Consider the following 132,350-nt stretch of genomic DNA (forward strand, 5'->3'; position numbering starts at 1 on the left):
TACACGTGGAATCTGTACCGTATTTCTCATCTCCATGAGAGACAACGGTTCTTCATGGCAGAAACAGTATTTATGATGCATTATAACATATACAGAATGGGGACACAGCGTCCGCAGGAGCGTATATGGATTTATACAGCTTCTTACATATTCTGGTAAGTGGGAAATAGTATTCTAATGAAGTGTAGTACTTTGGGAATCCGTAAAATGGTGGCTACAATACCAGTAAAAATAGGTATACCTTAACACTACTAAGTTACAAATAAACAACCCCGGTTTATTAAACCAGGTATTCCCAAGGAATGCAAGGGAAAAACAGAAAACAAGGAGGGAAAAAATTTCCTCGCTTTGATTTTCAATGATGAAAACTAAAAATCCAAGTGATGGACAGCCACATGAAACGGGTTAGAAATGACACTGTTACGGCCAGGCACAGTGGCTCAGCCTGTAATCCCAGCACTTTGGGGGGCTGAGGTGGGCAGATCACTAGGTCAGGAGTTTGAGACCAGCCTGGCCAACATGGTGAAACCCTGTCTCTACTTAAAAAATAATTAGCCGGTCGTGGTGGTGGGCGCCTGTAGTCCCAGCTATTCAGGAGGCTGAGGCAGGAGAATCGCTGGAACCCGGGAGGTGGAGGTTGCAGTGAGCTGAGACCACGCCACTGCACTCCAGCCTGGGCAACATAGGAGACTCCATCTAAAAAAAAAAAAGATACTCTTTCTTCTGTAGCTTCCTTTATTTTTCCTTCCCTTTTTCTTAGCATCTAAGAAATACATTATTTGACCAAGGACCTTGTGTCTCCACTCCCCTTTCCCAGCCTATCCTGAGATTCCTGACAACTCCTCCCTGTTCCACCCTCAAAATGCTGAGTTTTCGGGACCCTGCCTGGCTTGACATTGTGAAATGGCCTCGCTGTCGGGGTAAATACCAAGGTTCTTGGTCTCACAGCCGAGGACATCAAGGATGTGGACACACACACGGTGGGATTGGGGCAGGAGTTTAACAGGCAGAAGGAAAGAAGAGCTCTGTCACAGAGAGGGGCCCCAAACGGGTTGTCAAGTTGTAGTAGAAATGGCAGGCTTTTATAGATGGGCTGGTGAGGAGGGAGTGTCGCATCTTCCCAGGGCCCGAAGAACCCGTTAGGACCAGCTGTGCTAGCTGCATAGGGCAGAGTCTCTAGCAGCCCCAATCCCTTTCTTTCTCGCTGTTTTTTTTTAATGAAGTCTGGCTCTGTTGCCCAGGCTGGAGTGCAGTGATACGATCTTGGCTCACTGCAACCTCGTCCTGGTTCCAAGCAATTCTCATGCCTCAGCTGCCTGAGAAGCTGGGATTACAGGTTAAGCTATCACACCGGCTAATTTTGTATTTTTAGCGTAGACAGGGGTTTCACCATGTTGGCCAGGCTGGTCTCGAACTCCTGACCTCAGGGCATCCGCCTGCCTCAGCCTCCCAAAGTGCTGGGAGTGCAGGTGTGGGCCACCGTGCCCAGCCCCCACCCCATTCCTCAGTCCTGCAGTTTGTGCTGCTCTGCGCTGCCTATCTGCCTGTGCTAACACGGGAGGGAGGGTTTCTGTGCCCGTTCCCAGGCTCCTCCTCGCAGCTGGAGGCATCTCCCCCACGCACGCTTCCAGCTTCCCTATCTTACTGTGCCTAAAAAAAGGGGAAGGAATGTGCTTATTAAGGCCCACTGGTTTTTTTCTGGTGGGGGGAGGACTGAGTCTCCCTCTGTCACCCAGGCTGGAGTGCAGTGGCGCAATCTCAGCTCACTGCAACCTCTGCCTCCCGGGTTCTAGCGATTCTCCTGCCTGAGCTTCCTGAGTAGCTGGAACTACAGGTGCCCACCACCACGCCCGGCTAATTTTTGTGTTTTTAGTAAAGACAGGGGTTTCACCATGTTGTCTAGACTGGTCTGGAACTCCTGACCTCAGGTGATCTGGCCGTCTCAGCCTCCCAAAGTGCTGGGATTACAGGCATGAGCCACCGAGCTCGGCCAAGGCCATTGTTTTTATCGGGGCCCATCGTATATGTGTGGTTTGGTGATTACCCAGAAAACTCTCCCTCTGCCCAAGTTGCTTATCTGTGTTTTACAGCCTGATCTTTCAGGCTGCTCTTTGTTAGCAGAGGTGAATTCTCTGAACTGTGTGGTGTGATTAGAAAGGGAGCAATTTCTAAGCTGCTTTTTGTTAGAATGCTTTTTCCTGGGGACTCTCTTCACCCTATCGACCTAAATGATTTCCATCTATTATATCAATTGGGTATTGATTTCAAGTAGAATGACTGAATGCATTCATTCATCTAAGCCGTATTTACTGTATCCTTCCTTTCAGTGTTTTTTGTTTTTTTTTGAGATGGAGTCTAGGTCTGTCACCAGGCTGGAGAGCAGTTGTGCGATCTCGGCTCACTGCAACTTGTGTCTCCCAGCGATTCCCCTGCCTTAGCCTCCTGAGTAGGTGGGACTACAGTGCACGCCACCATGCCTGGCTAACTTTTTGTGTTTTAGTAGAGACAGGGTTTCCCCATGGCCAGGATGGTCTCGATCTCCTGACCTCATGATCTGCCCACCTCGACCTCCCAAAGTGCTGGGGTTACAGGCGTGACCCACCGCGCCCGGCCTCTGTCACTGTTTGGATAGCAGATTATCTCCTTTCCCCCCGCATTGTCTGTGGGTGAGCCCTAGAAGCAGGGGAGGGCCTGTGTGTGGCCACGTGTGTCTCTAACCTGGACAGCGGTGTGCTGAGGGTCCTAAGTGGAAAGTGCCCTCAACAAGAGATTCCTACTGTGTGTGTGTGTATGTGTGTGTGAGCGTGTCTGCGCGCGCGTGTGTTGGGGGGAAGGTTGGGAATCCTCACTTTGTTTTTTTTTTTTTTTTTTTGAGATGGAGTCTCACTGTCAGCCAGGCTGGAGTGCAGTGGCTCAATCTCAGCTCACTTCAACCTCTGCCTCCCAGGTTCAAGCGATTCTCCTGCCTCAGCCTCCCGAGTAGCTGGGATTACAAGCGCCCCCCACCACACATGGCTAATTTTTGTATTTTTAGTAGAGACGGGATTTCACCACGTTGGCCAGACTGGTCTCATTATACTTCTGACTTCAGGTGATCCGCCCGCCTCGGCCTCCCAAAGTGCTGAGATTACAGGCGTGAACCATGGCGCCCGGCCCGGGATCCTCTCACTTTTTTGCAGAGATTGAGTGGTCACTGGCAAGGCGTCTGGTGGAACTCTCTGAGATCCTGGCAATTCTCTGTGCCGTACAAAAGGGATGCCACTAGCCACATGCCACGTAGAACGCTTGAAGTGTGGCCGGCGTAAATGAGATTTCTTATTCTTGCCGATGTCTGATGAACTTAAGTTTAAGCACCTGGATGCGAGCAGCTTCCTCGTGGGACACGATTGGCGGAAGCTGGAAAGTGCTCCCCTGCGTTTCGGATTCCGGCCCAGCAGAGGGCGCCGGAGAGCGGGCGGGGCCGCGGGCGGGGCCGTGGGAAGCCTCTGGGATCCCGGGCGCGCTCGAGCTCCTCGTGAGCTGGAGCACAGGCTGGCAACGGAGGGATCCGGTGCCCGAGAAACGCGCGCGCTCTTACTCGTGGCCCGGGCCGCCTCCTGCCCCCGCCTCCCAGCCCAGCGCGCCCACGAGACGGTACGTCCTCTCCACGCTCTTCCTCCGGCGCCCTGGCTCACCCGGCCCCCGCGGGGTGGCGCATCCTCCCCGCTTAGACACCTGCAGTCACTGTCGCAGCTGAGCTGTTGAAGCCCAGCGCCCCCGCCACCACCGTACCGCAGAATCCAGATATCACTTTCTTAACATTTATTATATTTAGGGTTTTTTCTCTCTAGGATCGGAAGGTTGAATTTTTTTTAAAATTGGGATATTTTAGCCACATTTCTTCAGTTTCTTTCACTGTCCCTCTTCCTCTCTCTCCTCCTTCCTGGGCTCCAGTTACATGCATGTTGTAATACTTCATGTGTCGGTCCATTGTCACATTGCTATAAGGAATTACCTGAAACTGGATAATTGACGAAGAAAAGAGGTTTAATTGACTCACAGTTCTGCAGGCTGTACAGGAAGCGTCAATGGGAGGCCTCAGGTAATTTACACTCATGGCAGAAGGGGAAGGGGAAGCAAGCACCTTTTCACGTGGCAGCAGGAGAGAAAGAGTGAAGGGGAAAGTGCCACACACTTCTGAGCCATTAGATCTCTTGAGAACTCATGCACTATCATGAAAACAGCATGGGGAAAAAGCCACTTCTGTGATGCAGCCATTTCCCACTGGGTCCCTCCCCCAAAACTGGGGATTACAATTAAACATGAGACTGGAGTGGAAAAAACAGAACCAATCTATATGAATCTGCAAATGGCTTCTCCCAAATCTCGTGTCCTCACATTTCAAAACCAACATGCCTTCCCAACAGTCCCCAAAGTCTTATTCCATCATTAACCCAAACGTCCAGGTCCAAAGTCTCATCTGAGACAAGTCCCTTCTGCCTATGAGCCTTTAAAATAAAAAACAAGTTGATTACTTTTAAGGTACAATGCGGGTACAGGCATTGGGTTAATGCTCCTGTTCCAAATAAGAGAAATTGGCCAAAATAAAGGGGCTTAGGCCCCATGCATGTCTGAAACCCCACAGAGCAGTCATTAAATCTTAGAATTCCAAAGTGTTTTCCTCTGACTTTATGTCTCGCATCCAGGGCATGCTGATGCAAAGGGTGGGCTCCCAAGGCCTTGGGCAGCTCTTCTCCTGTGGCTTTTCCAAGTGCATGGTGAATGAAAGCTGTCACTGGATCTGCCATTCCGGGGTCTGGAGGACAGTGGCCCTTCTCTCACAGCTCCACTAGGCAGTGCCCCAGTGGGGACTCTGTGTGGGGCTCCAGTCCCACATTTACCCTCTGCACAGCTTTAACAGAGGTTCTTCATGAGGGCTCCACCCCGGAAGCAGACTTCCGCTTGCACATTCAGGCATTTCCATATATCCTCTGAAATCTAGGGACAGGTTCCGAAACCTTACCTCTTGCCTTCTGTGCGCCTGTAGACCTAGTATCGTGTGGGAGCTGCCAAGGCTTGGGGCTTGGATCCTCTGAAGCAATGGCCCGAGCTGTACCTTGGCTCCTTTTAGTCACGGCTGGAACTGGAGTGGCTGGGATGCAGGGCTCCATGTCCCAGGGCTTCGCAGAGCTGCTGGGCCCTGGGCCTGGCCTACAAAACCATCTTTTCTCCTAGGCCTCTGGGTCTGTGATGGGAGGGGCTGCCACGAAGATCTCTAAAATGCTGTGTTCCCCATTGTCTTGGCCATTAATATTTGGCTTCTCTTTACTTACTCATTTCTACAGTGGACTTGAATTTCTTCCTAGAAAACGGGCTTTTCTTTGCTACCCGTGGTCAAGCTGCAAATTTTCCAAACTTTTATGCTCTGCTTCCCTTTTACATATAAGTTCCAATTTCAGAATATCTCTTTCTTCATGCATATGAATGTATACTTTTAGAAACAGCCTGGTCAAATCTTGAAGTTTCTCCTAGTAAATACCGTAAATCATCTCTCTCAGGTTCTAAATTTCACAGCTCTCTAGGACAGGTGCAAGATGCTTCCAGTCTCTTTGCTAAAGGATAGCAAGAGTGACCTTTACTTTAGTTCACAATAAGTCCCTCATCTTCATCTGAGACCACCTTAGCCTGGACCCCATTGCTCATATCACTGTCGGCATTTTGGTCAAAGCCATCTAACAAGTATCAAGGAAGGAAGTTCCAAACTTTGTCACATCCTCCTGTCTTCTCCTGAGCCCTGCAAACTGTTACAACCTCGGCCCATCATGCAGTCCCAAAGTCGCTTCCACATCTTCAGGTATCTTAATAGCAGTGCCGGACTCCTGGTACCAAAATATTCTGTATTAGTTCATTCTCACACTGCCGTGAAGAACTACCCGAGCCTGAGTAATTTATGAAGAAAAGAATTGTCATTAATTCATAGTTCTGCAGGTTGTGCAGGAAGCATCACTGGGAGGCCTCGGGAAACTGAATCATGGTGGAAGGCAAAGGGAAGCAAATGCCTTTTTCACGTGGTAGCGGGAAAAAGGGAGCGACGGAAAAAAGGCAAATGCCACACACTGTTAAATCATCAGGTCCTGCGGGAACTCACTCACTATCACAGGAACAGCGCGGAGGAAATTCATCCCCACGATCCGACCACCTCCCGCCTGGTCCCTCCCGCAACACTGAGGATTACAGTTCGACATGGGATTTGGGTGGATTCACAGAGCCAAGCCGTATCACTGGATATGATCCTGCAGAATGCTATTAATTTTCGTTCAGTGTTTTAAGTTATTTCTTTTTTTTTTTTTGAGATGGAGTTTCGCTCGTTACCCAGGCTGGAGTGCAATGGCGCGATCTCGGCTCACTGCAACCTCCGCCTCCCGGGTTCAGGCAATTCTCCTGCCTCAGCCTCCTGAGTAGCTGGGATTACAGGCACGCGCCACCATGCCCAGCTAATTTTTTGTGTTAGTAGAGACGGGGTTTCACCATGTTGACCAGGATGGTCTCGATCTCTTGACCTCGTGATCCACCCGCCTCGGCCTCCCAAAGTGCTGGGATTACAGGCTTAAGTTATTTCTTAACTGCTAATTGTGGTAGAGTACATATAATTTACCATCTTAACCATTTTTAAGTGTAAAATTCAATGATATTTATTACATTCATATTGTTTTGCCACCAATACTGCCATCATCTCCAGAAATGTTTTCATCTTACAAAATTGAAACTGTTTATCCATCCTAGCCCATTTTTATTTTTATTTATTTATTTATTTATTTTGAGACAGAGTTTCGCTCTTGTTACCCAGGCTGGAGTGCAATGGCGCGATCTCGGCTCACCGCAACCTCCGCCTCCTGGGTTCAGGCAATTCTCCTGCCTCAGCCTCCTGAGTAGCTGCGATTACAGGCACGCGCCACCATGCCCAGCTAATTTTTTGTATTTTTAGTAGAGACGGGGTTTCACCATGTTGACCGGGACGGTCTCGATCTCTTGACCTCGTGATCCACCCACCTCGGCCTCCCAAAGTACTGGGATTACAGGCTTGAGCCACCGCTCCCGGCCCTAGCCCATTTTTAAATTGATCTATTTGTTTTCTTGCTATTGAATTGCTCGAGTGCCTTATATATTCCAGAAATTAACCCCTTGTCAGATGCATGATTTGGAGATACTTTCTCCTCCTGTGTTGATTGTCTGTTCACTGGTGGTGTTTCCTTTGTTGTGCAGAAGCTTTTAAATCTGATGCAATCCCCTTTGTCTATGTTTGCTTTTGCTGCCTGTGATTTAGGTTATGTTGAAAAAAACGTTTACCCAGACAAATTTCTTAGATCTTTTTCCCTGTGTTTTAATCTAGTGGTCTTACCATTTCACGTCTTACGTTTAACTCTTTAATCCATTTTGAGTTGATTTTTGCATACGGTTTCATGTAAAGATACGATTTCATTCTTCTGTATGTGGATGAGTTCTTCCAGTATGATTTATTGAAGAGGCTGTTTGTATTATGATCCTTTGTCAAAAATCGATTTACCGTATGTTCATCGGTCTATATGGGAACTTTCTATCCTGTTTCATCGGCAGACATGGCTGTTATTCTAGTACCATAGATTTTGATTACAATAGTTTTATAATATATTTTGAAATAAAGTAGTGTGATGTCTATAGATGTGAGATTTTTTTTTTTTTCCTTTTGATTGTTTTAGCTGTTTGGGATCTTTTGTGGCTTCACACAAATTTTAGTATTTTTTCTCTTTTTCTGTGAAAAATGACAAGGCAATTGTGATTGGGATTGCATTGAATCTGTGGATCCTTTTGAGTGTATAGACATTTTAACAATATTAATTCTAATCCATGAACATGAGTATCTTTTATTTATTTGTGTTTTTGTCAATTTCTTTCATGGGTATTTTATACTTTTTATTCTACAGATCCTTCTCCTTCTTCATGGAACTTACTTTTATGTTTTATTTTGTTATTTTAATTGGAATTATTATTATTATATTTTGAGACAGTCTCTCTCTGTTGTCCTGACTGGAGTGCAGTGCCACAAACTCAGCTCACTGCAAACTCCACCTCCTGAGTTGAAGTGATTCTCCTGCCTCAGCCTCCCGAGTAACTGAGGTTACAAGCACCAGTCACCAGGCCCAGCTAATTTTTGTATTTTTGGGAGAAATGAAGTTTCACTATTTTGGAAGTATTTCACTAACTGAATTTATTGGAAGCGTTAGAGAAGAATTTCTATTCATTCTTTTTTAAATATTTGGTAGAATTCAGCAGTGAACCTGTCTACTCTGGGGCTTTTCTTAAAAATAAATAAATTGATGATTTTTTTTTTTATCTGTTCAGATTTGTATTTCTTCAGGACTCAGTCTTGGTTGTTTGTATGTCTCTGGATATTCTTCCATTTCCACTAGATTACCCAATTTTTTTATGAACCAATTAAATATTTAAGAAAAATTAATTTACATTTCTGCATAATGAAATTAAAAGGCCAAATTCTAAAGCCAAAAATAAAATACCACCAACCCCATTTGCCAGCAAGTTATCTACCAGTTTCCTAAAGAATTATTATATAACCATTCAGAAAATCTGCAGAATATGTGACTTGGCTTTTGGCTCATAAATTCAGCAGCTTAGGAGAATTGGCAGGAAGGCATTATTGGGCCATAAATACAGAAGATGATAAAATTATGAGGTCGGTATATATCATCATATAAAAATGAAATAAATTGAATCATATAATGCATGCAATTTAACTTAAAACTGAAAGCTCTGATTATTCTGAAGATCTGTATTTATTATATTTCTTACAATTAGTATGATTACCCAATTTATTTGCATTTGATTGTTCACATTTGTGTCTTATGATTATTTGTATTTCTCTGATATCACTTGTAAACATGGGTGAATCTTAAGGAGGTTATGCTCAGTGAAATAAGCCAGTACAAGGAGACAAAATGACATTTGATTTCACTGATGTGAGGTGTCTGTGATAGTCAAATGCATAGATAGGAAGTGCGATGTTGGTTGTAAGGCTGGGGGAATTGGGAAATCGGGAGTTTTTGTTGAATGGGTGTACATTGCAGTTTTGCAAGGTGAAAACGTTTCTGGAGGTGAATAGTGGTGCTGGTTGCAAAGCAGTAAGGGTGTAATTAATGCCATGGAATTGCATACTTGAAAATGATTGAGATGATCACTTATAGGTATTTTAACACAATTTTTTAAAAATAGCCGCAAAGTCTGCAGTTAAGAGTAGTCTGTGGGATATTATCAAGTATAATAACTTACACGTAATTGGAGTCTAAGAAGGAATCGAGAAAGGAAAAGGGCAGAAAAAGTAAAAGGGGCTGAAAACGTCTCAAAAAAAAATAACCTATTGATTTTAGAGCTAAAGAAATGCTAAATAGAGCCGGGCGCGGTGGCTCACGCCTGTAATCCCTGCACTTTGGGAGGCCGAGGCGGGTGGATCACGAGGTCAAGAGATCAAGACCATCCTGGTCAACATGGTGAAACCCCGTCTCTACTAAAAAATACAAAAATTAGCTGGGCATGGTGGCGCGTGCCTGTAATCCCAGCTACTCAGGAGGCTGAGGCAGGAGAATTGCCTGAACCCAGGAGGCAGAGGTTGCGGTGAGCCGAGATCGCGCCATTGCACTCCAGCCTGGGTAACAAGAGTGAAACTCCGTCTCAAAAAAAAAAAAAAAAAAAAAAATACAAAAATACAAAAAATATAAAAACACAGGTGTGCGCCTGTAATCCCAGCTACTCCAGAGGCTGAGGCAGGAGAATTGCCTGAACCCAGGAGTCGGAGGTTGCGGTGAGCCGAGATTGCGCCATTGCACTCCAGCCTGGGTAACAAGTGCGAAACTCCTTCTCAAAAACAAACAAAAAAAAAAAAAAAGAAAAAAGAAAAAGAAAAAAAAGCTAAATAGAATAAATGCTAAGCAAATGATATCTGGACATTACATGGCTAAACTAATAAAGGCCAAAATTAAAGAAAGAATCTTGAAAGTAGCAAAAGAAAATTTTACATCGTGCATCACGTCAGGTTCCCTGAGCTTAGCTGCATAGACGTTTTTTTGTTTTTTTGTTTTTTTTTTGAGACGGAGTTTCGCTCTTGATACCCAGGCTGGAGCGCAATGGCGCGATCTCGGCTCACCGCAACCTCCGCCTCCTGGGTTCAGGCAATTCTCCTGCCTCAGCCTCCTGAGTAGCTGGGATTACAGGCACGCGCCACCATGCCCAGCTAATTTTTTGTATTAGTAGAGACGGGGTTTCACCATGTTGACCAGGATGGTCTCGATCTCTTGACCTCGTGATCCACCCACCTCGGCCTCCCAAAGTGCTGGGATTACAGGCTTGAGCCACCGCGCCCGGCCTACATAGACGTTTTGAGCTAGAAAATGTATGACTGTTGAGGACCGTGCTGTACAGCCTTTCACACCTGTAGGCCCCGAGGCGGTGGTCTTATTACATTCCCAACACTTCAGGTAACTGTGGCTTTTCTCCCCTTCTGTGTCCATCATTCTCTTTATCTGTCTACCTCTCTGGCTTTCTCCCTGGCTCCCTCTCTACTGCCTCTTTTCATTTCATTTTCCTTTAACTTCGCCTCACTCTTTCAGTATGAATAAAGATGTGAAAGAAGAAAAATCTGTATGCCTTTGGTTTCATATAATATGTGGCCATTTTCTGTTTTGTTGATGGCCGCTACAGTCTCTGTTGTTCCTTTCCGTTTACTTTTCAGTCCAATAGCTTTTATTTAAGTAACTTCAAGTGCAAGTTGAGATCACCGATGATGGTATTTTCTTCCTGTTTGAGTTTTTATTAGTATAAGTTTCTCACTAAGCTTCAACTGCGTCTACAAATGTTGTGCTTTGATTTTCGTTTACCTCGGGATAGTTGTAATTTCCATTGTAATTTCATATTTGATCACAATTTTATTTAGAAGTGGTTAATTTCCATAGATGTGAAAAGTTATGTGTATATGCTTCTTGTTATTGATCTTATTTAACTCTTTTGCCATTAGATACAGGGTGCATATTATTTCAATTTTAAAATTAATTAGTTTTCTCTAAGACCACCTATGTCTACTCTGACGTACTCATTGTGCATTTGAATGTGTGTGTTCAGTTGTTGGGCTAAATTGAATACATATACATATATAATTTTAAATTATATCTAATTTTTTAGTATACCATTGATTTTGTATCATACATGGCCATTTCCTATTTTACCGATTGCCACTATGGTCTTCATTATTTCTTTCCGTCCACTTTGCAGCTGTATCGCTCTTACGTAACAAAGTGGAAGTTAAAGATCACTGATTATTTTCTATTTGATTAAAGTTTTGATTAGTGCAAGTTCCTCACTAAGCTTCAACTGCATCTACAAATTTTGTGAATTTTACTTTAATTCAGTTCAGGATAGTTGTAATTTCCAGCGTAATTTAATATTTGATCAGGGTTTATTTAAAAGGGTTAATTTCCATGGATTTAAAGGATTCATGGATTTCTTCCCATTACTGATTTCTAACTCAACTCTGTTGCCATTAGAGAATGGGATGTATATTATTTCAATTTTAATATTAATGAGTTTTGTCTATGACCCCACGTATCTACTCCGGCAAATACTCAGTGTACACTTGAATGTGAGTGTTTCGTTGTTGGGTTAAACTGAATACATAGACATATATATATAACTTTACTGTATTCAAATAAGTTCTTATCATTTGAAACATAAATTACTCTGTTGGCTCACATTTGAATTATTATTTAGTTCATAACTTCCATAACGCATAGTGCATTGATCTTGCAGAAAACAGAAAATATTGACAAATGAATCTGAAATTTCAAAATATTTATTGAACGAAAGAATAAACATAACCCCAAAAGAAAATATGACAAACTTTATACGTAAAATGTAATTTTCCCCTAATTAACATAATTGCTTTCTGTTCCTGGTTTACAAAATGACTGATGTTTCCCTTCTATCCCTTTGTACCTGTGTGTATCTAGCAGAAATGTTCTTAGCTCTGGCTACAGGCACACAGAAACTTGCTATTGATGATTATGTTCAAATGTTTATTTCCTTTCCCCAGAATAAACTGGGGGACTGGCACTGTCTGGATTGATCACAGGACAGATACTCAGGAAGCTCTGATCATCTTGAGTTTCACGTTTATGAGAAAAAAATGGACGCAGAGGCTCGATAACAGGAATGTCGTTGAAGGTGTAGATATGGCACCCATCACTAACATTGTAAAAGGAGATGGACCTCATACCTACATCCAGGTAAATCCCCACTCTGTGCAACTGGGGACTCACCCAGAGAAAAGTCAAAGGCATAGTGCTGGCGGCAAAGATCTGTCCTTTTCTGGAACCCACAGTCCAGAAGCCAAGTTCTGAAGAAAGCACGACATCCCCCTGTCGATTCACAGATTCCTTGCAAATGCCCACATCCCATATTTTGCTGGTGCCCACATCCACCTCCCAGTAATGGCGGCCAGAAGTGAAGCGGGAGATCCCCAGGACACACAGTGCAGAACTGAACCTTTCGGCCTGCTCTTTCCTGTTCTGTCTGAAATCCCCACATCGGATGCTCCTCAGGTCTTCAGAGATGGTGAGATAGTTGCTGGCTGTGTCCACATCCAAGGTCATATCCACTGTGGAAAGAAGAACCAGTAGTTCAGCAAAGACACACACTGCAGACTCCCTCTGCCCCTTTACTGCAAACACCTAAATATTTTGTTCACTTTTACTTCTTTTACTCTACTTTCCCTAATCAAAATGTTTCTGTTTAGCTGCCTGATGAGGTCAAATTTTATGTATAGAATGCATGACTATAATAACTGTAAGACCGGTCGCCTCACCTGGAGTGCGGACATGCCCACCCCCCTCACACAGCCTAGCCCTCCCTTAAAGAACCCCGCCAAAATGCAAAAGAAGTCTTGTAAATCTACCCAATAGCAGTCGAGTCTTGTAAATCTACCCAATAGCATTCAAGTCTCAGCTACCCAATAGCAGTCGAGTCTTGTAAATCTACCCAATAGCATTCAAACCCTGCCTACCTGCCAATAGCAAGCTTGCCTGCTCCCTATAAAACCCCACGTCTGAGAGGAGCCCGTGCGACTTCTCCAGCCCCTCCTGTTGGACCGCAGAACCTCGCCCTGGAGCTGAATAAATTCGCATTGGATCTCCTTGTGCTGGCCTCAATTTCTTCATTTTAAACTCGGCAAGAACCCAAGAACCCTTACGATAACTACAACATATCCACCTTATTCATAGTAGAAATTCCATTTGAATTAAGTTATTGCATAATTTGATAAGCATTTTTTCCATTGAATACATAAGGTACATGAAGAGAAAGACAGTAGCTAGCTCTCCAAATGACTGTACAAACTTGCAGGTTCCATGAAATTCTATACCCAAAGGTGAAGTTCTGTACTGCTGTTTGTGAAGCATAAAAGTTGTCGATGACACACTTCTGCTAACGCCCATATTTAAGGAAATGTTTGAAAGTTGTTTTTCCAGTGCTCTTTTTTTTTTGAGATGGAATTTCGCTCTTGTTACCCAGGCTGGAGTGCAATGGCACGATCTCGGCTCACCACAACCTCCACCTCCTGGGTTCAAGCAATTCTCCTGCCTCAGCCTCCCGACTAGCTGGGACTACAGGTGCGTGCCGCCATGCCCAGCTAATTTTTGTATTTTTTGTAGAGACGGGGTTTCACCATGTTGACCAGGATGGTCTCGATCTCTTGACCTCGTGATCCACCCGCCTCGGCCTCCCAAAGTGCTGGGATTACAGGCGTGAGCCACCGCGCCCGGCCTCCAGTGCTTTTTATGGGTTGTGGAAGGTCGTATAGATTCCTTACCTTGAAACTTCTTCATCCTTGGGTTCATCCTTAGAATAGATTTCATCTTGGGCTCTAGTTCCTTGATAATGGAAATCAGTGCCCTCAGCTTGTACTTGGGCTTGATGTCATTCTTCTGGGAGGCCACAGTGCATAGGGGGCACAGTACACCTTCCCCATCGGGCTCCTTCTGCAGTGAACTGACGCATTGGAGGCAGCAGGCATATCCGCATTTCAGTTGCACCGGTTCTTCAAGATCATTTAGACAGACAGGACATCTAATTACTTGTTTGAAATGTTCAGCCATGGCAAATGTCTATAGGAAAAAAAAGTGAGCATGGTATTAGAATTTCCATGAGCTGAATGAACAGCTGACAGTGCTTGGGACCTTTTGTGTTTACGTGCAGAGAGTTATCATTGTAGGATACCTACAATCACTACTACTAGTGACGAAGAGACAACATAAATACAAATGTAAATGACTTGAGGCCCTGAACTTCTAATATCTGTAATACTCATTGAAACAAAGGCGTGATTCACTGGAAGAGTTTGAGTTGAAATAGTAAAGGGGTCTCCTGCTGAGCTGTTTGATGTGGTCGCACCTGAAATGGGGCTTATCCAAATGGAGATGTGCTGTGAGCAAAATACACTTTTATTTTTGAAGACAGAGAGAATGAGAGACAGAGAGAAAAAGACAGTGTGAACTATGTGCTTGAGAAGTTGCTCACATGTTGAAACGATTACATTTTGAGTAAATTTAATTTAAGTCATGAATTTTACGTTAGGCTTGTTTCATTATACTTTATGTGACTACCAAAAACTAAATTTACAATTACACGTGTGGGTTGTATTACGTTTCTATTGGACAGTGCTGGAGTACATTTGAAGACCGTCAGCTTCCCCAGCTGTGCAAACTGGATGTGGTGAAAGAAGCCCAATAGCATACCATGAGGACAAGACACAAAATACAAATAAGTCGTACTAGGTAAAACTGAATCTTCTGCAGAGAAAAAAAAAAAAAAACAAGCAACTGTATATATATGACAATGGATTAATATCCAAAATATATCAAGAATTTTTTTGGGCCGGGCGCGGTGGCTCACACCTATAATCCCAGCACTTTGGGAGGCCAAGGCGAGTGGATCAGGAGGTCAAGAGATCGAGACCATCCTGGTCAACATGGTGAAACCCCCGTCTCTACTAAAAATACAAAAATTAGCTGGGCATGGTGGCGCACGCCTGTAGTCCTAGCTACTCGGGAGGCTGAGGCGGGAGAATTGCTTGAACCCAGGAGGCAGAGGTTGCGGTGAGCCGAGATCGCGCCATTGCACTCCAGCCTGGGTAACAAAAGCAAAACTCTATCTCAAAAAAAAAAAAGAATTTTTTCAAGGCTATAGCAAAAACAAAAAACCTCGACTGATCTCATTTTCAATGGGCAAAAACCTGAACAGACATTGCTGTGAAGAACACATGCAAATGAGCAAGAAGTACCGAAGAACGTGCTCTGCTTCACTCAGCGTCAGAGAAACGCAGACCAGAACGGAGACGGGAAGACTGGGTGGTCCCAGGAGAATCGAGAACATATCAATTTCACATAACAGCAAAACAGTGGCTGTTAAAATGAGCCAGTTGTAATTAAAATTACAAGGACAAGGTGGACCCTGGGCTGATAAGGTGCTAAAAAACAGGAGGGAGTTAAGCTGGCTGAAACAATTACCAAACTAATTACCACACTAATTACTAATTTAGTGTGGTCATTACCACACTAAATCACACACCTTCCAGTGCCATGGCCAACCCCAGCATGCCCATATTTAGTATAAAAATGGGTGCCTCCCAAATTCTACAAAATCTCTGCTTTTATCCTAGAACACCTAATGATTATTTCACTTCCTAATTAGAAAGGCTCGTAACAATAGAAAACCCAAACTCCTTTGCATGCCACCAGCTCTCGGAATCATGCCCACACTTCTGTGTGATTCTGCTTTGGAATAGAAGCTCCTTTTCTTTTACTTCATTCTGGCTCATCACTGGATTCATTCTTCTGACAGCAGCGAGAACCTAGGAACTGGCTGGGGCTGGGGTCTCTCTGGCATCCAGAGACCCTCCTAAGCCCTCCAGCAACAAAACCAAAACGAGGTATTACGTCCCCTCTGCCAGGATGGCTATGATCAAAAAGACAAAAGGTAAGTGTTGGTAAGGATGTGGAGCAAGGGGAACCCTTGTACACTGTTGGTGGGAAAGAAAATTGGTACAACCACTATAGAAAATAGTAGGGAAGTTTATGGAAACATTAAAAATAGAACTGCCTATGTTCCAGCGATCCTCCTTCTGTGTTTATATATGAAAGAAATGAGGTCAGCATGGCAAAGATACATCCGCACGCTTAGGCTCACTGCAGCATTATTCACAATAGCCAGGGAAACAGCCCAGTGTGTGTGGGAGAAAACTAGATAAGGAAATGATGCTACATACAAGGAAGTGTTCAACCATAAAAAAAGAAGGAAATCCTGGCATTTGCACTAATGTGGGTGAAGGCTGAGGGCACTATATGAAAAGAAATTAGTGAGGCCAAGCAAAATAAATAATGTATGATCTCAGTTATGTGGAATCTGAGTTGACTGATCTTGTAGAATCAGAAAATCACAGAAAAAATGGTGCTTGGCAGGGTTTGTGGGAAGAGAATAGGAAAACCAAGCAAAACCCATAGGAAAACCTGACAGTGAATAACGCAGGCACTGAACCTCTGTTCGTCATTTTCATAAGTCTGCCAAATTCTGATGAAATTCAAGAAAATGAAGGTTGTCATTTGTCTAGTCTTGGTATTGAAAATCTAAGACTTACCTAACTGCTACCAGGGCAGTGGTCCCATTATCCCCCAAAACCACAGTGTGTCTGTGATGGAGTTGGCCTCAGACAACCCCTGTGGAACCAAAAAATTATTGCATTTCCCCAGACTCTCCTACACCCTTTGTAAAAATTAATTTCCTACGATTGAACTCACCTTCCCGAGTTTCCTCCCCTGGGCTCCAGCTGCTTCTGCTGACAGCTCAGATCTGGAGTGAGAGCTGGCTGCCAGGGGCTTTTTAGGAGAGAGTGTCTCCACCCAATTAGCCACACCCTTTCCCACCTCTTTAATCTAGTCAGATTTTGATTGCATTCTGGTGTCATTGAGATTGTTACTATTGGCATAGGTTTTTACCATAAAGGAAGACGATTGTGTTTTCAGAGTGCTGTTCTTTAATTAACAAGGACAAAATATTGCCATATAATCATTTTAGATAAGATCTTAAAGATTATGCCTATTGATAAAATTTGGAAAATTAAAATTACCTAAATTTTGAAAAATTCAGGTGACATTTAAAATTCCTCTACTTTCAAATAGTGTTTTTTTTTTATTATAAATGTAACATCTTTTCACATTTCAATAACAGAGGTGCGTTAAACCTACTCAGGGCCGGGCACGGTGGCTCAAGCCTGTAATCCCAGCACTTTGGGAGGCCGAGGCGGGTGGATCACGAGGTCAAGAGATCGAGACCATCCTGGTCAACATGGTGAAACCCCGTCTCTACTAAAATACAAAAAATTAGCTGGGCATGGTGGCGTGTGCCTGTAATCCCAGCTACTCGGGAGGCTGAGGCAGGAGAATTGCTTGAACCCAGGAGGCGGAGGTTGCGGTGAGCCGAGATCGCGCCATTGCACTCCAGCCTGGGTAACAAGAGCGAAACTCCGTCTCAAAAAAAAAAAAAAAAAAAAACCTACTCAGAAGTTACTAATAGGACACTCCACAGACCATGCTCAACTCTCAAAAACATTTTCTCTATACTGTAAAGATTCTAATTAAGAAGCTTAGAAAAGAAATCCCACAAGCTGGGCGCAGTGGCTCACGCGTGTAATCCCAGCACTTTAGGAGGCTGAGGTGGGCGGATCACCTGAGGTCAGGAGTTCGAGACCAGCCTGACCAATATGGTGAAACCCCCATCTTTAAAAAAAAAAGAAAGAAAGAAAGAAAAAAAGAAATCCCACAACTGTTTACAGACAGCTGGCCAGTAAAAGTCCTGTTTTTCTTTGTTATAGCATCTGAAAACATAGACGATATTGTTATAATGTTACTATTTCCCATGCATCGCAACATATGTAAAATGAGATTCAGTTCTTTTTTTTTAATGTTCAAAAATGGGTTCCTCGTGTATTAAATATAGATGATCAGAGTTCGTGGATAAGCACGTAAAACTGGGAGACTGGAGGTAGCATAGCAAATGACTTGATTACATTAAGGTGATTGAATTAAATGGTCTTTCATTTAATCATCTCCATAGTAATCATTCCCTGGTGACTGCCAGATTCTCTTCTTTCACATTCAAAGCCAAGGCAGCCCTCAATTCCTTTTGTCTCCTGAAGGCAAACTGAGAAACACAAAACTCTAAGTTGTGGCGCATACGTTATTTCAAATCCCTGCACATCGAATTTCTTCATTGACTGGGCTCTATAATACAACGTGCCACATGTACGTGTCCGTATACACGCATACCATAGCTATACATAGACATCCATAGAGAAAATTCTCTCTTCTTGCATAATTCTAATTAGTTTATTTTCTTATATAAATCCTTTCAAAATATACTCACATGTATGGGAGTGGTTATTCTCCAGCTTGTGATTTTATTGGCCCATGCTCATGGAGCACTGACTGCTAACATTTTCTTAAATTTTATTTGCTTTGAGTTAATCATGAGGAAAAGTTTTGTTCCCTTTGGGAATAACGGGGTGGCCTCAGCTGTGGAAACCTCCAAGCCCAGTGCGTCGATTTGCTTCTAGAATATTCTCCCAACATCTTTCAGCCTGGAATTGCCTGTATGCTCATGTCCTGGGTGAGGAATTCTTCCATTCAGAATTGGAGAATAGCGTGTTAGGATGGCCAGCACGCTCATGGGGTTGGTTTGGGTGTTAAACACTTTCTGCACGGCCGGGCACGGTGGCTCACGCCTGTAATCCCAGCACTGTGGGAGGCCGAGGCGCGTGGATCACAAGGTCAAGAGATCGAGACCATCCTGGCCAACATGATGAAACCCCGTGTCTACTAAAAATACAAAAATTAGCCGGGTGTGGTGGCGCGCGCCTGTAGTCCCAGCTACTCAGGAGGCTGAGGCGGGAGAATTGCCTGAACCCAGGAGGCGGAGGTTGTGAGCCGAGATCGCACCATTGCGCTCCAGCCTGGGTAACAAGAGCGAAACTCTGTCTCAAAAAAATAAAAAATAAAAAAACAGTTTCTGCATCTTTTCACAGAAAGTAGCTCCGCTGGCTTCTGCGAAGACGATGGTAAAGTTTTCCCTGCGCACTCTCATGTTCAGTTCAGTTCTTTAAGGGTCTTCTGTGTTTGAGTAAACCCAGCCTTCCACACCCAGTCAGCGAGGGCTGCATTCTCCATGCCCTGTTGCTGCGGGCGTGTCGCAGAACCTGACTTCAATGCTTGGCATTGGTGGCTTGTGATCCCAGGCCCTGTTCACTGTCACAAGCAGACTTTAAGAACAAAGAGAAGCTCAGTGTTTCTGACAACCCAAGGCTCGGCTCAGTTTCTAAAGGAAACTGCCTTTCTCTCATTGCCAGTGTTGGCAGGAAAAAAGGGATTTGAGGTGAACCTGGACATTCTGCTGTGGCCCTGACGCACTGCCCAGCACGCGGCCGCTCTGCCGGGGCATGGATGGGGAGGCTCAGACCGAGGCTGGACATGCTACTGCTCAACCGTGGCTCCGGATTGCTTCGTTCACGATTCCTTAGGTTCTGTTTCAGCCCAGAATATAAGGGAGCACTCACCTGGGTCGGCTCCTCACCAAGTTCCGTGAGGACAAGTGTCAGTCAGGATGAGCTGAGACCACACAGGAGAAAGAACAGAACTTTCGCAAAATCGTTTCAGAAAGTCCGAAGAAAACCAAACAAAAACAGAAAACTACAGCTCACAAGTATAACAACAACAACAACAACAAAAACTGTGAAGTTTGAGAATCTGATCTCCTGGTTTGCCACACAAAACTTCCAATTTTCAACAAAAAATTATGAGGCACACAAAGAAAGCAGAATGTATACAAGTCACAGGATGAAATAAATGTCTATGAGAAGCCAAGACGTTCAACTTCCTCTCCACGGACTAAATCACTTGTCCTAAACAGGCCCAAAGAACTAAAGAAAATAGGCAGAGGACTGAAGCAATTAGAGGAACAACACCTCTCAAAATAGAACATATCAATAACCATATAGCGACTTTAAAAAGGAACTAGTTAGAAATTGAGGGGCATAAAGTAACTGAAATGAAAAATTCACTAGAGAGGTCCCACAGAAGTTTTTCAATTGTTTTGTTTTTACAAATGTTATGAAAATCTAATTCAAGGCTAGGCACGGTGGATCGTGCCTGTAATCCCAGCACTTTGGGAGGCTGAGGCAGGCGAATCACTTGAGGTCAGGAGTTCAACACCGACCTGGCCAACATGGAGAAACCCATCACTACTAAATACACAAAAATTAGCCCGTCACGGTGGTACACACATTATAGTTTTAACTTGTATTTCTCTAACGATTAGTGATTTTGAGCATTTTAAAGGTATCTGTTGGCCATTTGGATGTCTTCTGTTGATACCTATTCAGGTCATATGTCCATTTTTTATCTGGTTGTGTTCTCAATTTTGAGGTGCATTTCTTTTATATTTTGGATCTGAACCCTTTGTAAGATGTATGGTTGGTAAATATTTTCTCTTACTTTTTGTGTTATCTATTCACTTTGTGAATTGTTTCCTCTGCAGAGGCATTTTCTTTTTTTTTTTTTTAATTTTTTTATTTTTTTTTTTCTTTTGTCATATTAAGATGGGGTTTCACCATGATGGCCAGGCTGGTCTTGAACTCCTTGACCTCAGGTGATCCACCCACCTCGGCCTCCCAAAGTGCTAGGATTACAAGCATCAGCCACCGCGCCCGGCCCTGCAAAAGCATTTTCATTTGATGCAATCTAATTTGTTTATATTTGTTCTGTCAGCCTAAAACGAGGAGGCTGAAGAACAGAATATAAATGTGAAGAGTTTACTTTTCCAAAGTGAGGACAGCTGCCTGAAAGACACAGACCTCTGTGATCTTGGATTTCAGCTCTTTTCAGCTTTTGTTACAAGCAGCTTTTAAAGGCAAGTGGTGGAAACAAGGAATGAGCTGTTACAAGTTGGTCGTCAGAAGCTCTAAATGACTGACAGAAATAACATTGATGAGTCATTGCTGATACACCGCTAAACTATAGCGTATGGATTATAGTGTCCAGCGCAGCTACTACCGTGTATAGCTACCTGTGGCAATAGCAAGCATTTTCAAGAGATGAACACACAGGTGGGAGTAGGTGGGGTGGGGTGTGAGTGTGATCTCATTTTAATGTCTCTCTGGGTCGGATAATTAGGACTCACATTCCTAAAAGTTTATTTTTCATTTTCCCCTTTTGATCAGAGATATTTCTTCTTGAAAGCACTGATGATTGAAATCTGATCCTCAAGGTGTCCCTCATCGCTGGGAAAGTTTCTGAGCAGTCCTGTAAAGTCACTGTCCCATAGCTGCTGTCAATGGTTGAATTATCTCTAGTCTTCAGAGTACCGTGAACTTGGTTTTTTCAGAAGAAGTAAAACACTGAGAGATACAGAGTAGAAATATAATTCACATAAGAATTACAATTTAAGAAATTTATATGCCATGATGAAAAAAAATCTATTCCACTGGGGAGTCCATTAAAGACATCATGAAGAAAATTAAGACTCATTCATTTTTTAGGGATTTGTTGTAGCAAGAAAATAATTCAGGATTTAGTTCAAATTGTAGAAAAACAACATAGAAATAACAGAAATAATGGATGATCTGATAACAGATGTGCTATAGATTTCTTCTGAAAATAAGTGTTTCTTTTTCCATGTCATTTTTACTAAACTTCATTTTTACTAAAGATCTACTATAAATTTTCACAGAACAAATTTATTTGCAAAATATGTTTTAGTATTATCCTGCTTACTTGTACAAAGTGCAACAAGAATAGTAAATGACCACATAGTCTCTTTCCAAGTTGGCTTTTCTGGAACTTTTTCATAAGGAATCCAGATTACCATTTCAAATGTCTCAAGGCTAGGAAGCCAACCCAAAGATTTGCCATCAGACTCTGCCTGTAATACCTGTATGAATTGGGTGAATTTCTCTCTTCTTGAGGTCCCAAAATACCTTGTTTTTCCTGTGCCTGTCTGAAAGTAACATTCTTTACTTACTGCAAAGTCATGAACCTTGCAAGGAAATCGTGTATACAAGGTATCAGGTCAGTCTTTCTAAGAGACATTTTATCACCTCTGTAAAGTTAACCTCCGTTCCTCAAAGCAGTCTGGTTATAATTGAAAATATGCCATTCCACTAAAAGCCTTGGTAAAGTAACCCACATATCTAATTGTGTGGTGGTAAAAAACAGATTCTTATTAAACTTATGCACATAACTATTTTCCCATAAAATAAGAATACTCACAAATGATTTCCAAGTACTAGAGAAATCAAATGGAAAGATAAATATTTCCATTTTGCCCACAAATACATACTTTACCCAGCCATTGTAAGCTATAAATAGCTCAAAATAGAATTTTCTTGCCTCTGGAAAACAAAACATAAAAATAGTGAGCCATGATATATAATAAAATAGTGTAAGAATATTTTAGTTATCTGTTAGTTTAGTCTCATATAATTAATTCTGGTTCCACTTGATGTTGGGTTAGCAATCAGGTCATAACAATATTTTCCCACACTGCCAGGATTCTCACACCAGTATCTTCTCATCTGGAGAAGCCATCACTTCTTAGGTTTGAATTTTCGTTCTTATGGATGGAACCTTCCCTCACCTCGAGGGTCTGACTAGTGCATGTTGGGTGGGGTCCTCTGGCTTCACTTCTGAGTGCTTTCAGGCACAGGCTCCGTATGAATTCCTTGGTTATAGATAGGCTTGGTGTGGTGGTTTTCTCAAATGCTGATTATGCATAGGTTGTACTGGGCATGTGAGCAGGCTCACTGTCTCCTGCAGGACTGAGAAGGTGGAGCTCTCTGGAAGCTTCTCTCATGCCCCAGTGCTGTGAACTGTCAGTGGGTGTTTTATAGGTTTGTGCAATTCAACGTGCCAGCCAGCAGGTGGAGCTTGTGCATAGGAGCTGACCTAGCACGAGGCAATTGCCTCAACTTCTGTAGAAAGGGGCCAGGCAGGTTTACCTCCCAGACAGCAGGTGAAGCTTATGGAACTGATCTAGCACCATACAATTGTATCCGACCCCATAAAAGGGGCCAGGCACGTTGACCTCTCAGTCAGCAGGTGGAGCTTGTGCATAGAAGCTGACCTAGCACGCGGCTAATTGCCTCCACTTCTGCAGAAAGCGGCTGGGCAGCTTGACCTCCCAGACAGCAGGTGAAGCTTGTGAGTAGGAGCTGACCCAACATCCTGCAATTGCCGACCTCCCAGCCAGCAGGAGGCGCTCGTGCATAGGGGCTGACCTAGCACCCTGCGATTGCCTCAGCCCCTGTAGAAAGGGGCCAGGCGGGCTGACCTCCAGGCCAGCAGGAGGCGCTGGCAGGAGGCAGCTCGGTGGTGGCTGTGGGATTCATGCTCGGCCTTTTTTAATCAAGAGAAGCCCCGGATGTCCCAGGCAAAGGGCAGTGCGTGGAGCTCTCGGGGTCCCCTGTTTCGCGTCTGACAGCCAGGAGGTAAGTGCTACCCCAGAGGTCCCAGGGCCCTGGGACACTTTTCCAGGGAAGGGTGGGGCCTCTTCACTGCCCCAAAGCGCCGCAGAGGGCAGAGGCAGCTGCACCCCACAGCCCCGCTGGCGTTGGTGGGACTCGCCAGCTTCCCCCCGGCCCGGACTTGGTGGGCATCCCTCGGGGGTCCGGCCTGGCAGCAAACAGCCAGCCCAGCCCCAGCATCTGCGTTCAGTTCCTGAAGCTGCGCCACACTCCCTGCCTGGGGCAGAAACTGGGGCTCCCAGGTCGCCATCTTCCAGGTCAGATTCCAGGACGGAAGGGCTCCCAGCTCCACGCCGCACTCTCCTCTCGGATCTGACCCCTGGGGCTCCTCTTCTGCCCCAGTCAGATCCTCAGTCTCATCCCCGTGCTCCTGGACGGCGAGCTGGAGTCCCAGGGGGATGGGATTAGGCCGGGGGACGTGTCCTCAGGCTCCCTAGACTCGCGCGGGTTGTGACGGGGCTAGGCTGGCTGAGCTGTGGACCTGCCACTGGGAAGGGCAGGCCCCTCCATAGGAACAGCCAGGCAGACGGCTGCAGGAGAGGCTGGCAGGTGTGGGGCGCGTGGTCTGATTGCTTCTCGGTTCCGCAGCAGTGGTGGCACCTGCCGCTGGGGCACAGGAGAGCACCCAGCCTCCTCTCGCCTTCCCTGCCTGCAGTGAGCAGTGGCGGCCTCGGGGCGGGACGCACAGCCTTGGGGGAGGGATATCGAGAATGGCGCCCTGCAGCCCCTGCCCACTCTGGGAAGCCCGTGGGGCTCCACGTGAGTTCCTGCAGAGCCTCGAGGCAGCTCCCTGTGCCAGTCGGGAGGCCTGCAGGGGTCGAGGGCTCTCCTGTACCTAGGACTGTAAAGGTCCATGGTGGGAATGTGGAGCCTTGAGGGTCTCTCACTTATTCCTTCCACGGGTCCGGGCCTGGGGGCCTCTCCTAGCTCCCAGGGATCCGGTCAGAGCAGGCATCACTGCTTCCCTGTTTCTGCACCCTGAGTCTCCCATGGTCTCTGTTGAATTCTGTTCCTTCTCAGACAATCGATTTAAAGTGTCAATATCTACTGCGTATTTTGGATCCTCTCCGTGGAAGAGGGCCCCAGCTGTACGTCGTCAGCCATCCTGAACTTGTATTTCCTATTTCATGCTTTTCCTTCTTCCCTGTGTGTATGACTTAGATGTCTTCTTCCTAGTGCAAGTCCTTCAGAAAACAGGGAACATTTGCTACTCAGAGTCTGGTAGTCCAATAACAGACGCAAGAAATTCGGGCTCTTTGAGTGTCTTGAGAAGCAAACTGTAATCTCCCTGCATGGGAAGGCCAGCAGCTTCTGGGGAGAGAAACAGTGCCTTCATGTGGCTTATTTACTAGTCTAAAGGGATGGGGTGCATGTGTAGCAGGCGTTTTGGTATTTAACTTTGTAGGAAAGATCAGACTCCAGATCACATGGAGACGTTCAGAGTGGAAGGATTTGAGGTGTCACTGATTTTGGAAAAGGGAAGCAGCATTGAGGGAAAATGCCCCCAACTGGAAATGCATTTGTCTGTGACCCACTCCTGAGTGTCCCTTCCACCAGTATGAAGACACAGATTCTGAACTTAGCTTCTTCCACAGGGAACAGAAAAAACTTCCTCTGCCTTCTACTCAGCTGCTTATTAGCGTCTTACCCCTGGTTGTGAAAAGTTGTTATTAATCCCTAGAAGTTGCTGGTGCTGAATTGCACTGGGGATAGAATTTGTTCTTCATGGAGGTGCTTCAGTCTCTCCACACAGATGATGTCACTGATTCTCCAGATGACATGATAATGGCATCTCTGTGGGGAGATCAGGTCCAGAAGCCCTGTCCCTATAACTAGGGACTCAGGTGCCCCAGCTTGTCCTGACTGACACCTCCCTGCACAGAGCTCTGCAGCCAAGACAGCCAGGTGAGTCTTCCTTATGCTCAAGGCGGGAAAGAGGACAGGAGTCTCCACCAGGACAGTAACTTAGAGCAGAGGTTGTGCAGCAGCACGGAGCAGGACGGGTGCCAGCTTCCACTCCCGGCAGCTGCAGAGTGAGCGTGGGCTGGGGACGTCTCAGGTGGGACCACCTGCTGAGGGTCCCTGCAAATCCTTGTGTCTTGGAGACCCTGTCCATGAGAGAATGAGGGATGAGGTCTCCTCTTGGAGTCTGAGGCAAGCCTTGGATTTCCAGAGGCATTGAGCGCCTCGCCAGGTTAGACTGACAAATTAGTGTTGCCTGTGAATACAAGTGGGCAAGTTGATGTGCTGGGTGTGGATTCAGGTTTTAAAAATCTGAAACATAAAATGAGATCTGGTATCACACACATGGAAATACAGAGAGAATCAAACTACAACATACTGACGCCATTTCACCTTCTCCAATCACACTCCGGTTTGCTGCAGCTGTCCTAAGATTGCTCCAGAGATGTTCTGGGTTATTTTTCTGTGTTTTTTCTATATTGTGCGTGTATGTGGTTCCTATTTTCCATAATCTCTCCTAGTGAATGTTTAAAAGCAGAACCCATGGCAGTAAGAGGGACAAGATAAAAATTAATGAGAAAAACTATTTTCTAAGGAGGCTTCGAGGACAAAAATATTACCTGCAATAACCATAGTTTCTCCTATACTAAAGGAGAATTTACATTGTTCCAGCCATTTGTGATCCATGATCAACATGAAAGCAGTGTCATTGTTCAGACCATCTTTATGACCTATATTTTCAATTTGCACATGTATTACTTTTTAAAAATGAGAAAACAGAGGCACAGAGTAGTGAATAGAATAACCCAGGTTGCCCTAAGCTACTAAATGGGTGCTTTGACACTAACTGAGAGCCGTCTGGCTCCAGAGGCTGGAATCCTAACAAACTACTCTTCTGCCTCTAACCTTAGATCTTTTTTTAGCCCCTTAATATAATAAGGAAACAGGTTTTGCCAGCTCAAAAGCAAGATCCAACGTCTCAGCAGCAGACAGCAAGCAGGGTGTCAGGACTGGACTCGGATCCTGTGAATCCACAGTTGGCAGTAATAAACTAGCTCCTCACTGTGCCCCTTCCTGCACCAGCCTCTTGGTGGTTTCGTAAGATGGTCCTGATATTCCCGACGAGGGCAGACTCCTGTTAACTCTGGACTTTTGCATAGAGCTCGTTTCCCACTTCTGCACGTGCAGGCGACTCCTGGATCCTACAGTAATCACTAAGATTATTGCTTCTGAAAGACCTTAATTTTTTGATCAGAATATGTCAATCTTTGTGCCTTACCTCATAGAGCTTTTTAAATATTGACTGAAATTAAGGCTGTTGAGGCAGAAGTAATCTGATAAAGGTTTACCGGAAAAGAAATGTGAGGATGGACCTGGGAAGACACAGCAGCAAAGTTGGGCGTGTTCCCGAGTCCGCTGCAAGCGGGGAGGGGAGGCCTCCTCATACCAGAGTCATCCTTCTTCATTGGAGGGTGCAGTACAGAGGTTACAGTCATTGGCTACAGGTTACAGCTTACAGGCGAGAAAGTTCTGTGTGCAAGACAGTAAAAAATGATGATTTACAAATAAATCAGCAGAACGTTACAATTCAGAGACGAGTCACTGCCTTTTTGATGTCAGTAGGTTACATACTAATCAGCATGTCGATAGTTTAAGTAACTCACGGTAAGATTTGAGGACTCATTAGAAGATTCTTTGCTCAGGGATTAAGACCTTCCCCGGGTGGTTAATTTGGAAGCCTGCCAAATGCGACCTGTATGTTGTCCTGCTCCTAAGGGTTCAGATCAAACTTGGCTTTAATGTAACACCCCAGTGCGCTCTGGGGAATTTGAGCTCAGGTACTCAGCCTCATTGTCCTTTGAAAAATTTAGAAGCCAATAGTCAGACGACATACGGGCATTTAATCAAAAAGTACCTTTTAAAACAATCTGTGCAGTGGGTCTAATTGTCGTGTGATTTAGTTAGTAGTTGGGGTGGACCAAGGACGGCTGGAGACCACTCAGGAAAAGTGCTCTAGGATCTCACTTCTCACCTTTCCAACTTAATATCTGGAGTACTATTAACAACTACAATTCTTGCCCCCTGGTGATTTTTTCTACACTCAAATATCTAAAGACATTTAAGGATTACCTGTGTCTTCAGAGGACTGTTGACTTTTGGAAGGTTTTGTTGTTGTGGTTCTCACTATACTTAAAAGTTCACAAAAGCTGACAGTTGATTTTCTGGCTATTTATGTAATTATGCTTTAAGTTCTGGGGTACATGTGCAGAACATGGAGGTTTGTTACATAGCTATACATGCGACATGGTGGTTGGCTGCGTCCATCACCCGGTCATCTACGTTAGGTGTTTCTCCCAATGCTATCCCTCCCCTAACCGCCCACCCTCCGACAGCCCCCAGTGTGTGATGTTCCCCTCCCTGTGTCCATGTGTTCTCATTGTTCAGCTCCCACTTAGGAGTGAAAACTTGAGGTGTTTGGTTTTCTGTTCTTGTGCTAGTTTGCTGAGATCTGTTTTCTTTAGGCAGATAATTTTGTAATTAGGATATTAACGTGAATTCTTGATTTTACTTGTAATGCGCTCTTATGGCAGGCAGGACAATCGTGAATTCTAACAGGACAGTGCCTTCTTGTCTTGGTCAGCTTTCCCTTATTCAATACATATTTACAAAGTACATGTGTATTGAAAACTTACATTGTCGTATTATTGAACAACAGATATGGTTCCTAAGTTCACCTTCTGGTTAGGTGCCAAATTATAGAAGTAAATAGCAATAAATACGAAATTATAATTGTGAAATGTAATTAGCGTCAGCGGTATAATCTCCAGGTGGAGCCCCTCTTGTGGAATATGACAGTGGTCTCTGTTTTCAGGAAAACAGAAAGCCCAGAATTCTTTTACCAGTCAGATAAAGAAAAAGAACCTTGTTGTCACCGCTGGTACAGGCAGCTCGTCACTCAGGCCACTCAGAAGTCCTCTCCATGACTTTTTGGAACAGTGTCCTCAGAACACCAGGGGAAGTGGCCATGAAAACCATCTTTCTTTTCCAGATCGGAATTGGGACTCTGGCCAATGTCATTCTGTTCCTCCGTTACGTCTCGCCAATCTTGCTTGGCCACATGCTGCGGCCCACCCATGTGATTCTCACCCACTTGGCTGTGGCCAACTCCTTGGTTCTTCTTTCCACTGGGATTCCCCATCTGATGGCTACTTTCATGCCCAGGAAATCCCTGTCCAGTCTTGGGTGTAAATGTGTTTATTTCATCCTCCTGGTGGCTCGCAGCACACCCTGAGCTGCACCTGTGTCCTGAGCACCTATCGGTACCTCACTCTTAGCCCTGGGAGCCCAGGGAGGGTGATGCTTAGAGGAAGAGCCCCCAAGGCCATGCGTCCTTCCTGCGGCACCTGCTGGGTGTTTGGTGTCTTAAATTATATCTATATTCCCATGAAGTCACTGGTCCCCAGGACACACACAATAGTACTGATTCTGAAGGCAGGTGGTTCTGCTCATTCTCGAGCCCCACTGTGGGCATGGGCTCCTTGAGGTCCGCCCATGATGCGATGTTTATTGGCCTGATGTTCTGGACCAGTGGCTCCATGGTACTTCTGCAGAGACACCACCAGACACTACAGCATATTCACACCACCAGAAACTACTACAAACGCTCCCTGGAGACCAGAGCCACCCACCCGTCCTAGTGCTGATGGTCACCTTTGTCATCGACATTGTGCAATCTGTTTATGCTTTTTATATCATTGCTTTTGAGGGTTTTCATCTATGGCTGATGCTTATTTCTGGTATTTTGACTTCAAGTTTCCCCGTTTCACCCTTCCTTTTGATCCTTAGGGATCCTAGGCCTTCCAATTTCTGCTCTTGAATTGGTGAGAATCACTGTAGAGAAGGTAAATGTATAAAAGATAGATTCAATAATAACCACAAATACTCTTTTCAGAAACCATGTATTGAGGACTAAGTTTGTAGATGACCACAATGACCTTAGCTGGTCAATTTGATATTGGTGCTACACTGGGGAATCACACTGTCCGTAGATTAAATTATGAGCTCAAAACAGTTGCATGACATTTTGAGGAAATGAGTTGCTCTTCAGCCAGTGGAACCGTCTAAAAGAAATCTCTTTTCTGAAGAAGTATTAAAGATTTTAACCAACTTGATCTCAATGTGGCTATAGTTAATGCCTGCCATGTACTGGTATACAATTGTGAATTGGTCCACATTAATTTTGCTCCAGAGCAGGGAGAGATTTTATTTCACAGAGGATCATAAGATACCTCAAAATTGGAAAATATTTTTTCCTATGTTATTTTGTGTTTGATTTCACTTATATTTCTCCAAATTGTAAAGTGCCAAACAGGGAAACAGTGTTGTCTAATGGATCACTTCTCCTCAAAACCAGGAAGTTTGCTTACACAGCCAGCCTTCAGGAAATTTTGCTTGGGTGGATGAAGTCATATTTAAGAAGGGCATGGAAGCTTCCATCTGTGAACTTGTTTTTTATGAAAATTGAAGCTGGGGGCTCTGTTTTCTGTTTGTTCATTCTGCTGTTTTTCCTGTTTGTATTTGCTTTTGCCTTCTTTTGGGACAGTCTGGTATTTTTAATATTTCATTTTTAAATTAATGGTGTTAAGGTATAACTATTTCTTTTGTGGTTGCTATAGCCATTTACTGTGGATTTCTAAAGTGTTATATTCTAGTCAAAACTACTGTTGACCGTTTCACAGAATATATATGAACAAACCTTAAAATGATATAAATCTATATATGCTCAGGATGAGTGCAGTGGCTCACGCCTGTAATCCCAACACTTTGGGAGCCCACGGTGGGCAGATCACTTGAACTCAGGAGTTGGAGACTAGCCTAGGCAACGTGGCAAAACCCCATCTCTACAAAGAAAATACAAAAATTACCTGGGTGTGGTGGTGATCGCCTGTTGTCCCGGCTACTCAGGAGGCTGAGGTAGGAGGATCACTGAGCTGAGGGAGGTTGAGGCTGCAGTGAGCCATGATCGCACAACTGCACTCCTGCCTGAGCAACAGAGTGAGGCCCTGTCTCAAAACTAAATAATAAATAGATAAATTTATATATGTAACATGCTATATTTTGTTTTATAAATTTTAATTCTATATGTGTTATAACCCACAATGTATGCGAGGAGTTTTGTTTTGTTTTTTCCTTTTTTTTTTTTCATTCTTCTTTTTTTAAAGACAGAGTCTGGCTCTATCACCCAGGCTGTATTGCAGTGGTACAATCTCAGCTCACTGCAACCTCCCCATCCTGGGTTCGAGTGATTCTCCCTGCCTCAGCCTCCCCAGTAGCTGGGATTACAGGTGCCTGCCACCACGCCCAGCTAATTTTTGTATTTTTAGTAGAGATGGGATGGGTTTCACCATGTTGGCCAAGGTAGTCTCAAACTCCTGACCTCATGATCCGCCCACCTCGGCCTCCCAAAGTGCTAGGATTACAGGCGTGAGCCACCGCGCCCAGCAAACGTGATGACTTCTTGCTGTCATGAGCAAGTCATGTCTTACAGAAAATAAAATTTTAAAATAATGTACAGATTACACATGTGTCCACATGGTTGCCCTTTTTGTTGGTCATGATTCTTCACTGTAAATGTGCTTCCTTCTGGTATAATTTGCCTTCAGCATGAAGAACCTCCTTTAGCATTTGTGGAGGTCTGGCATGCTATAGGTGATTTATCTCCATTTTTACATTTCTTCTATTACCTCATTGCTCTATATATTATCCCAAGGTAACAAATCTTTTTGTGAACCACTTCAGAGCAGTGTGTAGACATGGTGCACACTACCACATTCTGTAGTGTGATTTTCCCTATAACAAAGACACTGTCCTATATGCCAAACTCACCTTCTCTTCTATTCAGAAAACCAGTGTTAATACCACACTATTGCTCATCAACAGGCCTTCTTCAAAGTTTCCAGCTCAGTCACCAAATTTCATAGTCATGCTTCTTCCTCCTTTTCCAATCCCAAACTTTTCCTCTGTCATTCTTTGTCTTCAATGTCCTCAACATTCTGTAGAATGGCCCTGGTCTGCCAGATGAGTTTTTGAGAGCAGAATCAGTTTACATTTCCTTGGCCAATGGACCTGAAACAAAGCTGAGCTCCTCTCAGTGCCTCGCACCAAGGTCCACACTCTGTCTACCTACCCTAGAGTTGAGGATGCTCTCACCTTGATGACCTCATCAGGCTGGTATATGCCACATTTCTCCATTTTAGATCTACCATGTGGCCTTTGCAGTTGATTAGTGTTTCATGGCAGAGCCATCCTGAGAATGTCCTCCTGTACTGTTCCTCATCACACCTACACTGACCCACCTCGGCCTCTTTTCACATTTCCCATCTGCATCAAAATAGACCACTGTCAATTGTGACCCAGTTTGACTTCATGAGACAGAAGGAATTGAGAGCTGGGACTGGGCTTTGGCTTTAGATATGGAATGATAAGTCTACTCAGTAAAAGCCAACAAACATGCACTGTAAAAATGATTCAATGAAAGACTATAGAATTTAATTGCCTGAAAGTAATCACATTTCTCCCCCCGACTTGCAGTCACCTAATTTTGCATTCTCACTCCTCAAATCCTGATAATTTGTGACTCATCTAATACCATCAGGAACACTTTTGCACATTTTTTTGAAAGCAGAAATGAATCTCTTTCTATATGTGGTGACATGTGAGAAATAGTAAGATTCTTAAAATATTTTTATTTTGGATACTATAACAAAAAAGGACTTTAATTGGCTATCATGCACGAGTTTTGAGATTCCTTTACCAAATTTATAAAGAGGAATCCTCACATTGTTGAGAAATATAGCTTTGTGAAGAAAAAAGTATGCAATTTGCAGATTTCTCAAAGCACTTAAGATAGAAGTACCATTTGACCCAGCAATCCCATTACTATGTATATATCCAGTAGAATATAAGTAGTTGTACCATAAAGACACATGCACACATATGTTCATCACCACACTATTCACAATAGCAAAAAATGGAATCAACCTAAATGTTCATCAGTGGTGGACTGCATAAAGACAATATGGTACATACACATCATGGAATACCATGCAGCCATAAAAAGAATGAAATCCTGTCCTTTGAGGCAGCATGGGTGGTGATGGAGGCCATTATCCTAAGCAAATTAATGCAGGAACAGAAAACCAAATACCACATGTTATCACTTATAAGTGAGAGCAAAACATTGAGTATACATGGACCCAAAGAAGGGAACAATAGACACTGGGGCCTACTCGAAGGTAGAGAGTGGGAGGTGGGGGAGGACTGGAAAACCACCTGTCAGGTACTATCCTCATTACCTTGGCAATGAAATATACTGTACACCAAACCCCAGTAACACAAAATGTATCCATGTAACAAAACTGTACATGTACCCCTTCAAACTAAAATAAAGAAAAAAGAAAAACTGTAAAAAAGTCTAAGTATGGGCCGGGCACGGTGGCTCACGCATGTAATCCCAGCACTTTGGGAGGCCGAGGCGGGAGAGATCGAGACCATCCTGGTCAACATGGTGAAACCCCGTCTCTACTAAAAATACAAAAAAAATTAGCTGGGCATGGTGGCGCGTGCCTGTAATCCCAGCTACTCAGGAGGCTGAGGCAGGAGAATTGCTTGAACCCAGAAGGTGGAGGTTGCAGTGAGCTGAGATCGCGCCATTGTGCTCCAGCCTGGGTAACAAGAGCGAAACTCCTTCTCAAAAAAAAAAAAAAGAAAGAAAGAAAGAAAGTAGGCCCATGTATTTTAGAAGGATGAAGTATGCCCAATTTTTTTTAATTTTAATGAAACCTGATTCCAAATCTTGTCAATAGACCTCATATTTAAGATTTGATCTAGAATGATAATATGGCAATATTTTGTTTATATTAATTTTAAAAAGAATACTCTCAAGATAAAATTACTTTTTCCTTGTAGTAAAAACCCTACAGCAACAATTTAAAATTCACTTATGATGGAATTAACCCAAAATCTGATTGGATTGAAGAGCAGAGGCCAGCTGTGAATAAGGTGAGTGGGGCCTCCTCAATAAAAGCCCCTTGGAGGTGGATCTCACTGTAGACCTCAGTAGTCCCTGGAAGCAGCTGGAAGCCAGAAGAAAATCTAATGAAGGAGGGGCAAGTTAAAGCTTATGGAATTTAATTTACTATTCAGATTTCTATAAATAAAAGATAAGAGACAGTAACGTCTGGCTAGTGAGGAGCTTGTTAATTCAGCAAGTGTTATCTGAGGCCAGTCCCAGTCTTGGACACTGAGACTTCAGCACTGGCAGCAGTAGCCAGGACTTAGATTTCCAATACTTGGACTAGAGAAAGGACGATCTTTGTTCCTTTAAAAGAACCAGAACTTGGCAGGCTTGCATAGATGGTGAATGGAATCTAGCCACTGACTTATTCAACCTTTAAGGCTCTGTTCTGGATTTTGTTTTGTTCATACACTTACATCTTCTGCCAGCTGTCACCATTCTAATTCTACTCCCTGTTGCCATGAGTTGATAATTTTTTAGATTCCACATAAGTGAGATCATGCAGTATTTATCTTGCTCTGTTTGATCTGTTCCACTTAGCATTATGCCCTCGAGGTTCATCCATGGCGTTGCATATGGTAGCATTATCATCTTTTTGTAGTTGAAATACATGTATATATTTTATATAATATATTTATAGTTGAAATACATATCAATATGTTTATATAGTTATATATTATATATAATTATATATAATTAAATTGTTATATAATATAAATAATTTATGTATTTTATAAATTTATAATTATATAAATTATATAATTTTTAAATTATATTTATGTCATGTGTAAATATATATTATAAATACAAATGATAATTTATATACAAATATAAATTTTATATTATAAAATTTTATGAGTTACATATAATATATAAATATATATATTTCAACTATAAGTACATATTTTATACATACATATGTATATCCCAGAATTTCATTATCTAGTGTTCTGCCCACAGACATTTCGGAAGTCTCCCTGTTTGGGTTATTACTAATGCTGCAGTACACACAGGAGTAGAGCTATCTCTTTGACATACTGTTTCATTTTTATGGTATATATACCCAGAAGGGGGATTGCTGGATCATAGATAGTTCTACTTTTATTTTTGAGGGAAATTTCTCTGCTGTTTCCTATACTGATTATACCAATATACATTCCCACCAACCACGTACAAGGGCTCCCCTTTACACCCTCATCAGCATTTCTTATCTTGTCTTTTTGATGACGATCCTAACATACGCGAGATAATGTCTCATTGTGGTTTTAGGTTGTATTTCCCTGATGAATAGTGAGGTTGGGAAACTTTTCAAGTACCTTTTCACCATTCGTATGTATTCTTCAGACAGAGGTCTACTCAGATCCTCTGCCATGTTGAAACCAGAATTTTAGAGTACATTTTCCTATTGAATTGTGTGACTTCCTTATATATTTTGAATATTAACCTAATATATCAGATACGTTATTTGCAAATGTTCTTTTCCATTCTGTAGGTCATGTTTTTATTTTGTTGCTAGTCTGCTCTGCAGAATCTTTTTAATTTGACATAGTTCAACTTATTTATTTTTGCTTTGTGTGCCTGTACTTTTAATATACTATACTGCTAAAGGTTTTGTGAAACATTTAGCTTGGAAAGCCAGAAGAGTGAAGGGTCTTAGAATCTAGTCCAGCACTGTCCAATAGAAAACTAATTTAACCCACGTATGTATAGTCATTATAGATTTATTTTCTAGTAACCACACAGTCAAGTAAAATGAAAACAAGTCTACCCAGCCGGGCACGGTGGCTCACGCCTGTAATCCCAGCACTTTGGGAGGCTAAGGTGGGTGGGTCACTTGAGGCCAGGAGTTCAAGACCAATCTGGCAACATGGTGAAACCCCATCTCTACTAAAAAAAAAAATACAAAAAGGAAGGCTATTAAGAAAATGTCAAAAACTAACAGATGTTGGTGAGAATGTGGAGAAAATGGAGCACTTACACACCACACATGGGAATGTAAGTAAACCTCTATGGAAAACAGTATAGAGATTTCTCAAAAAACTAAAAATAGAAGAATCATTCGATCCAGTAATCCCACTCCTGGCTATCTACCCAAAGGAAAAGAAAACATTATATGTAAAAGGCACAAAAAATTTTAAAAAGGAAAAAAAATAATAAAAAAAGAAAAAAACGAAAACAAAGGACACCTGCACTCATGTTTATCACACCATTATTCACAATGCCAAAGTCACAGAGTCAGCCTCGGTGTCTGTCAGCCGATGCAGATAAAGAAAAGCGGTATGTAAAATACATACTGAATAAAGAAAATGGGGCGTGTATATATACATGGAATACTACTCAGCCAGAAGAAAGAATGGAAGTCTGTCTTTTTGTGGCAACACTGATGGAAGTGGAGGCCATTGTCTTAAGTAACTCAGAAAGTCAAATACTAATGTGCTGAGTTATCAGTGGGCGCTAAGCAACTGGTACACATGGACATGCCAAGTGAAATAATAGGCCATGTGCAGGGACTGATGCCTGTCATCTCAGCACTTTGAGACACTGAAGTGGAAGGATAGCTTCAGGCCAGGAGTTTGAGACCAGCCTGAGCAAGATAGCGAGACCCTGTCTCAAAAAAAAAAAAATCAAAAAATTAGCCAGGTGTGGTGGCACATGCCTGTAGTCCCAGCTACTTGGGAAGCTGAGGCAGGAGGATCACATGAGTCCAGGAGTTAGCAGCTACAGTGTGCTGTGATCATGCCACTGCACTCCACCCTGAGTGACAGATGAGACCCTGTCTCTAAAAATTAAATAAAATGTGTGTGTGTGTGCGCGCGTGCGCGTGCGTATATACACACCATGGAATGGATGGAACTGGAGATCATCCTAAGTGAAATAACTCAGAAAGTCAAATACTGCATGTTCTTATTTATAATTGGAAGCTAAACTGTTGGTACACGTGAACATTTTTGCATTTGTTTGTCTCAGCTACAGTGGAATAATAGACATTGGAGACTCAGAAGGGTGAGAGGGTGAGAAGGGGGTGAAAGATTTAGAAGTACCTACTAGCTACAGTGTACAGTATTCAGGTGATGGATACACTGCTACGTACTAATAGCACAACACATAGCTAATAGAAGATTTGGTTTCTAAATGCCTATCTCCATGAGAAGGAATAAAGGAATAAATTTCTCGGTGAAAGAGCTAATACCAGGGCTGCATCTGGAACAGTCTGAGATCATCCAAGCATCGTCTTGTTTCAAATTATGGGAGCTTTATGTCCTACTGGCCAAATCAAGGACACCATGAGAATTAAGCCAGATAATGATTGTATCTGAATGCAGCCTATTGAAACGTACTGAAATCTAGGAGCCCTTTTGATATAAAGTGATGAATGAATAGATAATAGGTATAGATACATCGGTAGGCGATAGACAGATAGATGAATAAAGGAGAAGGGAAACATCTTCCTTCCATAGACAACTGCTAATAAATGTTGAAGGCTGATATTAGACAATAATCCTGTTGTAGGCTGAATCAGATTGGAATTGGAAGAGTCTTAAGTGAGTCACTTTGAGTGTGATGAGAAACAGCATATTGGGATAATGTGAGAGTATCTCACTCCTAAAATGCTAATCAGTTACAAAGGCCAAATGGTAAATTTAGCTGGAGGGACTTGGCAGGCGCCAACGTGCCGAGGTCATCAAGGTGAATAATGTGAACCCTGGCATGAGATCCTGAGAAGAGCACAGCCTTGTTGCCTAAATCTATTTGTAAAAATTAAAGACATAATAGAAAATGTATCACTGTATTGAATTGTGATCTCAGTAATTAAATTCATAGCAAACAAAAGATTATAGATGAAAAAGCTTTAAAAAAAGAAAGAGAGTGATAACATCAGAATTCTTTGACAATGGAGAGTAAACTGAGTCTGCTCCTGAGGAACCACCAGACAAACACAGAGGAGGGTCTTTCTATAGAATGTTGAGGACAGGGATGCTGAGGGTGACAGAGAAACGAGAGCGGCCATGTTCCCAGTTGTTCCCTGGGCCAGAAAGGAAAAGGAGGTATTACTGGGTTGGTCGAATACATGATTTGGCCTGTGGTTTGAGCAGTAGTGCTTTATCTAGTTGGTTTTCTGACTTGAAGGACAGTATGGTTGTTTCGTAAGACAGCATCTTATTGTAGGAAAAACCCCACGGAGGAGTTAGACATGGTGAGAACCATGTCAAGCAGCTTGCTTTCAGTGAGTTAAGTAAACACTGCTGGTAACTGGATAATATACAGAGAACAATACTGATAGGTAAAACTGGTAAAATGTTAACAGTTGGGAAAACTGAGTAAGGGAGAAAAATACGTATATTTGAAATTATTTTGCATTAATTGAATATCAACTTCATTTCCTAATTTTTAAAATTAAGTTGGATATTGCTAATATAGCTTTATTATTTATCATAATACATTTTTCTAAAGATAAATATTTTGTACAGTTTTTTTTTTTTTTTTGAGACAGAATTTCGCTCTTGTTACCCAGGCTGGAGTGCAATGGCGCGATCTTGGCTCACCGCAACCTCCGCCTCCTGGGTTCAGGCAATTCTCCTGCCTCAGCCTCCTGAGTAGCTGGGAGTACAGGCACATGCCACCATGCCCAGCTAATTTTTTGTATTTTTAGTAGAGACGGAGTTTCACCATGTTGACCAGGATGGTCTTGATCTCTTGACCTCGTGGTCCACCCGCCTTGGCCTCTCAAAGTGCTGGGATTACAGGCGTGAGCCACTGCGCCCAGCCTTTGTACCGTTTCATACATAAAAATAAAATAAAGGTATTTTAAGATGAGAAACTGAGTAATTTACCTCTAGCAAGCATGCGCTCTGAAAAAGCTTGAGGAATTACTTTATTCTGATTGCACATTGTACCAGGGAAACAGACTCCCAGTCAGAATCATGAGCAGCAGGAGTAGCATCCACGTGGATCCAGGTGGAATCCATACTTTCTTTTCTCGTTTTCCGTGAGAGACAGCTGACTCTTGACGGCAAAAGCAGCGTTTATTGTGAGTTATAACATATACAGAATTAAAGCGTATAAAACAATAGCACAGAGTATTTAGGAGTGTATAAGAATGTATATGTTCTGGAAGGTGGGAAATAGTAGTTCTAATTAGATGTAACAGGAATCCATAATATGATGATCATAACAACCACTAAAAATACTTGCACCTTAACACTGCTAAGAAAAAGAAAATGGTCTATTAAGAATACCAGACTATCCCCAAAGGATGTAAAAAGAGAAACAGAGGGAAAGAAACCTGACAGGATAGGACAGATAGAAAACACAGTCCCCGTGTTTTATTAATTTTCTTGTAATAAATTAATTTCTTTTAATTTTAAATTTTATTAATTTATTAATTTTCAGTGATGAAAAATAAAAATCCAGGTAACAAATCCATAGATGCTTCCATCTGTGGGGGTGAATAATGTGAACCCTGGCATGAGATCCTGAGAAGAGCAGAGCCTTGCTGCTAATGCAGCCTCGTCAACATTACATCATCCATCCATCCAATGACATTCATAAAGGGTCAGCCACATACAGAAAATCTGCAAGGTTTTAGGGAGAAGTAATCTGTACACCATTGTTTTTCACAAAACACAACATTTTAAAAGAAATATAAGTGAGCTAAATATACAAAATGATGTAGAAAAACACACACTCCATCTTTGAGGTTTCTCGTCTTCACCTATGAGATGAAATATCTACCTGCCCCTGAGGAAAATTTACCTGGACCCATATTAAATTATGTACCAGTGTTTGCCAAGGATTAGCCACACCCACATTGAGATAAACTTTGTGGAAACTCTTTACGTGCTCCCAAAGAAAAGAGATTTCTTTTAGAGAACTCCACTGGCAGAAGAGGAAACTTCATTCCTCAAAACGTGATGAATTCCTCTTGACCCCATCATTTCATCTGTACACAGGCATATACCCCATGTAGCGGCAATACCCCCACTGGTTTATTGAGATTGTTGTGGATGGTATGTAAAAAGGAAATGGTACTTGGAAAATGGTGATTGAATAGAGTAATTATGGCCATCGTGGAAGCTATCTTCTACAGTTATCGTTTCAGCCCTGATTTTCACCAGTTCGAGAGCAGAACCTAGGCATTCTCAGATCCCTCAGGATGAGTAGTAAGGGGCAGACAGTGGGAAACATGAATTCAAAACACCTGAGACACGTATCAGCCACAGACGAGTATCCAAAAATGCAGTGATATACAAAGTAAACAATTCAGCATGTAAAATGTGACAAAGGTGACCACCGGCATCAGGACGGTGTGGGTGGCTCTGGTCTCAGGCGGGCGTCTGTGGCGTCGGTTGGTGGTGTGAAGATGCCGCGGTCTCTGGCGGTGTCTGTGCAGGAGAAAAATCACGGAGCCACTGCCCAGCCCATGAGGCCAATAAACACAGCATCGGGCGCTGACCGCGAGAAGGCTAGGCCTGTGGTGTTAGCGAGTATGAGCAGAACAAATTGCCTTGGGTGTCATCATCATCTGTGTCCTGTGGACCAGTGACTCTCAGAGGAAGATAGACATTCAGCAAGACGCTGAACATCCAGCAGGTGCAACAGAAAGGGCCGATGGCCTTGGGGGCTCTTCCTCTGAGCGTCACCCTCCCTGGGCTCCCAGGGCTGAGTGACAGGTACCAATAGGTGCTCAGGACACAGGTGCAGCACAGGGTGGAGCTGCGAGCCACCAGGCGGGTGTAACACACGAGTTTACACTCAAGACTGGACAGGGGATTCCCTAGAACAAAAGACACCGCTGTGCGAGGAATCCCAGTGGAGAGAACAACCAAGGAACTAACTAGCCACGGCCATGTGCCCGAGAATCTTGTGTGTGGGCCTCATTCTGTGGTCAGTCAAGGTGGGAGAGACATTACAGAAGAACAGAGTGGCATTGGCCAGAGTCCCAACCCCAAGCTGGAAGGGAAAGATGGTTTTTGTGGCCACTTCTATGGTTCTTAGGACATTGTTCTGAAAAGACACGGGGAGGATTTCTGGGTGGCCGGGAGTGACGATCCAGCTTTTCCAGTGAAGCCATCAATACTCTTTTTGGCTTTCACTCTCAGCAAATAATTTTGGCATTTTTTTTACCTGAAAATGCAGATACTGTCATATTCCACAGAAAAGGCTCAACTTGGAGAAATATCCCTGACACCAGTTTCATATTTTATCTTTTTTAATATTTATTTCTACTTAATTTTTTGTATTTATTTACATTCTGACTCTTCACCAGAACATCAGATCCATGAATTTAGGAGCTATGTGTGTCTTGTTCAACAATAGAGTGACATACTTGAAATAAGTATCTGCTTTATAAATGAGTAAGTGAAAGAGACAATGAAAAAAATATTCCTCCCAAAGGTGATCTGCCTGAAAATAAAAACAAGGACGCGCTGTGCCACACTTGGAATCCACGAGCGTCCTGTCTGTCATATCAATGCACTAACTTAAGAGGATGAAATGCAAAACTGCAAAATCGTGTTCACATCATAAGATTATCTAACTTGTTACAATTGCAAAGTCATTAATTATGAACTCTTAAGAACTCAACATGATTTCTTGGAGTAACTGGATACAAAATACATTTAGACATCATTAGCCCTCTGAATACATAAGATAACCCTAAAATGTCCTCGGATATTCTATTTAGTAGGTAAAATACCCTTATTGAAAAATAACTTTTTTTTTGAGACAGGGTCTTGCTCTGTTGCCCTGACTGGAGTGCAATGGTGCAATCTTGGCTCACTGCAACCTCTGCCTCCCTGGTTCAAGCTATTCTTGTACCTCAGCCTCCCAAGTAGCTGGGATTACAGGCATGCTCTACCATGCCCAGCTTGGTTTTTTAATTTTCGGTAGAGATGGGCTTCCACCATGTTGCCCAGGCTGGTCTCCAACTCCTGAGCTCAGGCAGTCCACCTGCCTTGACCTCCCGGAGTGCTAGGATTTTAGGCGCACACCACGACAGGCTAATTTTTATATTTTTCAGTAGAGACGGGGGTTTTGCCATGTTGACCAGCGGTCTCTAACTCTTGATCTCAAGTGATCCACCCACCGTGGCCTCCCAAAGTGCTGGGATTACAGGCGTGAGCCAGCACCCAGCCAAATAATTTTAATTATTAATAATTCCACAGATCTTACCTTGCTGAGAAACCAGGTCCTGGAGAGTTTTCCCTGAGTGGTCTCCAGTCCTCCTCAGCTCACTCCAGAAATAAACGTGATCATTAGACCCATTGCACTCACAAATTATTTTAAATCTTCATTAGTTCTAGATTTTACAAATGAGAGACTATTTACCTCGGCTGAAAATCGCTCACAGCCCGTAAGAGTATCACATCGAGGTTTGATCAGAGCACTCACGACTGAAGAACAAGATTATGTGAGATACAACACAAAGATTGGCACCTTCTGGTTACAGGAGTAATGTCTTCCAGAGGCAGTCATCTTAAAGATCCACATGATTCAGAAGCCAGTGTCAGGTACAGAAGGGAAATGGGAAGTTGGAACACAACCCCTATGTCACCAAAACTTGCTCTGTAGGAAAACTCTCCCTGTTATGAAACACTATGTAGATAACACAGGAGGCAGACAGCAGAGAGCTTATTCCCGCCAGCTGTGCATTCACCAGATCTGGGTCTGGCTCCTGACTCCCCACTCAGTGGTGCTGAGACATTAGGACACGCCCTTCAGCCCTCAGACCTTCCCCCTTGGGTTGGAAGCCTCAGAGCAGAGTGTAGAGCAAAGAGATTCCGGCCTCTGTAACCAGAAAGTTCCTATTGTGTATCAGGATCATTCACTTATTAGCTGAGTCCAACTTGGGTTTTCTTTTTACCATTCTGTGTCTGTTTTCTCATTTAAAAAGTAAAGCATGAGGCCGAGTGCGGTGGCTCATGCCTGTAATCCCAGTGGTTTGGGAGGCCAAGGTGGGTGAATCACTTGAGCTCAGGAGTTCAAAACCATCCCGGCCAACATGGTGAAACCCTGTCTCTACTAAAAAATTAGCTGGGTGTGCCGGTGGTGGGCGCCTGTAATCTCAGCTACTGTGGAGACTGAGACAGGAGAATAACCTGACCCCGGGAGGCAGAGGTTGCTATGAGCCGAGATCATGCCACTGCATTCCAGCCTGGGTGACAGAGCGAGACTCTGTCTCAAAAGAAAAAAAGCATGTACTAATATTATATAACAGACATACATAATAATTAAGATAGATCATGAGACAGGTGTGAACCTACAGTGTAAGTTTCATGTGAATTGTTGATCCCAGTGACTGGAACAAAGTACTCATTTAGCCATAGCAGAAACTGTCATGGTAGATGATTATTTTTCACTTTTTTTTTGATTACCAACCGCTGCCAGTGCTCTTTTACTTGTTTCGATTACTTAGCCCTTACCTGTATTAAAAGCCTAAACATAGAAGATACTCAGGCAATATCGGTAAAAAATAACAAATTACCTGAATTGGATTTTCCTGCATACGAACATTGGAAATATTTCATTTTTCAACATAAATAATAAATCCCCTGTCTTGACATTTGCCAACATTTCTGCATCTGAGCCACGGTTCCCATCTTTTACTTCTTAAAATCCCAGTAATGAGAACCAAGGCTTCCCGAGTATCCGCAGAACCCGGGAGTGTGCCAAGCGATGCAAGAATAGATCCACAATTTCCCATTCTCAGCAGCATCTGAGATGATATTCCAGTCTAACTTAAATTGGTATTACAGAATCCAGCTTCTGTATCACATTGCTTTTACATTTGGTAATAAAAATTTTAGGCCAGGCTAAGAGGGCAGGAGCAATTTACTATAGAAATGTCAAACTTTTATAAAATCTGAATACTAACTAGACTTGTAATTTTTTTCTCTCATTGCTTCATCATGTTAAGGAAGTATAGAGCTTTTTGTTCACTGAAAGCACACACAGAGACACATGCACCACACACACAGTGTAGAACGCACAGAAAAGCATCCCAGAAGTCCTTGCAGAAATACGGAGATGCTTGCATCCTCCTGCAGTGGGATTTGAGAAAGAAGAAATGTCCATCACGCTGTAATGTACCATAGACTGTTTCTGTGGATTTCTCTTTGTACATGTATGCATGTGTCACTCGACCTAATTTTGTTTTAGGGTATTTAAGGTTTAACAAACACCCTGCACTTCAATTTTTTCTCTCGTATTCATGCCCAAGTCTAAATCTATTGGGTCTGAGAAAATGAGCAGATTCTTGTGTACGTGGTTGAGGAGCTCAGTGGGTCTGGTCATCCAAGGTTTGCTTCAGACTCCAAAAAGACCCTGCCCTTCCTTTTCTCATTGACAGGGACTCTAGGATGCAGGGATTTGCAGCCACCCTCACCTGAGGTCCTACCTGAGACACTCCCCTGCAGATGGCCACCCACATCTGTCCAGCCAGAGCATGCTGGGGTATCAGCGTGAGGCAGAGTTATCACCCACTCTGAACAATGTGACTTCACAGCCACAGCGCTGTGTTCCTCTCTGGTGGGAAAACACTCATATCCTGTCTTCTTCCCTGAGACTGAACATAAGGAAGTACCTGCCTGGCTCCTCTTGGCTCCAGAGCTCTGTACAGGGAAGCGTCAGTCAGGATGAGCAGGGACACCTGAGTCCCTAGTTATAGGAACAGGGCTCCTGGAGCTGATCTCTCCACAGAGATGCCATTATCATATCATCTGTAGGTTGCATGACATTGTCAGTAGGGAGAGTCTGGAGAATATTTAGTGAGGAGCAAAATGCATCCCCAGTGAAAGTCCCCCTCAGCCCCTTCTGGTGATGAATGACAACTTTCAGCAATTAGTGAGAGGATGGTAAAAAGCAGCTGAACCAGAGGCAGAAAGTTTTCTAGGAGAATTTAAGTTCAGAATCGATGTTGTCATCAGAGTGGAAGGGACACTCAGTGATGGGTCTGGGCTCCCCTTTTTTAAAATTGGGCATTTTCTTCAATGCCTTTTTTTTTTTTTTTTTTTTTGAGAGAGTCTCTCTCCGTCACCCAGGCTGGAGTGCAGTGGTGCCATCTCAGCTCACTGCAACCTCCGCCTTCCAGGTTCAAGCAGTTCTCTTGCCTCAGCCTCCCAAGTAGCTGGGATTACAGGCACCCACCATCATGCCTGGCTAATTTTTGTATTTTTAGTAGAGACAGGGTTTCACCATGTTGGCCAGGCTGGTCTGCAACTCCTGACAGGTGATCCACCCACCTCTGCCTCTCAAAGTGTTGGGATTACAGGCATGAGCCACCGTGCCCGGCCCTTTCACTTTTCTAAAATCACGCTGGCACTCGAAGCCTGCTAATTCAGAGCATCTGTGTGGGATCCAGAGTCTGATCCTCCCCATGACTTTAAGTTCCACAGCTCTGGTTGTTTATTGCTCCAGGTCTGAGTAGTCTGGAAGACATCCCATTTGAAGCTTTTCTATGTCATCTCAGACCTCACGTTTCCCTAATATCTACAGGACTCTGCTGGACTAATTTTTTTCCATGTTTCCATACAGCCCTGCTTCCTTGTCTTTGGCCCAGCAGGCTCTCCCCCTTTATTCCTGAATGGAAGCAGCATTCCTGGTCACATGGGCTGGTATCAGGGGAAGGAGGCATAGGAGGAAGATTATGGCAGCGTTCTTTAATGTTGTGGGGAAAGGCCAAAGGCAAATAGAAAATTGGACAGAAACGTTTATAATTGCTTAAACTAAAGCAGAAAGTGTGAGCACTCTCCACCGAAGACTAGAAAATTCAGCCTCCCAAGTATCCAAGGAATCCGTAAGTGTGCCATGGGAGCCGAGAGTAGGTCCACAACAATTTCATTCTCAGGAGGATCTGAGATTATATTTTAGTCTAATGAAAACCGATACGTAACCCGCCTTCTTTATCACCTTTTACCCTCTAACAAAAATTTTAGGCTGGGTGCTGTGGCTCACACCTGTCATCCCAGCACTTTGGGAGGCCGCGGCTGGTGGATCACCTGAGGTTGGGAGTTACAGACCAGCCTGACCAACATAGTGAAACCCCGTTTCTACTAAAAATATTTAAAAATTAACTGGGTATAGTGGTGGGTGCCTGTAATCCCAGCTACGTGGGAGGCCAAGGCAGAGGTTGCAGTGAGCTGAGATCGTGCCATTGCACTCCAGCCTAGGGGACAGAGTGAGACTTCATCTCAAAATAAATAAATATATTTATGTTAGGTCAAGCCAATAAGGCATAAGCAATTTACCGTAGAGAACTAGGGAATGTTTAATTATGTCGTCAGTGAGGTATTTAATATATTGTCTTTTAAAATAAATATAAACAAACAGTGTAGATAGATTTGAATAACACTGAATTTTTAGAAAAATCTGTTGGAGTGTCATATACGCAAGGATAAGGCGAGATTTGAAAATGCTTTTTTATTGGACAAGAAAACTGATCAAATCTAAATCTGGACAAACTAGAAAGTTTGGGTGCTCGCAGTACAATCTATAGACACATTCTAGCGTCACTTCTACGTCCGAAGTATCAGGATTGTGGTGCCTGCAAATGGCTTTATTTCTTAAAATAAAGCCATGCTTTCCAGAGCATTTAGCACTCGTTTAACATACTTGTTTTTCTAAGTACCGCAAAGTAGGATGGGATTTCTAAAGATAAGGGAATATAGGACCTAGGCCAAGACGATCAGCACATACCTACTGAATCACACTCCATGATCATACTGCTAGAGCACTGTCAGGGAGTAGCCCTGAAATCATGGAGAAGTGCCCATTATGATCAAGGAAAGCCTTTGTGAGAAGACTACTTCAGGGCGTGCCCCATCAGGGGATCACACCCCTGATCCTGTATTCCTCCTCAACCCAAGGTTCATGTGAAATGCTCAGGTGGGGACATTTTTCTTCCAGAGCCATCAGCATCTTCTGAGATTCTTCATCAAAGGCAGATTTCTGCAGCCTGGGAAAATAGAAATTTTGTTTTTTTCATTTTTACACAGTATTGTCTCTTTACATTCTGATGTCTACCTCTTCCCTCCTCTCTATTCTTTCCTAGAAATCACTGAGAGGATTGTAGTGAATTTGAAAAAACAAGCATGAATCTTTCCTATAGAATAGGAAGCCTCTGATTTATACCATAAACTGAAATTTCATATACAGTATGTATTGATTAAGATTTAATTCAAAAAAGATGAATTTAGGTTAAAAAAAGAACAACTTCCATTCATTTGATGTTCATATGACCCGGCCCATTTATTGCTTCTTAAAATGTGGTTTAAACATATTATAAGCTTTTCTCAGAGATACTAGTATAATGAATTCACGTACCCATCACCAGCTTCTCCAATTATCAATATTCAGCCTCTTCCATTTACAACCCACCCATTTTTGAGACGTAATTAAAGTAGATGCTACACGTATAAAATATTTAAAACGTCCCTTTCTATTTTTGGTATTTTCAGTTTCTTTCATGTCATTGTCTCCTGAACCCACTTCAATAAAGCTGGTTTTTGTAGTCACTAATAACATCAATTTTTAAAATAAATTTTATCTTACTTAACCAGTTAGCATTGAATACAATCAATGACACTAGTCTATTTTCCCCTTAGTTTACTGGACAGTGCTTTCTCCTGGCTTCCCTCCTCCCCCACCAGCTATCCTTCTTACCTTATACATTGAATGTTTATCTCTTTATAACTTGTACATGTTATCAGCATCAGGAAAATATGAAAAATAAGTTCACAAATAACTGGCAAGATTGGAACACAGGCTTTCCTGAAAGAATATGACTAACATTTGCAATTTCCTTCTCCCCTCTCCCCATGTCCTTCCCTCTTGTCTGGTGTTCACAGTTATGTGCATTTTTATGTCCAGTTATAAAAAGTTGAGGAGGATTCGCAGGTCACAAAAATTCATAGACGCTTAGACACAAGAGAAGGAGTTTATTACCTTAAATCTTCAGAAGTAGAGAAGATGGCTAAATTTCCTTTCCGCTACAGCGACACTGTGACAGAATTACCCAGAAATACCTGCTCTGAATGTTTGCCACTGTGGAAATGACGTGTTTTAGGTGTGGGGATGGTAGTTGAAGGTGAGCGAGACGCAGTAACAGTTATTTTATAATGTAAGTCTTCAGTACCTGGCCTGTCCCTATGGGTACTGGGTCTCGGCCTCCTCTCTGAATTCCTCTCCTTCCTCTGCTGTAGCGCTCCCAGGACTCCCTTCCAGCCCCGCAGGGCATGAGGCCCGGCCCCATCCCAGGGCCTATGCGTTCTGCCGTAACCTCTTGGGGTCCTCCGCAGAAATTCGTGATACGGTCTAGACCTGTGTCCCCACCCAAATCTCCTATTCAATTATAATCCCCAGTGTTGGAGGTGGGATCTGGTGGGAGGTGATTGGATCATGGGGTGGAGCCTTCATGAATGATTTCACAGAATCCCTTTGGTGCTATTCTTATGTTACAGCTCTCATGAGATCTGGTTGTTTAAATGTGCGTGCCATCCCCCTGACTGTCCTCCTGCTCCAGCCACCAAAGACCTGCCTGTTTCTCCTTTGCTTTCCATCACAATTCAGAGTTTCCTGAGGCCACCTCAGAAGCAGAAGCCGCTGTGCTTCCTGTACAGCCTGCAGACCCGTAAGCCAATCAATCAAACCTCTTTCCTGGCTGGGCGCGGTGGCTCACGCCTGTAATCCCAGCACTTGGGGAGGCCGAGGTGGGTGGATCACGAGGTCAGGAGTTCGAGACCAGGCTCACCAACATGATGAAACCCCGTCTCTACTAAAAATACAAATATTAGCTGGGTGTGGTGGTGTGTACCTGTAATCCCAGCTACTCGGGAGGCTGGGGCAGAAGAATCGCTTGAACCCCAGAAGTGGAGGTTGCAGTGAGCCAAGATCGCACCATTGCATTCCACCCTGGGCAACAGAGACTCCTTCTCCCCAAAAAAAAAAAAAAAAAAAAAAAAAAAACACCCCTTTTAAGTTACCAGTCTCTGCCAGGTGTGGTGGTTCACGCGTGTAATCTCAGCACTTTTGGAGGCCAAAGCAGGTGGATCACCTGAGGTCAGGAGTTTGAGACCAGCCTGACCAACATGGAGAAACCCTGTCTCTACTAAAAATACAAAACTTAGCCAGGCATGGTGGTGAGCGCCTGTTATCCCAACTTCTCAGGACACTGAAGCACAAGAATTGCTTGAGGCCGGGAGGCGGAGGTTGCAGTGAGTAGACATCGCGCCACTGCAGTCCAGCCTGGGCAACAAAGCAAGACTGTCTCAAAAGAAAAGAAAAATTAGCAGTCTCAGAGATTCTTCATAGCAATGCAAGAACAGACAAATACAATTCAGCTGACCTCTTTGAACTCTGCTGGGAACTTTCCTCAGAGCCCACCCTGGGAGCATTTCTGGTCAAGTACATTGTCAAGAGCTGTGTACCTGTAGCCTTCATCGCTTCTTTCAAGGTCCAGCTAAACAACCCCTCAAGCAGCAGAACTCCACCCCTGAGCATCAGTGTCCTCACCCAAAAGGCAGGGTAACAGGAGTCCCTCATAGACTACTGTGAGTTAATGTACTTAAGGAACTCAGGACCGTCCCTGGCCCTCTAGAATCTCTGTCCATCTGCCCCGCCTGCCACCCCAGGCCTCTCCTGCCTCTTCATCAACCAGTCCTGCCCTGGTCAGGCAGCCTGCCTCATACTGCTCAGTAACCCCAACCCTAGCTCTTCTCAGCATCTCAGTCATTACCTCTTACACACCAATCCTCCCAGCCCCGCATCAAGGGCACAAGGACAGAGATGTGAACGGTTTGGTTCGTGACCGCATCCCCAGCACATCATCCTAGCAAGCATTCAAATATGCATCCTACAGGCTGGGCTCGATGGCTCACACCTGCAATCCCAGCACTTCAGGAGGCCCAGGCAGATGGATCACTTGAGCCCAGGGGTTCGAGACTAGCCTGGGCAATATGGTGAAACCCCATCTCTACCAAAAATACAAAAATTAGCCAGCCTCATAACCCAGTCTCAAAATAAATAAATAGAGATTAAGATTTGCTTCCAAAAAGATGAGTTTAGGTTTAAAAAAAAAAAGACAACTTGTATTCATTTGATGTTCATATGCCCCAGGCACATTTATTACTTCTTATTTAAAAATTTATATAAAAATGTAAACATATTGTGAGCTTTTTTTCAGAGGCATTAATATAATGAATTCATGTACCCATCACAAACTTCAAAAATTATCGATATTCAGCCTCTTCCATATACCCCACCCATTTTTAATAAAAACTTTTAAAAATAAAAAAATCAGAAGGAAAAATTAACTTAAAAAATTCATCCTACAGATTTCAAACAAGTCCACTCTAAATGCAAACCTAATTTTCCAAACAACGTTAACTGCTGCTGTTTAGCGAATGTATGTCTGGATCGAGACCCTGCTCAGGCCATCCCAGAAGCCCTCCCCAAGTCTGAGCTGGGGTTGCATATTTACGGCAACCTAAGTAGGAGATGACGTTTCAGGAGAGCAGTGGTTCTCACCTGGTGCACCTGTGTGTCCAGGGGGCTCTGGACAATTGCTGGAGCTCTTTTTGGTTGTCATCACTCAGGGAGGTGCTGCCGGCAGCTCATGAGAAAGGCCAAGAACGCTGCTTGACATCTTACAACGTCAATGATTTTGACATCTTACCATGTGCACGGGGGCCCAGGGCAGGCCCCACAACAAAGAACCCTCCAGCCTGGTGTCCATCGTGTCGCGTTTGGACAAACGGCCAATGAACTAAGCTCGTTCTGAAGTCATTCACCACCAAGAGAAACAGCGTCCACTCACCCCAGCATCTGCAGGGCGCAGTCCGGGTGGCTCAAAGCCCCACACAGCAACACCACCCCCTCAGGGTCCAAGGTAATCCAGTCAAGGTTCAGGCTCCTCAGCGTTTTGCTGGTGACCAGTGCCGCGGCGAGGTCTTCGCAGCAGGCGTGGGTGATCCGACATGTTTGCAGCCTGCAAAGAAGGGAAACCAGAGAAACTGCCTTGGCTTTGGGCAGGCTGGAAGGCAGCTGCTGTTGCTGTTTTAAGACAGCTTCACCAGGCTGGAGTGCAATGGCGCGACCTCGGCTCACCGCAACCTCCACCTCCAGGGTTCGAGTGATTCTCCTGCCTCAGACTCCCAAGTAGCTGGGACTACAGGCGCACACCACCACACCAGGTTAATTTTTGTATTTTTAGTAGAGACAGGGTTTCACCATGTTGGCCAGGCTGATCTCAAACTCCTGGCCTCAGGTAATCTGCCTGCCTCAGCCTCCCAAAGTGCTGGGATTACAGGCATGAGCCACTGCACCCAGCCAGGCACACCATTGTTACTTGTCGGTGACATACCTCCAGGCAGGGGACTTTACAGTCTAAAAGAGCGGTTCTCAGCCAGGGCGATTGTGCTCCTGGGGGACATGTTTCTAGTGACATTTATCCCAACTGAAGGGTGCTGCTGGCAACTTGAGGATCGTGGCCAGGGCCACAGCTCACATCCTGTGATGCACAGGATGGCCCCCAAGGCAGGTAACTCTCCAGTCCCAAACAGCAAGAGTACCAAGACTGAACAAACCTGGGACAGCATTTCACGCATCAGATCGTCCCAGACAGACTCGCTTTTAAACCTGCCCCCTTCCATTCTATCAACCCTCTAGCTTTTCCTATTCTAGAAATAGGTAAATTTTCCTACGATGATGGTCAGTAGATACTCACCCAAGACACTCTAATTTACAGCTAGGATGCTTCAAAGCTTCACATAACTGTCTGACACCAGCATCTCCTATTTCATTATGCCCAAGTTTCAGGATCTTCAGTTTTTCATTGCAGAGGAGAACATCAGCAATGTCCTTACAGGAATCGGAAGTAAGGAAACAAGCCATCAACCTGTGGGGGGAAAATATACACACACACACACACACACACACACACATATGTATACACACACACACTTAGGAGGTCAATCATAATGGACTAGCTAATTTTCATTTATTCTTATGAAGCAAGAAATACCCATGTATTTCTGAGATGTTGAAGAGGGTGGGGAGGGGAGAGAGAAGAACAAGGGAGAAAAGGGGAGATGGGAGGGGAAAGAAGGGGGCATAAGGGGGAAAAGGGGATGGTAGTGGGGCGCAGGAGGGGAAGAGGATGGAAGAGGTAAGGGAGGAGGGGGGAGAACAGAAGAGGGGAAAGAGGAAGAGGAAGGGGGAGAGGAGAAGAGGAAGGAGGAGGGGGAGAACAGAAGAGGGGAGAGGGGAAGAGGAAGGGGGAGAACAGAAGAAGAGGGGAGAGGGGAAGAGGAAGGGGGAGAACAGAAGAAGAGGGGAGAGGGGAAGAGGAAGGGGGAGAACAGAAGAAGAGGGGAGAGGGGAAGAGGAGGGGGGAGAACAAAAAGAGGGGAGAGGGGAAGAGGAGGGGGGAGAACAGAAGGGGAGAGGGGAAGAGGAAGGGGGAGGGGGGAAGAGGAGGGGGCAGAACAGAAGAAGAGGGGAGAGGGGAAGAGGAAGGGGGAGAGGGGAAGAGGAAGGGGGAGAGGGGAAGAGGAGGGGGAAGAGGAGGGGGAGAACAGAAGAAGAGGGGAGCGGGGAAGAGGAAGGAGGAGAGGGGAAGAGGAGGGAAGAGGAAGGGAAGAAGAGGAAGGGACAGGGAAGGAAGAGGGAGGAGGGAAGAAGCCACCCAGAATTGTCTTCAGTTCTTAGCAGAAGGAATGAATGATTCTCATGCTCCAACTGTCATTTATCAAGAGTGCATGAAGAGCCAGGCATTGATCATAATCCTTCAAGCATGTGATTCCTACTGGCCACCTCAGTTCTTTGAGGAGACTGTAGCTATCCTCACATTAGCTGGGGAGAGGGGAGTCGCCTGCACAAGCTCGCCTGGTCAGGGGCACTCAGGACTCCATCCAGGCCTTTCTAGGGCCAGAGCCAACCCCTGAGTCCTGTGCTGCATCCTTACAACCCCTTTCCAGGAACGCTCCCAGAACCAGGTGGGGTAAATATAGTGAAGACACCGTTCTCCTGTCTCAGTCTATGTGGGCTGTTGTAACAAACCATAGACTGAAACGGGTCCCTTAGAGATGACAGAAATATACTACTTACAGTTCTGGAGCTGGGAAGTCCAAGATCAAGATGTCAACAAACTCTGAATGTGAGGGCCACGTTCTGCTTAGCAGGTGGCAGGTTTTTTTTTTTTAAAGACGGAGTTTCACCATATTGGTCAGGCTGGTCTTGAACTCCTGACTTCAGGTGATCCACTCGCCTTGGCCTCCAAAGTGCTTGAATTACAGGCGTGAGCCACTACGCCTGGCCAAAGGTGGTATTTTCTTACTGTGTCCACAGATGGTGGAGGGGCAAAGTCTCTGGGCCCTCTTTCATTTTTTAAAACTCTGTGACCCAAGCTGGAGTGCAGTGGCACGATCTCAGCTCATTGCAACCTCTGCCTCCCGGGTTCAAGCAATTCTTCTGCCTCAGCCTCCCGAGTAGCTACAGGCACGTAGCTACTCGGGACTACAACTAGTTTGTAGCTACAGGTATGGGACTACAGGCGCACACGACTACGCCCAACAATTTATTTTTTTTAGTAGACACGGGGTTCCACCATGTTGGCCAGGATGGTCTCCATCTCCTGACCTTGGGACCGCCCACCTGGGCCTCCGAAAGTGCTGGGATTACAGGCATGAGCCACCGCGCCGGGCCTGGGGCCTCTTTTATAGGAGTGGGACGCTCCACCCTTATGACCTAACGACCTCCCAAAGGCCCCACCTCCTAGTACCATCAGCTTGGGGGTGAGGATCCAACATCCGAGTTTTGGAAAGACATACCCCTTCAGATGCTAGCATATCCCTTTCCTGTTTCTTTCCCAGAGTGCCAACATCCAGAAAAGAAACCCTGACAGTGAAGCGAATCACGGCCGGTCCTACCACAGCTCCCGTATGCTACAGTCTGGGTGCTTCAGCGCTTCGCACAGCAACGCCACCGCACTGTCTTCCAGATGATTGGACCCCAGATCGAGGAGGGACAGGGATTTACTGCGCGCAAGGCCTTGGGAGATGGCCTCACAGGAGACACAGGTGAGACAGGAGTACATCAACCTGCAAAGAAACACAGCGTCGACCAGCCCACGGAGGCTTCCCGCAGCGACAGTAACACGCGCGCTCTGCCACGGGCAAAACCTTTCCAGGTATTCCTTCAATTCTGCTGTCACTCAAGAAAACAAGGAGCAGGGCTCAGGGGCTCACGCCTGTAATCCTAGCACTTTGGGAGGCCCAGGTGGGCGAATCACAAGGTCAGGAGATTGAGACCATCCTGGCCAACATGTTAAAACCCCGTCTCTACTAAAAATACAAAAATTAGCTGGCACGTGGTAGTGGATACCTATAATCCCAGCTACTCAGGAGGCTGATGCAGAATTGCTTGACCCCAGGAGGTGGAGGTTGCAGTGAGCCGAGATCACGCCACCGCACTCCAGCCTGGGCAACAAGAACGAAACTCCCATTTCAAAAAAAAAATAAAATAAGGAGCTGGGCGCAGTGGCTCATGCCTGTAATCCCAGCCCTTTGGGAGGCCGAGGCGGGTTTCCTTTTATAGTCTAACCAATCATCTCAGTAAGTTGATTCTAGCCCTGTCTTATTCCACATGGATGCATGAGTGTGTGACCCACATGTACACAGATGCCCTTGTGTGCACAGCATGCGAACAGAGCTGGCACTTCTCACTCTATGGACTTGAGTGTTGTGTGTCCCAGTTTTGTTTTGTTTTTATTTTTTTTGTGTGTCCCTAGTTCTAAGGCACTGAAGCAGCTTGTCTCACCGAACACCAGGTGTCTAGCGTGGCCTCACTGGGAAAATAGAGATGCTCTACAGTGACCCTTACCACGCACCACCCACCGAGGAGGCAGGTCACTTTACGCAGCAGCAGCAGGTAGGAGGACACGCTGGAGGAGCCCCGTAATAACCCTAAACATGCAAAGCCCCATACCAGAAAGGAATCTAATGATTTCCTCTTTCTTAAGTATTTATTCTCCCAGGCTGGGCACGGTGGCTCACGCCTGTAATCCCAGCACTTTGGGAGGCCGAGGCAGGTGCATCACCTGAGGTCAGGAGTGTGAGACCAGCCTGACCAACGTGGAGAAACACCATCGCTACTAAAAATACACAAATTAGCTGGGCATGGTGGTGGGTGCCTATAATCCCAGCTACTTGGGAGGCTGAGGCAGGAGAATCGCTTGAACCCAGGAGGCAGAGGTTGCAGTGAGCTGAGATTGCACCATTGCACTCCAGCCTGGGTAACAAGAGCAAAACTCCATCTAAAAAGAAAAAGTATTTATTCTCCCCTACCCCAGCATCCAGGATACCCACAGGGACATCATCCCGCTTCGTGACCACCAGGATTTACTGAGCTCCAAATGAGATGGGAGACATATGGGGGCTAGTCCTGCACCTCCTGAATTCAATCTCATGGCGCCTCTATGGTTTCTTATTAGCTCCATTTTATTTATTTATTGTGAGACGGAGTCTTGCTCTTTCACCCGGGTTAGAGTGCAGTAGTGTGATGTTGGCTCACAGCAACCTCCACCTTCCGAGTTCAAGTGACTGTCCTGCCTCAGCCTCCCACGTGGTTGGGATTATAGGTACCCACCACCACACCCACTTAATTTTTGTAATTTTAGTGGAGAGGAGGTTTTGCCATGTTGGCCAGGCTGGTCTCAAACTCCTGACTTCAGGTGATCCACCTACCTCAGCCTCCCAAAATACCAGGATGACAGGTGTGAGCCACCACGCCCAGCCAGCTCCATTTTACTGATGAGCAACTGAGGCACAGAAAGGGAACTCACATCTACCTATGGATTCCACATTCTGCCATGCCCCTCAGTGAGCACTGGATTGCTTTGCTAACAGGCGGACCCAAGTGCAGACTTCAGAAGTCTCCCCCTCAACCTGCTTCCCACAGCCCCACTTACATCAGCTTCTCGAGGGCACAGTTCGGGTGCTTCAGGGCTTCACACAGAAACGCCACGCCTTCATCCCTCAAGGGGTTTTCTACCAAGGACAGAAGTTTCAGCTTGCTGTTGCAGGCCAGAACAGAGGCGATGTCTTCACAAGCTTCATGGGAGAGGTCACACTTTCCCAGTCTACACACGAGACACACACCATGAGATGGGACCAGAGCTTTCAATGACTCGTGCAAGATTGGCCATGGACCACACGACACCTCTGATCCCAGTCTTGCACCTGCCGATCCATTATCTACATTACAGACTTTTTTTTTTGAGACGGAGTCTCACTCTGTTGCCCAGAGACTGAAGTGCAGTGGCACAATCTCAGCTCACTGCAACCTCCGCCTCCTGGGTTCAAGCAATTCTCCTGTCTCAGCCTCCCGAGTAGCTGGGATCACAGGCGTGCGCCGCCACACCCACCTAATTTTTTTTATTTTTTATTTTTAGTAAAGACGGGGTTTCACCATGTTAGCCAGGCTGGTCTCAAACTCCTGACTTCAAGAGATCTGCGCACCTCAGCCTCCCAAAGTGCTGGGATTACAGGCACCAGCCACCACACCCGGCCCACAGCTGCCTTCAGATCTCTCTTCTCCATCCTACTCAAAGGGCAATGCATATTGCAAGTTTTATGCATGGATTGTTTGCTCTCCATTATGATAATTTTTAGAAAGTTCCTCAGTCTTTTCGTTAACTTGTTATTACTTATTGCATGCCTGTATCAAATTATCTTATGTACCCCATAGAAAGCTCCTCATTCTTCAAGCCTCATTTTTTTTTTTTTTTTTTTTTTAAGACGGGGTTTCACCATGTTGGTCAGGCTGGTCTTGAACTCCCGACCTCAGGTGATCCGCCCGCCTTGGCCTCCGAAGTGCTTGGATTACAGGCGTGAGCCACCACACCTGGCCTCTTCAAGCCACTTGATTGAAAGTATGATGGCGATCTCTCATCCTAGACCAAGCGGAAATTAGAGATCAGATGGAGCAGAAGCAATATTTAAAGCGTCCTCAGAAGCCTGTGCAAACATTCATCCACGAATGTAGGAAGCTCAGTTAATTTTTAAGCAGTTTAAATACGAAGAAATACCAAAACCACACAAAATTAGGGGGAAAAAAAAATCTTAAAATTAGCCAGAGACACGTTGCCTACCCTGGGATGAAATACTGATGGCTACACTTACCAAGAGCATAGAAGCCAGAATGGAATGGAATTAAATCGTTAACATATAAAAGAACTTCGGGAGGCTGGGGCAGGCAGATCACAAGGTCAGGAGATCGAGACCATCCTGGTTATCACAGTGAAACCCTGTCTCTACTAAAAATACAAAACAAAAATTAGCCGAGCGTGTTGGCATGTGCCTGTAGTCCCAGGTACTCGGGAGGCTGGGCAGGAGAATCACTTAAACCCGGGAGGCAGAGGTTGCAGTGAGCTGAGATGGTGCCACTGTACTCCAGCCTGGGTGACAGAGCAAGACTCATCTTTTAAAAAAAAAAAAAAAAAAAAAGGAACAAAAGACACCATTGAAAACCTACAATTCTCTGATGTGTAGGGGAAAAGAAATCTTCAAAATTAAAATCAAAACAGGCATTTGTGGCTCATAAATACACCATGGTCATCTGCTTTATAAAGGTAACTACTGTTGGTTGTTCACTTAAGAAAAAGTCATCTTTCAACAGCATTCTGTGTTCATATGTGAAAATTGTTTTCTTAAACCTGACTTTATACTGCATAGAAACATTAATTCAAAGTAGATTATAGCCCCAATTTCGCATGGTAAAATAAGACTTAGAGAAAAATGCATAGGAAGTTATCTATGACTTTGGGCCTGGAAACAATTTTTTTCTTTTGAGACTGAGTCTTACCCTGTCACTAAGGTTGGAGTGCAATGACATGATGACAGCTCCCTGCAGCAACCTTGGACTTTTGGGCTCAAGAGATCCTCCTATGTCAGCCTACCGAGTAGCTGAGACTACAGGTATGCACCACCATACCTACTGAATTTCTTTTTTAGAGATGGGGGTCTCACTCTGTTGCCCAGGCTGCTCTGCAGTTCCTGGCCTCAAGTGATCCTCCTGCCTCAGCCTCCCAAAGTGCTGGGATCACAGGCATAAGCCTCTAAGCCTGGCAACAATCCCCTAAACACACGCAAAAGACAGTTGAACATGAAAAGATCAATTTAGTTTTGATAAGGAATCTCTCTTAATTCAGAGATATTAAGCATGTGAAAAAGCAAACCACATAGAAGATATCCGCAATGCATATATATCTGACATAGGATTCATTCCCCACTATAGAGAGAACACCCGTCAATCAGTTAGAGAAGGAGGTATCCGCAATGCATATATATCTGACCTAGGATTCATTCCCCACTATAGAGAGAACACCCGTCAATCAGTTAGAGAAGGAGGTATCCACAATGCATATATATCTGACCTAGGATTCATTCCCCAGTATAGAGAGAACACCCGTCAATCAGTTAGAGAAGGAGGTATCCACAATGCATATATATCTGACCTAGGATTCATTCCCCAGTATAGAGAGAACACCCGTCAATCAGTTAGAGAAGGAGGTATCCACAATGCATATATATCTGACCTAGGATTCATTCCCCACTATAGAGAGAACACCCGTCAATCAGTTAGAGAAGGAGGTATCCGCAATGCATCTATATCTGACCTAGGATTCATTCCCCACTATAGAGAGAACACCCGTCAATCAGTTAGAGAAGGAGGTATCCGCAATGCATCTATATCTGACCTAGGATTCATTCCCCACTATAGAGAGAACACCCGTCAATCAGTTAGAGAAGGAGGTATCCGCAATGCATCTATATCTGACCTAGGATTCATTCCCCACTATAGAGAGAACACCCGTCAATCAATTAGAAAAGGACAACCCAATAAAACAATGGGCTACACCAGCACATCAGACAGACATATCACAACAGGAAGCCCAGCAAGTCAAAAACATGAAAAGGCGCTCAAATTCTTAGTCATCAGAGAAATGCAAATTAAATCCACTCAGACATTATGCACTAAGCAGAATGGATCTGAAAAGATCAACACCGTCAAACGTTGGTGAGAAGGTGAGACAAGTGGAACATGTTCATTTCATGGGAGTATAATCCGGGGAAGCCTCTGGTTAAAAGATACAGATTAAGTCTAGTTTCACTGCAAGTTTTATAAAAGGTTATTTTTTTAAAAGCAGCTTTGGGCTGGGCGCAGTGGTTCACACCTGTAATCCCGGCACTTTGGGAGGCCGACTCTGGTGGATCACCTGAGATGAGGAGTTTGAGACCAGCCTGGCCAACATGGAGAAATCCTGTCTCTACTAAAAATACAAAAAATTAGCCAGGAATGGTGGTGCATGCCTGTAATTCCAGCTACTCGGGAGACTAAGGCAGGAGAATCACTTGAATCTGGGAGGCAGAGGTTATGGTGAGCTGAAATGGAGCCACTGCACTCCAGCCTGGGCAACAAGAATGAAACTATCTTTAAAAAAATTTTTTAATTTAATTTAAAAATTAAAAAAAAATTAAAACAGCTTTGTACATTTCATTAGTAAAATTGCCTAGTTGTAAGAATGCACTGGTGTTATGTAAGGTGTTACCTTTGGTGGAAGCTGGGTGATGACTGGTACGTGGGACTTTACTGATTTCCTGTGAGTATAATAATCTTTCAATAAAAAGTAAACGATGACAAAATAAAATGGTTGATGTGGAAAAACAGGTGTTTGTCATAAAGGTTTCCAGACACACACGAATTAAGGTGGTGGTGTCCATAAAAATGTTTGTCCGGGGCCTCTGCATACTATTGGGTGGTTTTTTTCCTAGTACAAGATCCCCTGCATTAGATTTAAGCAAATATCTCATTCTGTTTTAGCCAAGCTGACCCCTCCCATAACCAGAAGAAAAGCATCACTCTAATCTATCCTAGGGCACTTCACAGACTAGTGCTGCTGACATTTGCACTAGATAATCCTTCACTGTTGGGGAGCTGTCCTGTACATTACTGGGTGTTTAGCAGCAACCTCGGTGATATGGTTTGACTGTGTCCCCACCCAAATCTCACCCTGTAGCTCCTGTAATTCCCACGTGTTATGGGAGGGACCCAGTGGGAGATAATTCAATCATGGGGGCAGGTCTTTCCCAGGCTGTTCTCGTGATAGTTAATAAGTCTCACAAGACCTGATGATTTTATAAAGGAAAGTTTCCCTGCACACGCTCTTTTCTCGTTTGCCACCATGTGAGATGTGCCTTTCACCTTCCACCATGATTGTGACACCTCCCCAGCCATATGGAACTACTGTAAGTCCAATAAATCCCTTCCTTTCGTAAATTGCCCAATCTCAGTTGTCTTTCCAGCAGCACCCCCCAACTCAGCTGTGATCACTGAATGTGTCTCAACACTGACTGTAAGGCCGGCTGCCTCACCAGGAGTTAAATGGACACACTTACCTCTCCGCATGCCGGCCTCTCCATGCTGACACACTTATCTCTCTCGATGCAGGCTCCACACACCCACTACTGCATTCCTCACTCGACCCCTTCGAAATTTAAAAAGCCCGCTGGAGATTTGTCCAACGGCAGCTTAACACTGACCTCCCCAGCCGGTCAGCCCACCAGTAGTCCCGCCTGGCAACCAATGGCAGCTCACCCCATCAGCACCTTGACTTCCCCTCACCAATGAAACTCTCTGCTCTTTGTTTCCCTAGTAATCAATCAAACCCCCTCACCAATGAAACTCGCCAATGAAACTGTCTGCTCTTTGTTTCCCTAATAATCAATCAACCCTCCTCACCAATAAAACTGTCTGCTCTTTGTTTCCCTAAAAAACAATCAATTACCTCCACTCCCTATAAAACCCCACACCCTGAGAAGCCCAGTGCGACTTCTCTGGCCCCTTCCCGGACCACAGAACCTCGCCCGGGAGCTGAATAAATTGGATTCTCATTTTCTCACACTGGCCTCAGTTTCCTCATTTTAACTCGGCAATATACCTTACACTGACATCCCCTAAGAGACAAAACTCCCCCCATTGACAACTACTTAGCTAGAGAACCTGATTTGAAGACCTCCCACCACCACCACCACACTGAAGTAAATGAAGAATAGTCTGCCCCAAAAGGCAGCATTTCTACCTACATTATGGTCCCCAGTCCTTATGTTAATATATAATGGATGAGACCCTGTACAAATAATGTAATTATGAAACAGAGCAAAATACTATGGAATTTTGAAAGTTTCTCCTGAGAAAAGAAAGTTAGAGTAGAAGTTGAAAAAAAAAAAAAGTTGTCATGCATTGTTCACAGTAGCAAAGACTTGGAACCAACCCAAATGCCCATCAATGACAGACTGGATAAAGAAAATGTAGCACATATACACCATGGAATATTATGCAGCCATAAAAAAGGATGAGTTCATGTCCCTTGCAGGGACATGGATAAAGCTGGAAACCATCAGTCTCAGCAAACTGACACAGGAACAGAAAACCAAACACCACATGTTCTCATAAGTGGGTGTTGAACAATGAGAACACACGGACACAGGGAGGGGAACATCACACACCAGGGCCTGTCGGGGCATGTGGGACTAGAGGAGGGAGAGCAGGGGGACGAGGGATAGGGGAGGGATAAAATTAGGAGAAATACCTAATGTAGATGACGGGGGGATGGATGCAGCAAACCACTATGGCACATGTATACCTATGTAACAAACCTGCACATTCTGCACATGTACCCCAGAACTTAAAGTATGATTTAAAAAAAAAAAAAGCTGCCACAATATGGATACAACTTGAATGAGGAATGATATCCACAGCAGTTCTACAAACAACCTTTATGCACAGAACCTGCCTCTTTCTCCCGATGAGTCTGGATTCATAAAATTAACAGAGTATATGTGAATCTGTCAATTACATTTTGATGGTTACTGCAGCAAAAAGACAGTGAACTGGGAGAGAGAAGACCGTATTCTCTTGGTGGGTTTCATGAGCTGACTTTGTTTATTGCTGCCTCAATGACTTCCCTTTGTTCTCTTCTGAAAGATACATAGGCTCTCCTAAAAATCACCCAATTAAGACAGGGGCAGCCCAGAAAATTTTCAAGAGAAAGACGTTACTTTGGGCAAGTCACATTTCCCTTGGCTTTAATGCTGTCAACTGCCAAATTAGACAATCACACTTGTGATCATTAACATGCTTCACTTCTAAGTGTCTATAAATATCTTTAGGGAAAAAAATGGTGTTTTATCCTGGTTTGTTGACAGCAGAACCGCAAAGTATCAAGTGAGGTGTCTGTGAGATGAGGCTGGGTGCAGCGGCTCATGTGGAGTACTGTAATCCCAGTACTTTAGGAGGTCAGGGCAGGCAGATCACTTGACACCAGGAGTTCGAGATCAGCCTGGGCAATAGGGTGAAACCCCATCTCTACAGAAAATATAAAAATTAGCTGTGTGTGGTAGTGTGCACCTGTAATCCTAGCTACTCAGGAGGCTGAGGTGGAAGGATCGCTTGAGCCCAGGAGGCTGAGGTTGCAGTGAGCCAAGATCGCGTCACTGCACTCCAGTAGGGGCAACAGAGTAAGACCTTATCTCAAAAAAGAAAAAATAATTAAAGTGAGATGGGCAGGTGAAAACAAACCTTCTGAGAGGAGGCCTTGCCCACTGGAACCTACCTCCACCTTACCAGAGACTGAGATCCAAAAGGTGAAAAACGAGAGAGGTGAAGACTGATGCCATGACCCTCCAGCAGGAAAATGAGAACATTCAAACCGCAAAGCCCACCTTGGGAAAAGCACCATTCGGCACGAACAGCCCAGACTCACATCAGCTCTTCTATCTTGCACATCGGGTGCTTCAGCGTCTCACACAGGTACTTGACTTCAGTACGGCAGAGGCTACTGCCATACAGGCTCAGAATTTTCAGGTGAGGGTTATGAAGAACAGCCCTAAATAATTCTGAATCATGTCCAAAGTTAGACATAAAAGTAAGCCTGCAAAAGATTAAAAAATATATAGTCATGCAACGAGATCCCAGCACGAAGCCAGACACCTCTCGTATGATTCTTCCTGCCCTGAATACTTGGCCTCACGACACTGTTTCTGGAATTCTGGTCACTCCTGCTCATAAATTATTTCTCAATGGCGTCTTCAGACACCAGACAAGCACAGAGGCTCAAGCTGTTGAGAGTTTTCCTGTTTCTTCCTAGTCTGTCCGCTAGTACATAACACCAAGCATGTAAGGAAAATGAGTCAGACGAATCCCATGTTAAACTGAGCCCCTGAGAACAGGGACAAACTGTGCTTGTCCCTCTCTGTGTTCCAGGATTAATGCCTCACATAAAATAGGCACATATCTGAGTTAATGCTCCGAGCAAAACTGTTACCCAAGGAAAGAACCCATTTCTTTTTCAAAACTAAGATTTTTTTAATGAAGGAGACAATGTTAAGAACTGTCAAAAACAACTCAGGCTCCAGAGTTACAGAAAACTGGATCTGACATTTTGCTTCTCTCCTTGTTGCTTTTGCAAGATTGGGCAAATAACCTAATGGCTGTGTGGTCCAGTCTCTTCATGAAATAAAAAATATGTTCATGGTGATTGAGAAATTAGCATTTGAATTGCTTGAACCCAGGAGGCGGAGGTTGCGGTGAGCCTAGATCGTGCCATTGCACTCCAGACTGGGTAACAAGAGCGAAACTCCGTCTCAAAAAAAAACAAAAACAACAAAAAAAAAGAGAAATTAGCATTTAAGGCCGGCCACAGTGGCTTACACCTGTAATCCCAGCACTTAGGGAGGCCGAGGCAGGCGGATCACATGAGGTCAAGAGTTTGAGACCAGCCTGGCCAACAAGGCAAAACCCTCTCTCTACTAAAAATACAAAAAATTAGCCAGGTGTGGTGGTGCATGTCTGTAATCCCAGCTACTCAGGAGGCTGAGGTAGGATAATCACTTAAACCTGGGAGGCAGAGGTTGCAGTGAGCTGAGATCACGCCATTGCACTCCAGCCTGGGCAACAAGAGCAAAACTCCATCTCAAAAAAAAGAAATTAGCATTTATTGTTGTAAGGCCGGCTGCCTCACCGGGAGTTAAATGGACACACTTATCTCTCCCCATGCTGGCCTCTATGCTGGCTCCCCACACCCACTCCTATCTGTTCTCTCTATGCAGGCTCCACACACCCACTCCTGCATTCCTCACTCGACCCCTTCAAAATTAAAAAACCCCGCCAAAGATTTGTCCAACGGCAGCTTAACATTGACCTCCCCAGCCGGTCAGCCCACCAGTAGTCCTGCCTGGCAACCAATGGCAGCTCGCCCCATCAGCACCTTGACTTTCCCTCACCAATGAAACTCTCTGCTCTTTGTTTCCCTAATGATCAATCAATCCTCCTCACCAATGAAACTGTCTGCTCTTTGTTTCCCTAAAGACCAATCAATTACCTCCACTCCCTATAAAACCCCACACCCTGAGAAGCTCAGTGCGACTTCTCTGGCCCCTTCCCGGACCACAGAACCTCGCCTGGGAGCTGAATAAATTGGATTCTCATTTTCTCACACTGGCCTCAGTTTCCTCATTTTAACTTGGCAATATACCTTACAATTGTAATGCCTGGAACACGGGCAATTCATGTTGGCTTTTATTTTAATATCTACATGTATTTGCCATATATGTGTATTTATAAACCAAATGCATATCTATAAACCAGGTATTTACCAAATATGTATTTGCAAACCAGAATATGTACTTATAAACCAGACAAAATTCATATATAAACCAAATATATGTATTTATATATTAGCCTGATAAATGTGTATTTACAAACCAGACACACATAAGTATAAATACATGACACGTAAAAACTGCCGCATGAGACTCCTGGTATTACAGCACATGAGTACACCCTGGTTTCTCTCCTAGTCAACTTTAAGAAATGACAGAATTTTAAAAGTAAATATTTTGCCATGTTCAAAAACTAGAATGGGAATTTTTTTTTTTTTTTTTTTTTTTTTGAGACGGAGTTTCACTCATTACCCCAGGCTGGAGTGCAGTGGCGTGATCTCGGCTCACTGCAACCTCCGCCTCCCAGATTCAGGCAATTCTCCTGCCTCAGCCTCCTGAGTAGCTGGGATTACAGGCACGCACCACCGTGTCCAGCTAATTTTTTGTATTTTTAGTAGAGACGGGGTTTCACCATGTTGACCAGGATGGTCTCGATCTCTTGACCTTGTGATCCGCCCGCCTCGGCCTCCCAAAGTGCTGGGATTACAGGCATGAGCCACCGCGCCCGGCCCAGGAATGGGAATTTTGAGTAGGCCAGAATCAAAAGACAGTTAAGGGCAGATTGCAGAAAGAAATGGCAGGCTGGAGGAAGTGCGGGGACTGCTGGCAGAGTGATCCCCTCAACGTGAGCGATACCCAGGTCCACCTGCCCGTGGAAAGCAGGCATTCCCTATCAACCACATCGTCTGTACGGTGAACCACTGTCATCAGTTAGGTTCCTGGAAACTCTCCTGAAGTCCAAGTTTCAAGACATCAGCCAAAGGCCAACCTAGCAAACAGGCCCTTCTAGAGACAGCAGTCTTCAGTCTGCTATGTTCACTTTCTTCTGCACAAATATGTTGGCCAATAATTTGATGCAATAACTCTTACCAAAAATATGTATAAGGTGCTTTGGGAGCATAGAACGTCTCCCATAATGACATGACCTTTCAAGCTGAAGGAAGACAAATTTAACCCGACAGCAGTAAGCTGGCTCGTAGGGGTGAAGAGAACAGCATGGCCCAGGCAAATCAAGACAAGTATCAGGAACGACTGTGTTTCTCTCTACTCTCTCATACGCTATGTGTATAAAATAACAAAAACGTCATCAGGATTCAGAGACTGAAGAAACTATTGCACACTAGCACCCTGCTCTGTTATAAAGTCTACCTATTACGCTTACCTTTACTATTTTTCTTTTTACAAAATCGAAGGCTATTTTTCCGTCTGTCCTCAGCATCTTCCTTTCTCACCTGGGAAACATCTCCTCCACCCATCCACATGCAAGCAAAGCTCGCCCCGAACCAGGACTGCTCCGTCCCTGTCCCTCCGACTTGATTTCATCTAGACGTCACTACTTTTTTTTTTTTTTTTTTTGAGACGGAGTTTCGCTCTTGTTACCCAGGCTGGAGTGCAATGGCGCAATCTCGGCTCACCGCAACCTCCGCCTCCTGAGTTCAGGCAATTCTCCTGCCTCAGCCTCCCGAGTAGCTGGGATTACAGGCACGCACCACCGTGCCCAGCTAATTTTTTGTATTTTTAGTAGAGGCGGGGTTTCACCATGTTGACCAGGATGGTCTCGATCTCTTGACCTCGTGATCCACCCGCCTCGGCCTCCCAAAGTGCTGGGATTACAGGCGTGAGCCACCGCGCCCGGCCGTCACTACGTTTAATACACTGGACTGCAGCTCTTCATTTATGCACCAGTGGAGAGAAGGAAACTCTGCTATTTGCTTAAAGGACAAGTTAACATTGAACTTACATGAGTTTTTGGAGTTTACAAACAGGCTGAGCCAGCGCTTTGCAAAGAATGGCCAGGGAGGCGTCATCGAAGCTGGTGTTCTCCATGTCTAACGTCTGGAAGTTCTTGTTGTTACTGAACATTGAGCAAAGCTCCCGCCAATACATGAGCTTCTCATTGTGTCTATGAGAGAACAGAGACTGATTGTCCAGTGACTCAACTCCATTCAAGGCATTCTCAAAACAGGAAGAACACCATTTCCAAGCCCCTCAAAGCTGACGAGACACCCAGGCCTGAAGAGGGAGGTCAGCCAGGCAAACTGAGGCAACATGACACAGTAGTTAGAAAGCAGGCCCTGGCCGGGCAGTGGCTCATGCCTGTAATCCCAGCACTTTGGGAGGCCAGGGCAAGAGAATCACTTGAGCTCAGGAGTTTGAGAACGGCCTGGGCAACAGAGCAAGACTCCATCTCTACTAAAAATTACAAACATTAGCCAGGTGTGGTGGCATACACCTGTGGTCCCAGCACTTTGGGAGGCCGAGGCAGGCAGATCACCTGGGGTCAGGAGTTCAAGACCACCCTGGCCAACATGGTGAAACCCCGTCTCTACTAAAAATAAAAATAAATTAGCCGGGTGTGTGGCATATGCCTGTAGTCCCAGCTACTCAGGAGGCTGAGGCAGGAGAATCACTTGAACCCAGGAGGTGGAGGTTGCAGTGAGTCGAGATTGTGCCACTGCACTACAGCCTGGGCAATAGAGTGAGACTCCATCTCAAAAAAAAAAAAGAAGAAAAAGAAAAGAAAAGAAAAAAATTAGCCAGGTGTGGTGGCATATACCTGTAGTCCCAACTATTTGGGGACTGAGGTGGAAGGATCACTTAAGCCCAGGAGTCCAGGACTGAAGTGAGCTATGATCATGACACTGCACTATGCTAGGGAAACAGAGCAAGACCCTGTCTCAAAAAAAAAAAAAAGTGAGCATTGTTTACATTCGCAAAGACATGGAATCAACCTAAATGTCCATCAATGACAGACTGGATAAAGAAAAAGTGGTACATCAACACCATGGAATACGATGCAGCCCTAAAAAGGAACAAGACCATGTCCTTTGCAGGGACATGGATGGAGCTGGCAGCCATTATCCTCAGCAAACCAGCGCAGCAAGAGAAAACCAAGTACCACGTGTTCTCACTTCTAAGTAGGAGATGAACAATGAGAACACATGGATACAGGGAGGGGAACATCACACACTGGGGCCTGTTGGAGTGTGGGGTTGGGAGGAGGGAGAGCATCAGGAAGAATAGCTAGTGGGAGCCGGGCTTAATACCTGGGTGATGAAGTGATCTGTGCAGCAAACCACCACGGCACACATTTACCTGTGTCAGAAACCTGCACATCCTGTCCGTGGACCCCCAAACTTAAAAGTTGGAAATAAAGTGGATACTGAGACAAGAGTAATTGACTGGAATCAAACTCTGGTGTGACCGCTTGGTAACCATGTGACCCTGCACAGGCTACTCAGGCTTATTCTGCTGCATTCTCCTCTTTTAGATGAGAATACTTGATTGTTATGTGAACAAGGGTTACTTGGTGACCCCTCAGTGAACAGGGAGCTATATCCAAACACATCATCATGAAAAACAGTCCCCTCCTAGTGAGGTCACCAGAAGTCACCCAGTGAGGTGCATGTGCTCAGGGGGGAGGCGGGGAAGCATAGTCTGAAAACATAAAATTGGTTTAAAAAAAAAAAAAAAAAGGGGCCGGGCGCGGTGGCTCATGCCTATAATCCCAGCACTTTGGGAGGCCGAGGCAGGTGGATCACGAAGTCAAGAGATCGAGACCATCCTGGTCAACATGGTGAAACCCCATCTCTACTAAAAATACAAAAAATTAGCTGGGCATGGTGGCGTGTGCCTGTAATCCCAGCTACTCAGGAGGCTGAGGCAGGAGAATTGCCCGAACCCAGGAGGCGGAGGTTGCGGTGAGCCGAGATTGCGCCATTGCACTCCAGGCTGGGTAACAAGAGTGAAACTCCATCTCAAAAAAAAAAAAAAAAAAAAAGATGCAGAAGGCAGGCCACAGTGGCTCGTGCTTGTAATCCCAGCACTTTGGACAGATCACCTGAGTTCAAGAGTTCAAGACCAGCCTGGCTAACATGGCAAAACCCCATCTCTAACAAAAATACAAAAATCAGCCAGACACAGTGGCGCATGCCTGTAATCCCAGCTACTCAGGAGGCTGAGGCAGGAGAGTGGCTTGAATGCCAGAGGTGGAAGTTGCAATGAGCAGAGATCACGCCACTGCACTCCAGCCTGGGCGACAGAGCAAGACTCCATCTCAAAAAAGAAAAATCCTGCTAGCCTCTTAACTTCACACATTGGCCCTGTGAAGTAGATAAAACTTTTATTCCTCTTTATACAAATGGACAAAGTTCAAGAAGTTGCAGCTCATGATCCCACAGCTGGCAAACATTAGTGCCAAGGCTGGAAGGGACGCCTTTCTGACCACAACCTCCTTGCTGTTAAATACAATAGCATAAGGCCCATGAGATACCCACTGGACACCAGCACAAACTCCAAGTGTAGTGCCTGGGGCGGGGGATTCACAGACGGACTCACTCTGAAACACATCCTGAGTCATCGGGAAAGATATTCTCCATACACAGGCGAAGTGTAGTTAAACTGTGACAATGTTTCACGCAGAATGACGCTATTACCAAGTGTTCTATGTTAGCAATATAAATGTAAACTTCTTCAAAGAAATTCATCACTTGTGTTACAAATCCTTTTTCCTGAGTTTCAAATAAACAACTGAATAATTCCTGGAAACCTATCGCTTCCCTGTCGGCTTCACACTGGCTGAAACTTTGAAGGCACTGGGCTATTTCCTGCTGGAGGTCTTTTGACAGTGGAAAACCGAAGGATGTCTCCAGCATGCTGGCGATTTCTTCTGTGGAAATTCCAAACACAAACACCCCCATCTGGGTCAAGAAGTTTTGAGGTTGAGCCACACTTGCTCTGACAAGCTGGGTTATGCTTCCGATGGCCGGGTTAGGACTATCTCCGGGTCCTTTGAGCAAATAAAACATGGCGGCACAGAACTCTTGTATACACACGTGGATGAAGGTAAAACAGTCCCCTGACCTCTGGAGGAGTTTCATACCCACCCACATCAAGCCCTCGGACTCAGATAACCCATTCCTCCGGAGATCCTCACGGCAAAATACAAACGTGTGTGTCCACAGTCCCTCTGCAGCCAAAGCACTCAGGTTTTTCAGTCGGGCTCTGTTCAGCTTAGGTGGAGAACTCTGACTTCCTGCTTTGAATACGCTTGTCATAAAGGATGCGTGTAAGGAGGTGGTGTTTTGGGAGTTTATTTCAAGGTCTTCTCCCCTCTCTAGCCTGTATTTCATGCAAGTACAGACCAGCCAGCATATAAAGGGATTATGGCACAAGATAAACAGCGGTCCAATATCTCTCACAAAATTAAAGACTTTCAAGGCTTTATTCTTCTCACCGAAGAAGCAGGAGAAATACATCTTCCTTTCAGGCTCAGTGAATCCCGAGAGCTTGATGAGTTTGGGATGCTCCAGCACGAAATAGTTTTTTCGCATACCCACTTGTCCTAAGGCAAGAAGCAGGGAGCACTCCGGAAGCATCTTTTTTTGCAACAAACTGCTCAGGATCACTGGCAACGGCTGCCGCTGCCTCCAGTCATCACACAGGTCAGCCTTGTGGTCCAAGTCAAGCTTCAGTTGCTCAAAGCCATCCATGATCAAGAGAATTCGCTCTGGCTGGGCAAAAATGTCTTCGATCTTCTCTGAAGACTCAGGCCAGTCCCTAGAGAGGAGCTCCGGTAAGCTGGTCTCTGTGATACTGTTCATTTCATAGACAGTGAGGAAAAATACAAATGTGAACCTATCCTTCCAGAAGTTTCCCTCTGCCCAGTCCAACATCACTTTTCTTAAAAGGGTTGTTTTTCCAATTCCATCAGGCCCTTCCACGACCACAGTGACAGGTGTGGCCGCAGCAGTGAACGCCTTACTCAGTACCGTCCGCTCGTGTTTCATGCTTTCTCTGTAGAAGTGCTCGGGGACGTGAAGACACGTTTCCTTTTCCCATATGAGCTGAAATTTTTCCTTTATTTGCTTTCTATATGGGTTGAGTTTACCTGTGTTAGTGAGAACAGAAGATAGTTAAAAACGCACTCATTCTTTTATACTCCTCAGAACTGTCAACAAAAAATAAAATTCTAATACCCGCCAGCCATCTGAATGGAGGACGTTCTTAGACAGAGTGCTTTTAAAATTTAACCCGAAAGGCCAGGTGCAGTGGCTCACGCCTGTAATCCCAGCACTTTGGGAGGCCGAGGCGGGTGGATCACTTTAAGTCAGAAGTTTAAGACCAGCCACGCCTTGAACTCCTTGACATGGTGAGACCCCGTCTCTACTAAAAATACAAAAATTAGCCATGTGTGGTGGCACATGCCTGTAATCCCACCTACTCAGGAGGTTGAGGCAAAAGAATCGCTTGAACCCGGGAGGTGGAGGTTGCAGTGAGCCAAGATCACGCCACTGTACTCCAGCCTGAGCAACACAGCGAGACTCTGACTCTAAAAAAAAAATCAACCTGAGAGATGAGTTCACGCCATGGCGAGAAGTGGAGGTCAGACATACCTCATTATACCCCTCCCCAATTCGCACTAACAGAGGCTTTAAGTCTGACAAGAAACATTTTACAACCTATTCTCTCTGAAGGCTTCCTCTGCAAATAAGGACTTGGAGCTCCATAATCCTTTATCTTAATCCAGACATTTCCTTTATTTTCATTCCAGGTCTTTAGATAAACTCAACCAATTGTCACCAGGCGCCGGCTCATGCCGGTAATCCCAGCACTTTGGGAGGCCAAGGTGGGCAGATAATGAGATCAAGAGATCCAGACCATCCTGGCCAACACTGTAAAACCCTGTCTCTACTAAAAATACAAAAATTAGCTGGGTGTGGTGGCACGCGCCTGTGGTCCCAACTACTCGGGAGGCTGAGGCAGGAGAATTGCTTGAACCCGGGAGGCAGAGGTTACAATGAGCAAGATCGTACCACTGCACTCCAGCCTGGGCAACGAAAGCGAAACTCTGTCTCAAAAACAAAAAACAAAGTCAACCAATTGTCAATCAGAGAATTTTTAAACCCACCTACAACCTGTAAGCCTCCCCCAACCCCCCAGCAGCTTCCAGTCGTCCCACCTTCCTTTCTCAGCCAAAGCAATGTGTTTTTTTTTTTTTTTTTCTTTTGAGACAGAGTTTCGCTCTCATTACCCAGGCTGGAGTGCAGTGGCGCGATCTCAGCTTACCGCAACCTCTGCCTCCTGGGTTCAGGCAATTCTCCTGCCTCAGCCTCCTGAGTAGCTGGGATTACAGGCACGCGCCACCATGCCCAGCTAATTTTTTGTATTAGTAGAGACGGGGTTTCACCATGTTGACCAGGATGGTCTTGATCTCTTGACCTCGTGATCCACCCGCCTCGGCCTCCCAAAGTGCTGGGATTACAGGATTGAGCCACCGGACCCGGCCACCAATGTGTTTCTTATGTGCATTTGATTGAAGTCTCACGTCTCCCTAACATATATAAAATCAACCTGCACCCCAACCACCTTGGGGACATGTTCTCGGGACCTCCTGAAGGCTGTGTCACAGGCCAGGGTCACTCATATTTGGCTCAGAATAAATCTTTTTCAGTATACTACAGAATTTGACTCTCTTCATTGGCAGAATGACGCCTAGAGGTTCACTTGAACACACAGGGAAAGACTGGCGTACACATCAAGGTAACCAGGCTGGTTAGTTTTGTCTGGATCACAATCTGTCTGAAATCACGTTCGTAAACCTAGAGTGGCAGGCCACTGTGAGGTGTGAACACCTGAGAATCATATTCCAAGCTGGAAGGGGTGGCAGCTCCCCAGTACAGAATCCGAAAGCACCACCATTTACACCGTTTATTTGCTAAGGATCCCCCGGGGGTCAAGGATGAGAGACGGCTGACTCCGCACATTTCATCTCAACAACTCATTACAGTTCACCCTATTTCTACTTTCCAAAACAAGTACCGAGTTGATGTGTCTGGACTAATTTAGACTGAAGACTCGGTATCAAGGGTCGGGTGTATGTCCCACGTGTTGGATCTGAAGCCGTAAGGTCTAGGTATTTGTCTTGCACCATGCTGGCTGTACTGAATTTCAGAAATGCACCTCTGAACCATCACTTGTTTGTTTTTTCCTTTGGAGACAGGATCTCACTCCGTCGCCCAGGCTGGAGTGCAGTGGCACAATGCCAGCTCATTGCAACCTCCCACTCCCAGGCTCAAGTGATCCTCCTGTGTCAGACTCCCAAGTAGCTGGGACTATAGGCGTGTGCCACGACACTTGGCTAATTTTTGTTTTTTTGGTAGAGATGGGATTTCACTACGTTGCCCAAGGTGGGTTCAAACTCCTGGGCTCAAGCGATCCACCCACGTTGGCTTCCCGAAGTGCCGGAATTACAGATGTGAGCCGCCTTGCCCACCTGAACCTTCCTTCTTTCAACTTGCCTTTACGGCCTTCACCCGCCTTTCTGTCACTTCATTTTGGTCAACAGTGTTACAGTAACTGAGATTTGAGTGTTCCTGTTCCAACGATTAGAAACAAACTCCTACTCTCCCGTCTCTTATCAGCCAGCTTTGCCTTCCCTATACACCGGGACAGACATAAAGACATTCCTTCCATCCTTCGGTGGCAGTTCACGTATACTCCTAACCTGACAATGGCCTTGGGGTCTCTTGATGACAGCCTCTCTTAATCCTGATTATTAAGAGCCAGGATTGCAACCTTTATCTGATATTTCCAGTGATAGCTGTTATCAAGCCAAAGTTTAGAGACTTGTAAGAATTTTGGCCGGGCGCAGTGGCTCGCACCTGTAATCCCAACACTTTGGGAGGCCGGGAGCTCAAAACCAACCTGGCCCACGTAGTGAAACCCCGTCTCTACTAAAAATACAAAACTCAGCCGGTGCGGTGGCTGACACCTATAATCCCAACACTTTGGGAGGCCAGGAGCTCAAAACCAGCCTGGCCCACGTAGTGAAACCCCGTCTCTACTAAAAATACAAAACTCAGCCGGTACGGTGGCACGTGCCTGTGGTTCCAGCTACTCAGGAGGCAGAGACACAGGAATTGCTTGAACCTAGGAGGCTGGAAATTACAGTGAGCCAAGATCGCACCACTGCACTTGAGTGTGGACCGCAGAGTGAGACTCTGTCTCAAAAAAAAAAAAAAGTTTCACTGTATCAATTGCTTCTAAAATTGATCTTGTCTATATAACTTTCCCCTAATTTCTGCATTCTCTTTAATTGAACTGATAGCAGGTCACCTATCAGCAAAATACATATTTTATGCAGTTTAATGAGTGATGAGAAATGGGGAAGGGAGAAAAATTAAAATTCTGTTCATAATCTGTTTTCAAATTTCAGAAAAATCTCGAGTCTGGGAAGGGAATGAACAGACTGCAAAGAGACCCTACAGTTGCTCACATAAAGGCAAGGATGGTTCCTCCAACGGTGTCTGTTCTCCTTGCACACTCAACTGTGGCCACCACAAGAGGGTGCAGCATCCATTTTTATTCTCCGCTATTCCCTTTACCACCACCACAGAGGAGTTACTCAAGTCTCTGAGCAGTGACTGAGTTTGTGCAAAGTTATTATTGTAAAGCTGTCTCGAATTTAAAACATAGGTGCTAGGCACGGTGGCTCACGCCTGTAATCCCAGCACTTTGGGAGGCCGAGGCGGGCGGATCACGAGGTCAAGAGATCGAGACCAGCCTGACCAACATGGTGAAATCCCGTCTCTACTAAAAAATACAAAAATTAGCTGGGCGTGGTGGCATGCACCTGTAGTCCCAGCTACTCGGGAGGCTGAGACAGAATTGCTTGAACCCAGGAAGCAGAGATCGCAGTGAGCCAAGATTGCGCCACTGCACTCGAGCCTGGCACCTGGCGACAGAGTGAGACTCTGTCTCAAAATAATAATAATAATAAAACATGTAGATAAAGAGAAAGGAAATAAGGCTATTCCAAAATTTCATCTATGTATGTAATCATGGTTCATAGCTTGATCTGAGTCTGTATTACTCCATGTTTTTCTTCTGCCTAATTTTTCTCTCTACAGTAGAGTTACATTGTGTGTACTATTTTGGAACATGGTTTTTGACTGAACATTATGGACATCTTTCTAAATTCATGCACATTTTCCATCGTAAAACCGTATGCTCTTTATTGATTTATTTTGTGAGACGGAGTCTCGTTCTATGGCCTAGGCTAGAGTCAGTGGTGTGATCTCAGCTCACTGCAACTTTTGCCTCCCAGGTTCAAGAGATTCTCATACCTCAGCCTCGAGAGCAGCTGGGATTACAGGTGCGAGCCATCACACCTGCCTAATTTTTGTATGTTTGGTAGATACAGGGTCTCACCATGTTGGCCAGGCTGGTCTCGAACTCCTGACCTCAGGTGATCTGCCCACCTCAACCTCCCAAAGTGCTGGGATTACAGGCGTGAGCCATTATGCCCAGCAAAACCCTATGCTATTTAAGTGAATGGGTTTATCATTCTAGTATTCACTTTCTATGCTTGCCCATAATAAATATTTGCTGATATCCCCAGGTTTTTTTGAGATAAAATTCATAAGCAATATTATTTAAAATTGAAGATTTATAATTATTCATGGTATACCTACTATGTACCAGAAATGTAGGAACCTATGATATTATAATTAATAAAAGAAAAACTCTATACATTAAAGTTGTTTGATTAAAGGCAAGGAAAATGAAGCCTTTGACCCCTATTTCCAGCATGCAACTCAGGTCACAGTGCTTAGTGGCTTACTCTCTTTCTCTTAAAAACAATGAAAAGATCGGCCAGGTGCGGTGGCTCATGCCTGTAATCCCAGCACTTTGGGAGGCCGAGATGGGTGGATCACGAGGTCAGGAGTTCAAGACCAGCCTGGCCAACATGGTGAAACCCCATCTCTAAATGGAAAAAAAAAAAAAAGAAAAGGTCACATTACAATATTCATGTCCCATCTCAGAGATGAAATAGGACATTCAAGATTCAGTGTCTCAAGTGAGAAACTCTCAGTTCAGACATTGACTCGGCCACTCTTTCAGGTGCCAACATAAAACTTTCAGCAGCAAAGTCAAAGACACTAACCACACAGATAAAACTGCCAGGCGCGGTGGCGCACGCCTGTAATCCCAGCACTCTGGGAGGCCAAGGCGGGAGGATCACCTGAGCTCAGGAGTTCAAGACCAGCCTGAGCAACATGGTGAAACTCTGTCTCTACTAAAAAATACAAAAATTACCTGGGCGTCGTGGCACATGTCTGTAATCCCAGCTGCTTGGGAGGCTGAGGCAGGAGAATTGCTTGAACCTGGGAGGCAAAGTTGCAGTGAACCGAGATCACACCACTGCACTCCAGCCTGGGTGACAGAGCGAGACTCCATCGAAAGAAAAGAAAGCAAGCTAACACAGTAAGCAACTCCAAATCAAATAAAATATCCTCAAGCATCTGGGGATATGAAATAGGGTCTCGAATTAGAATTACAAACAGAAATCAATGTAACAGAACTTGATTGAGCTCAAAAGTAGAGGGAGAAGATAGCAATCCTCAGAAACAAACGCTGATTACTAATACCTGTAAGAGTCTATTTAGGCTTCCTGTTTCCCCAGAGGTGGGCACGCCACCAATGAGTCCGCCAGAACTGGTTCAGAGTCAGATCTGAGACTTTTGGAAAAGTCGTGCAACGTCTGGGAACGCTGTTTTGTCCAGTTTCCTCACCTGTAAACCTTTCCTGGGTTGTGATGAGAATGAAAACACATCATGCAGAAAGAGTGCTTCCAGGACGTGAGGGCAGCCTGGCTGTGAGGTCTGTCATCCCATTCATTGCCGGGGCTAATTTGGCTGATCTGGCCGGCTAGGTGGGTGTCCCCTTCCTCCCTCACCGCTCCGTCCGTCCAGAAGCTCCGCCCGGGGTCAAACGGCAACCTTCCCCCATAGAGGAAAGCTGTCCTTTGGTCACACAGAAAAGGAGCTATGCTCTCCTACTGGAACCTCCAAGCAGGTTCTCAAGAGGGTGTCCGTGGTACCCAGGACATACGCTGTCTGGGATCGTCTTAAATACTACCATTCTACCTACTGCTTGGTACATGTCTGGTCAGGAGGACAGGCAGTTGGGCATGGTGGCTCACTCCTGTAATCCCAGCACTTTGGGAGGCCTAGGCAGGTGGATCTCTTAAGCCCAAGAGTTCATGACCAGCCTAAGCAACATGGCAAAACTCTGTCTCTGTTTAAAAAAAAAAAAAAAAAAGGACAGGCAGCTACCATACTAGAATTCCATCTCAGTAGACATGTAATGCACACACTAACTGCCCGGTCATCTCCCATAGTAGCAATGAGTCCACCTGGGGTGGAAAAGCGGGAAGACGCTCCTTAAGTGAACGGTTTGTATCCAGGACACCATCCGCCCCCAGTTCATCACCGGCCGGAACATGAACAGCCCGGCCTTGCAAATCGTCCTGCCTCCAACTCTCATGCTGACCCACACATTCTCATCGGGTGGAGGCCGTGGCCACTCATTCAACAATGCTGTCACCTGGTCCCAGTGAACCGACCTTGCCCCTCGGGTCCCCACCCCTCCATCCAGCACTTACTCATCTCTTCCTGAGCCTTCGTCCAGAGGTCTTTGCGACTGATCTGCAGGAACAGGCTCCGCGTCACCTCCCATGCCCGTTTTCCCGGGTAACGTGTGTCCAGCAGCTTTGCTACATCTTCTTTGGAAGCCTTCTTCAACTCAGTCCAGGGGATCGGCTTGAGTTCAAATTTCAGAGCTTCTTGTTTGAGGAGCTCCTTAAATTTCCAAAACTCTTCCTTTCTGAGCTCCTTCAGATACCACAACAAGCCAAAATCCGAAAAAAAAGATTCTGCCATATTGTCCCAGGATTGTGGGCTCAGGTGTCCCCAGAAGGAAAAGAAAGATCCTGGAAAATAAAGAATGAATGATACCTGGAGAAGAATATGATCGCAGAGTTACGTTGCGGCAGCCTAAAGCAGCTCAAGTTATGGGTATCGTCGCACGTACCTTGCATCAGTCATTGTCTAGGGAGGAAGCCGCATCTTTCCCCACACAAATGCATGTGAATGGTACAGCTGACTGGCACGTACGTGTCTTTCTTGTTAACATAGATGATGCTTCCATGAACAAGCATTTGTGTGTAGTTTGGTACATACAAGCACACATTCCTCTAGATTTATAAATTATAGGTCAAAGAGCACACGCGGGTCACCATGTTTACTACAAACTGCTCAACGATTTTCCTTTGTGGATGTAATAACTTACATTCCTGCCAGCATCCTGAGTTTGTCTGCTCTGTACACCTTCCTATACTTAGTATAGTCGAATCCGATTTTGATAATGAAAAAATAAACATTAAAATTGCAGATGATCACATTCAGGAAGATGAAAAGAAAGAAAGGAAGAAGGTATGAAGGCAAATTTAGATTTTTTTGTTTCGTTTTGGGGTAAATGTCTTATTATAGTATATAAAGAAAAAGCTGGATTTACCATAGGTTAGTATCTGCAGACTAACGACTCAGACACAGAACAGTGAACTTTCCCACTTTTAGAAACTCTCCAGATAATCACTGCAATTCAACAAAAGACAGGAAATGAAGTAGAAATATATGCTAGACAGGTGGCAAAAATAATACCAAATAAGGCCGGGCGCAGTGGCTCACGCCTGTAATCCCAGCACTTTGGGAGGCCGAGGCGGGTGGATCACCAGGTCAAGAGATCGAGACCATCCTGGTCAACATGGTAAAACCCCCCGTCTCTACAAACAAACAAACAAACAAAAAAAAAATACAAATATAACTGTGTGTGTGTGTCGGAGTTTCACTCTTGTTGCCCAGATTGGAGGGCAATGGTATGACCTCAGCTCAATGCAACCTCTACCTCCCTGGTTCAAGTGATCACCTGCCTCAGCCTCCAAAGTAGCTGGGATTACAGGTGCCTGCCACCATGCCCGGCTAATTTTTTTTTTTTTTTTTAAAGTAGAGACAGGGTTTCACCATGTTGTCCAGGCTGCTTGAACTCCTAACCTGAGGTGATCCATCACCTCGCAAACTGCTGGGATTACAAGCGTGAGCCACTGCACCCAGTCCAAATATAATCTTAACACATGAATGAAATAAAATTGCTCACTATTATATAGACTCACACTGAATAAACAAAAATCCTGCTATATATTGTTTAAAAGAGAATCCTGGCCGGGCACGGTGGCTCACGCCTGTAATCCCAGCACTTTGGGAGGCCGAGGCGGGTGGATCACGAGGTCAAGATATCGAGACCATCCTGGTCAACATGGTGAAACCCCGTCTCTACTAAAAATACAAAAAATTAGCTGGGCACGGTGGTGCGTGCCTGTAATCCCAGCTACTCAGGAGGCTGAGGCAGGAGAACTGCCTGAATCCGGGAGGCAGAGGTTGCGGTGAGCCGAGATCACGCCATTGCACTCCAGCCTGGGTAACAAGAGCGAAACTCCGTCTCAAAAATAAATAAATAAATCAAAGAGAATCCTAGATAATACACAGAAAAGTAAAATAAAAGAAAAAGCCTGGCAAATTCTTACCCAACAAAGTATTAATAGTATAAAATACCAGGCCGGGCACAGAGGCTCAAGCCTGTAATCCCAGCTACTCAGGAGGCTGAGGCAGGAGAATTGCCTGAACCCAGGAGGCGGAGGCTGCGGTGAGCCGAGATCGCGCCATTGCACTCCAGCCTGGGTAACAAGAGCGAAACTCCGTCTCAAAAAAAAAAAAAATAGTATAAAATACCAGCACTGAAAAGCACTCAAGCTAGAAAGCATGAAATGGACTTAATAATTTCTGAACACCAAGATTCAGTTCCCCAAGTTATAGAACTCACGGACGTATGTGTCCCTCGCAATATCACTTCACACACAAGCAGATAATGACAAATACAATGCCACTGCATCCGAGCTAATATACCTTTCAGATAATCACAAACTACTAGCAAAGATTGCACACCACCCATGGTCACATGCAAAAGAATAAATTTGGACCCTTAGTATCATAAACAAAAATCAATGCAAAATGGATTGAAGAGCTAAATGGAAGGCCTGAAAGTATAAAACTCTTAGAAGAGCCGGACGCGGTGGCTCACGCCTGTAATCCCAGCACTTTGGGAGGCCGAGGCGGGTGGATCACGAGGTCAAGAGATCGAGACCATCCTGGTCAACAGGGTGAAACCCCCTCTCTACTAAAAATACAAAAAATTAGCTGGGCACGGTGGCGCGTGCCTGTAATCCCAGCTACTCAGGAGGCTGAGGCAGGAGAATTGCTTGAACCAAGTAGGCGGAGGTTGCGGTGAGCCGAGATCGCACCATTGCACTCCAGCCTGGGTAACAAGAGCAAAACTCCGTCTCAAAAAAAAAAAAGAAATAAAACTCTTAGAAGAAAATGTAGGGCAAAAGCTTCCAGACGTAGATTTGGCTATTATTTCTTGAATATGAAACAGACAAAAGGAAAAACAGACAAACTGGACTTTATAAAAATTTTAAAATTTTGTACATCAAAAGACAGTATCGGCCAGGTGCGGTGGTTCACACCTGTAATCCCAGCACTTTGGGAGGCCGAGGCAGGCGTATCAGTTGAGGCCAGGAGTTTGAGACCCCTGGCCAACATGGTGAAATGCTTTCTCTACTAAAAATACAAAAATTAGCCAGGCCTGGTGGCAGGCGCCTGTAATCCCAACTACTCGGGAGGCTGAGGCAGGAGAATCACTTGAACCCGGGAGCTGGAGGCTGCAGCAAGCTGAGATTGTGCCACTGCACTCCAGCCTGGGTGACAGAGCGAGAGTGTCTCAAACACAAAGACAATGTCAAAAACAAAATGTCAACCAACAGAATGGGAGAAAATATTGCAAAGCATGTATCTTACAAGGGGTTAAAATCCAGATTATGGGGAGTTTCTTTTTTTTTTTTTTTTGAGACGGAGTTTCACTCTTGTTACCCAGGCTGGAGTGCAATGGTGCGATCTCGGCTAACCACAACCTCCGCCTCCCGGGTTCAGGCAATTCTCCCGCCTCAGCCTCCTGAGTAGCTGGGATTGCAGGCACGCACCACCATGCCCAGCTAATTTTTTGTATTTTTAGTAGAGACGGGGTTTCACCATGTTGACCAGGATGGTCTCGATCTCTTGACCTCGTGATCCATCCGCCTCGGCCTCCCATAGTGCTGGGATTACAGGCGTGAGCCACCGCGCCCGGCCCCATGGGGAGTTTCTAAAACTCACTAACAAAACAATTTTATTCAAAATGTGAAAAGGACTGGAGTAGCCATTCCTCCAAAGATATACAAATGGCCAACAGCCAGTAAGCACGTAAAAAGAGGCTCAGTGTCACTACCCATCAGGGAACTAGAAATCAAAACTTCCCTGAGATAACACCTCCCATCCATGAGGATGGCAACTACCAAAAAATAATATACCAAAATAACAAGTTTTGATGAGAAGGTAGAGAAACTGGACACTTGTACCCTAGTAATGTATAAATAAATGTGAAATGGTTCGGCCACTGTGGAAAACTGTATCATATTATCTGAAAAATGTAAAAACAGAATTACCGAAAGATACAGCAACCCAGAAGAATTGAAAGCAGGCTCTCTCCCAGAGGTATCTGGACACTCATGTTAACAGAAGCATTATTCACAATAGCTGAAACGTGGAAGTAACCAAGTGTTCATCAGCAGATGAATGGATACGTGAAACGTGGTCGGTAAATACAGCATTTGTCATACAGCCTGAACAAGGAAGGAGATTCTGACTCACGCCTGTAATCCCAGCACCTTGGGAGGCCGAGGCGGGTGGATCACGAGGTCAAGAGATCGAGACCATCCTGCTCAACATGGTGAAACCCCGTCTCTACTAAAAATACAAAAAATTAGCTGAGCATGGTGGCACGTGCCTGTAATCCCAGCTACTAAGGAGGCTGAGGCAGGAGAATTGCCTGAACCCAGGAGGCGGAGGTTGCGGTGAGCCGAGATCGCGCCATTGCACTCCAGCCTGGGTAACAAGCGCGAAACTCCGTCTCAAAAAAAAAAAAAAAAAAGGTAAGTTTTATATTATGCATATTTTCCCACAATAAAAATATTTTTTGAGACAAGCTCTCGCCCTGTGCCCAGGCTGAGTGCACTGGGCCAATCACAGCTCCCTGCAGCCTCAATGCCCCCTCAACCTCCCCGCCTCCCCCGCCCAAGTAGCTGGGACTACAGGCACACACCACCATGCCCAGCTAATTTTTTTAGATTTTTGTAGACATGATGTCTCGCTATGTTGCCCAGGCTGATCTCAAACTCCTGGCCTCAGGTATTCCTCCCACCTTGGCTTCCCAAAGTGCTGAGATTACAGTCAAGAGCCACCACATCCAGCAAAAAAAAAAAAAAAAAAAAAAAAAAAGAATATATCATTTAGGTAATGCATGAGAAAGTCTGTGGCATATGTATGTGAAATACATTTATATTTTTTTAAAGGGAAAATGCTTTGACTCCAAATCAAATATGTACATTCCATTCAAACACACATGAGACATTTACTAAACTTGACATTATCTTGGGCATAAATTAAAACTAAAAGAGAAACAGGCATTCTAAATTAGAAATCACTGGTCTCATTCTACAGTCACAATAAAATAGAAAATAAGGCAAAAGCATGAGAATCCGCTGTTAAATTTTAAATGTACATTTTACTATGACAGGCAAGCAAAAAGCTAATTTAACTTATTGAGAAAGAAATGGACAAACTTAGCCGGGCGCGGTGGCTCACGCCTATAATCCCAGCACTTTGGGAGGCTGAGGCGGGTGGATCATGAGGTCAAGAGATCGAGACCATCCCGGTCAACATGGTGAAACCCCGTCTCTACTAAATAATACAAAAAATTAGCTGGGCACGGTGGCGCGTGCCTGTAATCCCAGCTACTCAGGAGGCTGAGGCAGGAGAATTGCCTGAACCCAGGAGGCGGAGGTTGCGGTGAGCCGAGATCGCGCCATTGCACTCCAGCCTGGGCAACAAGAGCGAAACTCCGTCTCAATAAAAAAAAAAAAAAAAAAAAAAGAAATGGACAAACTTTATGAAATAAACTTAAATGGCTGTTAAATATATGAAACATTTCTTAGAAGCTCGTTTTCCATCCAGATTTGAAATATATAGGCCAGACACAGTGGCTCACACCTGTAATCCCAGCACTTTAAGGCTGAGACGGGTGGATCACCTGAGGTCAGGAGTTCGAGACCAACCTGCCCAACATGGCAAAACTAAAAACACACAAAAAAATAGCCAGGCGTGGTGGGTGCCCGTAATCTCTACTAAAAACACAAAAAAATTAGCCAGGCGTGGTGGGCGCCTGTAATCTCTACTAAAAACACAAAAAAATTAGCCAGGCGTGGTGGGCGCCTGTAATCTCTACTAAAAACACAAAAAAATTAGCCAGGCGTGGTGGGCGCCTGTAATCTCTACTAAAAACACAAAAAAAATTAGCCAGGCATGGTGGGCGCCTGTAATCGCTACTAAAAACACAAAAAAATTAGCCAGGCATGGTGGGCGCCTGTAATCTCTACTAAAAACACACAAAAAATTAGCCAGGCATGCCGGCGCCTGTAATCCCAGCTACTCAGGAGGCTGAGGCAGGAGAATCGCTGGAACCTGGGAAGCAGAGGTTGCTGTGAGCCGAGATGGTGCCACAGCACTCCAGCCTGGGTGACAACAGCAACATTCCATCTCAAAAAAAGAAAAGAAAAAATATATACTTATATATAGATACAGAGAACATATAGTATATAGAATATAGAGAGAAAATATATAGAATATATGTAATTTTCATGGTAATATATGGGGAAATGGAGGTTAAACACTGGTGGTAGAAATATAAAATCATGTAGCTTTGAATGAAAATGTGGCAACCTCTATTAAAATGGAAAATGAAGATTTTCTTCAACCCCACCATTTTACTTCCTGGTATCCATCCCAAAGCAGCATTTGCAAACGTGACCAGAGTTTTGTGTGCACAAATAGTCATTGCAGGGTTTTAAATAATTGTTGAAGGCAAAAACCTAAATATTAATAAATAAGAGAGCAGTTAAGTAATGGCACAATATCACGGTAGAAGACCGTCGTATGGAGTCAGAGGGAGACTGGAGGGGCTGGAGCAGCACTGACGGGGAGCTGCTTGACGGGCACTGAGTTTGAACAGGTTCTAGGGATGCTGATGACTGCACAGCAGTGTGAATGTACTTCAGGCCACCGAATTGTACTGTTTTTAAGAGTTCAGATGGCAAGTTTTATGTGTATTTCACCATAATTTTTTTGGGTTTAGCTCTTGTTACCCAGGCTGGAGTGCAATGGTGCGATCTCGGCTCACCGCAACCTCCGCCTCCTGGGTTCAGGCAATTCTCCCGCCTCAGCCTCCTGAGTAGCTGGGATTACAGGCACGCGCCACCATGCCCAGCTAATTTTTTGTATTTTTAGTAGAGATGGGGTTTCGCCATGTTGATCAGGCTGGTCTTGATCTCTTGACCTCGTGATCCGCCCGCCTCGGCCTCCCAAAGTGCTGGGATTACAGGCGTGAGCCACCGCGCCCGGCCCACAATTGTTTTTTAAGAACTCACGTGCCCTCAACCCCTTCTCCGAACATTCCTTTCTCCTTCCTCTCTAGGGGAGCCTCCCTCTCTCCCACTGACGCTAGGCTCCACCCCCCGTTACCGTTTCGTGTGGCTGCCATCCAAGGTCCCTGGCGCAATCTCCCCATTCCTCGCGGATTCTACCCCCCGGTTCACCCTACCCTCACAGCGTCCTTGCAGGCATGCAAGGGAAACATTACTGACAACCTGATGAATATATAATTTAGCATAAAATTAGGACATCCTAGAACCGGCTGATGAGAGACGACTTCAAACCCAATCAGCTAAGTCACCATGTCGGCAGCTTTCAAGCTTAATCCTCTCCACCTGACTCCTCACTGCCAAACGTTTGGTGTCTCCCCAGGTTACACGACTCTCCTAATCAGACCCAACAAACCCGGTCAGCGTTGGACTTTTTCATCATTTCTCCCCAGCCCTCCAAGTCCTCCAGTTTTCCGTATCTCTAACTCACTTTTAGAAAAAAAAAAACGAGGAGACAATGCCTTCTGAAAGAGTCCCATTCTCTCACCTAAAGTTGGGAAACACAAAAGTTTTAACTCGTGAAAATGCCGGGTACACAATCTTTCTGCAAATGTAAATGGTTTTCATTACAGGCCCGGTATGGTGGCTCTCACTTGTAATCCCAGCACTCTGGGAGGCCGAGGCAGGCGGATCACCTGACTTCAGGAGCTGAGACCAGCCTGGCCAAAATGGCAAAACCCCGTCCCTACTAAAAGTACAAAAACTAGCCCGGTGTGGTGGTGTATGCCTGTAATCCCAGCTACTTGGGAGGCTGAGGCAGGAGAATCGCTTGAACTCGGGAGGTGGAGGTTGCAGTGAGCTGAGGTCGCGCCATTGCACTCTAGCCTGGGCCACAGAGCAAGACTCCATCTCAAAACAATAAATAAATGCTTTTCACTACAGTGCATTCTTGCCAAAACAAAAGGTCGGGACTTGATCATTTCTGGTGCCCTCTCACTTGTTCTTTATGCACTCCCGACCTCCAGGAAGCACTGAGAGTTTGGGCAAACGAAGTAGAAAGAAAGGACAGAGTGAACACTTACCCAACCCAGATCCCGGTCCTCCCGGCTGGCACTCGTCACAGAACAGCTGTGGACACCGAGCATTAAAAAGCCAGGGCTGCTCTCTGACTGGCCACAGAATCTCTCCCTTTCCATTGGCTGTCATGGATAATGAGGACTAGACCCAGAGGGCAATTGTTTAGGTTCGTTTTTAACTCCTCAGGTGTGAATGCTGTAAAGGGCAGACGTTAGAACCTCCAGGTGTCTCCCAGCGCCCTGTTACCCTCATCACTGACTCCTGTGCAAAGGCTGCCCCGTCTTCTCTCTCATCGCCAACATCCACCCACAGCTGCCATTCTTATCTCCACCCTCTTTAGCATTATTTGAATGCTAATGTGTAAAAGTCCTACTGCTCAATGCGTTTCATGCAAGATCCTTCTCTTAACAGCCTCCTTAAGTAGACAGCATTATTATTCTCTTTGTCAAACACACTTGAGGCCATCAGGGTGCAGGCTACAGTTGAGAACATTCCTACCTGCTGCCTCCAGGCATCCCTGATACCAGTGGGGCTTAGGCAGTGTGTTGGATCTATGGGAAGGTGAGACTCAGTTCCGCCTAATGAGACTGAGCTGAGAGACTCAAAGAATCTTTCCTCTCCAGGGATCTCGGCCTTTCTTTTACCCAGATACTCTCCATCAAAATTCTAACCCGGCCTCCTTCCCCTGACTGTTTAAACCATCCTTAGCTGGGCCACTGTGCATACTTTAGAGGGCTGTGTCTTGATTTGCCTTTTTTTTTCAGTTTTTCTGAGAGCTGCCACAGGATCTGGCGCAGGTTAGAAGTGGTTAAGCCCTTCAGCTGAACAGCAACCTCTTCTCTAGACTATGGGTGTGGCTTCACTTCACTTTTTTCCCGCCTGTGTGTGTGAAACGAACAGGATGATATGATGATATTTATGATGACAGCGATGATGTCTTGATGGTGGTGATGATGATGAGGGTGACGGTGAAGATGAAGATGATGTTGTGATGATGGGGTGGGGGGAGTAGGGCTGGGCTTCACTTGATTTCCCTTTTGTGAATTGCCTCTTCTTTTCCTTAAAGATTTACTTGACTTTACATATTTTAATACAAAATCACAAATCTTTCCAAAATTTGGGCTTTTCTATTTATTGGTTATGGTATTTTAGGGTAGAGTTGTTTTACAATGTATTAACGTCTATTTTTATCAGTCTTATCACGTATGAGTGATATAAATACTTTCTATCCTGAAAGTCAACTATTTCCCTGTATTTCCTTTCACACACTAATATCTCTTTTTCACATGTAAATTTTTAACTCACTTAATAAACCTTCACAACGTGATGTAGTGCTTCAGTTTTATCTGTTGATGCCAGTTACTTAAACACATATATTGCACAGCCTGTCTTCCCGTATCGGTTTTCCGAAGCCACCCACTTGATGCAGAACATCCATAAGCTGCCTTGGTCTCTTTCTGTAGCTTTTATTGTACTATATTTGTCTTTTTTTTTTTTTTTGATACGGAGTTTCGCTCTTGTTACCCAGGCTGGAGTGCAATGGCGCGATCTCGGCTCACCGCAACCTCCGCCTCCTGGGTTCAGGCAATTCTCCTGCCTCAGCCTCCCGAGTAGCTGGGACTACAGGCGTGTGCCACCATGCCCAGCTAATTTTTGTATTTTTTAGTAGAGACGGGGTTTCACCATCTTGACCAGAATGGTCTCGATCTCTTGACCTCGGAATCCACCCGCCTTGGCCTCCCAAAGTGCTGGGATTACAGGCGTGAGCCACCGCGCCCGGCCATTTGTCTATTTTCTGTTGCTGCTACAATATCATACCACTTTACAAATATTGAATATTTCTCCTCTATGTGGGTTTATAGTAATGTAAGTCAATATGTATTTTTATAGTTTTTATCATGCACACTATTTTGATAATATTAAAGTTATTGCACAGCAGCTTTTAGAGTGTTGAGTGTCGGGGCACGCGTTCTCACGTAGTGTCGCTGAGTCTTGCTCATGGGAAGTTGTTTCTAAGTGTGTCTTGTAGTTATTTTGAAGCAATGAATGAGGAATATTTTCACTTTGGTATTACCACATGGCTGCACTTGCAAAAGGTGCCCGGAAGTGTTCAATTCTGCCTTTGGTAGGCTCACCTGAGCAGCCCTTGCCTGGGATAAATGTGAGTGTTCATGTGTTGGTTTCGTATTTTTCTCCTTTAGTATCCTTCCAGGAAATTTTTGGAACTACCTTTGGCTTTCAATTGCTAATATTTTTAAATTGTTGAGAATCAACTGTCACTGGGGGGGAGTCACTGGCTTACTTTCTCTCCCGGTATAGAGGTAAGAATTCTGTTGCTGAATCACTAGAATCCCAGCACCTCAAGAATCTCCTGTGAATAAAGAGTTCTGTTTCTGCATCTCACTTGGCCAGTGTAGAACGCTCACACCTGTCCCTGCATGAGCGTTGTGTCTCCGGTCTCGAAGGAATCCAACTCATTTCTAACCTGACCCTCCGACCAGGCCCAAAGCTCACAGTAGCATTGACTTGAAGAGGAAACACTCAGCATTCCATTTTCCTTTTCATATATATGTCCACGAGATGTCTTTATTTTTGTTGAAAGTTCGCCTTTCATTATTACATCGATGAAATTAATCATGTTAGACATGATCATGCCAATTATAATGATGGCGAAATTGTTCTTTTAATTTCAGGAAATTCTGCAGTTATCTCTTGCTCTTGCGACGTATATTAGTTCTTTAATGAGTTGCATTATGCCTTATTTCATTCTGGCTGAAACTGAATTTCCCACCCTGGCTGAATATTTTATTAGTTAGCCCATGCCTATTAAGAAGTCTATTGGTGGCCGGGTGTGGTGTCTCACACCTGTAATCCCAGCATTTTGGGAGGCCAAGGTGGGTGGATCACCTGAGGTCAGGCGTTCAAGACCAGCCTGACCAACATGGAGATACCCCATCTCTACTAAAAATACAAAATTAGCAGGGTGTGGTGGTGTATGCCTGTAATCCCAGCTAGTCGGGAGGCTGAGGCAGGAGAATCACTTGAACCCGGGAGGCGGAGGTTTCGGTGAGCCAAGATTGTGCCACTGTACTCCGGCCTGGGCAACTCCAGCCTGGGCGAAAAAAAAAAAAAAACCAGGATGGGTGCCATGGCTCACGCCTATAATCCCAACACTTCTTTGGGAGGCCAAAGCAGGAGAATTACAAGGTCAGGAGTTCAAGACTAGCCTGGCCAATATGGTGAAACCCCGTGTCTAAAAAAGAAAAAAGACACTTACTGTAACCCATATGTATAATGATAAATTTCCTCATAGATACACTAAAGAAAGTGGAAAGAAACATGTTGAATTAATTTTTTTTTGGTTGTTATTTTTTTAAGACAGGGTTTCACCATGTTGGTCAGGCTGGTCTTGAACTCCCAACCTCAGGTGATCCGCCCACCTTGGCCTCCAAAGTGCTTGGATTACAGGCGTGAGCCACCACGCCCAGCCATGTTGAATTAATTTTAACATCCAAAGATTTGTCATTTTAACATGTAACCAATATTAAACAGCTATTAATGAGAATTCTTTTCATCTAACATCTTCACAATCTAGTGTGTGTTTTATACTCACTGTGCATCTCAATTCAGATAAGCTCCATTTCAGCAGATTGCTAGTCACATGCTGTTGGTGGCCGCCATGTTGGACAGCCTGGGTCTCAACCCTTTCACCACCTCAACTCTAAGTCAAATAATGAATGGTATTCTTCATTCCAGCTAGCACTTGAAATTCAGAAGTTAGCAGCCATGACTCTTCATGTCTGTACCCGCATTGCCTGGTACAAGGCATATCGCATAGTAGGTACACAATCCCTAAAGGTAAAAGAACCCAGTTCATTCATCTCGTGGAATCTCCATGAAGAGGCACTTTCCCCCCAGGCAGCAGCCACAGCGGAACATTTGTGAGAAGCAAGAAGTCCTAACTGTCTGGCCTGTCTTGAGAAACCTGAATTTTTTTTTTTTTTTTTTTTTTTGAGACGGAGTCTTGCACCGTCACCCAGGCTGGAATGCAGTGACACGATCTTTGATCACTACAACCTCTGCCTCCCAGGTTGAAGCAATTCCCCTGCCTTGGCCTGCCAAGTAGCAGGGATTACAGGCGCCGGCCGGCTGCCACACCTGGCTAATTTTTTTTTTTTTTTTTTTTTTTTTGTATTTTTAGTAGAGATGGAGTTTCACTATGTTGGCCAGGCTAGTCTCGAACTCTTGACCTCGTGATCCGCCCGCCTCGGCCTCCCACAGTGCTGGGATTACAAGTGTGAGCCACCGCACCCGGCCTGAGAAACCCATATTCTTGAGACGTAGATACGTCTGCCGCATCAGCTACATCAATTCGTTGAAGATGGAACCCCAAGGGGAGGCTGTATACCCTTTCTGTACCACGGTCACTCAGAAGAATGAGATTAAGATAAATTATCAACTGGGGAAGCTAACTTCCAAGATCAAGGAACTGGAGCCACACCTGAGATCTATTCTACAGCTAAACCAGGATGCTGAAATTCTAAGGTAAAGTGCCTGCCTCACCTGGACCCTCCCCGCAAAGGGCCTAGGAAAAAGCAACCGGGCGGAAGCCTCTTCACTAAATATTAGCAGAATTCTGGTGACCTTTGAGCATCAGTGGTTCTTACCTCCGAGTATGGAACCACCTGGAGATTCTTAAGCAAATGTAACATTTAGGTCACGCCTCAACCCTGTGCTTTCCAATAGGGCAGGTGCCAGTGGCTACTGGAAATTACGATATTCTGTACATGGTGGGTTCAGTAAAATACATCACTGATGTTACTCTCACCGGGTCTTTATGTTTTTGAATGTAGCAAATTCACAGTGACACGTGTGGGTCATGTTGTAGTTCTGTGGGTAGCACTGGCCTACAAGCTGAATATTTGTTACATAATCTGAGGCGCTTACTAAAATGCGTATTCTGGTACTAAAGCTCTGGGATTTCCTGAGAACCTGGATTTCTGACAAGAGCAGCTGATGCTGCTGGTTCCTGAAGCACATGTTGTTTTGGGGTTTTTTTCCCCTTTTATTTTTTATCTATTTATTTATTTTTGCCCCCCCCCCACCACCATTTATTTATTTTTTAAGACGGAGTCTCGCTCTGTCACCCAAGCTGGAGTGCAGTGGCGCAATCTCGGCTCGCTGCAACCTCCGCCTCCCGGGTTCAAGCAATTCTCCTGCCTCAGCCTCCCGAGTAGCTGGGATTACAGGCACCACCACCTGTAGTTTTATTCCTTATTATGACTGTGTAGTATTGCATGGTGTATATGGACCACATTTCTATTGAGTCCACCATTAGTGGCCATCTAGGTTGATTCCGGCTAATTTTTGTGTTTTTAGTAGAAAGGGGGTTTCGCCATATTGGCCAGGCTGGTCTCGAACTCCTGACCTTGTGATCCGCCTGCCTCAGCCTCCAAAGTGCTGGGATTATAGGTGTGAGCCACCGTGCCCGGCTTAAGTTTTTTTTTTCCTTTCCAACTTTTATTTTAGGTTCATCAAGTACATGTGCAGGTCTGTGACATGGTAACCTGCATGTCTCAGGGGTTTGGGGTACAGATGATTTCATCACCCGGGTAGTGAGCATAGCACTTGATAGGTAGTTTTTTGATCCTCACCCTCCTCCCACGCTCCACCTGCAAGTAGCCCCCAGTGTCCCTTGTTCCCTTCTTTGTGTCCGTGTGGCCTCAATGTTTAGCTCCCACTTCTAAGCGAGAACGTGGTCTTTGGTTTTCTGTTCCTGTTCTTTCACTCACGACAGTGGCCTCCACCTGCATCCATCTTGCTGCAGAAGACGTGATTTTATTCCTTATTATGACTGTGTAGTATTGCATGGTGTATATGGACCACATTTCTATTGAGTCCACCATTAGTGGCCATCGAGGTTGATTCCACATCTTCGATATCGTGGATGGTGTTGTGACGCACATTTGCGTGCATGTGTCTTTATAACAGAACAATTTATTTTCCTCTGGGTATATACCCAGTGATGGGATTGCTGGGTTGAATGGTAGTTCTGTTTTAAGCTCTTTGGGAAATCTCCAAACTGCTTTCCACAGTGGCTGAACTAACTTACATTCCCACCAGCAGTGTCTAAGCGTTTCTTTTTCTCTGCAACTAGCCAGCATCTGTTATTTTTTTACTTTTTGTTTTGTTTTGTTTTTGAGATGGAGTCTCTCTCTGTTGCCCAGGCTGGAGGGCAGTGGTATAGTCTCGGCTGACTGCGACCTCTATCTCCCAGGTTCAAGCAATTCTCCTACCTCAGCCTCCTGAGTAGCTGGGATTGCAGGCACCTGCCACCACGCCCAGCTAATTTCTTGTATTTTCAGTAGAGACGGGATTTCACCATGTTGGCCAGGCTGGTCTCGATCTCTTGACCTCGTGATCCACCCGCCTCGGCCTCCCAAAGCGCTGGGATTACAGGCGTGAGCCACCGCGCCCGGCCCTTTTTTACTTTTTAATGATAGCTGCTCTGATTGGTGTGAGATGATATCCCATTTTGGGTTTTTCGTTTGTTTGAGACTGAGTCTTGCTTTATCACCTAGAGTGCTGTGGCATGATCTCGGCTCAAGTGATTCAAGACCACATTCCCAATAGCATCAAAAAGAATAAAATTCTTAGGAATAGATTTAACCAAGGAGGTAAAAAGATCGCTGAAAACTGTAGGACAAATATGAAAAACATTGACACAAACAAACAGCTATTCTGTTTATGGATTAAAATAATTAATATTGACAAATGTCTACATGCTTACATTTTCAAACAATAATTGTTATCATCCTTTTCTTTATTTGAAGAATGACTTGGGACCAGGATCTGTTTTACTCAGTTGGGCAAGAATCTGCTCCCCTTACACCTCACGTATACAATAATGCTGTTCTGTGGGACAGACCAAGTGGTGCTTTTTTGGACAGGTCAAAATAACGTTAAAAATTAATGTTAGTACGGCCGGGCGCGGTGGCTCACGCCTGTAATCCCAGCACTATGGGAGGCCGAGGCGGGTGGATCACGAGGTCAAGAGATCGAGACCATCCTGGTCAACATGGTGAAACCCGGTCTCTACTAAAAATAGAAAAATTAGCTGGGCATGGTGGCGCACGCCTGTAGTCCCAGCTACTCAGGAGGCTCAGGCAGGAGAATTGCTTGAACCCAGGAGGCGGAGGTTGCGGTGAGCCGAGGTTGCGCCATTGCACTCCAGCCTGGGTAACAAGAGTGAAACTCTGTCTCAAAAAAATAATAATTATTATAATAATTATTAATGTTAGTAATAATTAATGTGTCCCAATATGAACTTTATCAGTCATAATTGTAATCAATCACTATCTTTCTAACTGCCCTTTCCGTATTTCAAGCTCAGGTTGGCATGGGGTCTCTTTCCCTTCAACCTTAACAGAATACATTATTATTGCTGTCGTTCAAAAGAAACAGACACCTCAATGATATTTTTATTGATTATGTATCCATTCTTACAATTCAGTTTTAGTGACGAGGGGTAATTAGAGAGGGCTGTCTCGGACTCTGCATCAGGTGAGATTCAACCATTGAAAGGTGACTTTTGGCTCTGGGTCTATTTTGTGAACCGCCAGGCAGAATGGGAAAAAAAGCAGAGAACATCAGAAACCTTAAGAGAGTTGCAGGCTCAGAACCAGGGGAAGAGTCCTGGATCCAAGCTCGACATCTTCTCTTGAAAGAGCTTGTCAAAGTCTTCACTCTGGGCCACAGTGAAGTGGTTTTTCCAGTCCCCAGAAACTCCTGCCAAGCAGACGTGGAAAGGGAAGCATCAGAACGTGAGGAAGAGCCCCGGACACGAAACCAAGACTGTCACTCACAGCTTCCCAGCGGTCCCGTCCACCCAGCCCACGTTCTCCCTGAGGGATACAACGAGGCATCCTGCAATGTTCGTGCTTCCTAGGCACTGCCAGAGGCCCCTGAGCGCAAAAGGGAAAGCGGATGGAGGGCAGTGGTTTTGAGTCTTTATAGCATCAGAGAGACTAGGTTTGAAATCCTGCTTCTGCCACGTACCAGCTTGGAGAAACAAAGGAAGTTACATAATCTCTCTGAGGTTCAGTCTCCCTGTTTGAAAAAAACAATGGTAACCATTTAAGAGAGTCTCAGTGGATTTTAAATAATACAATGGACACTTTGGGAGGCTGAGGTGGGTAATCACTTGAGCCCAGGAGTTCAAGACCAGCCTGTGTGACACGGTGAAACCCCATCTCTACAAAAAATACAAAAATTAGCCAGGTGTGGTGGTGCACGCCTATAATCCCAGCTACCCAGGAGGCCGAGGTGGGAGGATCAATTGAGCCCAGGACACTGAGACTGCAGTGAGCTGTGACTGTGCCACTGCACGCCAGCCTGGGCGACAGAGTGAGACCCTGTCTCAAAAATTAATAATAATAATATCATGGATCATAAAGGTTTGTACACTTTGAATTTTGAGATATAGATGCACAGGGAGTTGCAAAATTAGGATAGAGAGGTTTCATGCACCCTTCACCCAGTTTTCCTCCAAAGGTTACATTTTATACGACTACAGTACAATATCGTGGCCAGCAAATTGACATTGGTAAAATGCGTGTGTACCCTGCCACTTTATCCCACGTGCATATTTGTGTAACTCACAGCAACCAAGAAACAAAAACATTCCACCCCAGAAAGATTCTCCTCATACTGCTGCTGTTCAGTCTTACTCACTCTACCCCACCGACCTCAGTCTCCAGCAATCACCCATCTCCTCCACCTCTATACATCTGTCATTGTGAGGATGCTACGTAAACGGCTTTATATATTATGTGACTTGGGCACTGAATTTGTTCACAGCGTCATACCCTTGGGAGTCATCCGAGTGGTTGCATGTATCAATAGATCGTCATTTTCATTACTGAGTAGTCTATATGGATGATAAGTTGTTAGTACTGCTTCTGTCACATGAATAACACAATATTAGCTACCATGCTTTGCATGTTACCTCTTTTATTTTGTATTTTAATTTTTTGAGACGGAGTTTCACTCTTGTCGCCCAGGCTGGAGTGCAGTGGCGTGATCTCAGCTCACTGCAACTTCCACCTCCAGGGCTCAAGTGATTCTCCTGCCTCAGTCTCCTGAGTACATAGGATTACAGGAGTGCACAACCACGCCGAGCACACGTTTGTATTTTTAGTAGAGACAGGGTTTCACCATGTTGGCTGGGCTGGTCTCAAACTCCTGACCTCAGGTGATCCACTTGCCTCGGCCTCCCAAAGTGCTGGGATTACAGACGTGAGCCACCGCGCCTGGCCAGGGTTATCTCTTTTAATCCACAAAACCCTCTGAGGTGGGAACTCTTATTACTGTCACTATTTTACTCACAGTTTCCTGTGAACCTGTAGAAGGTCACACAGTAAAAGGCAGAGCCTGGGTAAGAACACAGACTTCCCTGATGCTTTATCTGTTGGGCTTAACCATTGTTCTGTACAGATTCTCAACAACGTAGGGATTCGCGTGGGGCCCGTATGAAAGGATAGACTCTTTTAAGGCACTGACCCCAGTAGATGCCACACTCAATGTCCAGAACAAATTATTTCTGCTTTAATATATCCACTGTGGTGAGTACATCTATCTCGGCAGGAGGCCCATTCTGAAACTGAACAAGTGTGGTTATTGGGTTTTCTTTATTTTTTGAGACGGAGTTTTGCTCTTGTTGCCCAGGCTGGAGTGCAGTGGCGGAATCTCGGGCTCACTGCAACCTCCGCCTCCCAGGTTCAAGCGATTCTCCTGCCTCAGCCTCCCGAGTAGCTGGGATTACAGGCATGCGCCACCATGCACAGCTAATTTCATATTTTTAGTAGAGACAGGGTTTCACCATGTTGGTCAGGCTGATCTCAAACTTCTGACCTCAGGTGATCCACCCATCTTAGCCTCCCAAAGTGCTGGGATTACAAGCATGAACCACCACCCCTGGCTTTTATTACTTTTGAAAACGTTTCTTTATGGAAATATCTCCAACTCCCTAGCCTTAATTTTATATCCAAGCAATTGTTTATGAGAGACTTCCTTTTGCTACAAGAGTCCTTTTTTGGTCAAATGAGTGCAAGGCCACTCCTGACCTTTTTAAAGTTAATTTTCAGTATTTCCTGAGATTTATATTCAACAAGTGAGAAATCAGGCATTTATGTTTCATTCTACCGTTTACTGAGATGAGAGAATTAAAAGCTCTACTTTCCCCATCTGAAGCGATCTATTTATAGGTTTGAGTTTTCTGAGTAGGAGCATATCATTTTGTATTTTCTGGAAATAGTCCCAGAACTCCCCAAATGCAGTTACTACTCCACGACCCTATCCCCAGCTGGCATAATCTAGGAAAGAAGAAATGACTTGGTGGAGGGAAGCTTTGGTATGAAGGCAGCCAGGCCTAAGAGGCAAAATGAGATCAAGGTAGGCAAGAGGGGAAGCACAGAAATGGCTACAACATCTGCTTCAGATTATAGCCGGAATGAAAGAACCCACCGAAAGCACGGCCCAGCGCAGTGACGCACACCTGCGATCTCAGCAATTCTACCCAACCCGACCTCAATCCCAGCAATCACTGATCTTTCCTTTGGGAGACTGAGGCAGAAGGATTGCTTGAGCCCAGGAGTTCCACACCAGCCTGGGCAACATAGCAAAACCCTGTCTCTACAAAAAATAAAAATAAAAAGGCCGGGCGCGGTGGCTCAAGCCTGTAATCCCAGCACTTTGGGAGGCCGAGGCGGGTGGATCACGAGGTCAAGAGATCGAGACCATCCTGGTCAACATGGTGAAACCCCGTCTCTACTAATACAAAAAATTAGCTGGGCACAGTGGCGCGTGCCTGTAATCCCAGCTACTCAGGAGGCTGAGGCAGGAGAATTGCCTGAACCCAGGAGGCGGAGATTGCGGTGAGCCGAGATCGCGCCATTGCGCTCCAGCCTGGGTATCAAGAGCGAAACTCCGTCTCAAAAAAAAAATAAAATAAAATAAAATAAAAATAAATAAATAAATAAATAAAAATAAATAAAAAGAAAAAAAACCTAGGTATGGTGGTGCACACCTGTGGTCCCAGCTACCTGAGAGGCTGAGGCAAGAGAATCGCTTGAGCTTGGGAGTTTAAGGCTGCAGTGAACTATGACTGCACCACTGCACTCCAGCCTGGGCAACAGAGTGAGACCCTGTCTCAAAAAACAAAAATAAGATGAGGGCTCTAGAGTAAGGCTAGGTGTGATTACGGTGAAAGTGATCACATTCTGCATAACCAAGTATCTGCTGCCTCGAATTGGTGATGCTAGACACCTTAGAGTTTTAAATATTTTATTTCTTTTCTCTTCAGAGACAGAGTCTTGCTCTGTCACCCAGGCTGGAGTACAGTGCTGCGATCTCGGCTCACCGCAACCTCCACCTCCTGGGTTCAAGCCATTCTCCTGCCTCAGCCTCCTGAGTAGTTGGGATTACAGGCATCTGTCACCATGCCCAGCTAATTTTTTTTTTTTTTTTTTTTGTATTTTTAGTAGAGAACGGGTTTCACCATGTTAGCCAGGCTGGTCTCGAACTCCTGACCTCGTGATCCACATGCCTTGGCCTCCCAAAGTGCTGGAAATACAGGTGTGAGCTACCGTGCCCAGCCAACACCTTATATTTTTGTTGAGTGAATGATATCTCTAAAGACCATTCCTGGTATGTCATTTGTACAAGTGTACAGCCACTCCAAAAAACAGCAATTTATTTTAGAACTAACCATTTGCTTATCATATGGCACAGCAATTGTACCCCTGGCCATTTATCCCAGAGAAATAAAAACGCATGTCCAAACCAAAACTTGTACCTGACTTTTTTTTTTTTGAGATGGAGTTTTGCTTTTGTTGCCCAAGCTAGAGTGCAATGGCACCATCTCGGATCACTGCAACCTCTGCCTCCTGAATTCAAGCAATTCTCTTGCTTCAGCCTCCCAAGTAGCTGGGATTGCAGACCCGCGCCACCACGCCTAATTTGTTGTATTTTTAGTCGAAACGGGTTTTCACATGTTAGCCAGGCTGGTCTCGAACTCCTGAACTCAGGTGATCTGCCCGCCTCAGCCTCCCAAAGTGCTGGGATTACAGGTGTAGTCCCTCTGCCCACCCATACCTGACTAGTAATAGCAGCTTTATCTGTAGCAGGAAACAGTGTAAACAATCCAAATGTCCTTCAACAGGTGGACGGTTGAGCAAACTGTGCTACATTCACCCCCGTGGGATACCACTCAGCAATATAAAGGATAATTGGCACGTGCACAAACTTGAATGTATCTCCAAGGTACGACGTCGAATGAAAATAAAATATCCAAAAGTTATCTACGGTATGATTCCGTTTACATAACATTCACAACACGACAGAATTGTAAGTATGTTGAACAGATGAGTGATCACTAGGGGTTATGGGTGACGCTGGGAGCTGGTGCACATGACTGCAAAGCGTAACGTGAGAGACCTGTGTTGCGATGGAATAGACCCGCATCTTCACGGTGGTGGCATCCCATGAATCGATATATGTGATATAATGTCATAGAAATATACACACACGGGCCGGGCGTGGTGGCTCACGCCTGTAATGCCAGCACTTTGGGAGGCCGAGGCTGGTGGATCACGAGGTCAAGAGATCGAGACTATCCTGGTCAACATGGTGAAACCCCGTCTCTACTAAAAATACAAAAAATTAGCTGGACATGGTGGCGCACGCCTGTAATCCCAGCTACTCAGGAGGCTGAGGCAGGAGAATTGCTTGAACCCAGGAGGCGGAGGTTGCGGTGAGCTGAGATTGCGCCACTGCACTCCAGCCTGGGCAACAAGAGAGAAACTCCGTCTCAAAAAAAAAAAAAAGAAATATACACACACACACGAGTGCATGTAAAAGTAGATACATCGGCCAGGCGTGGTGGCTCACGCCTGTAATCCAAGCACTTTGGAGGCCAAGGCGGGCGGATCACCTGAGGTCAGGAGTTCAAGACCAGCCCGACCAACATAGTGAAACCCCCCTTCTTTAAAAAAAAACAAAAATAAAAATAAAAAACTAGCTACATCTTCATAAGGTCTGTGGATTCTGTGATGTCAGTTTCCTGGTGTTTTTTTTTTGTTGTTTATTTGTTTGTTCGTTCGTTTTTGAGACGGACTTTTATTCTTGTTGCCCAGGCTGGAGTACACTGGCGCCATCTCAGCTCACTGCAAGCTTCGCCTCCCAGCTTCAAGCAATTCTCCTGCCTCAGCCTCCTGAGTAGCTGGGATTACAGGTGTGCACTATCATATCTGGCTAAATTTTTTGTATTTTTACTAGAGACAGGGTTTCACCATGTCGGCCAGGCTGGTCTTGAACTCCTGACCTCAGGTGACCTGCCTGCCTCGGCCTCCCAAAGTGCTGGGATGACAGGCATGAGCCACCGAGCCCAGCCTCCTGGTTTTCATGCAGTCCTATACTTGTGAAAACGCTGCCACTGGGGGACACCGGGTGAAGGACACACAGGACCTCTCTGTACTATTTTTGCAACTTCCTGGGAATCTACAATTCCTTCAAAATGAAAAGTTAAAGCAGTAAAGACCACCCAGAGCATCTAACAAACAAAGATCTGCCGGGGGGCACTGATGTTCTGGGTTCTCTATTATCCCGACAGAAGCAATCGCTGTTCAGAGGAAGACAAGACGAGCAATGTATCTTCCAACCCTTTCTTCCTCTAGTATTTTCAGGCCCATTTTAATATTTATTCCAGAAATAACCAATCTCCTCAAAAATGGAGCGTGGGATAGTCAAGACTCAAACACGTCTGTTTCCATGTGTTGTGCTATACATGAATGTTAAAAGATGATGTGCCACATTTTCTTTTTTTTTTTTTTTTTTTTTTTTTTTTTTTTGAGACGGAGTCTCGCTCTTGTTACCCAGGCTGGAGTGCAATGGCGCGATCTCGGCTCACCGCAACCTCCGCCTCCTGGGTTCAGGCAATTCTCCTGCCTCAGCTTCCCGAGTAGCTGGGATTACAGGCACGCGCCACCATGCCCAGCTAATTTTTTTGTATTAGTAGAGACGGGGTTTCACCATGTTGACCAGGATGGTCTCGATCTCTTGACCTCGTGATCCACCCGCCTCGGCCTCCCAAAGTGCTGGGATTACAGGCTTGAGCCACTGCGCCCGGCCTTCTTTTTTTTTTTTTTTGAGACGGAGTTTCGCTCTTGTTACCCAGGCTGGAGTGCAATGGCGCGATCTCGGCTCACCGCAACCTCCGCCTCCTGGGTTCAGGCAATTCTCCTGCCTCAGCCTCCTGAGTAGCTGCGATTACAGGCACGCGCCACCATGCCCAGCTAATTTTTTGTATTAGTAGAGACGGGGTTTCACCATGTTGACCAGGATAGTCGCGATCTCTTGACCTCGTGACCTCGTGATGCACCCGCCTTGGCCTCCCAAAGTGCTGGGATTACAGGCTTGAGCCACCGCGCCCGGCCTAAGTGCCACATTTTCTTTGTCCAGTCTATCATTGACGGGCATTTGGGTTGGTTCCAAGTCTTTCTTATTGTGAACAGTGCACAAATAGACATATGTGTGCATGCGTCTTTGTAACAGAATGATGGCACATATACACCATGGAATACTATGCAGCCATAAAAAAAGGTGAGATCATGTCCTTTGCAGCGACATGGATGAAACTGGAAACCATCATTCTCAGCAAACTGACACAGAACAGAAAACCAAACACCGCATGTTCTCACTCATAAGTGGGTGTTGAACAATGAGAACACACGGACACAGGGAGGGGAACATCACACACCGGGGCCTGGGGGGTGGGGGTCTAGGGGAGGAATGGCAGCGGGTGGGGGGATAGGGGAGGGACAGTGTTAGGAGAAATACCTAATGTAGATGATGGGGTGGCGAATGCAGCAAACACTACCATGGCACGTGTATACCTATGTAACAAACCTGCACGTTCTGCACACGTACCCCAGAACTTAAAGTATAATAAGTAAATAAATAAATAAATGTTTTTAAAAAGACGATTATACCTAGAATACAGCATTGCCCCTCCAACCACCTCCTCTTACCCTTTCTCAGCATTGGCGAAATGATTGCTTTCTGTATACGACTGTCTATTGCAAAATGGTCGGACATTTTGTTCTCTTTCATGGCTGAGAAAGAGCTGTTTCGGACGACTAAATCAATTTCTTCCGGCTTCAACTTTTTACCAAGAAATTGACAAAGCTTCTCCACACTGCCCCTGGGGTCCTACAGAAAGAAAATACTGTCAGCAGACGGTGGCTACAAGAACTGATTGTGGAGCAGGCGCTTGAGTTCTAGCCAAGGTCAAACACATAACTGCATAACCCTCTGCAATTTCTGGCTTCCTATAGGCCTCCATGTTCAGGACTGTGAAATGGAAATTACAAAAGTGTCTACCACATAAGTCAATTATGAGGGTTGTATTGGAAGCTAATGTGAGCTGACGTGATAACTCGCCTTCAACTCCTGACATTCAGCACTAAGTTGTTTTCTTGCACACATAAAGTTTAGTGTGGATTCTGCTACTCACATGGATTTTATATATATATATAAAAGTGCTTGGATTACAGGCGTGAGCCACCGCGCCCGGCCGAGTCACATGGATTTTAATACGACCACGGACGGTGCTAACCTCCAGCCGTTTTGTGGCTCTATCCTTCATGTGTGTCTGCACTTCCGTCTCTTCCATTGGTGGATGGGGAACGGTATCACAGAAAAGAAGCACCCCTTTCTGCATCTCGTCTGCACCGAAGTGACACCGACTTTTCATTGGCAGATGCCATTGGCAAAACCAAGCCATATTCCCGTATCTAGACTCAAGGAGGGCCTGGGAAATAGAGCTTTCCCACGGGCAGACGCTTTCCTAAAATAGCTCTACATGACCCAAGAGAACCTGACGTTTCAATGGCCACTGGATTCAATGGGCTGACAGAGGCACATCTGGAAAGTTACTATTCCAAATGGCTGTTGCTATTGGCACCAGAATGGCTGCACCAAGTCTACAATGGTTAGATTCCTGCCATCTCTCCCCTCCAACACCTGCTGTTTTGCGAACTCTAACTTGAGGGCTGTCACCAGGAACAATGTCTTGTGCCTGGCTTGTGCCTGGCTCAGCAGTCCTGTAGCCGATTCCACTGTCTGTGGGTCTCAAGCTGGAGCTAAGTATCGGTGCTTTCATAGAACTTAGCGATGAGATGTAGGAGTTTTCAGGTGGACGTCATCTTTATGTAAATAATCTCCTTGTAAAAAGTACATATTACGCTGCTTGGGAAGTGTGCATAAGCAAAGGGACTAGGAGATGTACCAGGATGCCATTCTGGCCCCGCTCCATAAGAGTATCTTATCCTGCCGGGCGCGGTGGCTCACGCCTGTAATCCCAGCACTTTGGGAGGCCGAGGCGAGTGGATCACGAGGTCAAGAGATTGAGACCATCCTGGTCAACAAGGTGAAACCCTGTCTCTACTAAAAAATACAAAAATTAGCTGGGCATGGTGGCACAGGCCTGTAGTCCCAGCTACTCGGGAGGCTGAGGCAGGAGAATTGCCTGAACCCAGGAGGCGGAGGTTGCGGTGAGCCGAGATCGCGCCATTGCACTCCAGCCTGGGTAACAAGAGCGAAACTCTGTCTCAAAAAAATAAAAAAGAATAAGAGTATCATCCTACCCTAAAATTGGAGCTAAATTTGGAAGAAGCGTGTGTCTGTAATAGAGACACGGCTAACACACACACCATGCCAGACACCATTCTAAATACTTTGGTTTGATTCTCACAGTTCAGTCAGTTACTATCGTTATCCAGGTTTAGGAATGCGGACACGAGGCACAGAGCGGTTTAGAACTCAAAGTTTCCCAGTCAGTGGCACAAAGCGTCACTAACGAAATCCAGGTCTTCACCACTACCCTCGCTGCCCTAATGAATGACTGCCTAGAGGAACAGGAGAGGGATCTAGGAGGGGAGAGGAAAACACGGCTAACTCTGGGAGGGATGGTAAAAGGGAATTACCCTCTGCAGCTCCTCATAGAAAATTAGGAGAAAGGACCCCATGTCTCTCTTCTTTATCCATCCAAGGGTATGATCAAACCAAGATCCGTAATGCACTACGAGGACAGGAAAAAGAGACAAAGGCCATGATTTCTCTCAGTCATATCCATAAATATGTATTGCCATTCCTTAGTGAAGATCATATGTGTTTTATGGAATATATTAGGTAAATGATGCCAAGCCTTTTCTCTAGAAGATTAAAACAAAATGAAAATCAACAAATCATGGGCCGGGCGCGGTGGCTCACGCCTGCAATCCCAGCACTTTGGGAGGCCGAGGTGGGTGGATCACGAGGTCAAGAGATCGAGACCATCCTGGTCAACATGGTGAAACCCCGTCTCTACTAAAAATACAAAAAAAAAAAAAGAAAAGAAAAAAAAGAAAATCAACAAATCTAAGACACATTTTCTCCATATACTGAGAAAAAACTATACGCATTCTTACCACCTGGATTTTTTGTTTTTGTTTTGAGACAGAGTCTCACTCTGTCACCCAGACTGGAGTGCAGTGGTACGATCTCTGCTCACTGCAACCTCTGCCTTCCAGGTTCAGGTGATTCTCCTGCCTCAGCCTTCCAAGCAGCTGGAATTACAGGCGCCTTTCACTACTCCCAGCTAACTTTTTGTATTTTTGGTGGAGACAGGGTTTCTTCATGTTGGCCAGGCTGGTCTCAAACTCCCGATCTCAGGTGATCCACCCGCCTCGGCCTCCCAAAGTGCTGGAATTATAACCGTGAGCCACCACATCCGGCCATAAAAAACCCTTTCTCACTATGATTCAAAACCCTGATGGGATGAATAAAAGATTAAAATACGAATATACATTTTTAACATTACGGGACCAAAAAAGAGTTTTTAAAACACTGACAAATTGGAAGAAATATTTAGAATAGATATCGCAGATAAAGAATTAATATTAAAAATTTGAACTTAAATTTAAATTAAAACAAGTAAAAATATTTTTTTTTCTTTTTTTTTTTTCCAGACGGAGTTTCGCTCTTGTTACCCAGGCTGGAGTGCAATGGCACAATCTCGGCTCACCACAACCTCTGCCTCCTGGGTTCAGGCAATTCTCCTGCCTCAGCCTCCTGAGTAGCTGGGATTACAGGCACGCGCCACCATGCCCAGCTAATTTTTTGTATTTTTAGTAGAGACGAGGTTTCACCATGTTGACCGGGATGGTCTCGATCTCTTGACCTCGTGATCCAACCGCCTCGGCCTCCCAAAGTGCTGGGATTACAGGCGTGAGCCACCGCGCCCGGCAACAAGTAAAAATGTTTAAAAATCATATTATCGGGCCGGGTGTGGTGGCTCACACCTGTAATCCAAGCACTTTGGAGGCCAAGGCGGGTGGATCACCTGAGGTCGAGAGTTCAAGACCAGCCTGACCAACATGGTGAAACCCCATCTTTAAAAATAAATAAATAAATAAATAAAAGAAAGAAAGAAAGAAAAAAATCATATTATCTCTGGCCTCCTACTAAATTCTTCTTAAGACATTGGGTAGATTTTAAAGATTTATAGACCATAGATTTACTTTTTAAAAACAATGCATCATGAATCATATTTCTGACATTACCCTGATTATTATTATTCCAAAATTTTAAAATGAGAGGTTTGGGTTTACTTACCATCACCTTTGATAAACCGGTTCAAGAATTCATCAAAATTCTCTGGTTGCTTCTTACAAAGGAATCCTCTTGATACATGATAAAGAGATGTAACAGTATCTTTTGGATTCCTTAGGATATAAACAACCTAAAAGAGAAAGGAAACGTATGAAAGTGCAGTTCAAATCTGTCTGCTGACCTCAGAGTTGTACATTTCCTCACACGTCAAGCCCAATCCGCTCATCTGTGGAACACAGCTGGGATTATAAAACAGAAGTCTTCAGGCTTCAATACAAGCTCCCTCCCCTTCCACCACTCCCTTTGCTCTAAGATAAAGATGCTAAGTTGTTCTTAACCTTGAGCAGGTTTAATTAAGTAGTCATAGTCGCCATGTTTCACTACACGAAAAAAATCCAGCAGGGCGCGGTGTAATCCCAGCACTTTGGGAGGCCGAGGTGAGCGGATCATGAGGTCAAGAGATCGAGACCATCCTGGCCAACACAGCAAAACCCTGTCTCTACTAAAAATACAAAAATTAGCTGGGCGTGGTGGCATGTGCCTGTAATTCCAGCTAGTGGGGAGACTGAGGCAGGAGAATTGAATCCAGGAGGCGGAGGATGCAGTGAGCCGAGGTCGCACCACTGCACTCCAGCCTGGGTGACAGAGTGAGACCCTGCCTCAAAAAAAAAAACAAGAGAGAAAGAAAAAGAGAGAGTGGGAGGGAGGAACGGTGGGAGGGAGGGAGGGAAGGAGGGAGGGAGGGAGGGAGGAAGGGAGGGAGGGAGGAAGGAAGGAAGGAAGGAGAAGAAGGAAAAGAAAACCCCAGAGCTGACCTCTGAGTTCACTGGAAGTGCTGTGGTCAGTTAATCACACGGCCGCAGAGGCGGAGCAGAGAACACTAAAACCCATGCCTGGATTTGAACTACTCCCTCACATTCAGCACTTTATCAAATGAGAGAACATCTCCTGGGATTCCCGAAAAGGGGCCAACATACTCACCTTGGCGTTACAGTTGAAGTAGGACCTGGGGAAGAGCTGCACAGGGAGGTGTGACGCCATGAGGCGGGGGCCATTTTGATTAATTAGGTCTTTCTGCAAACGAGCGTCCTCTATCCATGGGGACCTCGAAGAAACTGGTACGGTTTGGATCCAGGTAGGGTCCCCGTTGAAGTGGATCAAATTGAGAATTTCAATTATCCAGTGTGTTCCTGGTTGTAAAATAAAGGGACAGTCCTATTTTAATCTGTTGTATTAACATGGTGAAGATATTTCATATATTAAGGGCCCTGTAGTCTTTTTCTAAATTTTTAACTTTTGTGACCACCTGGTAGGTGTATATATATACATATATATATATATATATTTTTTTTTTTTTTTTTTTTGAGACGGAGTTTCGCTCTTGTTACTCAGGCTGGAGTGCAATGGCGCGATCTTGGCTCACTGCAACCTCTGCCTCCTGGGTTCAGGCAATTCTCCTGCCTCAGCCTCCTGAGTAGCTGGGATTACAGGCACGCACCACCATGCCCAGCTAATTTTTTTGTATTTTTAGTAGAGACGGGGTTTCACCATGTTGACCGGGATGGTCTCGATCTCTTGACCTCATGATCCACCCGCCTCGGCCTCTCAAAGTGCTGGGATTACAGGCGTGAGCCACCGCGCCAGGCGAGTGTATATATTTACAGGGTACCTGAGATGTCTTGATCCTGGCATGCAATGCATAATAATTACATCGGGGAGAATGGGACATCCATGTTCTCAAGCATTTATTCTTCATGTTATAAGCAACCCAATTTACTATTTAGTTATTGACTATAGCTAAATTATTATTGACTACAGTCACCCTGTTGTGCTATCAAATAGTCTTATTTATTCTTTCCTATTTTATTTGTGTCCATTAGCCACCCTCACTCCCACCCACCCATCCACTTCCCTTCCCAGCCTCCGGTGAGCATCATTATTTCTCCCTATCTCCATGAGTTTAATTGCTGTGATTTTTAGCTCCCACAAATAAGTGAGGGCACGCAATGTGTGGCCTCGGTGCCTGGCTGATTTCATCGACCACAATGACCTCCAGTTCCACCCATGTTGTTGCAAATGACAGCGTCTCATTCTTTTTTATGGCTGAGTAGCACTTCACTATGTCAAAGTACCACATTTTCTTCATCCAGGGTTTTTGATTTTTTTTCCCAAATTTTTGTTTTGAGACAGAGTTTCGCTCTTATTACCCAGGCTGGAGTGCAATAGCGTAATCTCGGCTCACCGCAACCTCCGCCTCCCAGGTTTAAGCGACTCTCCTGCCTCAGCTTCCCGAGTAGCTGGGATTACAGGCACGCATCACCATGCCCGGCTAATTTCATATTTTTAGTAGAGACAGGGTTTCTCCATGTTGGTCAGGCTGGCCTCGAACTCCCGACCTCAGGTGATCTGCCCACCTCGGCCTCCCAAAGTGCTGGGATTACAGGCATGAGCCACCATGCCCAGGCAAGTTTAGGGGCACTTGTGCAGGACATGCAGGTTTGTTACTTAGGTGGACATGTGCCACGGTGTTTTGCTGCACAGATCATTCCAGCACCTGGATATTGAGCCTGGCATCCGCAGGTGTTCCTCCTGACGCTCTCCCTCCTTCCACCCTGCCACCCTCCAATAGGCCCCACTGTGTGTTGTTACCCCCCGTCTGTCCACGTGTTCTCATCATTCAGCCCACTTATGAGTGAGAACGTGTGGTATTTGGTTTTCTGTCCCTGCATTCATTTGCTTAGGACGATGACTTCCAGCTCTGTCCATGTCCCTGCAAAACAGGCCATCTTGTTCATTTTTATGGCTGCATAGTATTCCATGGAGTAGATGTACCACATTTTCTTTGTCCAGTCTAACACTGATGGGCATTTAGGTTGCTTCCTTATCTTTGCTATTGTGAATAGTGCTGATGCAGGGCTAGATGCAGACCCCGTGGGCAGAGCTGGCATCAATCAGGGAATTGGTGAGGTAATCAGAGACCAAGAATCTGGGACCCTGAGTGACTGCACAGAGCAGAGCTCACTCACGTCTGGGATGGTCCACGCTGTTCTGCATTGTATGTAGAAAAAATAAATAATTTCTAACGTTTTAATCTTTCAGATTACTTGATGTATTTTGAAGAGCAGTTTCGCCTCTCCACTAACTTACGCAGTGGGTATCATCATCATTGTTTGCAGTTTTCAGATGAGGGCATAAAGGCACAGACGAATGAAGACCTTTGCTCAAGATCACACTGCTAGAAAATGGCAGGCCAAGACTGATGCCATGCAGTATTCAAAGTCCTTGTGACAACAGCAAATACGTTGATCTCCAGCCCACTGCCAGGCAGGCTGTGAGCCCTGAGTCAGCCTCAAATGTGACCCACTGCCGTCATGCCCACACATTGCTCCACTGCCATGTAAGCCCCATATGACCGTGACTTTCCTGCTCTCTACTGTCTCCTCAGCAAAAAAACAAATACAAAAAAACTCAGTTCCTGGAACAGATTAAAAACTTGGGTTCATATTAGCTGAAAACATGAGTGTTGAAATCACCTGTCTGTTTATGTTCCTAACTAAACCGAACTATGAACATTTTGGGGCCAAGAACCCGATTTTATTTACTCATGTGGCCAGAGCCAAGCTCAAAGTCTGACACGCAGCAACCTTCCTCACATGTCTGCTCGACAAGACTTGCCCGCGAAGGTCTCACACCACTCTACCTGCTTGATTCCATTTCACTCTCACACTAGCCCCGAAGAGGAGAATTTTGAGTCATTACCACATAACAGATGAGGAAATCGAGGCACAGATGGGATAAGTAAATGGGCACAGATCACACTGGGAGGGAGAAGCATGACTCAAACCCAGGGCATCTAACCCCCATGCCAATGTCATCAACGCCTCTCCTACAGCTGCTGCTAATGATAATAACAGCCACATGAAGGAATCCTGTTGAAGATGATCTGTAAAGGAAAACACACGTAACACACTAAATAGTGTCAGATGTGAGTTCCACGAAGCGGAAAAGGTGGCACACTTCACCTGCACCACCCTATGTCCCATTCGGGAGAAGCTCAGAGGCAACAGGGCAAGGGGATCCCAGAGAGATCCTCACACAGGAAAAAGGAGAGCAGGAAGTCTCCAGCAGCCCTCGCCACCATCACATAAGCTGAGATACGGGGCTCTGTAAATCACAAATATAAAATCTTTCCATAAAGAAAAGCCCAGGGCCTGGCCAGGCATGGTGGCTCACGCCTGTAATCCCAGCGTTTTGGGAGGCCAAGGTGGGTAGATCACAAGGTCAGGAGATCAAGACCATCCTGGCCAACATGGTGAAACCCCATCTCTACTAAAAATACAAAAATTAGCTGGGTGTGGTAGCACGTGCCTGTAGTCTCAGCTACTCGGGAGGCTGAGGCAAGAGAATTGCTTCAACCTGAGAGGGGGAGGTGCAGTGAGCTGAGATCACGCCACTGCACTCCAGCCTGGCGACAGAGCAAGACTCCATCTCCAAAAAAAAAAAAATTAACATGAAACTACAAAGAACCCTGAAAAGCCAAAATGATACTGAAAAAGAACAAATCTGGAGATCTCAGCTTTCTGACTTCAGAAGATATTACAAAGCTATGACATGATAATGAAAAAACTCTCCAGACATGCAGACCAATAGAACAGAATACTGAGCCAAAAACTAAACTTCTGCATATATGATCAAATGATCTTCAGTCAGGTGCTGAAACTACGCCATGGAGAGAGGATGGTCTTTTCAACAAATGGTGCTGGGAAAACTTGAAACACACTAGCAAAAGAATGAAACTGAATTTTTACCTGACAATATATACAAAAATCAACTTGAAGTGGATTAAAAATGTAAATATAAAGCCTGGAACTGTAAAACTGCTGGAAGATTGCATTGGGAAAAGCTTCTAGGCGTTGGTCTCAGCAATAACTTCCTGGCTATGACCCCAAAAGCACAGTTAACAAAAACAAAGTAAGCGAGCGGGGCTGTATCAAACGTCAAAGCGAAAAGGCAACCTAGAAAAAGATTTCCAAACCGCACCCTGATGAGGGCTTAGCATCCGAAACATGTAAGAAATCGCCACCACTTAATAACAGAAAAAATCAGACGCGTATCTTGAAATAGGCAAATATACAGACATTTCTCCAAAGACACACAAAATGACAACAGGTGCATGACGAGGCAGTCAGCATCACGAATCGTCCAGGAGAATTCAGATCGAAACCACAGTTAGATTCACCTCAGATCTGTTAGGATGGCCATTATATTTTTTAAAAACAATGTAACAGGCCAGACGTGGTGGCTCACACTTGTAATCCCAGCACTTTGGGAGGCCGAGACGGGTGGATCACCTGAGGTTGGGAGTTCGAGACCAGCCTGACCAACATGGTGAAACCAGGTCTCTAAAAAAACAAACAGGCCGGGCACGGTGGCTCACGCCTGTAATCCCAGCACTTTGGGAGGCCGAGGGAGGTGGATCACGAGGTCAAGAGATCGAGACCATCCTGGTCAACATGGTGAAACCTGTCTCTACTAAAAATACAAAAAATTAGCTGGGCGTGGTGGCGGGCACCTGTAATCCCAGCTACTCGGGAGGCTGAGGCAGGAGAATTGCCTGAACCCAGGAGGCGGAGGTTGCGGTGAGCCGAGATCGCGCCATTGCACTCCAGCCTGGGTAATGAGAGCGAAACTCCATCTCAAAAAAAAAAAAGTAAGAAAATAACAACTGTGTCCAAGGTCGTGGGAACTCAGAACCCCTGTACACTGTGGGGGGGGATGTAAAATGGTGCAGCTGCTGTGGAAAACGACACTGAGTTTCCTTAAAAAATTAAAAATCGAACTAGGATGATCCAGCAATCCCACCTCTGAGTATTCACCAAAAGAACTGAAAACAGGATTTCAAAGAAGTATTTACAGTCCCGTGTTCATTGCAGAATAATTCACAATAACCAAGAAGCAGGAACCATCTAGATGTCCACTGACGGAGGAACGGGTGAAGAAAATTTGGCATGTACATACAACGAAATGTTATTTAGATTTTTCAAAAGAAAGAAATTCTGACACATGCAACAACACGGATGAACCCTGAGGACATGAACTAGCCAGTCACAGAAGGACAAATATTGCATGGCCTCGCATGAGATACCCGAAATGCTAAAACTCATGGAATCAGAAACCAAACGGTGCTTGTCAGGGGCTGGGGGGGAAATGAGGGGTTGCCATGCAACGGATGAAGGTTTTCAGTCCTGCAAGATAAAGAAGCTCTAAAGATCTCCTGCACAGCAACGCACCTGTGGCTAACAATTCTGTTCACTTTCAAAAATTTAATAGGGTAGATTTCATATGATGCATTTCTTACCACAATAAAAAATTATCATTATCAATATCCACTGGGTTCTGCAGAAAGACATTCTCCATGGGTCTCCTACTAAGAACACACACATGACATATGCATGCATACACAGGCACATCTCCTCACACACACATTCTTCTTACCTGATCTAGGGTAGCTTACTATGATGACATCATCATCTCTCACCAAAAATTCTTCCCTGGCAAAGCACAATGTCTCCACATCGGTAAAGATGGGAGGCATCTGGAGTCCCTCAAATAAGAAGCATTCGCTCATCTCGACACTGTCCTGGAGCATTTTTCAATAAACTTCCAGGTCTGACAGCTGAGAGTCCCGATACTGGGTGTAATGGCCTTTTACACTGGCCGAAGAAGAAAGTGCAGTTACTGATGCTGAGTGAGGCGCAGCCCTCTGCAGCTCATTAAAAGCAGGTCTCACTAAGAGTAGGAGCTAAGTGGGTGGAGCTTCAGAGAGAGTCGAAGACTTGGACTTGGAGTTAGATAAGCCTGGAAAAACTGGAAGAGAGTAATATCCAGACCAGTAAACAGGAGGGTGGGGAACTGAACCAAAGAGAGGAAATAGCAGCCTATGCAGGAAAAACTGTTCTCCAATGAAAGAAAGTGAGTATTCTGGGGGCAAAGGGACTTCCTAGGGTTCCGCAGGTCAGAGTCACTGGCAGAACCTCCGTGATTCCTGTCTCTCACCTCTCAGGATCCTCACTGCCTGGCTTTAGCCAAGCTCCCATGGTGGGATGTTTCTGGTGCAACAGGAGGAAACCCAGGTCAAAGTGGCTTGTTATCTCACCTAAAAGGTTCCCTGGGACTTCTGGCTTCATCCCTCGGATATAAAGAGCTAGAAAGAGCATGCTCTAACCCTTACAATGAAATATGTGCTGAACTGACTTCCAATTACGTTTGTGTGTGTGTGTGTGCGTGTGTCTGTGTGTATGTGTGTAAATCAACAGAGAATTGGGGCTGGAGAGAAAACAACTAACTTAAAATCTAAAGAGAGGGCTGGGTGCGGTGGCTCATGCCACACTCCTGTAATCCCAGCTACTCGGGAGGCTGAAGCCGGAGAATATCCTGAACCCGGGAGGCAGAGGTTGCAGTAAGCCAAGATCGTGCTACTGCACTCCAGCCTGGGCAACAGAGCCAGACTCCATCTCAAAATACAAACAAACAAACAAACAAAACAAAATCTAAAGAGAGACACCGTCTGCAGGGAAAGAAGGGACATGGATATCCACTTGGCTGAGTCAAGACAGACAGACGCCTGCTAGAAGAGGTGATCTAGAGTATCTATCAAACTAGTTAAGGCTGATTACAAGCTGGCAGGACTGGGAAACCCTAGAGGCTGCAGATAGTGGTGAAATCTTTTTTTTTTTTTTTGTCCACCTGCAACTGTCTTGATCGAGTTATAGAAATCTATTCCACTTCAGGCTCATTCTCCATGAATCCCATGAGACAGCCACAAAAAAGTGTTTTAAAGAAGCTTTACAAGTGTCTATCATGGTGCGTCCTTGGGGACAGAAACAGCAGTCATGTCAGAGGAGCTCCTGGATCAAGATGTAACCTTGGAAGGCCCAGACGTACAGACCCGTTTGAATGGATATCTAATCTGGGAGACCCAGGTATGTAGAGAAGGTTGATGGAAATTTAACCTTGGAAGACCCAGGTACACAGATGCAGCTGGAACACACCACTCACTGCTCCTCGGGCAGAGGACACTGCACTAGCCCCAGATTTTCCCAAAATGGCCTTGGCCGAGCCGGGCAGAGTTGACAAGGGGACGGTGGCTGCTGGCAGCATCTTGTAAGGAAGATTACCTTCCCAGGGACAATTTTCCCAGCTTTCCACCCGTGCAGAAACCAGTGGCTGCACGTGTGCTCAGGAGAGAAACGGGACTGGACTGTGTGACATTCTTTCATTTTCCGTTGGATTTTCCACTCAGGCCATAAATTCTCCATTTTACCACAGAAAAATAAGATCCTTCTCTACGTTCTGCTCCTTCTCGCGGTCAGCGCCCGATGCTGTGTTTACTGGCCTGATGGGCTGGGCAGTGGCTCCGTGATTCTTCTCCTGCACAGACACCGCCAGAGACCGTGGCATCTTCACACCACCAACCGACACCACAGACGCCCGCCTGAGACCAGAGCCACCCACACCGTCCTGATGCCGGTGGTCACCTTTGTCACCTCTTACACGCAGAACTTTCTTCTCATTTCTTCCGTGACTGCGTTTTTATATTCTGGTCTACGGCTGATGAACATCTCAGCTGTTGTGAGTTCATGTTTCCCCGCTGTTTGCCCCTTACCACTCATCCTTAGGGATCCTGCCATGTCGAGGTTCTGGTCTTGAACTATGGAAAATCCTGGCTAAAACGCTAAATATAGAAGACAGCTTCCACAATGGCTGTAATTACTCTATTCCAGAATCATTTTCTGAGTATCATTTTTGACATACAACCCACAATAATTTTATTTCTTTAATTTTTTTTGAGATGGAATCTCACTCTGTCACCCAGGCTGGAGTGCAGTGGCACAATCTCAGCTCACTGCAACCTCTGCATCCCAGGCTCAAGTGATTCTCCTGCCTCAGCTTCCCAAGGAGCTGGGATTTCAGGGGCCCACCACCATACCCAGCTAATTTTTGTATTTTTAGTAGAGACTGGTCTCACCATGTTGGCCAGGCTGGTCTTGAACTCCTGAGCTCAGGCCATCCACCCAGCTTGGCCTCCCAAACAGCTGGGATTATAGGCGTGAGCCACCATGCCTGGCCCACAAGAAGTTCAGAAAGGCAATGGGACATTGCTGCTGCATTGGGCACTGGGGATCTGGCTCTGCACAGATGAAGTTATGAGCTCAGAAAAGATTAATGACATTTTGAAGAAAGTAAGTTTGCCCCTCTGCCAGTGGAGCTATTTAAAACCCCTTTCTTCGGGAGTATGTAAAGAGTTCCCACGACACTTATCTCAATGTGGACAGAACTAATCCAGGACACACACTGTATATAATTGAATCCCCATGGGTCCAGGTTAGGTTTTCCTCAAGGACGTGTAGAGGTTTTATTTTACAGATGAAGAGACCTCAGGAGGGTTGGTGTGCTTTTCTCAGTTATTGTTTATGTTTTTAGTTCACACGTTTCTTCCAAAATGCTGTATTTTGCAGGATAACAATGGTGCCCAGTGGATCACTTCCCTTAAACCGTGCAGATTTTCTTTAAATGGTTGACCCTCAGTCATGTTGCTGGACGGATGGGTGAGGCAGTGCTAAGGAGGCCGGCACACCTTCCAGCCATGGATTTATTATTTGGATTTTTAGTTTTCATCATTGAAAATCAAAGCGAGGAACTTTTTTCCCTCCTTGTTTTCTGTTTTTCCCTTGCATTCCTTGGGAATACCTGGTTTGTTTAATAAACCGGGGTTGTTTATTTGTAACTTAGTAGTGTTAAGGTATACCTATTTTTAGTGGTGTTGTAGCCACCATTTTACGGATTCCCAAAGTACTACACTTCATTAGAATACTATTTCCCGGCCGGGCGCGGTGGCTCAAGCCTGTAATCCCAGCACTTTGGGAGGCCGAGGCGGGTGGATCACGAGGTCAAGAGATCGAGACCATCCTGGTCAACATAGTGAAACCCCGTCTCTACTAATACAAAAAATTAGCTGGGCATGGTGGCGCGTGCCTGTAATCCCAGCTACTCAGGAGGCTGAGGCAGGAGAATTGCCTGAACCCAGGAGGCGGAGGTTGCGGTGAGCCGAGATCGCGCCATTGCACTCCAGCCTGGGTATCAAGAGCGAAACTCCGTCTCAAAAAAAAAAAAAAAAAAGAATACTATTTCCCACTTACCAGAATATGTAAGAAGCTGTATAAATCCATATACGCTCCTGCGGACGCTGTGTCCCCATTCTGTATATGTTATAATGCATCATAAATACTGTTTCTGCCATGAAGAACCGTTGTCTCTCATGGAGATGAGAAATACGGTACAGATTCCACGTGTATGCGCGTGCTCATCATTTCCGCTGCTCCTGCTTCTGGGTTGTAACTCTGTTTGCTTGGTATAATTTGTAATCAGCATAAAGCACTTCTGTGAGTTTTTGCAGTCTTTCCTGCTGGAGGTAAATGATCTTTTTAATCTTAAAATACATTTATTTTTTATAATCCCAGCACTTTGGGAGGCCGAGGCAGGTGGATCACGAGGTCAAGAGATCGAGACCATCCTGGTCAGCATGGTGAAACCCTGTCTCTACTAAAAATACAAAAATTAGCTGGGCATGGTGGTGCGTGCCTGTAATCCCAGCTACTCAGGAGGCTGAGGCAGGAGAATTCCTTGAACCCAGGAGGCGGAGGTTGCGGTGAGCCGAGATCGTGCCATTGCACTCTAGCCTGGGTAACAAGAGCGAAACTCTGTCTCAAAAAAAAAACAAAAAAACATTTATTTTTGTATTTTTTTTTTTTTTTTTTTTTTTTTTTTGAGACGGAGTCTCGCTCTTGTTACCCAGGCTGGAGTGCAATGGCGCGATCTCGGCTCACCGCAACCTCCGCCTCCTGGGTTCAGGCAATTCTCCTGCCTCAGCCTCCTGAGTAGCTGGGATTACAGGCACGCGCCACCGTGCCCAGCTAATTTTTTTCGTATTAATAGAGACGGGGTTTCACAATGTTGACCAGGATGGTCTCGATCTCTCGACCTCGTGATCCACCCGCCTCGGCCTCCCAAAGTGCTGGGATTACAGGCTTGAGCCACTGCGCCCGGCCTTATTTTTGTATTTTTCAATTAAATTATATAAAATATATTTATTTTGAAAATGTTAATAAACTATTACAACTAATAAACATATTAGCAATATCTAACACATTTTTAAAATCCAGAAATGTAGCCAGGTGTGGTGGTGCGCACCCGCAGTCCCAGCTCCTTGGGAGTCTGAGGCACAAGAATCGCTTGAACCCAGGAGGCAAAGGCTGCAGTGAGCCGAAATTGCGCCACTGCACTACAGCCTGGGTGTCAGAGCAAGACTTCGTCGCAAAAAGAAAAACCAAATTTAGAAATGAAATCATATTCATGTCCGAAATACTTAATTTGAAACGACTTCAAATATATGCATTTTTCTCCTTACACAGACTCCCCAACTGTGAAATTTCACCATGTTTGACCTATTGACACGGCTTTCTGTATATCACCCCAGAATCAATAGTGTTTCACTAAAGTAACTGAGAGCGAGCTGCCTGACGTGGCGCGCTGTCCCTAAATTCTCCAGTGTGGCTTCCGCTCCAACAAGACGCTCTCCTGTGAAACAACCACACGGCCCTTCAGTGCACACAAGCCGTGTTGACAGGACACAACTGCTCAGTCCACAGACCCAACGCATACGTCCAGCGACCCGACCACGTCCCCTTTTCCTTTCTGGCTGAGAATCCCCATCCAGGAGCACGCGCTCCATTCCTTGCCACGCCTCTCTCTTCCTCTCCAGGATCCATTTGCTTCTCTGTCGTCCTTGGCTTCCCCGCCCTCGACACTCTATAGAATGACCCTCCTCCGTGTCTGTCCTGTGGCTCCTCAGGACTAGACTCAGTTCACCCCCACTGTCAGGAAGACTCCAGCTACAAGGCCATGCTCGCCTCAGGACCTCGTGCCAGGGTCCACACTGTTCGCCTTGACGGCCAAGTCTCTCCAGATAAATCCAGCACTTGGGGAGGTCCCTCAAAATATGAAAAAGAGGCCTGGGTGCAGTGTCTCACGCCTGTAATCCCAGAATTTTGGGAGGCTGAGGTGGGTGGATCACTTGAGGTCAGGAGTTTGAGACCAGTCTGACCAACATGGTGAAACCCTGTCTCTACTAAAAATCCAAAAAGTTAGCCAGGCATGGTGGCACAGACCTATAATCGCAGCTACTCGGGAGGCTGAGGAGGGAGAATCGCTCGAACCGGGGAGGCGGAGGTCACAGTGAGCCAAGATCACACCACTGCACTCCAGCCCAGGCAACAAGAGTAAAACTCCATCTCAGAAAAGAAAAAGAGAGACAGAGAGAGAGAGCTGCCATATAATCCGAGAAATCCCATTACTGGATACATATTCAAAAGAAATCAATCCAGCATGTGAGAGAGATCTCCACAGCCCCATGTCTATTGCAGCTCTATTCACAATAGGCAAGACACGGAACTAACGTAAATGCCCATCAATGGAGGAATGAAGGAAGGGACTGTGGTATGTGAACACGACAGAATGTTAGCGCTCACGAGAAAGAACGAAATCCCGCTATTTCCAACAACATAATGAACCTAGAGGACGTGACGTTAAGTGAAATGAGCAAGGCGCAGAACGGCAAATACCACGTGATCTCACTCACTGGCGGAATCCAAAAATGTTGATCTCATAGAAAGAGAGTACCATGGTGGTGACAGAGGCTGGGATGGAGGAGAGGGGGACATCCTACGTACAGGGTACATTGTGACAGTTAGATGAAAGAAAGAAACTTAACCATATCTATTGTATAGCCCAGCAGGCTGACTACAGTTAATGATGATATGTCATATTCTTGAAAAGTGTACAGATGGAAGCTATAATGATAATGATAATTCTGTAAGATAATGCAGTTGTTAATTAGCTAGACTCACTCATTCCATAACATATATATACTTCAAATCATCGTGTTGTGTTGATGAAATCATACCACGTTATGTGTCCATTTAAAACAATGCCAGGTGCAGTGTCTCACGCCTGTGATCCCAGCACTTTGGGAGACTGAGGTGGGTGGATCACAAGGTCAGGAGTTCAGCCTGGCCAAGATGGTGAAACCCCATCTCTGCTAAAAATACAAAAGTTAGCCGGGCGTGCCTGTAATCCCAGCTACTCAGGAGGCTGAGGCAGAGAATCACTTGAATCCGGGAGGCAGAGGTTTCAGTGAGCCGAGATCACGCCACTGCACCCAGCCCGGGCAACGACAGCAAGACTCTGTCTCAATAATTAATTAATTAATTAACAAATAATGAAACTTTTCAAAATGCATTTAACATTTGGTGTTTGTAACCGAGTAGCATGTCATGAGGGACGTACCCTGAGGGTACCTAACAGACTGCTCCTCATCACACCTGCACTGACCCGCCTTAGCCTCCCTTCACAACTGCCACCTGATTCCACCAATGACTTAGTAGGAATCTGTGTGAGGAAGTTGTTTCCCCTCCACCGCTTGAAGACTTATGTAACCATTCATTCATTCATTCATTCAATCTTTTTTTTTTTTAAGACTGAGTTTTGCTCTGTTGCCCAGGCTGGGGTGCAATAGTGCAATCTTGGCTCACTGCAACCTCCGCCTCCCGGGTTGAAGTGGTTCTCCCACCGAGGCCTCCTGAGTAGCTGGGCTTACAGACACCTGCCATTATGCCCGGCTAATTTTTGTAGTTTCAGCAGAAACTGGGTTTCACTGTGGTGGCTAGGCTGACCTTGAGCTCCTGACCTCAGGGGATACGCCCGCCTCGGCCTCCCAAAGTGTGAGATCACTGCCTGGACAGTCCCCACCAATATTCATTCCTCCCCCAGGGCTGAACAGGGAGCTCAGACCACTGTGCACTTCACGGAGTAGCCCATTGCCTGAGGCAACAGAGAGCTTCTCGCAGTAAACAAGGATCAAGTATGCACCCACCTCCATTTGCCACAGCTGGCTCTTACCCATAAGCGCCATCTACAGGCCTGCGCGTCAGACTGCACAGCCTGACATAAAACCTGTTGACAGAACATAGGGCTACAGGAACAAACCCAGAAGACCCTGCCTGGCCAGGCAGGGAGGCTCACGCCTATAACCCCAGGACTTTGGGAGGAGGGCGGGGCGGATCATCTGAGGTCAGGAGTTCGAGACCAGCCTGGTCAAAACGGCGAAACGCTTTCTGTACTAAAAGTACAAAAAAGTAGCCGAGCATGGTGGCGCACACCTGTAGTCTCAGCTACTCAGGAGGCTGAGGCTGGAGAATCATTTTAACCCAGGAGGCCAAGGTCGCAATGGCAGTGAGCCGAGATTGCACCACTACATTCCGGCCTGGGAGACAGAGTAAGAATGTCTCAAAACAAAAAACAAAACAACAACAACAAAAACCATAGGAACAAAATAGCAATACACGTTACCACAAAAACACACTTCAGTGCAGAGGCCACAGGCCCTATAAAGCTACTAACAAGAAAAATTGTGGAGCAACCAGCTAACAATTTCATAATAGGATCAAAACCTCACATATTAATATTAACCCTAAATGGTCTAAAAGTCCCACTTAAAAGGCATACGGTAGAAAGATGGATTAAAAAGAAAAGACCCATCAATCTGCTGTCTTCAAGAGACCTAAATCACATAAAATGTCACCCATAGATTTAAAGTAAAGGGTTGGAGAAAGATCTATCATGCAACCAGAAATCACAAAAAAGCAGGAATCACTATTTTTATATCAGGTAAAACAGACTTTAAACCAACAACACTAAGAAAATAAAGGAACAAAGAAGAGCATTCCACAGCAACAAGGGCTCGATGCAACCCGGAGACTTAAATATCCCAATATATATGCACCCAACATCAGAGCACCCAGATCCTCAAGTACTTCTAGATCTGTGAACACACTTGGACATCCACACGGTAACAGTAAGGGACTTCAACACCCCCCTGAGTGTTGGACAGATCACGAGTGCACAAAACTGTAAAATTCTGGACTTAAATTCAGCACTTGATCAACTGGACCTAATAGACCTGTATGGGGTACTCCACTCACCAACCCAAGAATATACAATCTTCCGGCCGGGCACGGTGGCTCACGCCTATAATCCCAGCACTTTGGGAGGCCAAGGCAGGTAGATCACAAGGTCAAGAGATCAAGACCATCCTGGTCAACATGGTGAAACCCCATCTCTACTAAAAAAATACAAAAAAAAATTAGCTGGGCATGGTGGCGTGTGCTTGTAGTCCCAGCTACTTGAGAGGCTGAGGCAGGAGAATTGCTTGAACCCAGGAGGCGGAGGTTGCGGTGAGCCGAGATCGCGCCATTGCACTCCAGCCTGAGTAACAAGAGCGAAACTCCAACTCAAAAAAAAAAATATATATATATACAATCTTCTACCTGTACATGAAACATACCCTAATAGCAGCCACATACTTGATGATAAAGCAAGTCTTCATTATTCAAAAAAGTAGAAATTATACCAATCGCACTTTCAGACCACAGTGGGATGTAAACAGAAATCAATACCAAGAATATCTCTCAAAACCAGATAATTACATGGAATTAAATAACTTGCTCCTGAATGACTTTTGGGCAAATAATGAAATTAGGATAGAAATTTAAAAATTCTTTGAAAGTGCCAATGAGGTGGGCAAGGAAAACCTTACCATTGCCTCGCAGAAGGCAGCTGGGCCACTCTGCATCCACAGTTCCAACTAGAAAAAAAGTATTATACCTGTGCCCCGTGGCAATGCCTGGAATCCCAGCACTTCGGGAGGCTGAGGGGGGCAGATCACGAGGTCAGGAGTTCAAGACCAGCGTGGCCAATATGGTGAATCCGCGTCTCTAGTAATAACACAGAAATTAGCCGGGCGTGGTGGCAGGCGCCTATAGTCTCAGCTACTCAGGAGGCTGAGGCAAGAGAATTACTTGAACCCAGAAGGTGGAATTTGCAGTGAGCCGAGATCGTGCCACTGCACTCCAGCCTGGGTGACAGAGCAAGACTCCATCTCAAAAAAACAAAAACAAACAAACACACAAACATATTATAATACCCAAAGCCAGCCCCATGAGCGTTCCAGGTAACCTCACCGCTCCTCTCTTCTCCTTGACGGGAGAATTCCTAACCCAGGAAACGAGCCCAAGTGCTCTTCCAGGTGAAGCGTATTTGGGGAATCTCTCCCGAGGCAAATCTAACCCTGGAGGGTGGTCTTTTCCACAACTCTGGTCGCCTGGTGCTGCAGAAAGACCTCAAGCACCCTTTCACGAGGGCGGCTCACGCCTGAAATGCCAGCACATCAGGAGGCCACAGCAGGAGGACAGCTTGAGCCCAGGAGTTTGAGACCAGCCTGGACAACACAGCAAGACTCCCCCATCTCTATAAAAAATGTGTTAAAGTAGCTGTAGCTGGAGGGAGGAGAGGCGAGTGGAGGCGGGCTCCATGGGAAGCAGCGGTCGCCTGCACAGAGGCAGCGCCTTCATCTGGGCACCCGGGCTCCAGGGAGCCCCCTCACATCCTGCGTCCTGTGGGAGTGGCTGCCACCTGGGACTGCCCGGCCTTGTTGCTCCTGTCTGCACTGCCACCTCACCTGCGCCTCCAGCCACCTATGATGTAGTCCAAGCCAGCCAGGGGGGGGCCTGTGACCATGAGGGCATCACCAAGCCGGCGGGGGCCTGTGTTTCCAGGGAGCTGGCGCACTCACTGGGCATGTGCAGTGGTACAAACCTACAATCCTAGCAATGTGAGAGGCAGAGGCGGGAAGACTGCTAGAGTCCAGGAGTTCAAGACCAGCCTGGGCAACATAGGGAGATCCCCGTCTCTACAAAAAATAAATTTAAAAAAATAGCTGGGCAAGGGAGGATCCAAGATGGCCAAACAGAAGCAGGTCTGGATTGTAGTTCCCAGCGGAAATGCACAGGCCACTGCAGGTGATGCCCAGGCAAGTCGAGTGGACCTCCAGCAGTCCTACAGCAGGGGGGCCTGCCTGCTACAAGGAAAACTAAGAAACAGAAAGAAAGAACTTCATCGGCAACAAACAGGACGTCCACTCAGAGACCCTATCTGACAGTCACCAGCCACAAAGACCACAGGTGGATAAATCCACCAAGATGGGAAGAAACCAGCGCAAAAAGGATGAAAACACCAAAACCAGAACGCCTCTCCTCCTCCAAGGGATCACAACTCCTCACCAGCAAGGGAACAAGGCCGGATGGAGAATGAGTCTGATGAATTGACAGAAACAGACGTCAGAAGGTGGGTAATAACAAACTTCTCTGAGCTAAAAGATCATGTCTAACCCAATGCAAAGAAACCAAGAACCTTGAAAAAGGGTTTGATGAAATGCTAACAAGAATAAACAGCTTATAGAGGAATATAAATGAATTGATGGAGCTGAAAAACACAACACGAGAACTTCGCAAAGCATACACAAGTTTCAATAGCTGAATCAACCAAGCAGAAGAAAGGACGTCAGAGATTGAAGATCAACTCAATGAACTAAAACGAGAAGGCAAGATCAGAGAAAAAAGACTGAAAAGAAATGAACAAAGCCTCCAAGAAATATGGGACTATTTATGCTAGCTCTTTTTTTTTTTTTTTTTTTGGAGACGGAGTTTCACTCTTGTTACCCAGGCTGGAGTGCAATGGCGCGATATCGGCTCACCGCAACCTCCGCCTCCCGGGTTCAGGCAATTCTCCTGCCTCAGCCTCCTGAGTAGCTGGGATTACAGGCATGCGCCACCATGCCCAGCTAATTTTTTGTATTAGTAGAGATGGGGTTTCACCATGTTAACCAGGATGGTCTCGATCTCTTGACCTCATGATCCACCCGCCTTGGCCTCCCAAAGTGCTGGGATTACAGCGTGAGCCACCGCGCCCGGCCTTTTATGCTAGCTCTTTATGCTAAAAACTCTCAACAAACTAGGTATCGACGGAACGTACCTCAAAATAATAAAAGCTATTTACGACAAACCCACAGCCAGTATCATACTGAATGGGCAAAAACTGGAAGCATTCCCTTTGAAATCTGGCACTAGACAAGGATGCCCTCTCTCACCACTCCTATTCAATATAGTATTGGAAATTCTAGCCAGAGCAATCAGGCAAGAAAAAGAAATAAAGGGTATTCAATTAGGAAAGGAGGAAGTTAAATTGTCTCTATTTGCAGATGACATGATTGTATATCTAGAAGACCCCATCGTCTCAGCCCAAAATCTCCTGAAACTGATAAGCAACTTCAGCAAAGTCTCAGGATACAAAATCAATGTGCAAAAATCACAGCATTCCTATACACCAATAACAGACGAACAGAGAACCAAATCAAGAATGAACTGCCATTCACAATTGCTACAAAGAGAATAAAATACCTAGGAATACAACTAACAAGGAACGTAAAGGACCTCTTCAGGGAGAACTACAAACCACTGCTCAAGGAAATAAGAGAGGACACAAACAGATGGAGAAACATTCCATGTTCATGGTTAGGAAGAATTAATATCGTGAAAATGGCCATACTGTCCAAAGTAATTTACAGATTCAACGCTATCCCCATCAAACTACCTATGACCTTCTTCACAGAACTGGAAAAAAACACCTTAAACTTCATATGGAACCAAAAGAGAGCCCACTTAGCCAAGTCAATTCTAAGCAAAAAGAACCAAACTGGAGGCATCACACTACCTGACTTCACACCATACTACAAGGCTACAGTAATCAAAACAGCATGGTACTGCTACCAAAACAGAGATATAGACCAATGGAACAGAACAGAGGCCTCAGAGGCAACACTACACATCTACAACCTGACAAACCTGACAGAAACAAGCAATGGGGAAAGGATTCCCTGTTTAATAAATGGTGTTGGGAAAACTGGCTAGCAGTGTGCAGAAAGCAGAAACTGGACCCCTTCCTGACACCTTACACTAAAATTAACTCCAGATGGATTAAAGACTTAAACATAAGACCTAACACCATAAAAACCCTAGAAGAGCCGGGCGCGGTGGCTCACGCCTGTAATCCCAGCACTTTGGGAGGCCGAGGCGGGTGGATCATGAGGTCAAGAGATCAAGACCATCCTGGTCAACATGGTGAAACCCCGTCTCTACTAAAAATACAAAAAATTAGCTGGGCATGGTGGCGCGTGCCTGTAATCCCAGCTACTCAGGAGGCTGAGGCAGGAGAATTGCCTGAACCCGGGAGGCGGAGGTTGCGGTGAGCCGAGATCGCGCCATTGCACTCCAGCCTGGGTAACAAGAGCGAAACTCCGTCTCGGGGGAAAAAAAAAACAAAAAAAAAAAACCCTAGAAGAAAACCTAGGCACAACCATTCAGGACATAGGCACAGGCAAGGACTTCATGACCAAAACACCAAAAGCAATGGCAACAAAAGCCAAAATAGACAAATGGGATCTAATTAAACTCCAAAGCTTCTGTACAGCAAAAGAAACAATCATTAGAGTGAACCAGCAGCCAACAGAATGGGAAAATATTTTTGCAATCTACCCATCTGACAAAGGATTTATATCCAAAATCTACAAAAAACTAAAACAGATTTACAAGAAAAAAACAAACCCATTCAAAAGTTTGCAAAGGACATGAACAGACACTTTTCAAAAGAAGACATATATAAGGTCAACAAACATATGAAAAAATGCTCATCATCACTGGTCATTAGAGAAATGCAAATCAAAACTACATTGAGATAGCATCTCACGCCAGCTAGAATGTCGATCATTAAAAAATCTGGAGACAACAGATGCTGGAGAGGACATGGAGAAATAGGAACACTTTTACACTGTTGGTGGGAGTGTAAATTAGTTCAATCATCGTGGGAGACAGCGTGGCCATTCCTCAAGGAACTAGAAATAGAAATTCCATTTGACCCAGCAATCCCATTACTGGGTATATATCCAAAGGATTATAATTCATTCTAATTTAAAGACACATACACACGTATGTTCATTGCAGCACTGTTTACAATAGCAAAGACTTGGAACCAACCCAAATGCCCATCGATGATAGAGTGGACAGGGAAAATGTGGCACATATACACCATGGAATACTATGCAGCCATAAAAAACGATGAGTTCGTGTCCTTTGTAGGGACATGGATGAACCTGGAAACCATCATTCTCAGCAAACTGACACAAGAACAGAAAATCAAACACCACATGTTCTCACTGATAGGCAGCTGCTGAACAATGAGAACACATGGACACAGGGAGGGGAGCATCACACAGAGGTCTGTGGGGGTGGGGGGACTAGGGGAGGGACGGGGGAGGTGGGGAGTTGGGGAGGGATAACATGGGGAGAAATGCCAGATATAGGTGATGGGGATGGAGGCAGCAAACCACATTGCCATGTATGTACCTATGCAACAATCCTGCATGATCTTTACATGTACCCCAGAACCTAAAATGCAATAAAATATATAGAGAGAGAGAGAGATGGGCATGGTGGTGGGAGCCTGTGATCCCAACTACTCCGGAGGCTGACGGGGCAGGATCACTTGGACCAGGGAGGTCGAGGCTGCAGTGAGCTGTGATTGCACCACTGCACTCCAGCCTGGGTGACAGAGTAAGGCCCTATCTCAAAAAAAGAAAAGATAAGAAAGAGAAAAGAAAAGAAAGAAAATAGCTGGGCACAGTGGCTCATGCCTGTAATTCCAGCACTTTGAGAGGCCAAGGGGGTTAATCACCTGAGGTCAGGAGTTCCAGACCAGCCTGGACAACATGGTGAAACCCCACCTCTACTAAAAATCCAAAAATTGCCGGGTGTGGTGGTGGGCGCCTGTAATCCCAGCTACTCCGGAGGCTGAGGCAGGAGAATCGCTTGAACCCAGGAGGCGGAGGCTGCAGTGACCTTAGATCACGCCATTGTATTCCAGCCTGGGCAATAAGAGCGAAACTCTGTCTCAAAATTAATAAAATAGATAAATAGAAACATAAATAAAATAAGTAAATAAAAGAAAACAGGCAGATTGGATTAGGGCCCACCCTAATAGCCTCTTTTTACCTTACTTACCTTTGCAAAGGCCCTGTCTCCAAATACAGCCCCATTCTGCGGTACGGTGGTGGCGGGGGCGCTGGGCTTCAACAGCTCAGCTGCGACAGTGACTGCAGGTGTCTAAGCGGGGAGGATGCGCCACCCCGCGGGGGCCAGGTGAGCCAGGGCGCCGGAGGAAGAGCGTGGAGAGGACGTACCGTCTCGTGGGCGCGCTGGGCTGGGAGGCGGGGGCAGGAGGCGGCCCGGGCCACGAGTAAGAGCGCGCGCGTTTCTCGGGCACCGGATCCCTCCGTTGCCAGCCTGTGCTCCAGCTCACGAGGAGCTCGAGCGCGCCCGGGATCCCAGAGGCTTCCCACGGCCCCGCCCGCGGCCCCGCCCGCTCTCCGGCGCCCTCTGCTGGGCCGGAATCCGAAACGCAGGGGAGCACTTTCCAGCTTCCGCCAATCGTGTCCCACGAGGAAGCTGCTCGCATCCAGGTGCTTAAAGTTAAGTTCATCAGACATCGGCAAGAATAAGAAATCTCATTTACGCCGGCCACACTTCAAGCGTTCTACGTGGCATGTGGCTAGTGGCATCCCTTTTGTACGGCACAGAGAATTGCCAGGATCTCAGAGAGTTCCACCAGACGCCCTGCCAGTGACCACTCAATCTCTGCAAAAAAGTGAGAGGATCCCGGGCCGGGCGCCATGGTTCACGCCTGTAATCTCAGCACTTTGGGAGGCCGAGGCGGGCGGATCACCTGAAGTCAGAAGTATAATGAGACCAGTCTGGCCAACGTGGTGAAATCCCGTCTCTACTAAAAATACAAAAATTAGCCATGTGTGGTGGTGGGGGGCGCTTGTAATCCCAGCTACTCGGGAGGCTGAGGCAGGAGAATCGCTTGAACCTGGGAGGCAGAGGTTGAAGTGAGCTGAGATTGAGCCACTGCACTCTAGCCTGGCTGACAGTGAGACTCCATCTCAAAAAAAAAAAAACAAAGTGAGGATTCCCAACCGTCCCCCCAACACACGCGCGCGCAGACACGCGCACACACACATACACACAGAGTAGGAATCTCTTGTTGAGGGCATTTTCCACTTAGGACCCTCAGCACACCGCTGTCCAGGTTAGACACACGTGGCCACACACAGGCCCTCCCCTGCTTCTAGGGCTCACCCAGAGACAACGCAGGGGGAAAGGAGATAATCTGCTATCCAAACAGTGACAGAGGCCGGGCGCGGTGGGTCACGCCTGTAATCCCAGCACTTTGGGAGGTCGAGGTGGGCGGATCATGAGGTCAGGAGATCGAGACCATCCTGGCCATGGGGAAACCCTGTACTAAAACACAAAAAGTTAGCCAGGCATGGTGGCGTGCACTGTAGTCCCACCTACTCAGGAGGCTAAGGCAGGGGAATCGCTGGGAGACAGAAGCTGCAGTGAGCCGAGATCGCACAACTGCTCTCCAGCCTGGCGACAGACCTAGACTCCATCTCAAAAAAAAACAAAAAACACTGAAAGGAAGGATACAGTAAATACGGCTTAGATGAATGAATGCATTCACTCATTCTACTTGAAATCAATACTCAATTGATATAATAGATGGAAATCATTTAGGTTGATAGCATTCTAACAAAAAGCAGCTTAGAAATTGCTTTTTTTTTTTTTTGAGACGGTCTCGCTTGGTCGCCAGCGCCAGGCTGGAGTGCAGTGGCACAATCTTGGCTCACTGCAACCTCTGCCTCCGAGGTTCAAACAATTCTCCTGCCTCAGCCTCCCGAGTAGCTGGGCCTACTGGCACGCACCACCACACCCAACTAATTTTTGTATTTTTAGTAGAGACGGGTTTCACCATGTTAGTCAGGATGGTCTCGATCTCTTGACCTTGTGATCTGCCCAACTCGGCCTCCCAAAGTGCTGGGATTACAGGCGTGAGCCACTGTGCCTGGCCAGAAATTGCTCCCTTTCTAATCACACCACACAGTTCAAAGAAATCACCTCTCCTAACAAAGAGCAGCCTGAAAGATCAAGCTGTAAAACACAGATAAGCAACTTGGGCAGAGGGAGAGTTTTCTGGGTAATCACCAAACCACACATATACGATGGGCCCCAATAAAAACAATGGCCTTGGCCGAGCTCGGTGGCTCATGCCTGTAATCCCAGCACTTTGGGAGGCTGAGACGGCCAGATCACCTGAGGTCAGGAGTTCCAGACCAGTCTAGACAACATGGTGAAACCCCTGTCTTTACTAAAAACACAAAAATTAGCCGGGCGTGGTGGTGGGCACCTGTAGTTCCAGCTACTCAGGAAGCTGAGGCAGGAGAATCGCTAGAACCGGTGAGGCAGAGGTTGCAGTGAGCTGAGATTGCTCCACTGCACTCCAGCCTGGGTGACAGAGGGAGACTCAGTCCTCCCCCCACCAGAAAAAAACCAGTGGGCCTTAATAAGCACATTCCTTCCCCTTTTTTTAGGCACAGTAAGATAGGGAAGCTGGAAGTGTGTGTGGGGGAGATGCCTCCAGCTGCGAGGAGGAGCCTGGGAATGGGCACAGAAACCCTCCCTCCCGTGTTAGCACAGGCAGATAGGCAGCGCAGAGCAGCACAAACTGCAGGACTGAGGAATGGGGTGGGGGCTGGGCACGGTGGCCCACACCTGCACTCCCAGCACTTTGGGAGGCTGAGGCAGGCGGATCCCCTGAGGTCAGGAGTTCGAGACCAGCCTGGCCAACATGGTGAAACCCCCGTCTACACTAAAAATACAAAATTAGGCCGGGCGCGGTGGCTCACGCCTGTAATCCCAGCACTTTGGAAGGCCGAGGCAGGTGGATCACGAGGTCAAGAGATCGAGACCATCCTGGTCAACATGGTGAAACCCCGTCTCTACTAAAAATACAAAAAATTAGCTGGGCATGGTGGTGCGTGCCTGTAATCCCAGCTACTCAGGAGGCTGAGGCAGGAGAATTGCTTGAACCCAGGAGGCGGAGGTTGCGGTGAGCCGAGATCACGCCATTGCACTTCAGCCTGAGTAAGAAGAGCGAAACTCCGTCTCAAAAAAAAATTAGACAGTGTGATAGCACAACCTGTAATCCCAGCTTCTCAGGCAGCTGAGGCATGAGAATTGCTTGGACCCAGGACGAGGTTGCAGTGAGCCAAGATCGTATCACTGCACTCCAGCCTGGGCAACAGAGCCAGACTTCATTAAAAAAAACAAGAAAGAAAGAAAGGGGTTGGTGCTGCTAGAGACTCTGCCCTATGCAGCTAGCACAGCTGGTCCTAACGGGTTCTTCGGGCCCTGGGAAGATGCGACACTCCCTCCTCACCAGCCCATCTATAAAAGCCTGCCATTTCTACTACAACTTGACAACCCGTTTGGGCCCCCTCTCTGTGACAGAGCTCTTCTTTCCTTCTGCCTGTTAAACTCCTGCCCCAATCCCACCGTGTGTGTGTCCACATCCTTGATGTCCTCGGCTGTGAGACCAAGAACCTTGGTATTTACCCCGACAGCGAGGCCATTTCACAATGTCAAGCCAGGCAGGGTCCCGAAAACTCAGCATTTTGAGGGTGGAACAGGGAGGAGTTGTCAGGAATCTCAGGATAGGCTGGGAAAGGGGAGTGGAGACACAAGGTCCTTGGTCAAATAATGTATTTCTTAGATGCTAAGAAAAAGGGAAGGAAAAATAAAGGAAGCTACAGAAGAAAGAGTATCTTTTTTTTTTTTAGATGGAGTCTCCTATGTTGCCCAGGCTGGAGTGCAGTGGCGTGGTCTAGGCTCACTGCAACCTCCACCTCCCGGGTTCCAGCGATTCTCCTGCCTCAGCCTCCTGCGTAGCTGGGACTACAGGCACGTGCCACCACACCCAGCTAATTTTTAAAATTTTCTTTAGTAGAGATGGTGTTTCATCATATTGGCCAGGCTGGTCTCAGCCTCCCAAAGTGCTGGGATTACAGGCATCAGCCACCGCACCCGGCTGAAATCGTATCACTTCTAACCCTTTTCATGTGGCTGTTCAGACTTGTTTCCAGCACCAAGTCTGGTATCTTGATACAATGGGAACCAGGGAACCGTCAGCACCCCAGCGCCAGCCCTCCCACTGCAAACCCACACACACTCTCACCATCTGGAGCTTGCCCCAGCCTGGCTCCCCATGGTAGGGAGCCGGACTACCCCACCCCTCCCGGCAGAACAGCAGCAAAGCCTTCTGTGAACTTTGGGTGAACTCCAGAGATGTGAAGCCTTTATAGGAGGATGTGTATGTCTCGGGGTAGAAGAGATCAGCCTAGAGAGAGAACCAGCTTTTGCTGACCTTGCTGCAAGATAATTTTTAGCTCAAGTATGTTAACTGAAGTATGAGAATAGTATCCACAGGCTTTTCTAACTAACTGCACCCTCCGTCTGCTGTGTGCTTTGTGAACATATAAAATAAAGTACACTGAGACAGGTCGGGGCCGGAGAGACTGACATCCTCACCTCTTGGACAGCCTGGCCCAGCTTTCTCTATGTCTGCGTCTGTGTCTTTCTTTAGCCCCCACCGTTCCCTCTTAGGTCTTTGAACCCTTGTGCAGCGAGGGACGCAGCACACGCCAGACACCATGACATCTGGACCTGACCATTCCTGGGTGGGGGCCCCTAAGCCCACCTCCCCCAAGGATGCAGTGATGCTTGATTCAGGTGGGCCATTCCCCACAATCCAAGCCATTCTGCAACCTCACATCTGGAGCCTCTGAGCTACCCTTCACTCCCCTTTGAGCACGCTGCGCTAACTGCTGTAGGGGTTCCACCCACAAACGCATGAGTTATGCCTTTTGACAGTAACACCCAAGGATGACTGGAGAGCGGGTAATTGCCATTTTTAAATGTTTCGTGGGAGGAGCCATGAGGAGGCTGTAGGTGAAACAGGAGTGTCTCAAATGCAAACGATGGCTGAACAGGAGTGAGGCCTTCGCGGGACGGGAGGGGTTATGATACTGCTGTCTATAGTTTTGGGTGCTTCAAGGTGTCGGTCAGATGTATTTCTGAAGCAATCATTAAATGGTGCTTTATGAAATCATAAATATCCAAACTAAAATAATGTGGATGAAACATAACATTATAGAATTATCCCTAAAAGCACACGACCACCATGAGCAAGCATTCCATACAAAACGAGCAGCAGAAGGAACACACTCCCGGTGGAAAGCCTGCTGGGCCCTGTGGGAGCCTGGGTGCCCCAGGACCTGCAGGCAGGCCACGGACCCCTGCCAGGTACAAGGACTCGCCGGGGGTCAGCACACTTTTTTTGAAGAGCCAGACAGGAAGTATTTGAGGCTCAAGGTCCAGGCAGTCTCCGCCACACCTGCTTCATGTGGCCACTGCAGTGCACCAGCAGCTGCGGCTGCATTCCAGTAAAACCTTTCTTTAAAGCAAGCCGCCAGCCCCGGGTCTGTAGTCTGAGAAGCCCGCGGGCACCTGTGACGTGAGTGGGCAGGTTTCTCACAGTTAAGGGCCTGGCAGGACGGCGCTTGAGGGGTGAGCTGGACAACCCAAGGCATCACAGAGACAGACAAGTTCTCAAGAAATAAAGCGTTTCTTTCTGTTTGTAATTCATGCGCAATTATTCAAATCAATGAGAAAGTGAGGGAAAGGCGGGGGCTGGCTGGGAGAGGATTTGTGTGTCTAAAATTGAGTTTCAGCATAAGAAAAGATCAAGGGCGGAACTGAAAGCCGAGGCTGGCATCGCAGCTCCAGAGCAAGGGGCAGAAGTGGGGTGAGTGTGAGTGGGCAGGAGACACGGGAGTCAGCGGGAGCTCCCAAGGGCTCCAGGAAGGTCCCCTCAAATGCCCTCCCCACCCATTCCCTAGGACCCGAAGGGAGTCAAGACCCAGGAATGCCCCACGCCCCATCCGCTTCTCCCGTCCCAGGGAAAAGTTCTGTGGGGTTTTGTCCACTTCAGCTCCTCTGGGGGAAGGTGCTGGGTCAGAAGCACAGCTCTGCCCCTGGAGAGCTGGGCGGGAGCACCACGATGACTCTTGCTTGTCCAAACCTGAGAATTCTGAACCTCCTCCTAGGCCTATCTGCACATATCCTTGTAAAATCGTTTCAGCAAATGAACCCCACCCCTGCTGCCCCCGTCATATCTGATCAGCTTTTTCATCCTCCACCATCCCCAGATGACCTCTCATCACCCTGGCCTGCCTTCAGCAAGAATCCTGCTAGGTGGGTTCAGCCAGCATCCCCGAAACCCTGAGGTTTGCTTAGTGATTTTCCAATAATTTTCCAACCCCTGATGGAAGCTGTACCTATCTGTGGTCCTGAATTAACGTCCTCCTTATGGCCACTGAACAAGCTCGCCATCATTCTGGGGATAGAGACACATTTGCTGTAGAAGGTGACGCACATACGGTGGGGGCAAACCCTTGATCTGGACAGAGCAGGCTCCCAGCATTCACTCACGTGTGGTCACTAAGCCCTGGTGCCAGGGCCTCATCGGGGACTCTTACGTGGCAGCTCCTGCTGGGTACTTTGGTGGCTGGAATATTCTAGAAAGAGGAATAAAGTAGGAGACACGAGATCTCTGGTGCCGCTCTGTGATTCGCACCGTAGGGAAAGGAAGGACGATGCCGAAGATGCTGTAATTCACGTGCAAGCCGCCATGTGGGTTGTCTTTTCAATACTGTCTTCTCTGTTTTACCAAGTGAGGACATGGCAGGGAGAGTGAAAGTCTCACAGCTGGAACCCTTCCCCTGGACTAAGCCTAGCTGTGACATGCGATCTTCTTCCTCAGCTTCTTCAGTAGAAAGGGGGTGAAGGCTCCGCAGTACAAAATAGTGAAACTGGTCCTTAATCTGGCCAATGGAGGGTCTAACAAGTAAGTGAAGGGCCGAGGAGCCACGGCCCCGTAGGAGACCAAGATCGGCAGGAGGGAGGCTCGCCTCCCTTTCCCTGCGATCCCACCCACAGCCGCCTTCGGCTGGCTCTCCGTGCCCTGTGGGGGCTCCCCCATCAACAGGGCCTAGAGCAGGAGGGTCTCAGAAAGCCCAAGCGTAAGGAACACTTCTGGCTGCCCAGGGACAGCCCCCATTTCCTCCCTGGAAATCACTCCCCACAACACATCCAGGCAGGGTGTGAGAAGAGGGATTTCCCTCCCCGGCTAAGCAAGGGGAACGCTCCTCTGCAACTGAATCTGGAACCAGCTGACCGCAAAGTTCCTGTGTCCCTGGCCCCACCCCTTCCCGCACGGTGTACTCAGCAGTTCCTCCATCAAGCCCCCCATAACATTCCAGACACCCGTCTGCAGGAGCAAGTGGAAGCCGAACAGGGCTGACACAGGTCACGACCCAATTCACAAGTAACAGACCCCCAGTGACACCACTCCCTTTGCTCTGCAATCCCAGGTGACATAGGTCTGTCCACCAGGGAGGGCCACACACAGGCCACTTGGAGACCGACAGTCATGTCCCTCTCAGTGGCCTCCTCAGACACTCCGCCGGCTGGGTGCTCCCTGGGATCTGAGCCCAGAGCATTTCCTGGGCAAAAGAAGCGAGACTTCCTTAGTCTGACTCCAGGGGCCTGGCCCCACACAGCCTCCACCCCAACACCTAACAGACAAGAGCTGCCGGGGTCACTGAGGGAGCGAACCCAGCCGCCA

The 132,350-nt window shown here is 45.7% G+C and overlaps 3 protein-coding genes and 1 long non-coding RNA gene across 6 annotated transcripts; 1 reads left to right on the forward strand and 3 right to left on the reverse strand.

Moving 5' to 3' along the window:
* Positions 1-11,884: 11,884 nt before the first annotated feature.
* On the reverse strand, positions 11,885-16,896 carry LOC110567900 (ret finger protein-like 4A). The gene is made up of 3 exons (XM_064380658.1): positions 16,866-16,896; positions 13,883-14,177; positions 11,885-12,673 (listed from the first exon to the last, which is right to left on the reverse strand). The coding sequence occupies exons 2-3, from the start codon at positions 14,166-14,168 to the stop codon at positions 12,093-12,095; spliced, it is 867 nt and encodes a 288-aa protein (XP_064236728.1). The 5' UTR covers positions 14,169-14,177; positions 16,866-16,896; the 3' UTR covers positions 11,885-12,092.
* A 6,562-nt stretch (positions 16,897-23,458) lies between these two features.
* LOC135276695 (uncharacterized) lies at positions 23,459-58,607 on the forward strand. Of its 3 annotated transcripts, none has more exons than XR_010344202.1 (4): positions 23,459-23,602; positions 53,543-53,859; positions 54,460-54,599; positions 56,122-58,607. It is a non-coding gene; the product is annotated as an uncharacterized LOC135276695 (long non-coding RNA). The 3 variants fall into 3 exon arrangements; XR_010344201.1 differs by lacking the exon at positions 23,459-23,602 and adding an exon at positions 48,054-48,303; XR_010344203.1 differs by lacking the exon at positions 23,459-23,602 and adding an exon at positions 48,054-48,303 and having other exon boundaries at positions 53,543-53,749.
* NLRP9 (NLR family pyrin domain containing 9) lies at positions 46,115-77,216 on the reverse strand. Its single transcript, XM_064380780.1, has 9 exons — positions 76,899-77,216; positions 68,789-70,340; positions 66,192-66,353; positions 62,494-62,661; positions 55,639-55,809; positions 53,600-53,770; positions 51,397-51,567; positions 50,488-50,658; positions 46,115-46,629 (listed from the first exon to the last, which is right to left on the reverse strand). Exons 1-9 carry the CDS (start codon positions 77,173-77,175, stop codon positions 46,497-46,499), a joined length of 2,976 nt encoding a protein of 991 aa, XP_064236850.1. The 5' UTR covers positions 77,176-77,216; the 3' UTR covers positions 46,115-46,496.
* Positions 77,217-92,445: 15,229 nt separating this feature from the next.
* Positions 92,446-110,525, reverse strand: LOC105726038 (sulfotransferase 2A1-like). Its single transcript, XM_064380779.1, has 6 exons — positions 110,199-110,525; positions 104,685-104,893; positions 103,707-103,833; positions 102,038-102,132; positions 100,082-100,262; positions 92,446-92,783 (listed from the first exon to the last, which is right to left on the reverse strand). The coding sequence occupies exons 1-6, from the start codon at positions 110,350-110,352 to the stop codon at positions 92,671-92,673; spliced, it is 879 nt and encodes a 292-aa protein (XP_064236849.1). The 5' UTR covers positions 110,353-110,525; the 3' UTR covers positions 92,446-92,670.
* Positions 110,526-132,350: the final 21,825 nt, after the last annotated feature.

The sequence above is a fragment of the Aotus nancymaae genome, unplaced genomic scaffold, assembly GCF_030222135.1.
Source record: "Aotus nancymaae isolate 86718 unplaced genomic scaffold, 86718_ANA_hifiasm-v0.15.2.pri h1tg000028l, whole genome shotgun sequence".
NCBI classification, from domain to species: Eukaryota; Metazoa; Chordata; class Mammalia; order Primates; family Aotidae; genus Aotus; species Aotus nancymaae.

Coding starts and splice junctions, on each gene's coding strand:
- LOC110567900 (XM_064380658.1), bottom strand. CDS start 14,168: ATGGCTGAACATTTCAAACAAGTAATTAGATGTCCTGTCTGTCTAAAT. Junction 12,674..13,882: donor AAGGATGAAGAAGTTTCAAG/GTAAGGAATCTA, acceptor TTCTTTCCACAG/TGGATATGACCTTGGATGTG.
- LOC105726038 (XM_064380779.1), bottom strand. CDS start 110,352: ATGCTCCAGGACAGTGTCGAGATGAGCGAATGCTTCTTATTTGAGGGA. Junction 103,834..104,684: donor ACTTCAACTGTAACGCCAAG/GTGAGTATGTTG, acceptor TTTCTCTTTTAG/GTTGTTTATATCCTAAGGAA. Junction 100,263..102,037: donor TCTATGAGGAGCTGCAGAGG/GTAATTCCCTTT, acceptor TTCTTTCTGTAG/GACCCCAGGGGCAGTGTGGA.
- NLRP9 (XM_064380780.1), bottom strand. CDS start 77,175: ATGGCAGAATCTTTTTTTTCGGATTTTGGCTTGTTGTGGTATCTGAAG. Junction 62,662..66,191: donor TGTAAACTCCAAAAACTCAT/GTAAGTTCAATG, acceptor AATCTTTTGCAG/GCTTACTTTTATGTCTAACT. Junction 53,771..55,638: donor TGTGCCCTCGAGAAGCTGAT/GTAAGTGGGGCT, acceptor GTTTCTTTGCAG/GTTGATGTACTCCTGTCTCA.